Genomic DNA, 116,992 nt, shown 5'->3' with positions numbered 1-116,992 from the left:
TGCTGACAACACACATGTGAGCCCTCTCCTGGGCCAGGAAATCCTTCACCAAAGCAAGCACAGAGCAGAGCAGAACAGCTACTCTTGATGCTTCTTAGGAAAGAGAACAACCAAAGAGACTCTTAAAAACAGAGATGTATGTTGAGAAGAAGAGGTCAGCTCTTTTTAAAAGCCAGAAAAGCTGACAAATAGGTTAAAAACCTGATTTGGAAGTTTTTTTATGGGTTATATTTCAGTCCACCACAAAATAATGTAATAATGATAGTATCAAAGCTTTTGTTTCCTATGCAAAACAATTAAATGTTTACTACTCAGATTTCACTGCATAAACTCCTTTCAGTGCATGGCTGCTCATGAACATACAAAAATTCATTTGACTGGAAGATGTTTGGTTTGGAGCAAGAAGAACGTACGTTAATAAAGTGACATGTTGATAATGTGGCATGATAAAGTAAACATGTTTATAGTCCTCCTTCATATTCATGAGCAGTGGATGGATCTCTTCTCCCACAGAATAGGAAGGACAGTTCTGCTAATTCAACACAGATGCATAGTATTCTCTTGAAGAAAAAGCATTTGTTAATAGGATATCCAGTTTAAGTTTCACACAAACTAATCATCCCAACCATAATCAGCCTTTAAAAAAACATTCAACAAAGTACTCTCATGGTTTTGTCTCTTTTTTTCAAAATCATTAGTAGATTTTTTTTCCAGAGTTGAAGGAGTCACCAGATTCAGTTCATCATTTCTACAGTAGCCCTGGAAGTTAGAGCAAAATAAGCAGGGGGGGCAAACCTAAATGGAGGCAGAAAAACAGATACCTTTCACTTGCAGCAATGTTATTAATCCTTGCATTTTTCTGAATCAATTTCCTGTGACTGGAACATTAGGTTCCTGTTGCACAAAAAAATTTCTCCCATTTTTTCAGTCACACCCAGTTGGTATGATGGCCATAGCTAGTCCTTTCCAGGACTGTGGTCTTCACACATTGTACTGGTTGCAATACCCACCTCTTGTGAGATGTCTTCTTAGAAATGAAGTCTAAACATGTTACATGACTTACCTTGCCAGAAGATCAAACCATGGAAAAGTCACGTTATGTAGCCTGAGCTAATAAAACTACTCTGTGATTAGTATAGCCAGAGACAGGTAGATTTACACGAACTGCAGAGAGACCTCCTCTCAGCACAGACAGCTAGTAGAGTATAATTACAGTGTGTCCCAGACTATTCTGAAATCACAGATAACCATGAAATATCAGGCACATTTCCCTCAGATCACAACTTAACATACTCTAATTGTGTTAGTGAAAACTAGCAGTTTTCTCAGGATGACCAACCGTGCAGGTTCTCAAAGCATCTGGTGTGTGACTCCCCTCCATCATTTTTACCATGCTGCTCATTCACCATTTTCTGCAGAGGTAGATGCAAAGGCATGCGTTTGGTAACAGTGACAAAGAAACAGTGTTAGGACCTCTGGTCTAACTCTCAGCATACGGAGGCTTAGGAGAGTAAAAAAAATAAAATTCCTGTGTTTCTTCTGACAGATGCTTAAGACCCCAAGATAGCCAGAAAACATACCAAGTAAAGGCTCCATTAATCATTTCCAGTGCATTACACTTCATTAATTAAAGTTTTGCCCTGGACAAGCATTTAAGTGCCGCAAAAAAAGTCCACGTTCTGTAAGGCTTAACAGTATTTATTCTGAGCTTTGTGCGCAGAATAAAGTTAAAATAAGGCCTAACAGCTACTAAAGTAAGCCACATTCTGTGCTCTCAGCTAGACATTAAACAGGCAGCATTAGCTTGATCTTTAATCCTACGTTAATGAAATACTGAAAGGAAGGACAAGCCAACAGGGATTAAAATAACTACAAGTAAATATTTGGCAGACTTACAGAATACAATTAGGGATACGTGTATGTTAATATAGAACACATATGTGTGTAAACTGTTATTTATTAAAAGTAAGCCACAGGTAACGGACAAAGCTGCAACCTTAGAGTTGCCAGAAGGTGCTATTCAATAGGTACTGAATGCCAATACACATGTTCTTCACTACCTGTTGCAATCATATCGGTGCTTAGACACTCTCAGGAAGAGGATCCTTAGACTCCATCAGCCTACATGGATGATTGTGTCTCTTCTCAAACCTCTCTTGCATATGGTATATATACCTCTCTGGTACAATGGCTAGTGGGTTTTCTACTAAATCCACTGCTCTCACTTCTGAAACGTTAACATTTTTAGCATGCAGACATAAGGATTATTTTCTTAGTCTTAGGACTTTGCTCCCATGGATATACCAGAAGCTCCTGGCAGTGACAGGTCCAAGTCATGGAGTTTGGATCTGAGTCTGGGCTTGGAGAAATGCAAAGTTCCTGGGATGCTCCCCCCAGCAGTCTCTGACTTACAGGGCACATCTTCAGAAAGGCAGCAACACAGGGAATTAATTGCCTAGTCTTGTCTCCTTGGTAGCTTCATATCAATTCTAGGGGTGACAGTTGCTTTCCATGCCATTGGAGAAATCCATTCACATGGAAAGATTTGCACTTTACCTCCATGCATCACATTTTTAGCCCACTAAAGCTTTAAAGGGGGAGAAAAGAAATGCAACAGAAGCTTTTCAGTCATCACTGGGAAATGTATTGAAGAGACTTCAAAATTTTTAAAATCAGAGAATATCAATACCAGAGATGTGTTTTTAAGTACCTGATATGTTCCTGCCCTGAGGAGACTGCCATTCAGGAGCAAGCACAAAGGCCATGCTTTTCCATCAAAATCTGCTAAGCTATTTTGCTCATGTGGGGTCTCATTGTCCTTAGTGGGTCTCCTGCCCAAGGGTTTTATGTAGTACTACATATAGTCTTTGTCAAATGGTTAGAGAAAGTTTCTGCTTCTATAGAAATGCAATTTTTCTTGAAACAAAATAGGTGGGATGTTGTTAGAGAATTTTAGTAGTCCAGTTCATTCTGACCCAGAATTACCTTCTTCTAAAATGGACAATAACAAATACTATCCATTCTAACACTAAAATTCATCACCATTCAAAAAAAATTTGACACAGGCTTCCCATTAATAACAAAAAATCCTGAGTAAGCACCCTACTACATTCTATGGTAATGATTCTGAAGGTCATTAAATAAATCCTGTGAACTGATGCATTTCATTCCTCTTTTTGCCAAACTTAGACTAAAGCAAACATTAAGAACACCACAGAGCGAACTCAACCTACTAGTAGTAAACTGTCTTAAAGGGTTGTCTTTTCTTCCCTATTCAGATAAATCTATATATACATACTCGAGAGATTTCAAGCATGGACTGTGCAAGGGCATATCATGTTCACATCGCTGCCCACATCTTGTCTGGTGCAGTGGTAAAGCAATTTGTTCTGTGTCAGTAACAGCATTTATGGCATTGTGCTGATAAGGGGGCCTAGGATGTGATTTATTCCTAGAGCAGCTGAAGATGAAATTCCAGCTGTGTTACATTCTCTTCATTAAACAGCTGTAAGTTACAGCCAGATCCCTGCAAAAGGCAGGGAGATACTGAGAGGATGAAAAAGAAAAACATCTCCAGAGACATGGCACCTCACAGTCTCCAGGGCACTTGGCAGTCAGCTTGGCTTGGCTAATGGTCTTCTGTGTGACAAGGAACATATGGCTTTCACAGTTAAAAAAGTTCTCAAAAAAGCGTATCAGAGAAGAGAACATTAAACCTCAGGCAGCTTCATTCAGTGAAGGGCAAAGGAATGCAAAGGCAATATCTTACCTGGCAAGAGCTAAACCAACCCCAAAATTTCTTACTGGATCTGGAAACTGAAAATTACAGCTTATAGAAAAAAAAATGTTATTGCAGTGAGTCATACGCTCCCATCAGTGGAGAAATTGTTCCAGAGTCACCCAGCTGACAGAAAGAACCCACCTATGCACCCACCCCCAAATATGCTTTGGTGGGTTTCCACACCTCCCCAATCTGTTGTATCTGGGAAAAAAGGACTCCAGGGCATACAATGGTTGTTTAGAAGCAGTACATAGCTGCACTGTCTTTGGGAGCTGCTAGATGTTAGCCTCGAATTCGCAGTCATCAATTGTCCATGTACAACCTGTAAACAGACTCTGGTAGGAACCAGTCTCCACCTCCTATATCTGATGTTAAAGAGAGAAGCAGCATAGGCAATAAGAGAGTTTTAGTTTAAATCAACCCTAAGAAAACACACCACTGCAATATGACTCCATAACCAGCATTTGAGCATACTGACATTTGTCCTTTTTATTGTTTTTTCTCAAAGAAACAGATCAACCAGAGCTCCTCAAAGGAAGAAGCCTTGCTAAAACAACGCACTTGACCTAAACTCATAACAAGAAATGGCTAAGACACAGTGGGTGGAGCTCACCACCCTAACAAAACTTTAGTCCAACTTACGTAACATTTATCAAAATTTCAAACTCAGTGGCTAAAATCTTTCAAACTTTTCAGCAAAAGATAACAGGTCCTTTTTTAGGCTTTCCCTTCAGTAAATATTGCTAGCAGATATGTCTATCATATACATATACCCCTTCACAGAAACACAAATTTCAGTTTTATCAATAGTGTTTTACAAGGTGAAATAATGATTCACAAACCGATGCAGATCCTAATAAAACCAGTTAGTTCGAGATGTACATCTGAGAAGAAAGGTCAGTCCCTACCACCTTCAGAAAGAACCAGGAATCAGCAAGTAAAGCTGGCAGGGGGCGGGGGGTGGCAAACCCAGGTAGTTACCCTGCAGAACTCCTCGTGGCAGGGCAATATGGACTGTATCGTTTTACATGCATTGATGGGAAGTCCATGCAGATTAATGGAGAAGAAATCCACTGAGCTACAAAGTACACAGAAACCACTTCTGGCTCAGCAAGATGTGAACGGGAAAGACCAAAGGTTTGGACAGCACAGAGGGCAGGAAGGATAACAAAATGCTGAAATGTCATGTAGTCATCTCTCTGTTTCCACCCGCTTTCCTCAGCATCCACTTTCGGCACTGTGGGAGGCGGAGCCTGGGATGGAGACCCTGCACAGATTCAATGCAGATTCATTATATTTTTGCAGTCTTTTGAAAAATATGGTTTTAAGATGAAAATGAGAAGAAAAAGTAGCTCCCCATAAAGCCATTAATAACAAGGGTTTAGTTCCTTTTTTTATTAGTGCCAGTGTTTACTCTTTTGTAGAAAGAGCAGCTTTAGCCAGTGCCTTTTCTGAATAAATCTTTTCATTTTTATGTGGACATTTTACATCTGGAGATAGTAAAAAAAAAAAAAAAAAAAAAAGGCAAAGTCACATAAACATATCATTATCCAGTTGCAGTAAATTTCCATCACAGCACTTAGGAACCTTCTCTACACTCTGAAATTAAAACAACTCAAATAAATTGCAGCTGGATTACTTAAAACAGAAAATATAGCTGTTCTTGGCAGTGTTCATCTGATCACCCCTATTTTCAAGTTCCTTTTAGAAAGAAACAACAGTTTCTTCTCCATTTCTTGTTAATCTGCTTGCCTTCATTCTCCAGGTCCTGTTTAGTTTCAAAAGCTATCCATTAAAGGTAATCATAAGCAAAAACAGTTAGACAAAAATCACAGCTAAAAAATAACAGAAAATTACTCTTTTGCATACCAACCAGAGTACCAGGTCTTTTCTCCACCCATCACGTAACCTCTCTGAGGGTATGTACATCTGCCAGAGCCATGGACATTGGACCGATGCTTCTTTGAAACAAGAAGGATGCAGGAAGCAAGTGGAAGAGAAGATTCCTGGAATGTCAATGCCACCCCACTCTTGTTGAGGGTTTTGTGGGCAGGTCCAGACCTGGCTGTAAACAGAGCTCAGTACTAGTTATGGGTGATATTTTTCCTATAATAGATTCAACAAACCCCTATTTTTGTAATAAGTAGAAATGTTATTGCCTTAAATATTTCCGAACTTTTCCAGATGGGTATCACAGGCCAGGCTGTGAATAACAATTAGTGCAAAAATACCTCCAAAAGACCAATCTCAGCCTTGCTCAGAGACAATGAAGAAATTACCACTGGAAATCTTGTTGTTCTGAAAATTTCTGCATGAAAACTCCAGTTGTCACTTTATCTTCTTAAGTCATTAATGCACAGTGAAAGTATCTGCCATAAAAAGAGCACCCATTTGTGACAGACCTTGAAAATGATATGTTTTACTTGGGTTATAGATACTATGAATTTTGATAGGCCCAATAACAATTTCTGCAAAAGTATCTCCGTTGGAAGGCTAAACTGCACTATATAGCATGGACTTCATCAGCTCAGGAACAAATCCAAACAAGATTACAGTGCAATTGCAGCACTTGCTAGAGGCACGTAATGAACAAAGCTAGAACTCCCACAGAGAGGGCAGCAATTCCTGCCTAACACTGGAATTGGGAAAATGTGTGAAAGAATAACATCTACATGCTCTAATGAAAGAACAATACCAATGAGACTGCCTCCTCCACTCTGCAGAGTAAAAGGTATTTTACTAGCTAACCAGCAAGACCTCCAGATAGTGGGAGCTGAGGGAGTGAAAGCTGCAAGGTGATGTTGCCAGTCTTCCTGGATGACTGAGCTGTGCTTGCTTAACAGAAAATGCAATTCTGACAGGAAGAAACCAAAGACTGATGGGTGAACAGGACAAACCTTGGCTAAATACAGGGCTTGTAGGCTGTAAATTTTCTCTTTCATATCAGATCCCAGGAAGCATTAAGGCAACACAATGGCAGAAGGTCAGAAAACTATAAGCGGTCAAAGCTTACAAAGTTGTTATCCTGCATTTTAACTGTGGCAACCGGGTGCATGTTTTTTCTCCATGGCAAATTTAGAGTAAAATACACTGGCCAAAATCAGGAAGATGAATGTTATCGAAACATTTTATCTCACCAAGGTGTGCAGGTTAAAAGCTCCAAAAAAGACCTCATATATCAAGTGTTAATTTGTGAAACTGCAATTGTGAAGTTGTTCCCTGCAATAACTTATCAGAATTGAGTGAAGCAAGGTCAATCAAACGAATACCATAAGGCACCAACACAAGTTTTGTAGTTTCTCCCAGAAAAGGATCTGTACAAGTTTGCCTTTCCAGTAGTGACCCCTAATATACTTCTTATTATAAAAGTAACATTGACTCTGTTCCTTGGGTGTTTCCATGAATAACTATATATTTTGAAGAATTACTAATTATAAAATAATTATTTCAAATGGTCTAAATAATCCTAAGAAAGGACACAACAGCTGATGAAGAGAACTCCCACAAAGGTGAACACCAAAGAACGCCACCCAGCAGTGGAGAGCTGAGGTTTTTTTACAGAATTTGTGTTGAACAAAGCCATTCCAGAGAAATTAAAAACAGTTACTAGAACACCTCTTCCTGATGGAGAAATTACTAGCATTCATGGGAATATAAACCTATTCAGTGACATTCCTTCCAGACCTATATAGGATTCCTGATTCCTCTACAGATTTTCTGCAAAGCTTCTTTTTCTGGTCTTTGGAGGAGAGAATTCAATAATCAAATCCCTCAGGCAGCTAAAAATGTTGTTTGCTAGCCTTCCAGCTTATAAATGACTGGCCAGGTGCCTTGTGAATAGTTTCATTACCTGAAAGATGCATCTCTGTTACTAATGGATGAAGAGCAGCCAATTGAGCCATGAATAATAACTACAAAGCACAAGAGAAATTACAACCAGACTAGCAATAAGTTGCTCGCAATTGTGCTTTCGTTCTTTAAATTCCAACAACATAGCCAGATCAGATATCCAAGTGAGAGAGGGAACAGTATTGTGAAATCCCAGGAATGTCACAGCAAAGGACAGGAGGCATACTAAATTTTCACAAGGGAAATTGGCAATCAGTTGATTGCTACTCTGAATTTGCAGAGATTGCACAGCTAATAGATAAACTGAAGGATGAGCATTATCCACTAAAAAAAAAAAAAAATCACAACAAGCCAAACAAAACATATCAGAGCTTCTGAAAGACATCCAAAATAAGAATGTTACTTTGACATATATTCAAATCAAGAGCACAGCTGGTGAAAGGCACTCACAGGTCAAGGCTTATGAGAGTACTAACCTCAATTAATTCTCTCTGACAGTAACATATACTGTGGAAGAGGAGACTCAAATACCTGGGATATCACTAAGACACACATGAAAATACTCAGTATTTGCATCACAGTCAACATTCAGGTAACAGATGGGGCCACACCAGAGCAGGTCATTGCAAGTGGCCACTGTGCACCCCCTCCACGCTGACTGTGGGTTTCTAATCCTGCTGCTGCCCCAGGCTGTCCTCGATGCTGAGACACACTTGGAGCCACACTTGGGTTGCTGATGGAAAAAGATCACAGCACCGCAGCAAGATGATCTCACTTAGTTTCAAATTTTACATCTGCAAGCAGATGGGGAATTAGGCTGAAGCTGACATCTCTGCCAATTAAGGGCTATCAAGACCTTTTTCCAGCTAGCTTTCATTTCTGAGGCCTCACTGGCTTTTAGGGGGCCCTGATCGCTAAGGGCTTGCCCTTTAAATTGCATTGCTCAGCTCCCTGTGTGGTCTTCTGCTAGATGCTTGATTAAAAAAATATGGCCAGAATTAACTTTTAAAGAACATGCCTTTGTAAAGTGGTTTTGGTTCATGAAAGCTATGGAACGTATGGGGGAACTCACAGAATAAGACCTTGCAACTTTTTCAGTAAGATTTAAAGTGATAAAGGCCAGATTTTTTCATATTTTTTAATGAATTTGCACTTACATCATGCTGAAACAAAACAACTTGCAGGCAGTGGAGAAGCTTTGCTAAGGATTTTAGCCAAATATATAGGCTGACTCTCCAGTTTATGGTAGGTACTCCTTTCCTCTCACTACAGCTGTGAGAGATTACAGCAGTGGTTGAGCTCTGACTGAAGCTGGAAAGCTGTGCTTTTTCTTGGGCATGAATCCAAAAGGTTACAGAGCATGAAAATATGACATTGCATGAAGAAGCTAAAAACCCAAGAGCAGCCTAGCTTTGCTAAGCTGGCTTTGTTCAGTCTGGGCTCCTGAACCCTCTTTCTTTTCACTGTGACTGCCCTGTACTCTGCTGTGTGGTGCAGGCATGACTAGAAAGTAATCATGTCAGTCCTAACCAGCTCACCTCATTCCTTCTTATACCTCAGTTTCTCTACCTGTGAAATGAGAAGACTAGTATTTTTCACTGCAGTGCTTCACCACCTACAGAAGAAAGAGCAAGCTGTGAAAACTAGGACCCTGTATCAGCACAGGTTGTAAAGCTCAGTGGTTATCTTTGTCAATAGTTGTGTATTTTCATTCAAAACTAACCAGAAAATATTTATTGAAACTGAGGACGTGGGAGAAAAGACACCAGATGAGTCAGCAACTCGTTCTTACTTTGCAAGCAAGCATATTTGCTTACAACGCTAAAGCTGTTATTTGCCACATTTTCAGCTTACGCATGGTTGGCCAGGTGCCTTGCAAATAGTGTCTGCAATTTAGTGAGACACAGTAACTCTTAAGGAGGTCACTTTTTAGAAAACAAGATTGTAGCTCATTGCACATATCCTTTCATGTGGCACATTCCTGTCCTTATTGTCTTCCCTTTTAGCCTAAAATATTTATTGGGGAAATAAAAAGGAAAAGTTAGCCTCCTTGGACTTCCATGCCAGGCTTTGAACAGCTGTGTTATCACACCTCAGGACACCAAAGACAAAGTTTACAGGTTTTTAGCACTCAGGAGTGGCAGCAGAATCAGTCCTGTGAAAGGCAACCGAAATGTGTTTCAATACAGCAGCATTTGGTTTCACTTTTGCAGACCCTTACATATTTCCTTGAAAGGTTTGGAGACAAGAAGATGTTAGAGAGATTTCCTAGATGAAGGGGAAATATCCAGGTCTGAGAGTGGGTGGTGCACATCTAGGGTAACCATACAGAAGCAAATGTCAAAACCACAAGAATGTGAAACTGGGGGTTAAAAGCCCATGAAATGGTCACACTGACTGGGGCACCAACCTGAAAGCTGTTCCATGGCCATAACTATCCCTGAAGTGAGGATGAAATTAAAGGCTTTTTCAGGGTCAAGCCCTTAAACACACTCTGGCTACATTAGAGCATTTAGTCCACACGGTTAATTCCACTGAAAGACTCCAACAGTTTGATGCATGCAAGTACAGAAGTCTTTCTTCTATTGCACTAACATAAAGAATTTAAGACACACTAAAAGTCAGGAAAGAAGAGATTGCACATAAATTTACATATTACAAAAATAAAGGAACATAATCTGTTTTTCTTAATAAAAAGCCATTCATTTCACGTATGTGCCAAATGAGAAGGATTTAAAGAGGAATGTAGTGATGTAACTCATTAGTAGTGAAAAGAAAAAGCCATACTCAAGCAGCAAGAAAATATATTTTGAAGAGGAGTCAGAATAATCAGTACCTTGTGGGACTGAAGCCCAAGGAATTATACAAAGTTAAAATCACAGTGATGAACCAAAGAATACAGCAATAGATTTAAAAATGTCTGGAGCCAGGCACAGTTGTTCAGACATTCCAGACAAAATGCTCCACAAAAAGGCATCAGACAGTTTTTTATGAGCTCTGCAAAGAGGATATTTGAGCTTTTTTCTACTCCTGAGACTAGGATCCTCTTACAGAGCAGACACATCACTGCTGTTATCAGATATTTTAGCGTCCCCAAAAGCTGAAACAGAATGGTCAGGGGGAAAGGATTAGAAGAGAGCCAAGCAAAAGCTGAAAAAGCCCATAGCAATTCAGTAGTCAAAGCAGAGAAAGATAATCGGGGTTCCCTTAATGTTTTTTACCACATTTCAGTTTGTTAACTAAGGAAGGCAATGATTTGTGATAGTATTCATCAATGAGCTTTTGGAGAATGAAGGGATAATTAAAAATTAAAGTAGGAAGGTGTTCTGTGCATAAAATTGGCATTATTAAGCATGCAGACAAAATTGTGCAAAAAAACATATGAAAGAGGTACTCAGGCAAGCCTGTAGGCTCTGCTCAGGAGCTGATAGCATTGAAAGAAAGCTGATAGCACTGCTGGAGAGCCTTAAAATTGAGGGACATGGTTGAATTCAATGCAGTGAAGAGGAAAACTGGTGAAGACGAGGGATAAAAAGTACAGCAATGTAGTTAGGGTGAGAGGGGATAAGAAGGCAACATTTGCAGATGCCAGCATGGCCAAAGACAAAGCTAGAGTGATCATGATGGTGGTGAAGGAGTCATGAATTATGTTTGAGATCCAGTCAGTACTTTGAGATGCCTTGGAGCAAAAAAGAATGTAAAGGACAAAAGAGGATGAAGTCAGAAGCCCTCCCTAGTCTAGCAAGACAAAAGGTGGTAGATCTTGCATTTCTGGGAGCAAAACTGATCTGACGGAGCGAGTAGAGCCCACAATACAATGGCATATTTACAAGTCTCACTTCACTGACCAGCAAGCCACAGGCATGTTGAGGAGCATGGCACTGGAAAGGACAGAACTGGTGGCTGCTCTTCCTGCCTTTGAGCCACCAGCTCTTTTACATAGCTACCAGCTTCAGGGGGAGCAAGACAGAGCTATGATTTGTACATACTAGTTCAATTTTAGGGTCAGAAATAGACACCAGAAGATCAAACAGAGCAGACAATAGCTGCAAGGTAAGTTGTCAAAAGGAGCAATTAGATGGGAAGTGTGGGCGGTTTTTCAAAGTACAGTTCAGCAGTTTAGAGAGGAGTTTTCAGCAAAGCAGAGTGAGCATGTGCTTTCCGCCTCACCGATGCTGAGAGGCAGAGATGTGATCAGAAGGGGTAAAACACCCACTCGATACCACAAGGACGGAAGATTTATGTGGAGAAAAGACTGATACAATTAAGAATAATTTCAGGAACCTGAGGAGGCATCTGAGTACATAAACAATCCAGGTCATTTTCTACAGATTCCCTAGTTTTCTAGTGCACTGAAGTGAGAAAGAAATTATCAGAAAAAAAGATTGATTCTGGAGGTACAACAGAGGAAAAGGTGATGAGTTAAAGGGTGGGCACCCAAGTTCCTAGAGGTATCTTCTTAAGGCAATCAGGCAATCATTCTTATTATACTCTATTACCATAGAGCAAATTGGAATCTGGTCCATCCTAAGACAATTACTTCACAGCACAGGGTTTTTCTGCATTCTATTGGGCAACTTTAAATGAAGGATTTACACCATGAAAAGAAGGAGCAGGTTATGTTTCTTTGAAGGGAATCAGTGGCTTCAAATAATATAGTAGTTCACTCTGATTTTACTGATGAGATCTTGGGACGGGAGTAGATCTCTAGATGTCGGTGTGGTTGACCTCAACCAAGAAAATATCTCTTTAGTTTGTGTAAAATATTTCAACAAGTAACACCGCAGATGGATTACATAGCTCCCCATTTAGAGACACACGGGCATAGAAAGGTGAGCTCTGACTTGCCCAAGTTCAAACAGGGCATATAGAGAGGTGGAAGACTTCTGTCTCCAATTATCTGTTTTCGAATTTCCAGATTCTTTTTTATCTAGGGTTTTTATTCCAGTCCCTAGAATCTCTGCACTTTACTGAGTCTTAACCTTTGTTCCTGTAAAACAGCAAGATGGAAAAAATAGTAGGCAAGATCGATGGATTGGAGGGACAGTATCTAAAAACATCAGTGCACCACTTTTGATCCCTGGAAAAAGCTTCTGTGGCTCTTGCCAGAAGCTGCCTTTCATTGTAGAAATGAGACTGTATGTACCAGCATCCTCTGCCACACTTCCTGGGGACTGACATAAAAATACGCAGATTATCCAGGGAAAGAGCTAGCACAGCTGCTGTTCTACTGATGCACCAGAACAACCAAGGGAAATAGTTCAAAACAGTCATGACAGGCTGAATCCACTCAAGGTATAACTCCATGAGGGGCAGAGAAGGTGCAATTATGAAACCAGTCCTCATAAGAATGCCTTGGTGATGAAATAAGCCAAACTGGGCTGTATATCTTCTCATTTTAATCTTCTCTGCATTTCAGACAAATCAGAACAAAGCTCTTTTTCTGTCTTCTCACTTGTTTTCATGCAGGATTTGCTGGTCCTGCCATACCTGCATGTACTGACTGGTGCAAATAATGAGCAAAACATCGCAAGAAGTTATCGACAGTTTGCCTTCATCTCATAGATAGGCATTCACTAACAGTAAAATTCCCTGCATGACGTTGGGATTTCAGTCTTTCAGAACAAAACTTTATGCAACTTCCACTGCACTTTGCACAGCAGTGTGAGAGGTGCTTCCTCATGGACACTGCAAACTCAGAATTTGTCCAGTCTTCAAATGCATTTGTCGAATGCAGCTCCTGGAAACTTCATGATTCTGCACAGAGAAGTAACAAAATGTTTCAGCTTCAGCTAAGTTTCGGTCTCAGCTGTGCTGTGCAAAAGAACTGCAGGGACCTGATCCATCTGCCTAGCAGGGCAGGTTGCTATTGTGAAAAGAAGCTTTAGCAAGAGTGGCCTTAGCAAGCTGAGTTTTCTCCCTCATTTCTTTGTAAGACTGCAGGAGGAACTAATGTTTTGCCTTCTATTTTCATCTTTTCCATTTAATTCCCCTCATGCTGCACATCAGGAAGAAGGTGAGGGGATAGCTGGACTACTAGGCTATCAACTGGCTCCAAACCAATGCTTTCAAAAAGCCAACAATCAAGTTTCCCTGACAGACAACTAGAAATGTGAAATGCACTCTCCTTGGCTAAGCTACCTTCATTATTTCTGTTCCTAGCTTGACTCTGTTCTTACTTATTTTATCTCATTTGCTGGTGTTGTGACACCTTAATTGCTCAAAAATGACAGTTGGTATTAGACCCTAATGCTTGGTTTTTTTACATTGCCATGATTAACAATGAATAATCCTGGTATGATAACGGCTACATTTCCACCCACCAGCACTCAACTTCAACTCACAGGTAATGTCCCCCACAGCACAGCAACCACTATCGGCAGGCCATCCCGAGAAAAGGCAATAGCTGAAGGCAGGGGCTGGAGGCCAGGGAGAGTTCACACATACTATCAGGAGAGACTTCTGTCAATCTTGCTTAACTGTTGTATCCTGCAAAGATCCCAGTCAATAGGGAATTCATATGGCCATTCTGGCAGCAAAGTAGGGTCTTTTTGCAGAAGTTCTTTTAATTCACATAGATTGCTGATTCCCAGGAGGAACTGCAAATCCTAGACGTTTTTGAACAATTTGAAGCCAAAGTGACTGGATAAGTAAATAAAAAATTACAGAAAATGACATTTAAAAGAAAAGACAAAGTCTGTTTTCCTATTGCATCTGCTTAGGGTCCTTTTTCTTCTGCAAAGCTATACTGATAAAACAGTGTAGCAGATGCAAGCATGAGGCCAAGTGGCTAGTGAAATGAGGGAAGAATTATTACAGGTTTTACAAATGCTTTCCCTTTTTGTGCCAAAACATTAATTTGTAAACAATTTGAGTCTTCATAATTCCACTGAAAAGCACAGTCATTTCCTTTAACAGGTTTTGTTTCTAACATTTCTAAGCATACAGGCCAGAAAAGGTGGTCACAGTAGGACTGTAAAGAGTTACAGGTAATGAAAATCACAAATAGCAATTTGGTATGTAGCTTCAGGAAAGGCACAAAGCAGAGTGGTTTTTGCTGGACTTCATGTTTTCTGCACACAGGCTGAGCCACATGTGTCAAACACAACATGTACTTTTAACCTGACCACCTGTTCTGAAAAAATGTGTGTGCCAAAATCTAGAAAGATCACACAGCCTCAATGCGTATTAGAGTATTTTTCAGCTGTGTGTGACGTTACATACTGCAAACCACATGGCCACAAAAAGGCAGAGGAAGTCTCCACTGCACTGCTAGTTGCAATTTTTGTCTTCAGCCGCCGTGGAGCCCAGGCTAAGCTTTTCCTTTCTGCAGCAGGGAGCCCGTCAGATTGCACAGGACACGGGTAAACACACATCTGTTTCTCCCAGACTTTCTTGCATTTGGTAAACAAGCTGGTTTAGCTGGGGCAGGATGCAAAGGAAGGAGATCCTGACCTATGAGGGCAGTGTGGATTGCTTCAATTTGTTCCACCAACAGGCACAGACTGTGAAAGTGGAGGAACTGCACTATTGATGTTAGCTGTAAAAGTCAACTCAGAGCCTGTGCAACAGGGGATGGGAGGCCCAGCCGAGCCATCCCCTTGTGAAGTACTTGGTTGTCTTGGCCAGCAGAGCAGATCATGGTCTTTCTTCTTTTCCTTTTCATTGGTACCGTATATCCCTGAGGAATGTACCTCAGTGGGACTTTGCACTTTCCTTAAAAATTTGCCCATGTTGGGTTTTTTTAAACATTTCGTTGTGCAGTTAAAATGAAGCAGGGGGAAAAGTAATCCTTCTGCTCCTGAGATGTTTTTGACACCACATTGCCCCTTTAGGACTATTTAAAAGCCCTTTTTCTGCAGAGGCACTCATTAATCATCTACTTCTTAAAAGCACAGGGTATGTGTGCTGCTAGAGATCACAGGTGTCCAGGCTGTGTAACCATGCAAAGACATTTGAGCTGCACTGAGACCAGCCATTTGCCTGGTCTCGGGGTAGCAGGTGGAGAAAAATCCATCCTCTCTATAGCAAAGGCAAGCAGAAACTACAACACTTCTACAAAAATCATCTTCCAAGAGGATTTTTACTTCCTCTCCCCTTTTTTGGACTTCTGAGGTTTCTCCAGCAGCTTTAATGTGAGAGGAGGAGGCAGACCTAAACCCTTGCAGCCTGATGATACTCCCTTACGGCAGGGGATGAGGGACTCCAGCGCTGGTCCAGCCTGGGAGGGCTGACCCCCCCCGGCAGCTTCGGTGCTTCGCCGCTGCCGCCCACCGCCCAGCAATAACTACCTGCCCAGCCCGGGGCCGGCACAGGCGGGGATGGCGGCTACGCTGGGGTAGCCCTCTGTGCGGTAGCCGGTCAGCGTGGCCCTCGGCTCAGCCCTCTCAGGGGGACGCTGGGACAGGCCTCGGGTGGTGCCAGCAAGGAGCCGAGAGGGAAGGAAACCAAGCACTTTTGGTTGGACATAAATGGCCAGGCAAGTATATATCAGTTAAACCCTCAGGAAAGTATTTTGAGCTATGTTCAGTCTCTCTCCCTCCCACCGTCCCCACCATGCCCTTCCACCCTGTAAACCATACTCTATTTCCCAAGACACTCACTGCTTGGCTTCCCGAGGGACACGCTTCTCCTCAGCACGAGCTACACAATGGATGTGCCTCCTTACCGGCTTCTTTCCCTGCACTCAGCTCGGCACATGCACCTCAGTCTGCTTCCACCCTTCCCTGAATTTCATCCCCAATATTTCAGCAACTCTCTGGCTTTGATGTCCATTTTCCTCATGCCTTTAAGTATCTATCTGCTTCATTTTGCCTGACAACCTGACTGCACTAGCCAGGTCAGAGCAAGATGGCTACCCTTCTTCTTTCTTCTTCCACAGCTGGCTGCAAGGCATCACCCTGGAAGGACACAGTCTCCCTTCTGGCTTGTTGTCCCAGGTCCTTGCAGACGTGACAAACCATGATATGCAGGCACCATCTTTGCTCTCCACTTTTCCCCCAGCTGGTGAGCTATACAGTTCAAGCTTTTTCTTTCTTCCTATAAGGACAGTCAGAGGCAGACCTGGAGGACCACCACTTCAAAACCTTTCTCCATTGCTATGCTTTGAGCATCTCTTATTGATTAGGAGAGGCACATTTTCCTCCCAGTGCTACACCGGTCTTGTCTTCCTGCATACAGGAATGTTTTTCCTTACTGAAATGAGTCTGAGTCTCCCATTTTAGCCCAAATGGGGCTAAGAAAAAGATGACTGTGCCTACTCAGGAAGGCTACGAGCTCCTGCTGTTTTGCTTTGCTTTGTTAGGAGCCAGTTTTCCCCCAGGAAAGTTGTCTGCCACATCATAAACTGGGAGCATCGATGAAAAAATGAGGAGGTGGGTGCATGCAGAAAGCACATGGAAAAAAAGAGAGGGAAACAACAGGGCCAGAGTATGGAGAGGAAATCTCACCTTAAACCTTGGGGGATAACAAGATTAAGAGGAACACAAGTTCAGACAGACTCAACAGGATATATGGAGAACATGCAGGGCAAGAGCAGAGGGACAGCAGAAATGAGGAGATAGGAAACAGCGTATTGTACTGTGACACTTATCGCACCAGGTGGTTATGTTAATAGATTTACTGAGGATGCAGGTAGGAGGATGAAGAAATACAAGGGGAGGCAGGGGTTGCAAAGGAGAGTAAAGACTTGGCACAAGGATGAGGAGAGGATTAACAGAGTTCTTCCACAGAAAGCCATTATGCTTTCCTCAGTTTATATGAACCCCGCAGGATTGGGCCCTCCAGCTCAAAAAGCAGATGTCAGATCTTAAAACAATCCTTATTATTGTTTCAGGACCTCACAGTTGGCAGTGCAAATAAACAGAGGCACAGAGTAATGAAGTGGCCTGACCCTGGATGCACAGCTTGTCACCATGACCACTCAGAAGAGTGAATTCCAACTCAGACCACAGCACCTTACCAGTCCAACTGGTTTCAATCTTCCCCCCAACACACTTCTTTCTTGCTAATGAGCAAGCAATCTCTCCTTCACAGACACAGAAACATTCCCACAGAGGACTTAGTTGCTGTGGAATAGAGGGCCTTTGTTCTTTGTCTGAATTCAGTATCATTAAAAGTAAGCCTAACAGCTGCAACAACAGTTTCAACTGAACTGTCCTCCCAGCTACTGAAGTTGTCCAGTTCTTTTCAAATCTTATATTAAAATCTCTCTGTTGCTCCTTATATTTGTTTCTCCAGTTTTTTTCACTCTCTCTTCCTACTGTGAGAAACACTACAGAACAAGCACCTATACAAAATAATATGCAAATCAAGTGCATAATGTCTTATACTGTAAATGTGATAACAAATACTTCTAGAGACTCTGATAAGAGTCAGGCCAACCTGCCACAGCCCCTTATTCTTAATGCCCTTGTGCATCAGACATCCATTTTGTTTCCTTCCAAATGCCTCCTGAGACATCAGTTCCTCTGCAAAGCCCACTGATGCTTAGTAGAAATGCCACCGGGCCATGAGCGAAAAGAAAACATGCTGGGATCCAAAGGCAGATCCTGCTCTCTGTACCACTCAGCTACTTACTCTGTGTAACTACTTGAAATTACATTATACGGTTGCTGAAACACAGGAGTCATTTTAGTTATATGCTGAAGAGACCTCTTAAGTTTCTTGAAGGTCACCCTTGTTGCTATCGTATGAAGAATGCTAAGTGCTCGCCCTGCACTTAATAATGATACTAAACAAAAGGTAGCACCGGAGGATATTTATTATACAGAAATAAATGGCAGTGCTTTTTCTTATTTTAACTAATGATTGTTCTATGGTATCAACAAACCAGGCCTGTGTTTCATAGATGGAGTTGATGTGAGGTGTTTCTTTTTTAAATAGCAAAAAAGGGGCATTTTCTCTGTTGTTTACTCAACAATCTCAAAGAGCACTACACACAGAAAGTAAATATTCCATTGCAGCAACTATAGGCTTTTCACAGATCAGCCCAGAAAAGAAAATGATTGAATTAGGAGCAATAATGTCTCCTTTTTTGCAAGTGAAAGAAAGCAAATATTATTTGGATGAGGTCCAAGCAAAGCTTTCCCAGCACACTCTATTTTATTTGAGGTATAAAGGCCTGCAAAAAAAAATCCAGCCAGCTACAGCTTGTGAAGTTTGCCACCTACTGAGGAAAGCACAGCACAGCAAGGCCAGAAAAGGGAAGAAAGAAAAACGATTGTGCTGAAGCTGTTACAGGATGAAGCCGTATTCGCTATCGGAGACTATGGCCATAAAGGCTTCTGGAAACCTCTAGACAGCCAACAACGGATCGATTAAACAACAGAAATACTGGCCCTCCTCCTCCTTTATACACAAAGCCTTAGAGACAGTGTTTTATCCTGAATCAGTTCTAGATTTTGTCTTACAAACCTAGAAATGACTGAAAAAAAAGACTCCCAGCTTCTGCAGGGAACATATCCTTTCATAAAGATCCAAGGTGTTGAGATGTCCCAACTCAGAAACTGCTAGGTTATAAAAAGTCACACTGTAGCCATTTCTAAAACTATATTGGTCATTTTTATTCACCTCCAAGGCCTATAATAAGTACTATTAAAAAACTAAGACTCTGTCTTTACAACGGGAGACATATGAGAAATACTACCTGTTAAAATTTAGAAATATCTGTTACGGTTTAGAAAACACCTCTCAGTACGCTTTTATGTGAAACACATGACATTTACACAGCCTCAGAGCAAGGCATACAGTCATTACACAGGTCATGGAGACAACACTGAACATGAGAGGGTTGCCCTCATTTCAAATTCACATAGGTAAAATATGTATAAAACTGAAAACACTATTAAAACCTTTAACAGAGCCATGAATAATAAAAATAAATCAGAGTATAAAACCTTCAGACGACTTAGAGCCCAGCCTGGTGTTTCCTCGCATCTAGTCATCAGGGTATAAATAAAGCCTCATCAAAATAATACTCCCCTTCTGCAGATGAGATTGCTGCCTGCCACAGCAGAGAGCAACAGCTCCACCCCAGAGCTCATCTCCCTCTCTTCAGAGCAGAAATCATCAGCCCTGGCTGCTCCCAGGTGGGTTCCCATTTGAATTTGGAAAGCCTACAGACCATCAGAGCTACCACATCTTGCACCGAAAGCAATTGCACTACATCTGTAGCAGATGAGTACCTCTGCCCAAGTATACGGCAGTGACCCTGTGGCCATCTGAGGGGAGGGACGCTCAGGCTCCACAGTCAACTGTACTCCCTTACTGCAATAAACCTCTCTGTGTTAGTGCCTGCACTGCAACTACAGAGCAAGCACTAACGGGGGAGAAGAAGTGTTCTTCAAGCAGCCAGAAATCCATTGTTCTAAGGTTGACATTGTTATATGAAATCATGCCTAAGTGGAAATATTATTAATTTATTTTGAATAGATGTTTAAATAGCATATATACATATATGCATACGTATTTATACGTATGTATGTATCTGCATGAATGTATATATATATATACACCACAGCAACTGATACCATATAAATACATGTTAATAGAGATGTATATGAAACACATGTACAACAAAGATGCTGAACAATGACCCAAATTCTGCTAACTGGGTAGTGTCATTCAAAAACATCACCTCTGACAGAAGTGGTTCTGCAGTCTATCACCCACATAGATATATATGCCACTCACATGGATATATATGCATATATATTGCATCTTACACAGACATAAGATCAGGGTTTGACTGGCACAAGCTAAAAACCAGAAATACTTCTTGGCAATAAATCATGATTATTATTGCAAGGCACCGAGAATGGCATACACTACCCAAATTACTGCATGCACAGTATACTTTCAGCTTCACACAAAGGCATAATTCACTACACACTGAGCTGGTGTCCACTGCTGTGAACTGCCATGTCAGTGCTTTCAGAGCCCCACAGCAGCACTTATCAAGGCTGTGCAGAAGCTGTGGGGCCAGCAGTGCAAGGTGCCAGGCAGCTCCGACACACAAAGCAAGTGTGCTCCGCTTCCCAGAGCACCAGTGGAAAAGGGCAGTCACTGCTCTTCCAATGTATAGGTTGAGAGAGTGACTGCCTGAGTGAGTAGCTTCCTTTTTCAGGAGGTAAACTAAATGCCTTGCCGAGGTACTCCTGATCAATCAAACTGTAATGCTGCAGCAAAGCTGGTATACTCACTTTGTGCTGTGATTAAGAGAGCAGTGGATTCTAGCAAACTTGTCCCGAGAAAATCCTATAATGTTGGCCCCTAATCTAATAGCAATGACTTTTAAAATTATCGTAGTCAATGCAAGATAATGAAATAGATTTGTACACTCTGCATTTCTTTGGCCTTCTTCCTGGTGGGCTCAATTAAGTTAGGGGAAAACATTTTGTTTCTTGAGTGCATTAACAAATTTCATTTACAATCGGAAGTAATTTGTCTCAGAATGTCCCATAAAATCAGCTGCATACCCATCTGGTCATGGTGCTTTATTATCTAATATTTCTTGCAGGTCATCTTTATCTCTTCCACATCACATGGCTCTGTTAACTCTCTTGGCTCTCGTGCACAGCAGCAAGCACAGTAAGGCACTGGCAGTCAAGACATAGCCTCTCTGGGTTCTGCTATGCTCTCCTCCATGATGACAGCATGCAAAGCTATTTTCTCAGTAGCCCCAATTTTAAATTCCTTTCTCATTTTGAGCACATACCTGGAATCCCCCGGTAGGAAAATGACAGATTTTCAAAGTTTTGCAACACTTGCTTTCTCTCCTGTGGGTGGACTGGGATGTCAATGCATCAGGATCCTAAGCCCAGTCCCAGCATCTCACCCAGCCTCTACATGCCCACCTCAGTTCTGCTCCTGCTCTGCTCCAAAATGGGCACAGACCCCAAGCATGATTTGCGTTAGCTTCAAATAAGCAATGCACAAGACAGTCTGAGAAGTTTGAAAACAATCTCCATCTGTCTCAACCACCCCCTCTGATGTAATTTCAGGTATGTCGTTACCTTTCACACCCTAAATGTCTGAAGAAGTTTGTCCAGCCCTATATGGCAGCTCTGTGCTTTGGATGTGCCAGATGCCATGTCTACAGGGCTACAGACCTCCATGTCAAAGTGCTCTCTCAGCTGGTATTTTGGCTGTCGCCCCTGTCATGTCCTCGTGCATCTGAAGCCAACACAGCCAACAAGGCAATGACCAGTTTACAGCTGTGGAACCATGAACCCATGACATCAGTTTTTAAAGATGTTTTATCTTGGTGATACTGATAGGATTTTTATTATGCTTTTAGTCTCCAGATCTTGCTTTCTGCTTTTGGGACTGCTGTTTCCTCTGTGAATAGCATTTCCCTATAACCTGCAGCTGTCTGCATTCAGTCCTCCAACTGCTTCTCCAACAATCAGAACATTGTCCTCAATAACATTGCACACATTTGTCAACTTCTGCTAATCTTGTTAGGACTACAAGCATTTCTTTCATATCCAGAGAAATAACTCCCATAGCATCTTGTATTCCCAATTCCAATTAGCTTCTGTAAAGAGCAACCCCCTTTTTCTCTGCAGTTTCGGAGTCCTTCTTTGTTGTTTGTGTTGATCAGGGTGAGGATAGCTACTGGCAGCTGTCGCTCTCCCTGTGGAGCAGTCTTTCCCTTCTGGGAAGTGCTTACCTGGTTATTTAGGTTATTTTCGCGGAATGAGATAATGATAGTAGAGGGAATGAACTTAGAAGAGGGAAAGAAAAAGCAAATGTGAGAGGTTGCAATTCATGTGATTGGTGTTGTTTCAGGGTCACTACTCAGGAGCTGCTCCCCAACCACTGCAGTTTGGGGCAGCGCAATAAGGCTGCAGTTTCTGCTGTACTCATGTCAACCTTGCCTCTGCCAATGTCAGGGAGACTGGGGTGTTTTCCCTGGTATTGGTGAGGGAGCCCAGGCAGCACCCTCCCAGCCCCAGCAGGGGACCAGCTGGTGGGTACCATGTAGCACTGCCTCTCCCCCAGCATCCTGCAGCAGGAGCATCACTGGTGGCTCTTCCAGGAGCTCGTTCAGATTTTGTCTGACTGGTTGTAAAACTGTCCTAAAGCCCCTCTGGATCAAAATGCTTCCTTCCTTTTAGAAACATATTGTTCATGTGTTTTCTTCTCTCTGACCAATAATGATAGACCACTTTTATAAAGCTTAAAATAAATGCTTTAACTGGTTTTGAAGTTGACTTCCCATGCAAGGCCTAACCTTTGGTAAAGATGCAACCATCCACACCCCCATGGTAGGAGACAAATCAGCCTCCCTCACCTCTGATTTCTTTCTGGTGACCGATTGGAAGACAGAGCAGTTTCAAGACTAAGATCAAGCCTAATTACTAATGAGCCCAATTTCAACACTTGCATCTGTCACTGGAAAAGTGACACATCACCCACAAGCCCAGGAATACCCTCTCACGTATTAGAAATAGTACTTGCTGTGCAGGTTTTTTAAGTAGGAAAGTTTAAAGCTATAATTTCCTTTACATCATCTACCATGTTTAATTTCCCTGTTCAGTAAGTGTAGGCTGGCATCCATACCACCTGTATGAAGAATGCCTGCAGCATGTTGAGAGGTCTGGAAATTTATGGAAGAGAGTCAAGGCCCTGTTTTTACACACATGGTGGGTGTGCTTGTTAATTTCACATGAACAGCAGTAAACATCCTGATCACAACCAGCTCCACCTGCAAAGCTTGATCAGGGAACAGCGGGAAGGAGCATCGTGTCGTTGCTGGCCCTGGCCACTCTCTGGGACTGGGACAGCCCCAGGCTCTGCTGCTGGGTTTCCCTGGCCTGGACACAGAGGTGAGGGACTGTGACTAGGTTATTCTCACTGGTGGTGGCTTGCCCCACATTCAACAGAAAAGCTGGCTTTCTCTGCTGCCCCTGTGGCTGATTCTGGCCACCCTTTATCTCTTGCTCTGCAGCTGGGCAGGCTCACAATGTCATTTTTGCTACTGCTGTCTCAGCTCAAATGCTCTGAGTGCATGAGAGATGACTAACGTGATGCCTGCTGGCAGAACACCTCATGTCCAGCCAGGTGCCAACGCTGCATGCAGTTCAAGCCTGGAAATACTGGGGTGCTCTGCTTAGAGGAAAGCCTCAACAGGGAAACCCCTTGGGTAGTTCCTCCACTTCCCCAGTTCCCAGTGTGAGCTCCCCGGCCGGCAGATGTGATCGCGACTGGCCAGCTGTGAGAAGGCTCACTCCATACTACCTGTGTGCAGCAACCTACCTGACAGACTAAGTCCAAGGTCTCATGAGCCGGAGGTCTACTGCAAATGTGTTGCTGCTAAAAGCAGGTCTGGGATAGAGAACATAGGGTTCTTGAGTTTTTTTCTTTAACAGGAACATCTTGCAGTGTTTGGCATCTTCTTTGTTTTGTCACCTGTCCCTGCTCATGCTCACAATGTATCCCTGCGATTAACCAGGGCCACTTCAACACACAGCCGCCCTGGAGGGAATGTAAACCTACAGCAGGCAAAGCTGGGTGCCCAGGACATAGGCTGCTCCCCTTGCTGTACACAGTACCCCTGGTGCTTCTGTCTTCAACACAGAGTGCTCTTTCGCTGCATTGAGAGTTGCTGGACTGTAGGTACACCATCTGCTCCCTCCATTACACCTAGCAGAGGAGGAGGGCTGTGCAGAAACCGGCTGATTTAGGCTTGAGTCTTCATGGAGTTGGGAGAAAAGAGAAGCTACCTGGGTCTTGCTGAGGGTGGGCAAAGTATGTAGAGGAGGGGGGCAGGAAATTATCATTCAGCAAGACCACACCCCACCACCACTTCTCCCAGCTTCTTTCTTCCAGATATGAACTGCAGGATGGCCCAGAGCCACAGAAGGCATCAGTCCAAGAAGGAGGGTGAAGTCTGCTAGTGATGAAGGGCCTCTTGTCTGCTACAGAGGTTGGAGAAGGTGCCTACAGAATAAGACTGAGGAAACAAAACTTTGTTCTGTAACTATTATTTTACTGCCAGATACTTCTGTTCCCTGAGCTTTCTGCTTGGATTGAATTGCATAGCGCTGAAAGCCCTACCTCCAAGCCTCAAAAGAAGTGATTTCAAGTGGCACATGTTCAGGGTCAGCTGTCACTAAGGTATATTCACTTCGTAATTAAATAAGAAGCAGTGAACACTCTTCCCCACTGCTGGGTGTTTTATCCTACTTTGTTTAGAACTAAGCCCTTTCCTAAGTCTACGAGAGCCAATTTCACTGGTTTTGAAGGAACCAAAATGCATATATCTGAGACTGGAATTTGGCAACTAAAAGGCTCAGACACAGTATTGTGATTGTTAGCAAACAACTGCTTTCATAACTGCTCTTAAAAACATCATATGATGTAAAATAGAGAAAACAGAAATATTAAAGAGCAAAGGAGATATACGGAAAAAGCAAGAAAACGTTAAACACTCTGGAATCCTAGCCGACCAACAGGTGCAATCTTAAACGAAACAGAAATTAAACACAGGCTAATAGAGTTGGAAATCTTGGTTAAAAAACTAAAAGCCAAATCTGAGGTGACATGTAAGGCTGCACTGTAAGGCTCAATCAGTAGAAGATTGGACCAGTGAGATCATTAACAGGAAATGCTTTTTATAGCAATGCTAGGTATCATTACAGGCCTAAAATCATATGCGGAATGTCTTAGGTGCTTAAAGGACAAACACTTCCCTAAGCAAGTCTGTTATAGATTGAAGTTAAAGTCCACTAAAAAATGCATTTCAATAAATTTTCTTAAATCAAAATCTTATGAATATCCACAGGAACAGGAAGGAAGGAAGGAAGAAATGCATCAGGAGAAGGAGCAGGATTTTTTTTTTTTCCCAACTCAAAAAAAATTTATTAAAGCCGCATTTTGTGTTACATTTCTTTTAATTTTGCAGATTCACTAATATGCTGCTCATACTCCTAGCAGTTCTTCCAACTGTTTTGAACTGCTGTGATGAGACAAAGCAGCAAGCAGCCTCGTGTAAGACAAGCACATGTCAGCTTTTGTCATGGGAACAGGGCCCAGCCTGTTTGTTCTCAGGTGTCCAGCCTCTGGGTTTTGTAATCATGTTCTCCTCATCTAACACTCTCTAATGACACTGCAATTTAATAATATGTAGCTTGTGCAAGCTACTAACAACACAAACTGAAAGGAAGTAATATAGCTTAAAATGGCTGAATTTCCAGAACATCAGCAACAAAAAAATCTCATGCTGCAACAAACCAATCCATTTTCTTTCAAAAATAAGGAGTTCAATGCCCTTCCATCTGGCTTTCTTCAAAGCTTATCCTTTGACAAATCAGCTACTTAGTGAGTTAAGAGATTGAACAGACCTTTCAAAAAGCCTGAAGTACAAACAAACGGGCTCAGGTAATCAGTTTCTGTTTTATTGTCAGCTAGTTTTGTACCATAAAACATTTTCCTGATTATTCTCCAACACCCAGAAACTGGTATTCTGGGGTGACTGTGGCTTCATATTTGTTAACTGGAATTGTCCCACAAGGCCTCCTGAACTTCTGAGAAGACAGCTTCATCCAGGCTCTTTAACAGAAATGTTCACAGCCCCTTCATGGACACATTACATGAAGTGGAGACTTTGATGAGAAAATACTTGAAACCATTCAAAAATAATTCACAGTCTTGAACCACCACTAGCTTTTTATGTCTTAAAAATTTCAGCCTTTTCTGGGTGAAACTGCCTCTGTTGTCTCTGGTTGCCAGCTCCCCTGGAAGCCCAGGTCTCCAGAAAGACTTGAGAGATGTTGGGGTTTTTTTTGGTTTTGTTTTTAAAAACAATATTGTTTGAGCTGATCTAAACAAGGTTCTACTGATGGTGTATTGTTTTCTAGTGCCTCAGGTACATGGTAGTAGCCAACACCACGTCCCTCAAAAATGTCAGCATGGTGCTACTGGGGGTAAGAATAAACTATCCCAAGAAACCCTGCTAAATGGCACAGCAGCACGGTGTGAAACTCCAGATGGTGCTGCTGCAGCACTGGAAACTCCTGGTTTCTTCACAAGATGTTGCAAGACACTTCTAAAGGCTCTTCAGTAATGTAAACCACAGAAGTGTTTTACAGTGCTACAGTAGCAGCTGGCCATAGGGGACCAATTAGTACAATCAGATAGTCACATCACACCAAGCATGCTGGAATCTATATGGATGCGCTGGGTGGGTAATGGTGGATTATTTGGCATTTGAAGTAGGAGTTACAATGCAAAGTCTTTCTTGTGAGATCCAGCGGGGCTACTGCCCCAGTCTGCTGCTATGCAATTTGGGTGGCAGCTGCCATTATTTAGGCAGAACAGTTTAAATGTTACTTGAGTGTTCACCCAGAAATACCTGGGAGACCCAGCCTACAGCTACATTTATCTAAGCAACTTATTTTCTAAGAAACAATGTTTTTAACTGTAATAATTAACAACACATTGGATTCATGTCCAGGAAACTCCTGCATTTGCCTACTGTAAACTATCTAGACATACCAGCTGAGTCCTCCGCTTTTGCAGTCAGCCCGTTATAACTTTTACCTTGCCTAGCTGTATTGCAGCAGTAAACAGGATTAACAAAGGCTAGTACTAATCTCATTAACTTCTCATTCAAAAGTGTATTGGAACATCAACTGTTTTTTTCTTTTTTGTAGTTGTGAAAACTCATTGAACATACTGCTACATATAAACATAGAAAGATACGTTAATTGACCTGTCCGTAGCTAAAAAACTATTTGAGTACTCCATTCATCCAAGATGCCTTAACTGCACGTTTATGACAACCTTACGCCAGTATGCAAGTTATCAAATGCAAAATGTGCGTGTGCTGGGGGAACAATATGAGAGAATTAGGACGTTGGAAACATGCTTGGTTTATGGATGAACATACTTCATTTCAGGTGGTAGATCAGGTCTTCCGCCTGTCTCAGCATTGCTTCTGGTTCTGCAGATACACGGCAGACTCCCTGGCAGAAAGACTACTGGACTAGAAATAGCATAGTCCAACCCCACTCAGTCTTTTAACAGAAATCATCAGCTCCTTCAATGGTGTCACAGCAACACATGCCAGCTAAATATTTGCCCCCAAGCTGTTATTTCAGCGTTATAACGGCATGCTTTAAATTGGTCAAAACAATGTTTTTCTATTCCAAATGAAATCCAACTTTAGACTTAAGATTTTGCTCAAAGGTTCTACTGTCTCTCCCTGGAAATAATCCTCTGTTAATGTAATGTACTTATTCAGTTCTTGTGACTGAAAGTTGAGAAGTCTGAGAGTTAAAAACTGTGCATGTAAACAGACAGTTCATGAAAGTCTAATGGATTTAATCATTGCTAAAAATGTTCACCTATTGACAGAGCTGTCAGATCCATGCTACAAAAACAATCTTGTAATTTAAGAAGTTTCAGATGAAAGAGCTAGATTTCTTCTGAATATACCACAAGCTACAATTAAAGCTTAGAGCAGAATGAGATGAATTTGCATACAACATGTTTTTCATGAAAACCTTCAAACTCATGAGGCAGTATCTTACTGCAACACATCCAGATTTCCTCTTGCCAAGATTACTAGTCAATACTAAGGTTCTCTCCAGGGGTACCTCTTCAGGGATACTTTTGTACAAATGCATTGCATTTTAAAACACTTCTCAAGAGAGGGCAGGGATTAGGCTCCAAACAATTCAAAGAATTGCACAGAAAAAAATTTTAGTAACAATATAATTTTTCACATTGCCTCTCAAGTAGCAACTACTTCCACTAGCATTTCTCATTCTGCTCCTTATCAGTGTTCTCTTTATGGTTTTATTTGAAGAGATCTTGTAACATAAGACTCACATAGCCATTGCACTACTACATCTCATTTTTACAGTGACTGTTGTTACATAAATTGATCCATTGAATTGATCCAAGAGGGTCTCTTCCTTGAATGATGTGCTTTACTATGGAGCTAATTATTTACTGGATTGGAAAACATATTTCTGAAGTTGAAATCCAGTTAAATTATTCCATACCACAAATTGACTAAAGATACATGACCTTTCATTAAATGAATAGCAATGAAGAATGGGGCTTTCCCAGTTATTTCTGAAATTGCATAATATCCCTGCTCATTCTAGGGTCCCTGGTGCAAAGTTACCACTGTTTGTTTGGTTTGGGGCGTGGTGGTGGTTTTTTTAAATGTACACCTAGAATAGGTAACACAGATGATACCTTTCCATCTATCACAACTGTATTACCCCCCCACAAAGAACAAATTACTTAATGGAAAGGAAGACACCCAACTCCCCACTCTCCCAGCACACACATGCTGGTCAAACAGAGATTTATCAGGCAAAGTAGAAAGAAAAAATTGTGGTCTGCCTTCCTCTCCATCCCCTTATGCCCCATCTAGAGAAACTAAGCAGGTCCCCCCATGGACATACTCATCCCTGCCAGGTGCTGTCTTGGCACAGCAGCATAAGGTATGTGGGGAATTCGAATGCTGAAGAATTCAGTTAGCTTTATGGAGTAGTTGGACATGTAATGTAACCATTATGCTATTCATATTTGTATGATTTTGTCAGAAACGTTCAGAGATGTTGTTCCCACCCAATGTTTCACTGATGGTTTAAAATCAAAGAACCTAGTTTGGAAGTCATCCAGGTCACAGTAAGCATGTTAGCATAAGCAGCGCACATGAAGTCAACTGCTAAAATATAAACATCTTCATAAAGAGAGTTTGAGCTCTTTCTCAGTGGCTTATGGACAGCATCCTGGTCTCCCAAAATTTTGACTTCCTACCCAAGACAGGAAACAAGAGATTAAATCTCCTTCATAGCCTGTAAAACAGACAGTCTCTTTGGTTGGATTGTGTTGGTAAACTATCCCCCTCAAACTGCCAGACAATCACCTCCAAATAGATAGCACACCCTTTTGGATAGAAACAATTTATTATGTAGTGAAAAATACAATTGTTGTGGTTGTATTAGCTTCTGTGTCAAAAAAAACCCACAAGCCACAGAACTGCTTCAAAATTAAGTGTAAAGGTCCATAAACATTACCGATTTCACAGGAAATTCAACAAGAGCTTATAGGACCATTGACAACACATTAACTAAAACAGCTGTTCAAAAATTTGGAAAAGACTGTTTTATTAGCACTCTGAAGAAATCTGTACTCTAACATCAACTCATTTCAACTTTTTCTACTAGGATGATAGGCTCTATCCTCCACATTCTCTACTCAATTTGTTGCTGCTATTAGTTCACTAAGTGATTTCTTTCTTTTATCCCCTCAAAATAAGTGCGGGTATTAAACTGTGCTATAGTGGAGAACAGACAGTTGCTAAGAAGTCTATATAAACCCTGTTTTAAGAACAGTGCTCTTGGGAAGGCTGCTTATCCTAGGAAAACTTGTGTGCTGGCCCTGGCTACAGCTGGTGTCTATAACACAGCTAGACTAGGCTGAGGAGTGTTTCAGACTGTTAAGAACATCTGTAGCTGCCAGCAACTCACTGATACTAGGATCCTTACTACAGCTAATGTCAGTGAAGCTGAAGCACTTTAAAAGGGGTTGGACAGGTGCCCACCCCAACCTCTACTTTTACACTGAAGACAGCACAAGTAACGATTCAAGACCAACTATTTTCATATTAGTTGATTTAATCTAATTTAGCCTTTAAGTCTGATCAGTATGGATCCTCATTTGAGACGCCTGCCCTAAACTTTCCTCTCTGGAGGTCCTCTGAGGAAACCTACAATAGATGCCCAAAGTTCCGATGGATATATTAATCCCAGTTCACACCTGTGTGTGGACAACTGCCTAGTTCTAACCCAGAATGAACACAATTAATTTTAAATAAAGTCTTGCCAAGTCAGCAATTCATAAGGATAAAAGCAAACTTTCTCAATTTAACTGGGAAAAAAACCTAAACCAATTAAATGTTTACGATCTGGCATTGCAAAACTCCCGTGTTTTTTCCACAAATTAGTATGGTTTTTTTAGATATCTGTCATCCTCAGAAATGGCCATTAGTCATAGCTCTGCAAGGTTTTTACACAGGCACAGAATCCCGTTCAGGCTGTACTGATGACAGAGAGAAAGCCTTCATATGGCAACTTGAAACCCCCTTTCTCTGCAGTTGCCAACAGGGAACTCCAACCACACGGGAGCAGCAACCACCCAGATTTCAGGAGTTGGAAGGATTTAAGGACTTCAAAGTAACTACTTTGTGTCAACTTGGTTTGCAGTTTGTACCTTGTTTCTTTGAATATAGTCCCTGTAAGAGCAGAATTCACTCTCCACAGTCCCCTCAGGAGCATAGCTCCTTCTCCCAAATTTGGCCTGATGTGAGGTCTACCCTCATCAGCTCTTTTCTTAAGCAGAAAAAATGGGTTTGTTCTGCATTACCTCTGGATCATATGGCCTCCTTTTAGCCAGCAAGTGATTACTCTGCACTATAATTTTTCTTACTTGACAATTTTCCATCACAATCACATTGCTTTACCCATTCACGTAATTATTCTGTTTGGTCCCACAGTCTAATGTGACATCAATGGTTTGGGTGCTACGGAAATCCCTGGCCAATATAACCCTACTTCTACCCCACTCCTATCCTTCACACCCAAATTTCCTCTCCATTTTCTTCCTTGACCCTTTCCTAAGGGCTGTCCTCTTTCCCATCTGAATGGGGGCAACTGCTACGGCTAGCAAAGACAAGCAGGTATCTTGGTTCTGCACTATTCCAGGGAAGCAGAGAGCACAGGTACTAGTGACAGACAAAACATTTTTCTTTGAAGGCTCTGCTACCCATTTCAGACAGGCAGACAGGTAAGAATAGGATTCCAATGCAGCTGTCCTAGGCAAGTAATGAAAAATTCAAGGAAGAAAAATAAAAGCAAAGTGATGGCTCCATTTTTCCTTTTTAGCTTCAGAAGTGTCCAGAAGGAAAAGAGCTGCCAACAGACAAACTTCACTGTTCCAACAGGGTTTCACACACCAGAAACACTGGGCATACAACAGTACTCAAAGTCCACGTGGACAAAATTTCCAGATGACACAATAGAGGTCGTTCAGACTGGTAGACCTAATCTTATTTAGGTGCATAGGTGAGATTCCTGAAGTTAAAGAAACTTGCTTGTATCAGAAAGCATGAGTGAACTTTCCATTTTTGTCCTGCCAATGTCAGTCAGTAAAATTTAAATTCAGTTTTGCAGTGGACCCAAACCCAATTGTTATCTCTATTGCAACATACTATTTGAGGAGCATATAAAATAAAAACCACAGCAGTTTTAATTCAGTTAACTGAAAAAGATAGAAAATGGAACATTCATAATAAGGTCCACCAATTTAGCGACTGGCATTGCAGAATATCCACTGGAACTGTTTGGATGAGAAAAGATAGAATTTGATTTTAATTTGATAATTTGATTATCGATGCAGTGACTTTTCACTTACAACATGCAACCAGAAAGTGAAGCTAGCTTATTTGGCTCTTCTTCAGATTTCCTTAAAAGAGGGTGAATTGTTCAATAAGCAGAACAGTTACTACTGAACAGCATACAGTATTTCAATTGCAGATTCTAGTTTTGAGGCAAAGTTTATTTTCTTCTGCTTAAACTATTAAAATCTTAGTCTGAGGAAAAACAGCCACAGCATATTCTGTAAATTGTTTCATATTCACTAGATGCTAAAACATATGGATTGACATTGGCCTCCAGAGTATACTGCATTTTACATCGCATCCTATTTAACTGTTCATCTTCTAACTGTTAATCTTGAACTCCCCACAATGCATTCCACTCTCAGCCCTCTTCCTTTCCTTTAAGCTCACAAGAACCTGATTTAAAGCAGCCTCCACTTCAAAGATTCATTATGAAATAGACACAATGATTATCATATTATTTGTATTATTGACTGGAATAAATTAAATAAATTGCTTCCACAGAATATGGACAGTAGAGTAAAATTCATGTAAAATACAGGAGGAGCACTTCCCATTTGGGTTGTGAAAAGAAATCAATCTTGAACTTTATTTGTATTATACACAAAACAAGCATAAACTTTTCTTTCAATTCATCTTCTTTCCAAGTGTATAAAACAATGAATAGTAGGTGAAAAAACATCTAACATTTTCTCATTGTCATCAATGATGGGAAATTTTGAATGTTCCTATGTAAAAAATAATGCAAATTGATTTGAAGCAACTGTATTAATGTAACTGTAGAGTTTGTAAAGAGATTTAAGGCAAGCATCTTGTCAAAGTAAAGCTTAAGCATGCACATTCTAAACCACGTATAAAATTCTGAACTACAGCTGGATTCCTTTTTAGAATATTGTTTAAGTAGGTTCATCAACGCATGCAATACAGAACCTCTCTTAGAAGACAGAGAAATAATCTAATCAAGATGGGTTGGGTGTTTTGGATGGAAGCTTTATACCTATACCTCAGCATATTTAGATGTTGTGTTTTGCCTGGACATAAGCTCTATCCCCTTGAGTAAAACTGTATTAAAAATAAAACCATACTTAAATTCATACTGCCCTCTTTTCTACATCAAGTTTAATTCTGAAGATCTCCTAATGCTCTGAAACAAGTTAAGCCCAACATAAGCTATATAAGTAGCATTAACCTAATTTTACATATCCCTCCACCCTGATTTTAGATACTGAAATAAGAGCAGGTCATTTAAGCATCTCGAAAAAAGTTATCTTAATATAGTCTTACACCCATTTCATGGTAAGAAAATTAAGCTTTGAGATCCACCTTTACATGCTCAAATATATAAGGATTTAACCTCTCAAATGGGATTTCAGTAAAACCTTAACAGTTTTCCCACACAGCGGCATGTCATCAACACTGAGTATTCTTCATTCTATGGCTTCAGATAAGGTAGGTATTGAATCTGGCCCACTCAGCCTGGATGCTCTAACTACAGTTTTTATGGTACAAAAGCATGGCACAGACAACAGACAGCTCCTACTGGTAATGCCTTTGAAGAAGTTACCTCTTTAAATGAGTGACTACATCTAAGAAGGTATTCCTTGGTGCAATTACTAGCTGACATGTGCTTCCCCATAGACTGGAACTGCATGCTTATGTTTCTAGAAAAAGCAAAATATTTAATTTTGCATTCATTAAACATTGATTTGCTATGCTAACCACAGGCTCTGATTTTTTCCAGAGGCTACTCTTCTACAAACTGCAAAGTTCAGAGCCACAATACTTAAATTTCTTTATGAAGCCATCCTACAGAATTTATTCAAAAGTGAGTAAGTGACAAAATCAGATTTAAAAACAACAAAAACCCCCACAACCAACCAAACCGAGCTAAGGTCCCAGCACTGCTGATATCCTTCCCCTGACTCGAATACAGGAAGTCCAAGTGTTGAGCTGATGAGGTAACTATAGCTTAGCCTCAGAAATGTAACACAACTTCTGCCAAATGCTTGCAAGAATGCCGATGTAGTTCCTATTTTTGTGCCTGTACCTTTCTTCAGTGTGTCTTCCTTTTCCTTCTTCTATTCAATGTACTTCCTTTATTCAATGCTCTGCAAGCCCTCTAATCTAGATACAAAGGTTTTATTCTGGACTATGGTATGTCTAATGTTGTAATTAGTGTCTTACAGAGAGCAACAAGTATACAGAGGCATCTCCATTCTTTGGCCTTTCTGTGAGCTACGTTATCTACTGTCTGTTCTTATGATAACTATAACCATCATTCTTATCATTCAAACCATGGTAATTAAGTTGACCTATTTGCTGGGAAGCATCATGTAAAATTACATGCAGCTATGGAAACATTTAACCATGCCACATTAAAAAAATAACTTTTAGAAAAGTAGGTGTTCAATGTTACTAAAACCAAGCCCTGCACACATGTAAAGAAATAATTTTCTCCCCATTTTTAATGTTGGGATTTTAAAACAATCTTAGGAGTATATTATGTCTAGTTCTCACTGAATTCAGTGACATAACTGGTAACAGAATGAGTTAATTATTAATCACTCTGGTATTTTATACCATTTAAAGTTATTATTTGATCTCTGGTGAGAAATAAAGACTAAAGTAGTTTATTTTATATTTGCTCTCTACATTTCCAAAGACCTTTTATTCTCTCCTAGACCTTGACAGCTTTGTACAACCTCTCAGCCTAGATCGGTTGCATAGAAAGAGCTATATGCCCAAGTTACTGTGTTTAAACTTGAGATCAGACCTTTTTTTTTTTAAATATTGTTTTGATAAATCTCAGGTGAAGGTTCTTTATGCACAACTAGAATACAGTGCCAAATTCAGCACTCGGTAGCACAAGCATAAAGTATGATTTATTCCTCTGAAGTGAGAATCATTCCAATGCATCACAATGAACATTTCTACATGCTCTTAATATCAGAATGTACTTCATCATCCTTCAGTCTTCATTATTCTGACCTTGCTTTTACTCAAGTACCAGATATGAACATGTGCAAACCTCAATAGTTTAGAAGCAAATAATCCGTACCACCAAATGCAAATATAAACATTCTTTGTTGAACTATGCAGTGTAAGAATATACAGAAACAAAAGGACATTAAACATTAAGATTAGTAATAAAATAATTGCAAAGTATAAGTTGGATTTGTTACAAGAAATTCCTTCTTTTAAACATAAGTTGGCAAGGTGTTTTGGAAACGTAACAGGATCCGATTATTGTACATTTTTCTGGCCATAAGGTGCTAACTGCAGCTCCTACCCATGTATATTAGAACAGACATAAAACAAACTTTAATCAGCTTTCTTTTAACATGTATTTTCTTTCAATTTTTGCTAAAAAGTGGTGAGAGCTAGGACTTATAAATGACAACACAACGGTCTTTCACCAAAACACTAAACATCTGAATGATATGCACAGACAAGAAGCTTTTTGCAATATTTTCTAAGTAGACAATTCTTAATCAAAGAGAAGGTTTGTCTTATAACCAGGCTACTTTATTATTCCTCACCTTAAAAAAATATACATCTATTATCGGAAAGATCAGAATGACCTTTTGTCATAACATAACTCTAAGTTTAGCCTTGCTTACTTAAACTAAGGACTTAGCTTTGCTCTTATATATATTATAATTGCTACTATTATCAATGGAGGCTATAGCATCATAGGTAAATGCTCAGCTTTGCTCACAGTTTCAGCACATTATTCAAAACTCCCATGGGACATGAACAAGTGAGGTGAAGATTATAAACAGCAGTAAGACTAAACCAGAGTTGTATTTAAGGCCCAGTACAGCATACAGCAGGTTAAAAAAAAAAAAAAAAAAAAGCCATAGACTTTTCATGTGAACTCTTAGCCGCAAATCACTTAACTTAGACGTAATACTGCAGTACTAAATACTACTGCATCAATGACATAGTGTCAGGGAGACATGCGCTTCTTCTGCAGCATTGGGAAAACAGCATCTCTACAGCTCTACTGAGACCTACCTTAAGTGAAGGGCTACAAATCACTCTCACACATTTATATTTCGACCCTTAATAAGCTGGAAAAAAACCTCCAGAATAAAGCTAAGAAACTTGATCAATTGGGCATTCTGACAAACAAGTTTGGAACAGCAGCATAGAAAAGGAGACAAGCTGTAAACAGTACTTTACGCTGGGGACCTCAGGGCATGAAAACACTACAGAGGGTATTGCAAGTTTGTGTTGATATGCCTGTTCTCTGCATGAGTGCAAAAAGGCTGATCCCAAAAAGAGACAAAGTGTAACATACACAGGGTGTTAATATTGACTTTGGAAGGCTGAACTGAAGAAAACAAAGTTCTCTTTTACTCTCTCTGCAGTCAGTATCATTATCCATGAAAAAAGTACACTGCTACACGACACTTTGTACTAAACTTTCAAAAAATCAGCTTCTAAGGAAGCTCACTGTTTACTTTCTGTTAATTTTGATTTGTATCCCAAATCACCCATAAAATACTAACTGCAAAACACTCCCCACAGGAACAAGAGCTCAGAGACTACTTCATGCTCCATCCTGAGTCTGTAGTCCCAGTTCTAACTCTTCTGTAGAGTGAATTACTATTTGAAACACAATTTATAGAAGTTTTACTGGCAACTGTTTTCACAATCTTTCATGAGAAAATGAAATAGTCCCATTTAATAGCTACAATACAATAATCAGATTAAACCAAAATAATCCTAAACTGAACATGTAAATACCCAAAGAGGTATTGAAAGTATCGTCTGAAAATAAATGTACAGAATTTTATTTTTGCTGCCTACAGCTTATAATCAGATGTGTATAAACAGGCAAGTAATTAGAGAAGTCAGTTGGTGGCATATGCTAATCTCTGTTGACAAAGAGACAAATATCTTTTGTACTTTACAGGTACAGTCAACAGAATATATTTTAAAATAAGCATCTCGGGTATCTAAGCTTCAAACCTGTATGTGTATAATTTTACAGGATAATTTAGTTACGCATTTACAATAGGCACAAATGCAAACTGGTAAAGACAACAGACTTTGGATCAGGCTTCCACTTTGAAAGACCAGTTATGTTTATTTAGCTAATACTTTTAAACTCTTACTTCACCTGTAAGTATGCCACTGTATTACAGATTTATATGCAATTAAATGACTCATTTATAAAGTCATAGAAGAAAGCTGTACTCTCAGACACCTGAGAAGAGTAACTATAGCACTTACATCATATTGACTGTTTAATTAGAAACTTTCAGTAACTCATTTACTGAAGACACATTTTTCACCTATTTCTTCTGTTCTGTTTTTTTCTTGGATGGGAGTTAAAGGCAGAAAATCACATACAGGAGCATAGTTACTATGAATTTACTGTGCAGAAGTAAATATACTGGCATTAATAAAATATGGAAATGGGCAAGTTTTGCAGCAATTAGTGAAAGAACAGTAAATAAACAGTTTAAATAAAAATAAAGTATATTCTTATTTTTAAGAATAGACAGCTAGCAGAATCTGCATATCTAATGAATTGGGAAACTTAACTGGATACTGCTGCTCACATATTAACATGAAAAGAAAAATACATGCACTTATAAGTGTATCAATTTTACTGCACATTTTTGGTAGAAAGTTATAATTGGAATATGCACATTTTCTTAACTCGAAGTTTAAAAGTGGATTAATTTTTTAATGCACAATCAACTTGCATTAATGAGTTATTCCAATTATTAGGAAAATAAATAAATCCTGCAAATTTTTATTTACTTTGGTTGGAATCCAAGAACACAGAATACCAACAAGGGGGTTAGTCTTAAATATTAGAAGACTGCTTTGAAAAAGGAAAAGAACAATCCTTTCTCCAGATCCATGACAGCAAAGATGGGAAACAATCAGTTTCAGTTGTACCAAGAATTATTTGGAGTAGACATCAGGAAAAATTTCCCAGTCTTTTCCCACAGGGAAAGACATCCTGTGTAAGTTACAAAATTTCTCTCAGTGCAAACTTTTTTTAAAAAAACCCAACAGGTTAAACAAGTCTGTCAGGAACGATGTAAGACTGTTGATTCTGCTTTAGGACAAGAATACAGAATACATGACCTCTTCATGTCCCTAGTAGCCCTGCTTTTCTATGACTGAAAAATATCCCCTGTAACCACTTGGAGTGAAACAGACCTGCAAATACATTACACCTGTAGCCCTGCTTAACTTTATTTGACAGTGTAAAAATACTGTACTTCAGACAGGTTCATTTTATTCCCAAAATGAAATTACGTCTAAGATGATTAATTTTTTCCTCTGGAACACAAATTTCAGAATATGGTATGCCAAATGTGCGTAGGGTTATCTGCAGACATTGCATTTTTGTTCCAGAGGCAAAAAGGTCTCAAGTGTACTGCAGAAAATCAAACCTTCAAAAAAATGCAGGAATTATCACCAGTTCCACTGCATAACCAGCATCTGTTTTCATGTAAAAAAATAAAGTGTTTGCATTAAACTTTATTGCACCATCAACATTTTTTTAAAATATCCCCCATTCAAGTCAGATATTAAATTACTTTTATCAAACAAAATATAAGGTCTTCTTTAAAGTATCAAGTAGATATAGTATATGAGCTATACAGAAAAAGAACAGTCTAAAGGAACGACATACATCAAATCAGAGATGACAGAAAACAATCATTAGGTTGTTTTTTTTCCATGATTAAAAAAAGATTGCAAAAAGATTGTGTAGGCTATTGTATGCATGAAAAACATTCCTCCTCATTCACGGTGTTGAAGCAGGCGACACCTTCAAGCTGTCAAGTGCTGCATGAATTCTGAAGTGCAACCTGGACTCCATAGAGTAGTCTTTGTAGTTGTTTCTGCAAAAATAACTTTATTGTTAAGAAAAACATTTTTTGCCTGGATTGTTTCTACTTCATACATGCACGAAAGTACCAAATTTAACAGCCTTCGCTCCTTCAACAGGAAACAGAGGTTGATACACACATGAGTTATGAGACATTTAAAGCTACACCCATAAACTGAGCAGAGAGTTACACCAGTACTAACAACTGTCCTGATAAACTGAATCCATGTCTTAGCATCTCTTTCACTTATTTTGATCCTTTCAACAGCCCTCCCAATTACTGAAGTTTCCTGTGAAAAGACAAACTAGAAGACTACAGAAAAGAAAGGCTGTTAGCTAAAAGTATATGTTCAGCTTCAAACCACAACTCAGCCAGAGTAATAAAACACAGGGAAATCACATTATGTAATTAAAAAAAAAAAAAAAAGCCAAAAAACTACTGAGTTTCTAACAAAGGTGTTAGGAGGCTGTTTCTAACTCACATTTACACTACTGCATGATTGGTATACTTCTCTGTACACACAAGGAGCAAATTCTACCCCATACTACAATCTACAGATGAAGCGAACATGCTCCTTTACAGTAAATTTAGCTCTCTAATGCTCTTCTGTGACAGAATGTGAAAGGAAAAAGGGAGGTGGTCAGAAGCATACTGGCTTTTAACCTACTCCCACTAACACTTTACTCCCACTAACACTTTTACAGCAGCAGACATAAGCCCCCCACAGCTGCTCTGAGACAGAGGTGGTATAGATCCTTTCCCTCCATGCATGCAGTGGAGCCTCAGCATCTCTGAAGCCTAAATGAAAACAAGACACTTTCCCTTCATAGTATCTTGTTTGAAATTGTTGGCTCCAATATGTCTGAAGGACAGAGTTTCTTGAAACTGTAAAATTCAACTATATCAGACAACTTTTCCAAGCCAAGACCATAGATTTGTAATTACTCGTATTTTGCAAATGGGCTGGGAGGAAATAAAAACTCATAGAATCACAGAATGGTTTGGGTTGGAAGAGACCTTAAAGATCATCTCGTTCCAACCCCCCTGCCATGGGCAGGGACACCTTCCACTAGACCAGGTTGCTCAAAGCTCCATCCAGTCTGGCCTTGAACACTTCCAGGGATGGGGCATCCACAACCTCTTTGGGCAACCTGTTCCTGTGTCTCACCACCCTCACAGCGAAGAATTTTTTCTTCGCACCTAATCTAAATCTACCCTCTTTCAGTTTAAAACCATTACCCCTCATCCTATCACTACACTCCCTAACAAAGAGTCCCTCTCCCCACTCTTCCTGCATGCCTTCATTGCTAAAGTTACTCAGCTAATCTTAATCTACAGGCTGATACAAATAAAAAAAAAATCCACTTACTTTGCAGTTTCTATGTATCTTATTGCTTTTTCTCTTTCATCCTGTTGTTTGTATAGGAGGCCCAACTCATACAGGGTGAAGGGCACCAAATAACTATCATATTTTATTTGCTTCTCACTAGAAAACCAGAAAAATACAGAAATGGTTAATTACAACCTTTCCTCAAGTGACCAGTTAACTTTTCAATGCAATCACTGCATGTAAAAGCACATGGCCAGAGACAACACTCTGGAACCTTTTTTACTGGTTAATTCTGTGCACATTAATTACACCTGCAAAGAGTGGATGTAAAATACTGCCAATAGGACCTTCTAGGAACAAAATTTATTCTTTCCTACTTCCTATTGTACTGCGGTACATTGCCCAATCTACCAGGAACGCAATTCCAAGATTGGGATCCCATTTTGTGACTTAACAGTTCAAAAACACCCCAACCATCCAAAAAGATAACTTGAGATAAAAACGTTCATTGGATTAGGCAGTATAATACAAGTACTTCTTTCCACACACAGCACTGAGATCCCCTTACCCTAGCTTGCCTGAACAAATCAGCAGAGAAGTCAGAAAATTCAACTCTCCCTCAATACAAGAAATTCTCAGAATCACTGTGGCTGGAAGGCACCTCTGGAGATCACCGAGTCCAATCCCCTGCTCAAAGCAAGGTCAATGGCAGCAACCTGTCCAGGACTGTGTCCACCTAGGTTTCAAATATCTCCATGGATGGAGACTCCACAGTCTCTCTGGGCAACCTGTACCAGTGTTTGACCAACTTGGCAATAAAAACAGTACTCTGCTTATGTTTAAACAGTATATCCTGTATTTCAGTCTGTGCCCATTACCTCTCATTCTGTCACTGGGCACCATTGAGAAGAGTTTGTCCCTCTGTTTCTTTTTTTTTTTTTTTCCTTTTTTTTTTTTTTTTTTTTTAAAACATGCTCCCTTCAGGTAACCCTTTCAATGTCATCTCTTCTCCAGGCTGAACACTCCCCGCTCTCTCGGCTTCTTCTTGTATGACAGATGCTTCAATCCTTTAATCAGCTTTGTAGCCCTTTGTTAGACTTGTTCCAGTATGTCTCTCTTACACCAATGAGTCCAAGACTAGACACAGTACTCCAGATTTGGCCTCACCAGTGCTGAGATGGGAGGAAGGACCACCACCCTTGACTTGCTGATGACACTCTTCTGACTGCAACTCAGGACACTGTTGGCTGCCTTTGCTGCAAAGGCATATTGCTGGCTCACAGTCAGCTTGGGGTTGACTGTGATGCCCAGGATCCCAAGGGCGTTTTCTGACAAGCTGCTCTCCAGCCCCCAGCCTGTGCTGGTGCATGGGGTTATTCCTCCCCAGGGGTAGGGATTGGCACTTCCCTTTGTTGAACTTCATGAGGTTACTGTCAGCCCATTTCTCCAGCCTGTCCAGGTTGCTCTGAATGGCAGCACACCCATCTGGCTTACCAATCACTCCTCCCACTTTGTATCACCTGCACAGTTGCTGAGGTTGCATTCTGTCCCATCATCCAGGTCCTTAATGAAGATGTTAACTAGTGGCCCTAGCCTCGAACTCTGCATTATTCTACTGGTGACTGGCCTCCAGCTGACTTCACGCTGCTGATCACAGCCTTCTGAACCCAGCAGTTCAGCCAGTTTTCAATCCAGCTCACTACCCACTTATCTACTTGAGACCTCATCAGTTTGTCTGTGATGGTATTGCGGGAGATGGTGTCAAAAACCTTTCTAAACTCAAGACAATGAACATCCACTGCTGTACCCTCATCTACTGAGCCAGTTATCTCATTGTAGAAGATTATAAGGATGGTTAAGCATGATTTCCCCTTCATAAATCCGTGCTGACTACTCCTGATCACCCTCATGCTTTTGGAAATCGTTTCCAGAACTATTTACTCCACCTTCCCAGGGACTGATGAGAAGATGACTGGCCTGCAGTTTCCCAGATTCTCCTTCTTGCTCTTCTTGAAGACAGGGGTGAAATTTGCTTTCTTCTGGTCCTCAGGAACTTCCCATAAATGCCATGACCATTCAAAGCTAATGAAGTATCACAATGACATTGGCCAGCTCCCTCAGCACCCATGGATATATGCCAATGTCCTATGTACTTAGGTATATCCAGTTGCCATAGCCATATGTATGTCCAGTCTGTTCACGCTTTTCTCAACCTGACCCTCCTCCATCAAGGGTAATTCCTGCTTGTTCCAGACTTTCCCACAGGTTTCATGGCTCTGGAACTCCTGAAAGCTGATCTTGCCACTACAGAACAAGGTAAAGAAGGCATCGCATATCTTGGCCTTTCCTGTGTCTTTTACAATCAACTCTGGGATTCTTATCTGGATGGAATAACATCAACCAATATTGCAGAACGAAAAAGTTTGCAACAAGCACTGGAAAAGTTCTCAGTATTTTGAAAGCAACACTTCCAAAGAGGCACCATATCCACCAAGACGAGCCTTGATGCACAGAAAGTGTGTCTAAAGCAGGTAGACTGCTTATGTGATAAAGAGTCTTTATGTACTGTAGCAGCCCAAGAAATGTAGAGTATAAAGCTGACCAGAAGGTAGACATTTAGTTTACCAGACAACTTCTCCTCATGCAAAACACCCCCTCTATGAAGAAGTGTCTGAAGGTTTTTGTGATGCCTCAGCTCTAAAAAAGCCTCCACTGTATCAGCTACCTTTGGAACAGGACTTTCAGAAACAGCATTCCTTTAACTTGTAACCAATCAAAAACCACTGCCCTATCACTTGCGAAGTGCTCGACTAAACACACTTGGGATCTTAGAAATGGCAGAAGAAAGCAAGATGGCAAGAAAATGATAAATTATACATAAAAAATTCCCCTTAAGTATTAATTTTTCTAAGTTATTTATTAAAAAAATTGCATGCATGAAAACTGCTTTTTCAGCCTAATTACTCTAAAAATTCTAAAAAGTTTACAACTACAATCATTACATGACTCCAGGTTATATAAAGAAAAGTTATTGCAGTAGGTATGGATCTGGCACCTGAAGTATTTGAAAAATCCATAACACAGGAAACTTGAGTTTTCAACTGAAACAAGTAGCAACAACAACAACAATTTCTCAGCTACGTAGAGAAGCATTAACTACTGAGGTACTAAATTCTGAAAAAAGCAGGAAATCCACGTGAATTATCTTTACTTATATTCATAGTTCTGCAAATACAAAAATACTCATTCCAAATGTATTTAGATAAATGCATTACCCGTCAGTTTGATTTATTTGGTCTAAAATATCACATTTATATAAAGCTAATTAATGTTAAATTGCTATAGAAAAATACTAGCAAAGTTTTGTGGTTCTCCAACTACTTTCAGAGGTATTTTAATTCCAGCTCCTTAACAGGATGTTGAAGTTTAATTATTCAAAATTCTAACATGATGGCTTCTACAGGAGTATCAGAAATTTCACCCAAAGCTACAAAAAACAAAGGTTAAAAGTCTGTTTATGTTATTTTTACCTTTGAATTACTTTACTGAAACACAGTTCAGCTTGCATGAGTCTTCCCAAGTGTTTCAGGCAGAGGCCCTTCAGTAACTGCAACATGCACACATCATCCATATAATATTCACTGTGATCTAAAAGTAAAAGCAAGATACATCAAACAATTTGAACACATCATGAAAAGGAAAATTAGATTTCAGTAGGGAATATGTATTCAGACTCAGGACCTTGCTTCTCAGATTTTATACCTCAAAACATATATAACCTTCAGGCACAATTTTAAACACTGTCTAAGAAGATGCATGCATAAGATCTGTATCTTTCTCTTTAAAGATACAGGCTAAGGAGAAATAAGAAGAAATTGGAATATCCAGGTATTCCCTCATCTTCTGTATCTGGAAGTCAGTACAAAGCAGGCATAAACCAGCAACAGTTGAAGATTTCTAACACCTAATACAAGAAGCAAAACCCACAGTGAGACTGAAACCTCCTTCGCACTGTATTATCTTAATAGCTTCCCCTGTTGCAGAGCGCTGGCAGACCTCCAGTAGCACCAGTAACATGAAAAGCACAAGAGCACACTAGGACTCTGTTCTGCAGAACTTTTCGGAAGCATTATTTGGCACTACAAATTCCAGAAGGCTTGTTTATTAGTATTCCATCATCTTCAACGATTAAGAAGCTTCACTAATAGTGTATAACATTTGGAAAATTCAAGAAAGTTTTATGTTCAATATGACTGAAAATATCAGATTAAAGAGCTTTTGCAAAGTCATTCGGAAGTATAACCTTAGCAAGTATGGTCCTCTTTTGTTGCCTTGGTTTATAGCATTTGCTTGGTGCAGGGAAGGAAAAGAAAGAAAACACATATGGATAGACAGATGGCGGCATATATATTAACAATTCAGGAAGCAAAACACTCTCCCTTCAGATCACGTTGTTTACAACTAATTACCAGCTCCCTAAGGTCATGTTAATTTTTTTCTTAATAGTCTGCCAAAAAAAATCCTACGTAAACAGTTCTGAAACATGCAAGACTAAAGCATCTTAGGATTCAGTGAGGTGCTTTGCCACTACATTCAGGCTTATTGCTGTCTGTGTTTAAACCCAGGAAGTCTCTACAGATAATAACTGACAGACTGTGCTTTTAGTGACAGGTAGAAGCACAGTGGGTGAGTATTTTGCATTCTCTCTAGCCTGCTTTGCTAGGCTAAGTTATTGCATTCATGTGACTGTCTCCTAAAGGACTCATTCATTGAAATTACGGGGGACAAGCACTGATGTCAGTAAAAGCTTGCCAGTCTTTAACAACTTCAACTAGTATCTCCCTGGTATTTCCCACAGGAAGAAAAGCTATTATGCCAAAACACTGACAGTAAATGACAGCAAATGCACAGGCCAATTTAATATAGACAACCTTGCAATAAATGTGGGAGAACCATCTTCCTACAGTCCTCTATACCAGAGGGAATATTATTATCAGGATTATAAAACACAAAAAAAAAGATTTTTCTTTAAGTTACAAATTCCTTTTTGTGTCTTGGAGATGAGACAACTGTGGAAAAATAGGATTTCTGGGAAAAAAAAAAAATTCTAACGTCTTTCATCTGTTCCTTCTACCATCTCTATTTTCAGCTCTATACAATATAAAACCACTTTCAATCCTTGACAGATTCCTTGCTGTGCCTGTTCAGTTGAAGCAAATGAAGTATCAACAGCTCTCTCTAAGAAGTCTCAATCCCTGAATGACCTTTGTGTATAATTAACACACTTTTTTACAGCACCTTAGCAGTCCTTTAAAGTCCTTTGAGAGACAGCTGTCTCTTAAAATAATATTGTATCCTTGCCACACTGCGCTAATAGCCTTAATCACTTTCTTTGGGTCTCAATTCAGCAGCAATTTTGGTAATCAGAGTCTTTATCTTGTCTGAGTCCATATTTTTGAAAGCAAATCACGTTCACAGATGCAAAGTCCAGAATAAAACTACATTTGGCTGCAGTTATTACTGAAAAAGATACAGAAAGCATAAAACACAAATATGCTTCCAGATTATATTCTACTTGTAAACTGCATCTTTCCATAAGAAAAACATTCTGGTTTTACTTCTGTTCCTTTTATTTTGGCACCTTGTGCATCTCTGCTTAGGAATTTGACAGGAAATTTATTTCACTGTTACAACTGATCAGAACTTACAGTACAAGCCTCTGCATGATACAGCACTGGATTCCCAACAGCTTCTGCCAGAACCCTCCATGCAGAACTCATGGGAACATTACTTTATTTGCAGATGTCTTGCATATTGCTACATTTTGGTTTTAATATGACAACAAAAAAAGGAAAAAACACTTGAGATTGAAGAGCCACACTACTGATTCCACAGAAATCTGAAGAACAGCACAAAAAAAAATAAGGGACCCAATTCAGTCTTGGCCTTGCAAGTTGCTCTCATTTAGTTTATTATACTACCCAGATTTTACCACTATGCATTTCTCGTACGTCCTTGTATAACTTCTGATGCATAACCTCAGTTTATATGTGAATCATAATTAGATGTACTTTTACATTTCATACTTAATGTTTTAATCATGTGGCAAAACTAACTTTTGCTAAATTGTTGATAAGTATGAATAGAATCTGGGTTCAACAGAAATTATTTTTAGGGAATTACCATTTTAAAAAGTTTCATGTGTGAAAAGATAGTATTTATTCGTTCTAGACAACCCAAAAGAGAAGTCCACCGAGAAGTTCACATGACAGGTGACAGCACCTACCTGATAAAACCTGATAAAGCCAGTGCTTCTGCAGTAAACCTGTTGTAATCATGGAACTTAAGCTCCTTTAGAAATAAGTTACGGACTGATTCTCTAAACATTACCCTGAACATCTATGCTTCAATACCTCAAGATCTAAAACCATGGTCAAAGTTTATTTGTTAAAGATGTTTTATTTCACAACTAGCAAACATGTTTTATTTTGCCAGAAAGTAAAAAACCAGTCTCATGCATAGTACTTCACTCCTTCCTTTACACTTAGTCATATTCTGCTCAGTATATGTCCTCTGTAGTAACGTCAATGTGTGGTGTAAGTGGGTTTAGAAAAAATATTTTTCAGATATTTAAGAAATTAGCTGATTATGCTCCAAGAACATCCTCAGACACTGGAATGACTTAGTAAGAATCAGTTAAGTTCTGTAACTAATCACCTCACATACTTGAGTTTTCTATGTTCTTCTACAGCATCCATCAAGCCGGATAAAGAACATATTGAAGAACCACCATCAACTTTCATGCAACTCCAAAATTTCCATACTCAGATTTAATAGCACATCACCTGAGTCAACACTTATCTCACAGAACATTAGCAGACAGAAGTAAAGAAAAATGTCAGCACTTCTTATCAGCTTATTAATTCCATCCTAACTGATCACTTACTAGTTTCATTTTGTAATGCAGTTTCTTCTTTTTCAATTGTTACCAGTAAATTTTCAGTGAGGTCCGCTCTTCGGCCCACAATTGCAAAGCCATTCCAGACATACATCATTTCCTGACAAAAAAAAATAAACAAGACAAACTCATGAAATTGCATAAATATTTAACTAAAGAGTATCCCTTGGAAGGCTGTTACGGAACATTTTGAGTACATAAAAATACTGCCTACAAAAACTTATTTTAAACAATATGAAAGGTTCCAAAGCCAAAACACTCACTGTTGAGAAGCCCATGAATAAATGTATCTGTACGACTTCAAATAACCACCCACAACGAGTACAGGACATTGTCAGTTACATGCAAGTTTACAAAGACAATCACATTTGCCTCAATAATCACTTAAAGTCACATAAGGGTATCTATCTATGCATAGGAGAGGCAAAATGACATTGAATGTGTGTGGGTAAAGTTAACCTGGGTTTCTAAGTATTGAAAGTTTTGACACTTTTTACTGGGTTCTATCACATATTTTCATAGATCTTTAAAAACAAAACTGAAAAGAATTTATCACGCGATAGTTTACCATCACCCACGTAACACATGAGCAAAACTGGGTATTTTAGGTTCAATTGTGGACTCTGCCACATGAACTAAAGAAGCAGCTGAAAGTAGTTACTTTCTACAGGATTATAGATAAATTTGTGTATTTGTGGGTGTGTGCATGTACATACAGTATACATATATATGCATGCACCCAAACACCCACTTGTGCGTGTGTTTATATATAGATGCTATAATGTATAGGCTGTTACTTTTCATATGGAGCAACACTGGAAGCAGATAAAACTTTCTGGATAAAAATGTAGTCCCAATACACACATTCAACACACGCTTCCAATATAACTCCTATAAAATCTTATTTTAAAAAAACAAAACCAAGGGAAATCCTGGCAAAAACCTTCCCAGATGCTTTGGTACAATAGTAAGCAATATGCTTGTTTCAATGCATTAAATATTATCACATTGTAACACATAAAGAGAATGAGAGAATACACATACAGAGTTAATGCTAACCAATGTGAAACTTTGCCAAGATCTTTACTTACTTATTGCAAACACAAGAGTATCATTCATTCTACTCTATTTGAATTGTAATTACACCTCTGAAATATGAAGCCTGACATCATTCTGAAGCTGATACAATACACTGTTGAAATAATTCCGCTTATATTGTGCTGTGACTATGTAGGTTTTCAGAGGGAGAAAAAACTGGTTCTATCAAAGTCTGAAATAGTGTTATTGACACTACCAACTACATTATGCTAGATTCCTTTCAATTCTGTAGTCCTGTCTAATTTACACCTACTGCTGTAACACCATACACTATTTTTGCTTAACCCATGATGGAAAAATTCTTAAATTAAAAGAGACTGCATTTGACAGCAAGACCAAAGATATATACTAACAACTGAATAGCACTGTGCTGTACAAGCCCAAGACAACTTTATTACTGAGGTCTTTATACGTAACTGAGTATACGCTGTATTTTAAAACTGATGGATTAATTTTCTTTGGACCCCTCTTTCTATATCAATGAGCTTTAACATTACAAAATTCCTTCTCAAATTATGTTTTTATCTTCAGTTGTTGCTAAACTACCGATGTACAAGAATTTTAGCATACACATATGCAAAGTGTCAATGCTGTGTACACATAAACAGACCATGCACTACTAATGCCTCTGAAGTTAAAAGCATGGGAAATTAGACTAGCATTAGTAAAGTATCGTTAACTTCTGCACTTTTTACTCAGACTCGATGTAAGTGGAAAAGAAAAAAAAAAACAAACCAAAAAAACCCCAATCTTCATTTTCACCAGAAGAACAGAAAGTGCTGAAGTACTCCTTAACTTCCTAATGAATCTGGAGGACAAGGACTGAAATCCTGCCAAAATAAATAACAGTAACACATATGCTAGAAACCCATGCAGGTTTCTAGCTGAAAGGTGACTTTCAGCCTCATGTGACAACAGCAACCATTCTCTGTATGTTTGAACTTTCACATGAAAAATCTTGCTCTGGTTTTGGACTGCTAGCAATTGGTAGCATGATCCAGTCCCTAGTACATTTCACAAAAATCCCCATTGCATGAATGCAGTAATTCCTTAAAAAAATTTTTTTTAAAATGCAGACACATACTACCTGATATTATTCTTTCCCTGTATAAAGTATTATACTTATCTCTTTTCTATTTTAAAGGGATGAAAAGAAAGCAAGCATAAATACCAAGGCAGGTAATATCAGCTTCACTGGTTGAGAACTTGCATAGCGTCGTGCTTTCCTTACTGCAAACTTCTCGGTTGGGATAGATTTTCCTGCAATTCTCTGTTTTAGACCATCCACTTGTCTACCAGGAGGGAAAACAGAAGTTGTTTTATGTAATTTTTATTTAAACTTATTTCATTTAGTATGATTTGCTGTTCACCTCTGAAGTATAACTTCTTATATTGTTTCACACCACTTAGACCAGAGCCGTAGGACATATGTTTGCTGCTAAAAGCAGCATTTTAAATATTCCGATGCTAAAAGCAAAGAGAAAAACTGAAAAGTTGATGGTTATAAGTAGGAATTAAATAACACAAGACAAAGATACTCGAGTCACAAACTTTTATGTGGAGGAAAAAGACTGCACATGTAGTTGCTTTATAAATACTTACCTGAATAAAGATACAATGTCCTCACCAGTCCTTTTCAAATCATCCTCTGGAAGCATACATAGAATTGCTGCCTTCTGGAATACATATATTGCCTATTTCAAAAAGAAACAGCAACATATTACCACATCTAATTTGCTGGGTTGTCAATAACTAAGGACTCAAATCTCTCACCCCACTTGCTGCAGCGAAGTGTTTCCAGTAATGCTTAGGCAGGTGGATAGCAGTTTAGCATTTCCTTTGTCACATAATTTATGCTATAATTTTATTTTCAACATATTTATTAATATTCTGAATAAGTTAGAATGCTACAGGGGTCTCTTGCAAAGAACAGGACAATTTATTATGTAAATCACTGGTAAAGAGATAAGTTTAAATGACATAACTATTCTAAAGTCCATTACTGTTATTATATGATCTGTTATGTGTCAAGACATGCCTCAAAAAAAACAGAAGAAAATATCTGAGTACTGATTCAAGGAAAAGCTCAATAACAAGACTTTGCAGAGAAAAAAAGATAAACATCCGTAATTCTATTCTAGACATTTGCACTTCATGTTGAATATACTATTCTCTTCCTCTTTTGTTAAGAATTGGATATATCCCCTTTTCCACTAAGCATAATGAAACAGTAATCTAGAAAGCAACAGACAGAAATGCTGTATCAAAAATTATTTGCACGTTGTCCTTCATTCATACTTTGAGAAACATTTCTACAAGGAAAAGGTAGATACCCCAATTTTTCTCGTGAGACCCTGTTTCCAGCAGCCTTCTCATTTCGTGTCGCAAAGCATCTGCTGAGTAGGTGTGCTCTCATCTGTCTTTAATTAACTAACACAGTTTCTTCAGCCAAGTTTCATTAGTGAGTGTTAGAACTTGACTTGAGATGCAAGTACTAAGTTTTTCTCTCCCTCTTCTTCCTCACAACTCTGGTAAGTACCTCTGTTTTTCAAGGAGCTGAAGCATTGTTAGTTATGGCTCTGGTGCTTCAGAACATGAAACAAAAATTTCTCCTTAACCACCCAGTTAAACCTACCATTTTGGTGCCATTGTGCCTTTGCTTATGGGTTTCAAAAGAAAGCAAAAGTTACACTTATAGTGTGAAATTAAATGCAAATTTAACTGTGGAGAGGCTACTGGTCTATCATAACAATGTCCACCTGCCCATTTACCTTAGACCACCTGCTCTCTTTGCTGAGCAGGTCTGCATACCGATATGCTTGAAGCCAGTTCTGCTGGAAGGTGTAGCACCACATCAGTTCCCAGTAACAGAGATGATGAATCTGTTTCCACTCTTGCTGGGCTGCTATGCATTCTTGGAACCTCAACTCCGCCTATGATGTAGTTAAGTAAGAATGATGAAAATTTGCTCAATTGCAGCTCCACATGAGAGCCATGTCCAATTACAGAGCAAATTCTTTCCTAGCACCCAAGTGGAGAACACCTGACTAGTAAAATGAGATAAACTTCCCTTTCAGTCTCATTTACACAGAGAGAGCTGGAATCAATATTGACACTGAACGTGAACAGGGATGAGAGCATAATTATCAGTCCAACTAAAATAAGTTACTTAGATGAATTAGCTATTTTTTTCCTCAAGTTGAACACTGAACAAATAAAAACCTTAAACAGAAAAAATTAATTTACCTTTTCAAAATTTCCTTTCAGTATATCTATTCTGGCAGCATAAAATAGAATAATGGAACCCTTGAAAGGAGATGAAAAAAATACCCAGTTACTATTTTAAGCTTAGAGAACTACATTACTGTTATAAAATTTATTGAGAATACACACATTTGGAAATTTCTGGAGGTAGGGTTCAAGGAGACTGTCTGCTTCCTGAAGGTTGGCTTCTCCTGTACCTAGAAAACATAACAAACCAACCTCAATGTACTTAAAAAAATGAGTTTCATGGTTTCCAAATCATATTATGGCTTGAATAAAGGATAACGGCTTTTATGCAAAAGCAGAATTATTTAATCATATTGTGTTTCTATAAACATGAATTCTTGTCCTGAAGATACTAAGTGCTTTTAAGATAGTAAATGTCTGTAAGTAGAAACAGAATAGAATATATGAATACTCTTTAAACTGTTCCATCGTAGATCCTAGTTATATTTTGAAATCCCTTTAAGTGCTTTAGCAAGTTAGGAAAACATTCCTCAGCTGCCTCCTTTCCTAATTTTGAGCTCAGTGATGAAGTACAGGTGATACTGAAAGAAATGAAGTTCTCCTTAATTTCCTGATGAGCCTGAGGGACAAGGACTAAAATACTTCCAAACTAAAGAACATGAAAACATGTATCAAAGATGCACATAGAATTAATGGTGACTTTTAGCTGCATGTGGCAAAAGCAATTAATTCTCTACATGTTTGAACTCCCAAGTAAATTGTTTGGGAGTACAGACTTCTTTCTAGAGATAGTTTTCACGATATCTGACATTAATTTATGGATAAGGACTTCTCTGAACTTAAAAGTGTTTTGTGATATTTTGCTATTGCGTGTTGAGACAGCCCTGCAAATGGAACAAGATGTCGGTATAATGGTATCTACCCTCACTGTTTCTGCAGACATAGCTTTGTCAGAGATATAGTTTCAGATCATAATTAAGTATACAGCAATCTCCTGTTACAAAGCTAATTGGCCACAGTTTTGAAATTCAGTTAAAAAAAAAAATCACAGTATCTATCATAATGTGTAGCATGACTGAACAGCTACACAGTGGGTCTCACCAAGGATTAAGGAGACGTAAGTATGATAAACCAACAGGGTGAAAGTACACAGAATGGCCCTCAAACTGCTGCCAGATGCGCCTTCCCGTAGTTGACAGAGGCCCAACTCCTAAGAAACATCACAAACACATGCAAAATTAACTATCAGTATACAGAGTTACTATTAATAGTTGCTGGCTCCCCCAAATCCAGTTTTCCTTTCAGATTTAAGTATTTTGTAATTCAGCATTTTGTTATCTCAGATCCAACACAACCTTCTGCCAAAACAGTTCTGCCACAGCTGATAGCACTCAGGAAGGAGAAGATTAAGCTAACACTGAATAGAATTACCAATGCATTTCAGTGCTCTGGTGAAATGGGAACACCACACAGACCATGCAGACACAGGTCTACATCCCTTTCCCACTATTTTCTGACTATGAGCCTTTCAGAATAACATCTTTAAATCTATGTTCAGTGAAAACTTCTCTCAACTGTTCCAGTGCTACTTGTTGGCAAGAGTCTTCCTTCACAGGAATCCCTGGTTATCCTCAATTCCTTCCATCAAGTCAGCCCCTACTTTGAGGTTCTGATCAAAATACTAGCTCTGCTGACACACCAACTTCTAGATACTGTTTCCAGAAGCTACAATGGAATTTGTGTGCGCTGAGAGAAAGGAATCCAGATTCATGGAGACTTATCAGCTCTTAACACATGAAACTTCTTCCCACCCTTTCCAGCTTATGCCCATTACATGACAGCTTGACTGCTTGGGGGATTGTTGAGAATAGCTCAGAGCTTCCCTGCTCAACACATCAGATTTCAACAGTTTTGCCTCAAAACAAGTATTAACCTAACAGGAGTTTTATTGCATAGCAAATTGATGAGTTATAGGGGAATTCAAACATCATACAAAAAAATGTGGTGATACTCCAAAGTTGTCTGTTATTTTCCTTTCAGCTTTTATTGCCTTTTCAGTCAGGGCAAAAATGTGTATTACGGAAGAACTTCAGCATGAACCAGGTCTCTCACAGGAAGAAACAGAATGTATCAGTCTCTACTGAAGTCTAACTTTACATAAGCAGAACTGTATTTGTGGACAAGCTAACAGAAATAAGACCATATGGTGACTCTTTGTCTCATTAATAACTTGAAGTTATTCTCTGGGTTGCTTTGTTTGGGTTTTTTATTTCTTATGGGTGCAAAAAAGAGTTTTAAAGAGCTGTAAGATACTTAAAAAACAAGGCTAGGTTTACAAAAACAAGGCTATGATTACAAATACTTTCCTTATCCATGAAAAAAAGATGTACAGAGATTCCACAGTGAACACATGATACTCAAATTCCTTCTCCCAGAGAAATGGGCTGGGATTGTGGGTGGAAACATGTAGAACTGATTCCCCCTCAGTTACTGTTATGAGGAACATTAATTTCTGACTGTATAGGCTAGAAAAGAAAGCTGATATCCTCTCCTTAAGGATCAGCAAAAGGAAGGGAAATTGCAATTTCAAAACCTCTGAAGTAGACTGATCATTTCCCATAGCTGTTCAAAATCAGGATATGACCATGTGTGCTTTTATGCCTGCATCATCTAGCCCACTTCTCATCTTTTTAACACTACAATACTGATAAACAATATAGATCATTACACTGTTAGTATGAAATATATGACATTAAATCCATACAGTCTTTATCTGAGAAAAGACTAATTTGAAAAAACAAGTATCAGATCCAATACCCTATTGCCAGAAAATCCAATAAATTCTAAAAGTCGGAGGATCCTTCCTGGTAAAAGCGACAGCATCTGAAATATATTTCAAACAAAAACAAGGTAAATAAAAACCTATATACATTAAAAAAGTAAAACCACTATAAACTTGAGCCAAAAATGCCACCTACTATGTTAAATGCCAGTAGACATAAGTGAAAAGGAAAACACAAAATAACTCAAAAATAGATATGCATGATCAACAATATGCAATCAGTCTGCAGCTTCAGGGAAACTCAGATCATCCAGCATGGAAACAGCAAGACAGAGTCCAGCTGTGCTTCTTCAGATAATGACAGATATTTCTGTCTTCAGCTGATCAGAACTGTTTGAAAATTGTGGCTCATTTGGAATGAAAGTGTTATCCATTTCGGTGGTACTTACAATCTACAATTGCCATCTTCCTTTACCCCCAATCAAATGACACAATGGTATCACGAAAGTTCTACTTGTTCCTACTGTGGGAGCACTGAATTAGCAGACCAGCAAGCATACTTGTGTTAGAAATACTAGCTATTGTTATCATTCTTTAGCACTCTATTACATGCACTTTTTCTTCCCCTTGTAACTGCATTCTCCACATGCTACACAACAGAAAACTTACAAAGATCACCACCACCTTTTCAGCAAGCACTACAAAAAGGTCTATTCAAAGGTCAGTTTTTGAAAGCTCCATTCATCCTAACACACTCTGCCCAGCAGAGACTTTTTCTGTTAAGCTTCCTACTGAGGAGACTTCACGAAGAATAGGAAAGGTCAGAGCACTTATGAACACAGACATCTACCAGTTGCTTGGGTTTTAAAGACTGACAGGTGCATATAGACCTGAGGAGTTCTGACCATACTGAGAACTGGCCAGCTCCAGTCTGGAATGATACAGAAATTAACATACCAGCAGAAATCAACTCTCACCATTGCCACAACAGATGTGAAAAGGCAACTGTAGTAAATCGTAAAGAAAAATGCTAGTGGATGTGCCCGGTTTTCTTTTGCACAAACTCAGTAAACTACTGCTCATTATTCTGAATTTGTAATTACCTACGCCAATCTACAGTATGCCACTGAAGCAAAGCATGATATACATATGGGTGTTGGAATAAAAGCAGTCACTCCAGGTATCCTGTAATCAACAGCATCAGCATCTTAAAAATTCCTGGTACACACAGGTAGATGTAGCTGTTTTTCCTCTTAAGAAATACATAAATTAATTAGTCCAAGAGAATTAAACATAATTCAGAATAACTTAGTAAAAAGATCCTAGAAGGCATGCATGCAAAAAGCCACTGCTGTCTTCATATTTCATAAAACCTTCAAAACCTGTATCTCCATTTTACAAATGTGTATTTTTAAACAGGATTGCAGTACTGTATCTGCAAAGAAAGAATCCTAAAGAATTATCCCAATGGCCTTTCTGTAGTCTGAAAAAGTCATACCAAGTTGAACGCTCCAATTCCAAGATTTACTCCTCCTTCAAACTGGTAATAAGTTTCATTTTTGCTTTTGCTCCCCTGAGTCATCTGTAGCACCTGATGACATTCTCTTTTGATGCAGGAAAAAAAAGGAGAGAAGGAGAAGCACGACTTAGAAATCACATGAAGTATAATCATCATGACTGCTATAAAAATATTTCTTTTTATTTTGGAGGTATTAATGCAACTGCACCTGCTTATACCAACATTGAATCCAAGTGTTTTCTAATGGCTTACTTGTATATTTGGTAACTTGTCCTAATTTTGAGGCCACCTTTGATAAAGTTGATCATGTTTTCATCCTGGGGAAAAAAAAAAAGTTAATTGTACAGAAACGTGCATTCAGCTATATATATATAACACACACATAAAAATCTTCCAGCTACAGTTAAATTTATTTGTAACTTAACAGTTGTTGGAAATATTAAAAATGTGTTTCAGTTATTAGACTCATCTCTGAGACTGAAGTTAACACCCTCCGGTGTAACATTGCTCTGGTGCATATTACAAATTTTAAAAATTAAGAGGGTGGTGAAAAAAAAGTCAGTTACTTTTAACAGAATTTCCAATGCATATCAATGAAACAAAAAAGCTCTCCACCAGGTGGTGCTGTAGGAACTTTTAAGAAAGTTTTGAAATACCGATTCTGACACACGCAAGTGAGCCCGGAACCTGACAGATGACAAACCAAAGAATCCCCTGAACGGATGAATTCCCTTTGCTGATCAACAGTACCCACATGTACTACCCAACATGTGTGCTTACTAACCTCCAGAAAAAAGTCAAAGTAAAGCCGCAATGTACTTACTAGCCATCAAAAATAAATTCCTGAAAAGCAAGATGGTTAACACCTCAACAGGACAGAATTTTTTCTCTTAGAACTCACACAGAAGAGGAACATGTGCAGGCATTTCAGAAATGCACATTTAAATACTCAGGAACAGCATACATGATGTGGAAAGTGAAGCAGCACAAAAAAAGGCTCAGCATCATCAACCAAAGGAAATTCTGGCTTCTACAAAAGGGTCACCATTTCAAAAGACCTCAGTTGTTTTGTCTGCAAGACTGAACAACCAAATGCAAGTGTTTTAGTACAAGAACTCTTGCTACTTCTTTCTTGAATGGTTACATTTTCATTATCGTCATCATCCTCAGATGCTAAGGCACGCTCATTTTATAATCATTCATTACTATATTGGTCCTGACACCATGTCAAAAGTGCATGGAGAATGATACTGAATTGGGAGACAAGCACGCATCAGTTGAAGTTTTGTTAGTTGGGAAACATTCTATCCTTTTTGTGCAAAAAAAGACTTGCACTTTCAAACAAGACATTTCCTTATACTTGAACATCTTTTTAAACAAGTGCTGGACACTGTCAGATGTGAAGCAAGTCATTTAAACATACCATCCTCATAAGACTGCAATATACCTTAGGTTTTTGTTTCTTTGCTATCAATAACATCTTTGGTTATTCATATAAACAAAGAGAGGATTTTGCTGGGTAGCACAGTATCTACCCATACTTTCAAACACTGCCTTGAAATAACATTCACTCACTAGGAAAAAGTTCGCATTTTAAATACCATATCTATTGTGGGAACAATGTTTCACAACTACTAACATCTTTCCATTAAACATAGATACAAAATAAACAATTGACTTTACCTGTACGAAGGTGAGAGCTGCTTTCTGTAGTAAGCATTCAGCATAGCAGATTTCAGCATGCATTTCCTCTATATAAGAAAGAAAAGTTATTTAATGTCAGCAAAGTTAGTGTCAATATTATCTTCTTGGGGCATTGGAACAAATAAAATGCTGCCAAGAAAAGAAAAAAAAAGCAGAATTCTGCTGTTGCCGTTTTGATAACTGCTGAATAATAGCTGTAACACACAAATCCCAATAGAAGTCTTCTATTTTGCTTCTCCTGAGACAAAACCTTTGATCTTGCCAGAGCTGACTTCAGTCTAGGGCAAAAGCTACTTGTCATTCTGGTGGATGCTCTCCTGTACTTTCCATCGATCCTAAGTTTAAATATCACCCTACAGCAACTAGGTCTTCCAACCCTTCTTCTATGTCTTAGTAAAAACTTTTACAAATGAATGGTAACACTCACTGTGGCTCAGGCTTTTCCTAAGTCCAGTAAGACATTATGAACAGGTTTTCACTAAGTCATGCTCAACAAACCAAAAGCCCCGGGCAGACTTTCTGTCCTCATGCAGCACTAAAGTACATTTGACTTAGCACACAAGACGTGAGCAAGACATGAGCTACTCTGCACCCATGCTGCAAGACCAGCCACACGCACAAGGCTGCAGTATGTACAGTGCACATGTGGTGAGTTTGATGTGTCCAGTATTAAAGAGGATTCTTTTGTGTCAGGTTAGAAAAAAATGCATACTTGATTCTGCCCAAATCAGAAATAGGAGATCAACATTTTCAGAGCCATGAACAATGTACTGACACCATTTCCCAAAACACCTTAAGGCAAAACAGACAACCACAAAAATTAACATATTCAGATTCCAATGCGACTAATGACAAGGACATATTCCATAGCACCAATGATTCTTAAAGTTTTGGGAGCTGTCTTAAGTAAAAAAACAAACAAACAAAAAAACCAAAACGGAAATCTCTCTTCAGTCCTATAATGTATTGTGAAAGACATTCCCTTCTTAATTCATGCATGTTCAGAGCCAAAAAAAAAATTAGGTTGAACCCCCCATTTTGAGAAGCTTTGCATTCAAATTCAAAAAAACCCACCATATAGATGGTTGGTTTGGTTTTTACTGTAAGGCACTAGTCAAGTTACAGAGTTAAGCATATTCGTACGCATTGGTAGGGTGGTTTTGAGCTTTTTTCACTTTATTTTAATTGTATTATAAACCACTTACCTTCACTCAACTGATCCACTGACTGTTTAGATACTAGATTGGACAAGGATTCCACCACCGTGCTTCTTTTCCTGAATCTAAATCAGTTGTACGTGGAAGAAAAGAAACCCACACAGCTTGAGTGACATTTCAAAACAAACTTTAACTTAATTATTTGTAATTTTTAACCATTTCCAACCACAATTTATAGACATTCTTACTGAAGTGATGATTTGCCAATAGTTGCAATTCTTTGAGTAGTCTAATCATGGCCACTGGTATGCATCTAGACTCAGAAGCCTATCCAACCTTAACTGATGTTCCAAGCATGCATTTAATCTACTCTAAGTGTACAGTAACTTCCACCCCACTTCCACCCACCAGCTGCAGAGGTCTCTCTGATGCTGGGCAAGCCACTTGAACTGGACTTAAAAATTTTATTAATTACTTTTTTCCATTTCTTAAACTTGCACTCAGAATTAGAACGAAAAAATCAAAGGGAGCTCTGTTTTCAATACAAATGAAAACATAAATACTTCAGTAATTTATGGCACTTTTATGCCAGATATTATGTCAAAACAGTCACATATTTTACTTTCAACAGATCTCAACTGTCCATGTTATAAACTGCTAGTTTATTTTAGTATGGCATTCAAAAAATGAATTCGTTACTATTTACAAACAACTCTGCTTGATGAAGAAGCTAAAGAAACAATTCTGCATTCAGAAAAGGAATGTACTTTGTAAGCCAGGAAGTCATTAATTATAAACACTGAGCATTAGCTTATCATTTGTTTACACTATTCTGCACACTGAAAAGCACAGGATCCTAACAACAAAGATTATGACACTACAGGTTAACATAATGCATACAAAAAAATATGGTCAATTCAGGCACATGTAGTTCTGGCAATTCTTCACCTTGGACTGTTTCATTGCCTTTAACTTGCATTTTATGAGTTTTGTGACAGACTAGGCCAGAGCACTTAAGCATAAAAGTCCGTATCCTGAAGAGATGGAGGCACTCATTGAAACCATCTGAAGTACAAAGAGACACCTAATTTTCAGACATACTAAACAACATAGTTCAGATTAAACAGTGAATCCATAGCACACCTGAAAAAGAGGCAGAAACTGCTGACCCTTTATTTTCTTCAGCAGTATCTGATAATTTTGTCCTGTTTCCTTTTCTTTTGTTTGTCATTGCTAAGGAGGTGATGTTAAATGTCTAAACTAACAACATTTGGAGGTAATTTCTTTGGAGAACATTAATGATAAATTATGGCCTAACCAATATGATGAAGAACCAGTTCAGTAGAATAAAGCACTCATTTCTGGTTTTGTCAGAGGCTTGTTAAGCACTTTAGTTTTGACAACCCATTTTCTAAGGTTTTTTAATTAAAAAAATAAAAGGTCACTAATAACTTCTATTTTCTACTCTATTTCACTGTTGTTCCAACCAAGACAAGAAGCAAAAGGTACAGATCCTTTTCTTGATGGGAATAATAGCCCTTTAATTTTAAGGTAAGCTAAACACTTATATTTGGAACAATAATACAAAAATTGCTTTGGTTTTAGAAGAAGCCTCAGTAGAAGCTTAATCCTATTAGACTATCAGGTCCACCTTTGCAAACAACTTTTATAAAAAGAGTATTGTCATGATGAAAGGGAAAATTAAAAATATGGAGCTTTGAAATTGTTGATCCCCAGGGAAAACAAAAAGTCATAGGTTGAAATAGCTCAGGCAGTTCAATCATGTAGTGTCAGCTTACATGAAGGTATACATACCCAACCAAACATTTAACTAACTTTAGAGGCCACACATGCCCAGACCCAACAAATCTGTCATTTCCGCAATACTAGGAAACATATCCTTACCCATAATAATTGGATAGTGAGACTTACTCCACCTTTCCAAATTTAGATCAGTATCATACTGACAATAGCCTGCTTTGAAAGTGTACAGACAGCTGGGATATCTTACTAAGAACACTTAGTGGATTAAGTACCTCATAAATGTTCACTGCTTAAGCTTACCTTTGACAGGTTTGCAAAGCTTCCTTCATTGTAGAAATTCCCATTTGTATATCCTGCTGTTCAAAGGTCATAGCAGCTTGCATAACTAAAATAGTGCTGTACCCAAGGGCATGGTACATACTATCTTTAGACCTAGGGCAAACATATAAATCTTGTGCATTTAAGCAAAACTTTAAATTACAATACAAAATTAAATGCTGAGACATTTGCATTAATTTGTGAAAAGTCAGAAGAATAAAGTGGGAAAGTAATGGACATGAGAACACAACCTAGCAAGTGTCATCTTCCACTGGGCGCTACAGGTCTGCCTCCACAGGATACTGTCACAGCAAGTTCCAGAAAATATCCTAACTGGGTTACACAAACATTTGCACTTAATTACATCCCATTTATAGTCTGCTGGTATATCAATTTAATTTAGCTAATTAAGCCTTGACATAAATACTCGTCCGTGTGCTTTCACTTAGCATAAGAAGTAAGGACATCCTTCTACTTGATCCAAAGACACAAAAATCTGCATTTGCGTCATAAAAAAGTCAGTACACACACGCTCAGTCCTGCATAAATGGCTACACTGAATCAGCCTGGCTTCCACAACATAATTACACAATCAAAAAAAAAAAAAAAAAAAAAAAATTGTTGGAAAGTGGCTACGGGAGGTCATATACTAAAACCTAACAGTTGCAGCAGCACTATTGCCAACACTATGTCAGGTGAACTCAGGTTTTGCCTACCCAAGTTTCTAGTGGTTCAAGAAAATGAAGACTGCATAGCCCTCTGGAGGCCTCTCTGATACTGTACTATCCATGTATTTTTTCCTAATGTCCGGTTTGAACCTCCTAAGCCTCAACTTGGGGTGACTGCCTCTTGTCTTACCATCTGTCACTATGGAGAAAGATGTCTCTGTCTTTGCAGCTTCCCCTCAGTAGCTCCAGACTGCTGGTAGATTAATGCCCAAGTCTCCTTTTTCCCAAACCAAACCAAACCCAGCTCTCACGATCTTACTGAGTCATATGTTCTAGTCTTCTACCCATGCTGCTCGCTCTCTGTTGGATCCTCTCCAGTTTCCTCGAGTTTTTTTCTTCTCCATGGAGCCACCCACCAAATGTAATTCTGAAGACAGGAAACTTCAGCAGAGTCAAGGAAGATAGACCCTTGGGCTAAGTGTTTATTTCTTAAATATATCAACACTTTCCCTGAACTTTTTACATTATTTAAGGATTTAAGTTTAACTTTCTTTAAAAGTCTATTTTTCACTAAAGCAATTGGCTTTTTCATTTTTAAAGGTGGCTTTTTGTTTCCTTGCTAGGCTAGGTCCTCCTTTGCAGATTAGCTGAAAACGCCATAAATTAAGCTCAAAGTCTATTAGCTGTCAGGGATTCGAAGCATCAAAACCAAGGAATTTACAGTATTTTTTTTCTTCATAGAAAAAGTCAACTAAAAGAAATACTTTACTGTAAATAAAAACACTATTGTATGAAACAAGGTTTTTTTGTTTTATAATGCAAAATGAAATACGTATGTATGAAATTTACAAAAAACACTTGGGTAATTATGTGTGTGTGTATTTAGTAATACACACATGCACAATCCTTGCAGGTAGGATTTGGTATTTTGCATACTACCAAAAAATAATTTTAGCATACACAAGTGCAGGTGGGCCTTCTCAAAGCGTTGCTCTATCACAAATAACACTCCGCAATGCTCAGAGAAGTGAGCTTGGGTGTAAGTATAGCTCATCTGAAAAGGTGTTATTCCTGCCTACCTCCTCTACACTTGAGCTCTCCATACGACTACAAGCCAACACTTGATAGCTGTGTCACCCTCCCAAGGTTTCATTTAACCATGTTCTTCCACCTGTCCATACTGCTGACCTAACAACACCAATCTATCATTCTCAGTCTTACTATCACCAAACTGCAGAGCAATAACTTTATACCTTGCTCTACTACCTCTCACTGACACATCCCTCAACATCATACACATCTTTGAGACACAGACAGGAGAAGAACAGTGAACGGGATTCAGATCCCAGTCCTAAAGAACAGCCACCCAGATTGCCTCCCCAGGCAGTCACAGGTAAGCTAGGTTTATCCTGCGAACCTGTCGGTATTCTTTAGTTCCCTCCCTCTGCACTGCCATGCTTTTCTTCTCAGTGGAGAAAAGGCAACAGGGGAACTACAGGCAGAATTAGTCAGAAGATCAAAAGGTGGGCTTTAAGGGTAAACACTACTGTGACTCAAACATAATATAAAAAGCAACAAGAAGAGTATTCTGGAGTTTTGTTCCAGCTTTGTTGTCTTGTCAAAAGCAGTTCCACTGTACAAATTCTCTGATCAAAGATACATTGGATAAGGTCTTGCTCCCCTGCTTTTCCCCTCTGCACAAGGAAAGACAGCTTGAATGATAAACTCCAACAGAACAGTTCAGTGCTTCATTAACAGGTTTTGCGATGGTCTTAAGGAGAAACAAGTGCACTGCTAAAACCCAAAGATACTAAGAAATGCTTTTGGACAAAAGGGAATAAGTGAAAACTACTGTCTTCAGAGGCCTTAAATTAATCTTCAACTACCAGACAGCATACTTTACACTATCTGTTTACAGTAACTTCAGCAAATAACAGGATCTCACCATGGACGAAGTAGTTCCAGGGCTTCAGAGAACTTATTGTTCAGAAATAAGTTCAGTGCCATTGAACATTCTTCCAGAGCACACTTGAGATCCATCTTGGATGCCCTAAAAAAAGGCTCTTGGTTAGTCAAACTGTAAATATAAAAACAAAATGAAAAGATCTCTTTTTCCCCTAGATAACATAGAAGGTCTTTTATAGCAATTTTTTTACTCGTTTTTAAAATCTAGCTTTACAAAAACAAGTCACATGCATAACACTTTATCCATGCTACATGGGTGTGCCCTCTTTGCTCATTAAGTGATGTTTATAGCTTTGTCCTCCTTTTTTTACCAGTCAATATGCAATGGAGTCACTTTCACTGCTACGTATGTAACACAAATACTCTGAACTTATCACTGTGTCCAAGCTCTTAATTCTCCGTATCAGTACAAATGCAGTTTCAGACTCTGTATTCATATCTAAGTCGAGAGTGATGACAAAATAATATTTTCATCCAAGAAAGCAGTAAACAGACTCTCACTCTGTAAACAGCTATGCCAAAAATAGTCCTGTCAGAAGCCTGCAGCTGTGCCAAAAGCTTTTGTTGTTCCTAACTCACTGCAAGTTAAATCACTTGCACTTGCTTAAGAGGAAGCCATCTAACAAAACTGCTGTCTCAGCCAGTTTTGTCTGGAAGACTCGGGAGCACTCACGAACTGCTCCATGGGCGGAACTGGTGACCAACTGGACATTCACGGTTGTGACAAATAGATAGAAGCTACACAGCCTTCAGTGTACACAGCTGGATCTGGAAAAGACAATCTGTCCACAGCTTTAAAACAACAGGTTTAGGCCCTATAATGGGCTTTATCCAAGGAAGGTTAAGCAGTGGTAAGCAACAGATCGTGTCAATGAGATGAATATTTAAGTGCTGACCAAAGAGTAGAACCCTGAAGGAGGAATTTAAGAAGAGAAACAACAGAAGAGTGCAGCTGCTCTAAATCTGACAGTAACACACTCACACACAAAAAACAAACCAAGAAAAAGGGGGACATGGAAATATGACTAGACAGGTTTTTACACAGAATCATCAACTTGCCCTACCCTACTCCTCTCTCCATCACCTAAAAGCTTTGAGAACATTGGCTCTGGTTTTTGTATCCCTTCTGGGGCAGAAAATTGGGATAAGGCTAGATGACATCCCAAAACACTTTTTCAGCTTTATTTTCTGTCATTTTTCAGTGCCAGTACTTGAAAAATTCACCTTCTGTAGAAAACTAAAATCTCTAACACAGTTCTTGGCAACTGCTAGATATTTATTATTGAACATACCAAGCGGCAAATCCTGCCCTTCATAATGAAGCAGTGAATTGCCCAACAGTCGAAATCTGTCCGTTTTACCGTCAGATTGTTACCAACAAATTTAAATACAATTTAAATACATTTTCTCCCATACTGGGATTCAACTTGACTACTATTTATACAATTTTAAGATTTATGTAATTTAACCTACAGCCCTTAAAAGTGAAGTGTTTGCAGCTCCGCTTCAACTGTTACCACGAGCCACTGGCTAAGCTTTCGCATCCTCTGGCTGGGCAGGCTCTGCAGGAAAGGTCACGTTCTCGGTGCAACCAACCTACAGCCCCGACCTCCCGCTGTCCAACAAAAGCACCGCTGTCACACCAGCAGAGAGGGGACACTGTGGCGATCCAGTCAACTTTCTTTCCCCCAAGCCTTACCAGCAAAGCGGCCGCCTCTTTTCCCATGTGCCTAGGGCTCCTGCCAGCCCATCACCCCCCCAGGTTTCACCCCAACATCCAGTCCTAGGTGAGAGCCTGGGGAACGAGCACTGCAACGTTTGCCCTACTGTATAGGGTATAGGTACGGCTACAAAAGTCTTTATTAGCCTGTAATGATTCGTACTGCACAACTACTGGAGAGCAAACCTACTACATTTGTGCTCTCTTCATTGCTGGCCTATGTCACCAATGACATACTGTCCCATTGCCACTATCAGTTTATGTTCTCTCACTTAAATACCCTTAAGCTAGATAATCTGAGTTGCCTTCCAATATTCTTAAATGTATTTCATGGAAGTTATACTCTACAGCAAGTTTACTTAGGTCTATGTATAAATACATAAGCCCCAATAACAAGTAAAAATCCTTCAGACAAACAATAGCAGTATCTTTTTTAATGCTGCAGGGAGGCAAAAAAAAGGAGTCAGCATTTTGTTGTTGTTTATACACCACTTTTCATACCCTAGGCTGCACTGGAAAATATAGAACATAAAGGTACAATTTATAATTCAGACTACACTGGTTAATCTTAGTTAACCTGTTATCTAGACGTTCATTTTTTACAAGGCAGTTCCACTAATTATAAGAATATATTACGGTCTTTTATTTTTATTCAGAAAGCTTTACGTTGTATATTTAAATATAAATGCACTGGTTTTATTGTAAACTTTACCTTTGAGACTACTTTAACTGAAGTGTTAAAATTGAACTGTAAAAAAACCTGGGGTTTGGCTTGTTGGTTTTTTTCATTTTCAAAGTCCTAAACCTTTTGGTATATAAAAATGCGTGATTCATCTCTAAGATAGTTGATAATCAAGGCTACTCAATGACAGAAGTATATCTGAGTAAATCCATAGGTTTATTTTTCAAATTTCCCCCACTACACATACCACATCAAAAGTTTCTGAAACACACCTCTCAATGAAAAATTGAAAGAGCGAAAATGTTCAAGAGAAGGAAATGTTCCAAGATGGTTACAAAATAAGACAACATTTTCACTATGAATTCAACAGGATCATGCACAATTTTTGGTTTCCTCTTTTAACACAGTTTGCTTAATCTTTTTGATCTTTTACTTTCTCCTCTGCCTCAAACACCCCAATTAATTATTTCCCTTTGGCTCCTCTTTGATGAGAGGAAAAGGAAAGCGGTATATCAAGCATATGATTTTTCGTCAGAAAGCAGCAATTTGCTGTAGGTCACATAGGGTTAAGAACTTTCTTCTTCATGTTTCAGTGGACACAGCTTTTTATCTTTATGATGCTACTTGCACCGAAATCAACAGGGGACTTTGCACTTCTCAGATCTAACTTAAACAATCTTTGAAAAATTAGAACATCAGACATTAAATTGTAAATGCAAATCATCACTTCATGTTCACATCTTGCATGGATATACAGGCCAAAATAGCAAACTGCCTTACAGTTCTAACACAGAGACACCTTCTACCATTCCTTGACCAAGAAAGCCATGTAGGAGACACGCAGAATATCTATCTCCTCACATCCTGAATTCACACCTTCTGTGCTTCAGTTTAGGAAAAAACCCCTCAACCTATCAAGACCAACCACAAACTCATTTTGTATTTTACACATTCTAGCTTCTAAACCCAGAAAATAAAATTACCTGGCTGAGCATTTAGTTTGGATACCTGCCAAAGCCTCAGCCTGTAACACCTCTCCATACTCCCAAAGTAAGTTTTTTTTCCAGAGCCTGGATCAAGAGAACCACAGACTCTAGATTACAAAGCATCCCACCTATTTGGCAAAGGAATGGACTTAGCACACTAATCTGCTCAACTGGTTAAAGGTTTCCCATTAACAACAATCACTAGAACAAGTATGCTTAAGATCCTACACTTCCCACTAAGTAAAGCAGAATTAAAATGTTTACCAAAACAAATATGAAGAAAGCAATTGTATTTGGGTGCATTCAGACTCTGAATATGTAAACAAATCTGTCCAAATTAAAGTATTTATACAAGCAGTAGAGAAATGTACATATTTATGTCCTCTTCAAATGTCTTAAATAGTGTGCCCTCCAAAGAACAGTGTTAAGAAATAAAATAATAATAAAAAAACACTCATTTATAATGACTGGAAGTTTTGTAAAACACTATTTTATCAGCTAATTCCATCTGTTAACAAATCACTTCCAAAGAAATATTTTTTAGCTAGATTTAGAGGCTGGTTTTTTTTCTGGTACTTAAGCAAGGACCTGAGTTAGTCCTTCAGTAACATGTCATCACCACCACTGTGTGTTCCCATGCTTCTACATCCTCATTTCACGTTTGCTTTTTAGGAAACTTAAGTTTCACTTGGCCATGCCTGGTTAGATTACACATTCCATTTGCTCTGCCCTTCCCACTAGGAAAAATAGCTAGTTGCTTTCAAATAATTTCTCAAGAAGGGGAAAAAAAAGGGGGAGAGTTTCTTCTTTAAACACCAACTTTGCAGGAATTGTCTTAAAAGAAAAAAAATCCAGTAATCAAAGCTGAGATCTACCAGATGGCAACAATGAGTTTTTACTCTCTCATACTTGCACAGCACAACCATTTTGTGACCAGCACTGAAGCAGTGCCCTGTTCCAGGTGTCGTCCAATACAAATCCCAGTGGCCGTATTAAGGAGGGGGTTGTTCCAAATTGCAGAGGACAGATGGACCTTCTGGTCCCTTCCCCTCACAAAACGTTTGCTAACTTTAAGGTGGGCCAAGAACTGTGAGCTATTGGAATGGAACCACCCAACACGAGGTGATGACCTGCTACACCGAGTATGGAGGAACTATGAACAGTCACCTGAAGTAACAGAGGGAAGAGAACCGCAAGCGAGAGATGTATAATCACGTAGTTAGTAAAAGAATCCGAGGGAAGGTGGATCATTCATAACAGCAGGTAGTTTAACAACTGATCACAACTTTATTCACTTAGTTGTAAAATATCTGGGTTCAGCCTAGAAAGAGTAAGAAAGCTTCCTACCACTTCATGTGAAAAGTAAGCAAATAAATTGATTAAAGTGTTACAGTACCCCACTGCTGTACCACGTTTCTGAATGCAAGGATCAAGATGTAAGGGCAATGTCCTATTTCCACTGCTTCACTAGGCCTCATTTTAGTGAAAAGAAACACATTTTCTGTATCTGTAGGCTGTAAATCTGCACACTTCCTATCCTGCAGTCAGCAACTGCTGGAACTTCCTTTGGAAGGGAAACCTAATCTTTATTTTGTATAACATAGCCATGGACATGCTGGCTTTTTATTAGAGAGGACCATTAGCCATCAGGCTCCCAAACACCACCACACCACCAACTCTAGCATTACCAGGGCACATATCAGTATTTGTAAAATATTCCCTTAACAAGGTTCCTTAAAACAACACAGCCCTGGCATCCTGCCAAAACTATCCGCTCCTATTCAATGGGTAAGCAGCAGACTCTCTCCAGCACATTGCTGTCATGTTCTTCTCCTGTGTTACAGACTAGTTCCCATGCTGCTGGCTTTACGTGTGACCAAAACCTGCAGGCAATGCAAACAGGATTCCTTACACCAATTACATTTACTGTTCCTTACATCAAGCAAGCTTATGAAATTATTCTGCCACTTCAAATATAAAACTTGGGAAGCCAGTTTTCTCAGACCCTTATTTCTGGTAAGCGAATCATATCCTCTACCAATGAGTCTCACTCCTGTTTAATTACTCTTCACATATATTTTCTACTGTTTTCCTACATCCTGCAGCAGAGGAACATAACTAGAAGGAATCACTCCAATTCAGATTCATAACTTGATACCACAACAGTCAGAAGAAAGGAACATACTGACTCAGAAGCAACTTGGCTATCTTCGCTGGCAGATAAGGAATATTTCTATGCAGAGGCTCAGAAAAAGCACATTTTTTTCCTCTCCTCCCAAAACATTACAAACCAATTTCTACAGCAAGTTAGCAGACTGATGAACAGTTCAGTAAGCAATGCTGACTCACATTCTCTTTCTGACTCATGTTCTCCTTCTGACTCAGTCTTATTTTGGCAATCTCGTTTTTTCCCTACCTCCACATACAGCTTCCTAGAACTGACAGAAAATTAACACATTTTATCACCTTAGGTGAGCATGTGCTTTAATTTATCCTGGAGTAGACTAAATTAACACTACTTCAGTGAAATTACTATGGATTTTACACCCAGTGAATACAGTTCACTTCTAAATGAAAAAAGGAAAAGAAAAATGTGCTATATTGGGTGTTACACAAAGATAACAATGCCACCTTACAAGGAGAATAAAATAACACTGTGTTACTGTCTAGGTACTTTAAGGATACCTTTTCCCAACACGCAGCATTTTTTAAAGTTTTCTCACTACTATTTCAAACTTCTTTTATGAAAAAAGAATAAATGTTTTGAATTCCAGCAATAGCTTATGTATGTTGGGCTTGGTGCTGAGCTACTCACGAAACAGTTCTAATACAGTGGGGACATACTGCCCATAAGGAAGTTATTAGCAGCTTTAAGTAGGTTCTTCTAATCAACTACTTGGAGCTGCAATAGAAACAAAGAATAAGAATACTGATTCGAAAACCCTGAGATGTACTGGAATATTCACCATTGGGATGACAATCCTCAGGATGTACACAAAGCAAGAGCATTAGTCATTTAAAATGTCAAAACAGTTTACAGCTTATTAAGCCACTTTAATTTTTTTCCCTACAGATTAATTAAAAAGGGAGCATAACTACTAGCCTAAAACAAATCAAAAAAAGTTATTGCTCTAGTATTTAAAAGAAAGTTGTTTAAACACGTAATGAGTTAGACAATAACACCTATCTGTCCACACCAGGGCTCAGTGTAAGAGCATTCCTGAAAGGCAGTTATATATCTAAAGTTAAGTATTAACTTGGTACATGCTGCTGTCTTTGTATATACAGGACATTTACTCAGCTTTTAACACAATCAGCCCTGGTGCAATGACCTACCAACTCTTCTCTTGAAGGAGGATTCAGGAGCTAGAAATGGAATTGCAGAAAAGTTTACCTTTAATCTAACTGTATTTTCCACATTTTAAATCATATATTTAGGACCGAGTTCCACATCACTTTATTAATATTAGCTGGACTTAAATGTGTAAACAGTACTTTGCATGAATAGGGATTACAGAATTTAGGTTTTCAACTTCTAAAACTATTTGTTGGCTCTTTTACAACACAGCCAAAATAATCAGCCTCATCTGATAAACAACATTTAATTGCCACTGACTTGGTTTTGTATAGCTACTGCTCTCGCTAACAAAAGTCTCACTGGGCTACAGTTACCGAAAATATTTGATGTTATTAGTGGGAGCAAAGCAAAACTTTGAGGGGAAAAAAGCACAAAAATGTGAAACTAGTGATAACAATTTGGTTTCAAGATACCCACATTAAGATGCACATCTGATGCAAACAAAAGGAATGAAAATAAGATCTTCTAAAAATTGGGAGGCATACAGAGAGGATGCTATTTTGATAAGGATCACAAAACCAAGATGCATTACATCTAAGAGAACGCTCCCCCAGGAAACAAATACTTCAGCAAACAAGTGACCCTTAACACTTACGGAAGCTTCATGAGAAGAATCTTTCAGAAGGATTTGTTTGCTTAAACTCAAATGAAAACCATTTTGGATGTCAACCACAGTGTCAACAGGTAGGGCAGCAAAAACTATCTGTAGCACTCCTTCAGTAACATATATGCAGGCACCTGCTAGAGTATTTACTGCCAAGTTAATGATGACAAAACAGCATTAAAATGTATTATTCTCAGGCAGTTCTCATCCTCTGCAGGAAGATGGTAAGTCAAATCGTCCTAATAAACTGTCAAAATCTGATACTCACTGTCACTATTCAGAATGTTTCTATACTTTCTGAAGTAGATCCTTCCCTTTGTAGTCATGAATAGCTCAATTAGAAAACTCAGTATTTAACTGTTTATGTTCTACCATGTCAGAAAGACTAACTATCTTGTCATGCGTCTTAAATAGCCAGGATATGACTTCTTAACAGTAAATAGCAGCTGATCCTCACCGGAATCTACTCAATAGCTCCATTTTCTTGGCGAGAAGGCTTCAGGGTATTTTTGAATGCTGCTCTACTTCACATGTATTGATCCCTTGTAATGTGCAAGAACAGTGGTGATTCTGATGCTTTTTAGCTGATGGGTTCCCTCTTCCCCTCTCTCCCTTACTGACGGGACCACTGTGCAGGCACACTGTGCTTCTTCGACATATGCAGCACTGAGCTCTGTGCTGATGTGTACTGCCAGGCATAATTAGCACAAAATAAACTCAAGCCTTCAACAGAGTCCTGTGGGGGCTGGAACTCACTGTCTCCCTGGAAGACTTTCTCCCAGCCAAGATAAAAAGCCATACTCAAACAACAGTATCAAAGGTCACAGTTTACAGCTCACAGAGATATCATTAAATCATGACTTCATGTTCACGTCTTGCATAGCTTTACATGCCAAAATGTACTTGATGTCCTCTTAGCTGGTCTTACTATTTAGCAAAGATCCAAAACATTTAAAAACTGCCACCACCACAACACCGATCACTTGTTAAACTCAAATGACCCAGACACCTCATGTTACTGCAATACAAAGTCTTTCTGTCCCTGACATCCTTCTTTTTGCTGTGTTTTTAATTTTGAACTAAGCCTCAGACTAGCAGTGTCACTAGAACAAGGATACTTCCATTCTTAATTCTGCAATACTCAACAGTCATGCTTTAAGAATGAGGAAAGTGGTTATGAACTGGTTCTTAGCTCTTGATCCCTGCCAGTCATTTTCTATTCAAGCATAGGAAGTCCAGTACTAGTCTACTACCACTCCTCTCTCTCTTCAGTCTCAGTGAAGGGAAAACAGAGTCATCCTTTACTATGACAGAGACACTTTCCTTCTGCCCAGCCCTGTAAAATAACAATAAAACCCCCCCAGAATTCTTATTTTCTTCCATTATTCTATCCTTCACCAATGTATGCCAATTCCTCTTGTGATTTAACACCTTGCCTCTGTACACTGTCAGATTCTTCCGGTAAGCTTTAAGCAGAAAAAGCAAACTAGTGTCTCTGCCCATGGGTAACAAATAATAAACATCTCTACCTCATCTGTTTAAGGAAACATCACTGGGCTGTGATTCTTAGTACTTATTTAATGTTCCTCCAAATAGATGGTTGTCTCCTATCTCTGTGAAATGTTTGCAGGATTGCTCATCTCCTTATGAGTATTTTTGAATGTTTATGGCCTTGAAAAATCTATTACAGGACTGCATTTGGCCTTCTTTTTATATGCGCTGCTAGCAACTGCAAAGATTTGCAATTTCCAGTAGGAACTGCTTTAACATTAACAGTAACGTACATCCATGTGTATCCATTATATCTGAGCAAGCCTACAGAAAACTCAACTTTTAGTTCTGCTATCTGGAAATATATCTTCAAATAATTTTCTTCATATTTTGAAAGCATAGTACTCCTCACCATTAAATTAGTCATTTGAGAAGAAAAATCTTTTTCATCTTATCCCTCTCATCCATCACTCATATATGAGCCAACAGTAACACCTCACTCTTCTGCTTCGTGATGTGCCAAAATCTAGTTTGGATCATTTCCTAAGGGACAATGTTATTTGCTATCACTGCCATCAATCCTCTGCACAGGCACCAAGTGGCAACACAAGTATAAATCCTATCAGATAAACAGTGAGATGCTTTGTAGGAGTACTACCTATCTACCTACCAGAGAGCAGCAGGTGGCACCAACAGTCCTATGACACGAAACGAAAGCTAATATAAAATAAGCTTATTGCCAAATCCCACTGAGATACTCTGTTAGGCCTACATTTTATGCTCAGGATAGTTCAGTGAAGGGTGGCTGAAGACTTACATGGCTCTTCCTAGTACAATCCACAGACTTACGTACAGTGAACATTAGGAAATATTCATAAAAGCAAAGAGTAGCTTCCTAGTTATGTTGGGTTTTCTTCTTATTACAAGCGACTACTCTTTAAAACTCACAAATGTGGGACTTCTGTTTGCTTTGGTTTTGTTTTAAGATAAATACATGCAGAGATGTACCACTTTCAGGAACAATTTCAGCATCAAGTTTGAATCTAAGGAACCCTCGTGAGAGCAGAGCATGTGTTATTCTCTCTGAGGAGTACTGACCTGAGTAAGAAACTGCACGCACCCCTCACCCCCCCACTATGCTGGTGCTGGCACATGTCTTTCAGTATCTTGCTGACTAGGTAGAGGACTCAGGCTTTGAAAAAGCAAGGTGCATCAAGCAAGCCTCCATGAGGCTGGATTTTCTTCTTCTATCTGTATGCATGCTATGCATTCCTCCCATCTGGAGAACAATTCAGAAAGGTGGAATCAAATCGAGTAACCTTTATCACATTTAGATGTTTATGGCAGCTAACAAATTAAAGCACGTTAAATCCTTTACATTAAAGGGTTCACAGTATTTTTAAATTGCCAATCACTTCCAGTTTATGAATAAAAAGGATTCTTAACCTCATGTGTTAGTTTAAAAATACTCAGGGAAAGATATAAGACCATGTGATCAACAGTTTTTTCTATTATAAACAGAAAACTTTTTGCAAACTGTTTTACCATTTCATCTAAAACCCAGACTTTAACGCCACTTATAATCACACAACAGAAAAAACTGAAGCCATAAAGCTAGAAGCCTGAAATTATTTCCAACTTACATGTATCACTTCCTATCCTAGGCTATTATCATTAATATAGAAAGCTTCCAAACTACAGCTACCTGATCAGTATAGCAAATGCTAACTTTTTTTACCTATACAGTAAATCCACTAGTCATAGTTTATCTCCACAGCAACTTCTGCGTTCATTATGAACACATCCCTTTTCATGAGAAGCATGAATTTTAGGTAAATAAAATCATGTAGTTTACGTATTCAGTGGAAATGTTATCAGCTTATAGGAAAGCATTGAAAAAAATTTCATGCTGATGCAAGACAGACTTTATTCCTTTGAAGGCATAGTGTCTTCACTGTTTCAGAACTTCACCAACGCATGCTGTAGTCTGTGTGCTAAACATTCATTTAAGGAAACGCAACTGGCAGCAAAACTTTCCAATGCTGCACTAGCCAAATTTGCAAACAGGCAGAAATTACTCTAAAAGCTTACTATATTACGATCCACTCAACAACAGTCAGTTTTTTAAAAACAAACAAACAAAAAGAATCAAAAAAAAACCCACCAGAAAACACACAGCAGACACAGACCCAACAATGGTCATTTAGTTGAAATGATATTACTTTACACAGCCTGGTATTTCGGCAAAATTGTTAGGGTAACACACTTACTGTCACTTCTTCCTCCCTCAGGAGTTTCTTGCATGCTGTATTTAAAATCACACTCTACAGCAGACAGCGGCAAACAGTGTTGTTCTTACCCAAGCCCTTCCTGGGTACTAGCTTTCACCTGAATTTTGGAGACACCCATCCACCTACAGAACTGGTAACAGCAGAGGATGGAAACACCACGCTACAAGGCAATTCAGTTCAATGAGGTTCCACCTTCCTCCTCAACACTACCTGACTATGAGGAGTAGCATTTAGCCAGTTATTTGTAAACCCATCTAAGTGAATCCTGGACTGTTGTCACAATACCAAGGGATCTGCCTATGCTCTCCTTTGCATGACCAAGCAATCTCACCACTAAGCATTTTCCTTTTCTTTAATAGCATTTTCTGTTTGGTTGCTTTTTGGGGTTTTGTTTATTGTTGGGTTTGGCTGTGGTTTTTTTTAAATTAAATTCTTTCTTCTCCCTCATCTTACAGCTGTGGCAGAAATGCTGATGCAGAGCAAAAAGAAGAAAGAGTAGTTAGCTGATATTATAACCTTGTATACATAATAAAATAAAAAGAAAGCATCAAAAACTGTTTTTTTCAAAATGAACAGCTGTAGAAAAGGAGTTGGAGCTCTCAGAAAAACAGAGACAGTAGGAAGGGAAGAGGTAACTGAGGAAGAAAAAAAAAAAAGAGGCAGTTGCCCCTGTTGAAAATCAACAATTATTAAAATGATATGCATGAAAATGAGCTGAGAATGACTTCACAGTTTTTATCTCTACCTTAGCATTGTCAAAAGAAGTTCAAACTGACAGCTTTTCATAGACTACTGGAATTTCACTAAGATATCATTTTAATTGATCAATCATTATAGCTTACCAGGTATATATATGTCATCTAACCATGAGGCAGACAGAAGGCATATAAAAGCTCTGTTCCTCATCCTCACAGATCAGAAGCTGGGAGGGGGGGAGCTGCTAGCATGTTAGGAGGGGTGGTTGCCCTCTTACTTTCTAGAAAAGCAAGTTCTAATTTTAGCTTTTCTAAACTTCACAGATAAGTGTTTAGCTACAGGAGACAGTTTTATTTTAGGAATTATTGCTGCTCACAGCAGTAGAAATATTTGTAATACTGTCTTATGAATGAAATGCATTAAAAAGTCCTCAAACACACCAAAAACTTTATACATAAACAAAAATTCTTTCTTCTAAGTCTCATCTGACCTTAAACTTTAAGTGTTGGACCACTACCTGTCAAGAGACCGATAATGTTTCTTTGCTTTACATTCGGCATGTGAGTCTTATTTCTGATCTCCAACTCTGGGGGCACGCACAGGACTGTTTTTGTTCTAGTTAGAAAGCAGCCCAGTGCCTACAGTGCTGCTTCATGAGAATCTAGTAAAGGAATGCAAGAAACTGATCAAAAGGTTTTCCTTCCAAACATTTACTTTACGTCCATCACTAGAGGGGGCAGGGAGGGGTGAGGAGATGAAGGAACTTTCCTGATAGTCTGCCTTACTGAAAACATGGAATTTGCCTATCTATATATTTATTATCAATGCAGTATCTGAACACGACAAGAAAATACTGATTGCTGTATCCTCACACATTATTACTACCCTACAGATGCAACAAAGCAACTGAATAAGCACAAAGGAAACAAAACAAGGCAAAGTTGATCATTTGCTTGAGTCACAGGAAATGGTGTCAAGACTAAACTCATCATACTGGCTAACCAGCACCCACCATTGCCAACATCACAGTCCGCCCCTCTGGAAAACACAAAAAGATAGGCTACATTTCTAGCCACTTTTCTTAAAAACAAAAAACAAAACAAACCATGAGCATTCACAAATGTTTCAGTTTTGGACTAACCATTAATCAAGTTCACTAAGCCAATAATCAATTTATTGCAAGTCAGGTGGTTTTACAGCCGGAAGGGAAAAAGAAACATCAGCAGCTTTATCTGACACCAAGTTCTTTAAGTTCAGCTGAGAATTGCAGCTGAACATGTACATGCACGGTAAGCAAGACGCAAATCTTCCATAATGAATCGGCCATATTGTGGGAGCAAGACACATGACAACTACCTGGGTTACTATCTACCCACCTGAATATGCACACACAGATTATCTGATCACTAAAATGATTGTGAAATAATCCTATTCAAGCGTATCAAGCCACCCCAGCATGAATTTGACACAGCGTTGCAAAATATTTGTAATCCTAAAGACAGTCAGCAAAACAATCAGATCATGGGTATTTAGAAGCGACCACAGTTTGACAGAGGGGAAAGAAAAAACAAAGCAGTGTCAGTGTCGGTTTGCAGGTAGGAGAAAAAAAATCTACTTTACACTGTTCTGCTGGACACTAAGGGAAACGCACAGCACTATAAAAGGTTGTTATCAGATTTATTAATAGAAGTCAGTGGTTCAGCAGTATTTTTAGATGTATGTTTTAACATGAGATCTTTGCAAGTAAACTGAGAATCTACTATGTTTGGAGACCCCTTATCAGACTAATAGTTCATATCAAATAATCCAGCTGAGGTCAATACAGGCAATACTGTGTAGAAAAATAAGCACCCAAATATGCCAGAGAGCAATACTGTCAAAACTTAATATACAGTATGTAGATACAGATAAATAGAGGTTCACACAAAAAAAAAAAAAAAATCTGTTCATTTCCCTTAGAAAGTAGGTTTAAATAAGACATGCTGACAAGAAAATAGGTTGAAAAGGATCCTCCTGAAAGAGCTAGCATATATAAATAATAATGACAGGTTACTGACAGTTTTACACAAAACGAATAAAAATTCCGCTTATCTTGCTATGGAAGAAACAAGAAATAAATCATGCAGCAAGTATGACACCAGATCAGGCCAGATGTTTACGGGACTAACACTGCGTCACACAAATACTGGCTCAGATCCAAAGAGACAATTAGGACAGTGTGATCCTAGTAAGACACTCCTCCTAAACTTCAAACCAATTTACTGGAATTTATTACACAGTGAACTTATAGCTAATGCTGGAGACCTTAAATTACTAAAATCTCTAAAAGCACACTGTATTATACTTAACACTGAGTACTTAGAAAGCAGAACTGCATCCCATGAAATAAATTATTTAAGTCAAAAATTATATAACCTCAAATGGTTAAATCAGCACAGCTACCAACAGTAGAAGACATACTCTATAAATAGAGAAAATAGCTACAAGTCTGTTACTGTTCTTAAATCACCACATTTTAAAGAATGGCATCCCAAAATACACACCTTGCGGTGTTCTACAACCTACAGCATCTGAGCTGATTAAGCACTGACATCAGCAGAGAAGCTTCTGCTCTCTAAAAGCATTGTTCACCACTGCAAAGGGCAGAGGAAAAACAATTATTTCACAAACCCATTGCGAATGTATAATTTTTCTCTCCTCTTCAAGGAAATTAATCTAAAAAAAAAATTGTAGTTTAAGTGTCCAACATACCTGCCAAAGTAAATTTTCACAGATAAAACCCCATAAATCTGACTACCACATTCATGATTTCAGGTACTAGTAGGCAGAGATAATATACTTACAGGATTAATTCAGTTAACTTCAGGTATGTAAATATAGTCCTTATCCAAATGTAAGTGCTGCTTCTTTCACTCTGTTCTTTTTCCACCGTGCACACATACAAAAAAGAAAACCACAGAAGAAAAGCATAAAGAGAAAACTGATTCTGGTTTATTTCTCAATATCCATGAGGTTTCATTAATGAGTTATCAAGCAAAAAGAATAAAAGGATAAAAGTTCACAAGCCAGCAGCTGGCATCACAGGCACTCTCCATAGCAGAATTCAAAAGAAATGTCAGTTAGAGTGGCAGCAGCTACAGTCAATGCTGGAAGCTGATGCCTCTGCGGGAAGAGGATGCTGGGAGATTTTCCCAATCTGTGCTGCAGCCTAATTCTAATCCATCACTCCTAACTGCAAGGAGAAAATGGAGACACGAGGAACGCAAAGTGATTTATATTTAAAGACAAAAAGGGAGTTACTGCAGTATTTCCTGAATAAATAAAAAAAAAAATGCTACAATTAAAGTCAGACACAAAAGGAAAAGTATACAAATCCAACTGCAGTAAAAATAGATCAAACATGCAAGAGTTGGTAGCAAGCAGCACTGAAGAAAACTAACTAGCTCATCTTTGATTTTCATTATTTGACAGTACTCAATTTTTTTTATTAACTCTTTGACATTTTTTCCCCAGAAATCCAAATTTTTAGCTAGAGTCCCAGGACCAAAATAAATCAATAGCACAGTGAGGCAGCTAATAAACAGTTATCTTCATGAATACACACAGCAATAGGAAAAAGTAGGAGTCAGAAGCAAAAGAGCTGCAAAAGAGATAGTTTAATCCCCTTGTTCTAATCTGTCCAGATGAGACATGGGAAAGCTCAGCACATGGGAGCTAAGCAGCAGAAAATTAAACTATGTCCTCCATCATTACCTTCAAAAAGTATTCTTTAAAGCTGTACCACCTGAGCTAATGTTACCTATTTCTAGCTATGTTTACTGTCATGAACTGAGATTTACTCACAAAAATAGCTCAAAGAAAGCCTTTAAAACACAAAGCAGGAAACTATAGATTTACTTTAGTCATTACAGATGGGCACTAAGTAATAAAGGCAGTAATACTTCAGACCAATCTATTTAAAAAATTTACTTTTGAAAATGCAAGTAAGAATGCAATATACCAGGAAAGAGTTGCGTAGTATTTCCTACAACACCTGAGGAAACCAAGGGCTATGATCAGGTAATACAGGCTTTGCAGGACAGAGATGAGATAGACAGTTGTAACTTACAGACAACAGCACCTTTAAAATCAGTATGTTTCTACCTTTTCCCTGAAATTGTGCCTGACAGTGTTAAAAGACCAAGGAGTTCAGAGATATCCGAGTTCTCCACCATGTGACTTGGAAGCAATGCTTATGTGTCTTGTCACTTACTATATTAACATTATTTGGGGCAGGGAGAGTCAAAGTGCCAGGATTTCTCTCATCTTGATTGCATGTGAAAGGTAAACCAGTTTTGAATCAAGGTTAAGCAGTCACATAAAGATTGACTCGGTTCACACACAAAACATACAACATTGTCTTTAAATCAGTGCAAGCTGCAGACAGTCCACACTTGAGGGTTGAGAAAGTATTTCCCAGTAAAAGCTGAGAAAGAGACAGGAGCCCATTTCCACAAAACTGACAAAAGCAAGCTTTCTGTCTGCAAATACCAACACACCTTCAAAAGACTTTCCCTGTACTGTCTTAAAGAAAAACACACTAATACACAGTCAAGACACCTTCTACTCAGATTGTTTCCCAAAATGCTCTGAGACAGTTTTCAATCATCTGGCAGGGGCGGGGGGGGGGGGAACCCCCAATAAACAACCAAAACACGACATCATTAAAGACCAGAGAGGTTTTTGTTTGTTCGATAGTTTAAAATAAAGAATGTGGCAAATCTGGTTTTCAAACATTTTTCCCTAACAACAATCCTCCTTCTCAATATCTGAGCAAGTGATAGCATACAAGTTTTTTTTTTTTTCATCTGTGAGTTAGAGCTCATCTTTTCATTGTCTTATCTAAAGCACTAATAACTTAAAGATTGTACCACCAATCCAAAACTTTAAGAGTCTACATCACTTTCAAAGCATCCGAAGTTATTCAGAAGGCAATTCTTGAGTTGCATGACTGCAAATAGCATTATGCAGTCTTTATTAAAGCACAGGGTAAGCATTAACTGCCTGAAAGAAATTTAAAAAGACAGAGAACACAGACATGATCAGTAAATCATGCATTCCAGCACAACACCGAGATTTCAACATGATCATTAACAGACTCCAGAAGTCTCCAGGAACCCCCACCCCCAAAATGTTATGTGAGTTTACTGCCATGGTGTTAATTTATTTCTCACAGAAGAGCAAGCCACAAGCAGCAACCCAAATATTTAGGCTCAATTCAGACAAACTTCTTTTGGCGAACACTGGATCACAGAAAAACAGGCTCTTGGTATCCTGTGCGGCAGTTCTTCACACAAGAGAGTAGCATGGTGTGGAAATGATGCAGAGTTTCAAGCAGTTCTCTGTAGAATGTCCCTGAGATGTTCTGTCTGGTTTCCCAGCCCCACTCCTGTTTTTTCCCCCTCCTTGCTTTCTAAAAAGCTATGGACACAGCTGAAATTATATATTTCAAAGTCAACAGGAGATACCAATATAAAAATTTGCACAGTGTGCAAGACTTCTACTCAAATACAAACACACAGAGAAATCTTACACCAAAGCCAAGAGGTGTAGTTGCAATAAATGTGGAAGAGTTAGGAATGATATAATTATTGCCCACTCAAAACCCCTCAAACTTAAACAATTTATAATCCAAGAACAGTTTCGGGTAGAGAAGGATTAGTGAGATTAGGCTGGTGTCTCACTACTGTTGTTCCAAATCTTGAGACTGACAATATAAAGTAGCTACTGTGTCATTTATGTAGCTATGAAAATATTATTTACTGGATACTAAAACCACCTTTACTGGACTTTTTATTTTCCCTTGACCTTAAGGACAAAACATAAGAAAATAAAACTTCAATCATTTAAATTGTCACAGCTGTTTCTCATCATCTTAAAACAATGTCAGAATTTGTTCAAATTTATGGAGACAAGCACTGTTGTTAAAGGTTTTTGGCTCCCTGAGTTCAAATTTTAATTTAGGGCCATTTCCTCAGCTGTTCAATTTCATTCACTGACAAAACACACACATGTGCAGGTATAACTGAAATCTTAACTACACTTCTGAGATTACAAGGATAACCTGCTCTAACTTCCTTAAACACTTCTGGCCCTTAATCTATCACCCCTGTAATACCATACAGAGCTGCTTTGGTAGGATCAAGGATTAACAGTATCCAGCTTTGGGGAGGAAAAGGAAATGCAAAAGAGGAATGATAATACAGCAATGAAATATGCCTCTTTCTGCTGAAATTGATAAAGACAGAAAATCCTAAGAATTCCATTATTCATCAAAAATAATCTGCCTGCTTTTCTACAGAATTCTAGCTTCCACCTTTTCATTATTTTGTTTTTTAAATGTGTTTAAATGAGATCTCACTATCTTTCCACTGATGCCATAACTCAGGGTCTGGTGTCAGAAATTTCTATACAAATAGCTCAACATGAATACTTCCTCTGTGTATGAACTGTTTGCAGCAGTCAGGCAGACTACTACATTTTTGGGAAGAAACAACTACAAAGCATCTTCTATAAAACACACCCAAGCAGCTACCATGATACAGTTACTCTAAATGTTGTTATTCATTTGCATAAGCCTCTGATAATGGGGTGGTAACTGAAAACACCATCTTGCCTTTACCTCAAAGAAAAAGACTGCATGCTGACCAGTAACATGGAAAAGCATAATAACTTGATGGTAACTTATTCCCGTCACATACAGACAACATTTTAAGGAAAAGTAAAATGAGATGGGAAGAAATCCAAATACAATTAAAATTTCATACAAGTTCCTAACAAGAACTTCAGAGGATAAAATACATACAGAAATCAAAACAGCAGTGACAAGGTCAGTACATGTTAGGCTTATGGTGATGGTTAAAAATTGTTGAGAACTCAAACCTCTTTTAATCTTCTTGTAAAACCAAAGAAGAGATGATTTACAAAGTTATACTCTGGCAACAGAAAACATGGATCTCTACATTCCATGAAAAGAATTTCCAGATAATCTGGGGAAAAATTAAGGTGGCAGAAATACATAGGAAAAAAAAGTCACAGAAGTTGAGAATTATCTTGTTCAGTAAGACTGAAATTAAAGTTCACAGTTTTTCCACAGTAAGATTCAGGTACTGATGAAGCATTTTTAGCAAGAATTAAATAAAAGAACAAAACACACATAAATCTGTTCCATCCATGTATGTTTTTGAACCTGTAGATGCTTGGCAGGTAACAGCATTAAGTTAGCTTGCGAAACAGATTTGCCCAAAACTTAAAGTAAGCAGACATTCCAATGGAAACATGGGGAAATATTTGGTTAAGTAGCAGCTTACCACCACAAAACTTTTCGGCAGAGGCTTGAATGAATTTCCAAAACAGAAAGAACCGTTTGTCTCTAATTACTCAGTCCCTTTTACAACAGAATATGCCAATCTGAAACCAGTTCTGAGTTAACGCAACCATGTAATGGCAAATTTACTTTCACATATATCCCACATATCTTCTTTTTAAGGTTGAAGATGCTATATCTAAAGTTATCACCAAGCCAGCACTTTGAAAACTTGGCAACTCTTTTTGGCAGAGAAGATACTAGGTAAAATGCTAATGCTTGCTTTAACCAAAATGGCAGACTAACCTACTGCAATAGCCTTTCTTGGGCTTTAGCACCAATGAGTAAAGAACTGCATTTACAGGTACAACACCATTTAATGGTCCCTCCACACTTCTACAGAACAAGTATTTGGGCCTCATTACAAAAACTGTTTTGGAGTTGCTGTGTATACCTACAGTAGCCACCATGAGCAGAAGATCACAAAAGAGTCTAGATAAAGAATTTAATCCATTTAGACAATCAGAGCAAAGACTGATTTCCTCCTGGACCTGTCCTCAGATACGACAGCCAGCACTAGAGATTTAGGGAAGGTTTTTACCCTATTAAGATAACTCATTGCCCTTTTAACATCTAACCTGGACAACCTGGTATCTACAGTTAAGCAATAATATTTAGGGAATAAAGCCAGTTAAAGCCAAGTTATATTAGCAAAACCATTTGCTAGCATTTACTGGAGCAAAATACAGAGAGAGCAATATTACTCAATAGGTATTTTACATGAAGAATTACAAAGTGGTGTATGAAATACTATGAAAACATAGTTCGTACACATTCTTTTCAAATTCTCGAAACTAAGAAGTTGATCTGACAGAATTTGAACCTCTGATCCCGTAAGTAAACATCCACAGTCCTTGTGGACACAACTCTCTGTGAAAAAAGGTCTATTTTAGTTAAATTCAGTTGGGTATAACCAAACTGCAATAAGCCACTCAAACCAATGTCAGGCATATAATCACAGAGCTGTAACAATGCCACTTTCTTACCCAAAATAAAAGAGATTGAAACATTAACAGATAGGAAAATTTTAAGACGAACATTATCAACAGCAGAATCAACAAAATAGATATAGCTTCTCAAAAGGCTGAACCTCTGGTAATTCATTGTTTCAGTGTAGTAATGCTTCCAAATTTCTACTACTGTATTATTAATAGAAAAAGCTACTATTAATTCTAGACAGGGAAAGGTCAAGTATAACTGGTGTGGCATTAGACTTCAGAAAGGCTTCCCCTCAGGCAAACTACCAGCCTCATTGGTAAACTACAACCAAAGAGTTTCAGGGAAGGTAAGATTGAAGACTTCCACAAAAAGTCCTAAGGTTTTTTTTCAGTTCCTTAGGCACTTTTTAAAAATAGCTATACCTTCTAAAGAATTTGAGAGAGAGGGTAATCAAGTGAAGAATCCTGCCCAGATACAAAACAATACACACATTTCTGTCTAATTTCTGTAACTGCAGAGTAGCTAATTGTCTAAACACAGAGCAAGTCAGCAGCAGCAAGTATTCCTGCTGAGATTATCCTACTCTTATAGCTCAAACATTCACTAACTGAACTGCCTCTCTATGAACCTAATTTTCAAAGGAAACAACATACACAATTATGCTGACTGTCCACTCATGTGTCCCCACGCTCTTAGTATTTTAACCTATTTGCCACTTTCAATCAGCCAAATTTGTCAGAGAAGCAGTGGACTGAAGAGATAATTAAGATAATTTAGATAGTGCAGAAATACCTGAAGGCTACCGTGTAATACACAATTTTCTGTTTTGTTAACCTGCTAGAAAATCAAGCTACCTGTTGACCATCCAGGAATAAGGACACAGGTGCAGGTGGGTGAAAGGAGAGGTAAGTAGGTGATGCAGACATGTACAGGGATGAGTAAGAGCTCAGGGAATGCAGTTGCTCACACTGTGCTTTCTCCTAGGCTTGTGCAGGACCACCTGAACAAGAACTGTGGGTGGTCCCACACTACTGAAACAGGCTGAGCTAAAGGCTGTGAAACCCGAACAAATGGAAAGTTAATTTTAGAATACACATATACCAGAATCAGTCAACAATATAACAGCACAGCTGTGGTATTTTTGGCCAGTGGACGATGACAGCAACCACAGTGACAACTGTTCAACTAGAGACATTAAGTCACAACATGATTTCTGCCCCACTAATATTCTCTCCATCATCCCACATTTACTCTTCTACATAATGGTTACTACAGACAGAAGCAATACCAGCCAGAATAAACTAAAATAAGTCTAACTTCTACACCGTTATAAAAAGTCTCTCTGTTTGACAGCTATGGGCACAGAAGAAAGACTCAGGAAGAACAAATCAAAGCTCTGCATGTCAATAATAAACATCTGTGCCAAGCTCGGATATCAATAAAAGAAAAAAACAACCTTCTCATAGAAGGAATGAGTGTTGGATAAATGTTCTCATAAAGTAAATATTACAGAGTCACCTTCTTCCCTCTCCTGAGGGAAGCAAGGGCCAGAGAAAGAAGTTATCTGATCATACAGCAACTGCTAGGGAGTCAAAGGAAGAAAAAGTAATCATTAACATGAGAAGTTCTCAACACGAATATATCAGATTCTTATTCCCTCCTTCTGAGTCTCAGGAAGTGATACATTTAATTTTTCAACTACAGTTTTACATAGAGAGCAGACCTTCCTACCCTAGGTAAGATACAAATAGTGGGTCTGGCAAATCTCTAAGGTATAATTTGCCAAGGCCATGGAAATTTTGGCAGTTAAATTCAGTCCAAAGCTACTGCTCCTGGGTCTAGAAGTGTTTTAGCAACCTGAGGATACCATGAGAATTCTCCTTCTCATGTGCTTCATGGCACAAAAATGCAGTAAGATCCTACAGAAAAACTGAAACCACTTATTAATAGCATTATCTGTTTGCATCACAGTTTAAGTAAGGTGTTGCTTCAGCATGAAATCTAATGCCAGAGAAGTGACTGTATCTCACTTCATTAGGGAAAAACATCTGTGCAGCAGTACATTATGAGGTATAGCAATTTCCATTTGAAAATCTTGCTTAGATGGTATTGCATAATGTGAGATCCAAAGTTTTTCCACTAATGCTGAGCTATCATTTTTTCACCATGCAGAAATGTCTAAAGCCATCAGTATGTAGCTAAAAGTTACTAAAATTTGCTATTTTTAATTCTTTACAACTTTCACATTTGTTGACAAATACATCATCACATATATCAACCTAATTACACTTCCATTTCCCAACTTTTGGGGACCTTAACTGTTCTAGATAATGTGCATGTAGTCAGTGCATATAAAATTATGCTTCCTTGGAATGGTGAGCATGCAGTATTTCATTGCTGTATAAATAGTTTTAATAAAAATATACAAATTTTAAAAAAATTCTACTTACACTGGGATGTTTTCAAAGGCATCTTCGAAATTTTCCTGCAAAAGAAAAAGAACTGTTTCAATCAAATGTGCATGTGTTTTGGAACTCTTTCTGTAACATAGCAAAGTTACCATTACCAGACAGCACTTAATTCTGCAACATACAGTAATAATCAGAATATTCAGAGTCTACTGGATTTTTGTTACGCTTTCAGTGCAAACCACTAGTCTAACAGATACATTTCCTATGGGCCTACTGCATCAGACTACAGTCAAGTTAAACCAAAGACCTCTTCCTTTTCAGACTCCCAAACTTCCACCATGTAAGTCACAGAAGGCAACACAGACTTATGCCTCAGGAGTTTGTGCAGCACATCTGATGTATCCAGGATGCACTAGCTGACCAGTATATCTACAGATTAAAGAAAAAAAAAAATTTAAGTGTTCTAAGCATATAGCTGATATGCAAGTTGGCCAGAGTATATATACTAGATCCGGGATGCATTATAGATAGTGTGCATATACAGCCAGCTCATGCATTAGTAGCAGTTATGTCAACAGCTTGGTCCAGACATCTGGAGGATGTCTCTTTCCATCTAGATACAAACCTCTTTCCACCTAGGTTCAAATTCCAAAGTAAAACAAAGGAAGAGATGTACAAACGTAAAAACAGTCAGAACAGTTCAGCTCAAGGATCATCTGTTTCTACATCCCATTTCCAAAACTGGTCTGTGGAAGTGTGTAGCAGAAACAGGGCAAACAGCCCTCCCTCCTACATCATTCTCTTCATCCCACACTTTCCAGCCTTCGGCAACTCAGGGAATTCCAGGCCTTGATGTGGTTTGTCCATCTGGTGATTTCCAGTAGATCTCTGTTCCAAGTAACAGACCAGTCTCCCCTTGATCCCATGTAGACTTCTTTTTATTCATGAGGTCATAACCTTCGTAAGGAATTTCGCAAGTCTGCCACCCATTTTGTGCAAAATAATCATGCCTACTTGAATCTGGCTTGTACTACCTTTAACAGTCCCTAGCTATTGAATTGAAAAACAGTGAAGAATCAATTCCTACTTGCTCTTTCCTTGACACAATTTTGAAAACCTTTGTTGTATCATCCAAATCATCTCTTTTCCAAGCCAAAGACTTCTACCTCACTCAGTCATGCCTTGAACAAAAACTATTTCCTACTTACAACTGTCCTTTCTGCTCTTTCCATCAGAAAAAACTGGAAGCAGGATGGGACAGATTGTTCCAGTTTTTAACATATCCCAGGAATAACACTGACTTGGTGTGCAAAGGAGTAAGATAATACAAATCTCACACAACATTCTCAGGGTATGTAACCACCAATGACACAAGCACTACAGTGCTTGCATGAAACCTGCCAAAAAAAGTTTTCAAACCAAAACCAACACTAATGAAAGAAACAACTTAAGTGCCTTGCTAAAACACCAACTGCAGCTTATTTCAAGGCTGGCCACTCAATTAAGACAATGGACATACTTGGAATATTGTTAGACTCACTGGCAGTGAGGTAGAGGATTAGCGTTTCAGTGGTATTTACCTTAAGCATAACATGAGATTGAAGCTAACATTCAGTAATAGTTCAGAAGACAGACCTACACTTCATGAATTTTGCATTTCTCAGCAAACTCACCAGAAAACACAGCTGATAAATAATCAAACATTGTAATGACTCATTAAATACTGTTTCTCTGCCACAGGACAAAAGCAGCAATACACTATGTGACTGTGATCCACGCTCCAGAAAAATGTTACTTTACTTGTATTTTTAACTGAGGAAAAATTTCCATTCAGAAGAAAAAACAAACTGTTGCAAAAGGGCAGGACTTTTATCATCCTTCACAGATAGAATATACTACTACATCAGTTTTGAACTACTACAATTCCATGTTCTTTATTGCCTGCAGCTGCCACTGCCCAAGAGTAACAGGCATGTATTTAAAGAAGTGTTAACAGACTGCCCAAATACTCTCTTTCAAGCTAAATTTACCAGCTGACAATACTATAGTAGGCAGAGCAAGCCTTACTGTGAAGAATACAGTAATCAACTTAGCCAATAAATTGAAGCCTGATCTGAGGAGAGCTGAACAGAGTTTTGAAAAGCTGAACAGAAACCAACACGAACAAACACCCTGCAGAGAAACCCTGTTACCCCTGTCTCACCCTCGACACTAACAGAATTCGGTAGTCTTCTAATAAAGTGCTTCTCTGAAGACTGTTTGCCTCCTTGAGCCACTTCTAGAGACAAGAGGGGAAATTCAGCAAAATAAATAAACAAAACACAGAGTTTTCTGAGCACACCTCTGTTTTTCCTAAGAGAACAAACCTGACAAGCAAAAGTCAAGGTACTTTTAAATGTCAGGTACTTATAAAGAACAGCAGCAATCAGAAGTTTACACCACAATGCAAAAACATCTGTGACATGAACCTCTTGCCTGCTCTTTCAAACCTGAGAGCAGCAGCTATGTATAAGAAGAACTCTGTCTAGAGAAGGGCCTCCTCCGCCTGGCTCCTCCTGAATTTTCTTCTCTGCCATTCACACTGGTCAAATACATGTCAAAACATTTAGAAGATGAAGTACAACCTTGGTATTTTTTCCCTGCATACCAAAGCACAGGGAATAATCACGGCCTCTCAAAGAGATTCCTTCAGGGAGCTAGAAACAACAAGCATAGTTTTTGTGAAGTTCCTGGTGCCTTCCCATTCCCACTGCATGCAAACCCCTTAACTGTCTCACACAAGTTTGTAGCTGGCTCTACGGACTCCCACAGTTTCCCTCTACACAGAAGACAGTTGAAGGCACTGAAAGAGAAGCATAGCCATTTTCTACTGCACTCCATGCCTACTACAACAAAAAAAGTTTTATCAACCTAAAGCGTACGGGAAAAAGACTGCAGCTGAAGTACCCAGAACAGCTCCTCTCAGATGGAGTTCTGGGATTCATCATGTTCCTGCCAAGATATACAAGGTTTCAGAAGTACTCAGAACATATTTACTTTTTTCCAAGTAGTCTGTTAAAACTTACTTGTAAATTAAGCCTGTTCAAGAGGAGAAAACAATTAAGAGTGAAGTGTTACATAAAATACAGAGCATCTTGAAGACTTCAAGCTGTATATAATATACACACATGTATAGGTATGCATATAATATATATTATGTCAATTAAAAAAGAAGAAAAAAAAAATCAAACAATTGATAAAGTTTATCTATTCCTTATAGTACAGAAGCAGCCCGAAAACATGGACACATTCTTGCACATTTGGTTAAAGCCTAGTAAAGTTCGCATCTTTGACTGCTCGTCCCAACGCTGCAACTTCCAGCTGATACAGCTGAAATGCCAAAACCAATTTCCAGATGTGCTTGTTCATTTCAGTCTACAGCAAAGCAGATTACTTAATTCAAGCTAAATAGTTTTACTTAGCACCAATGACAGGCTGCATACAAGTTTGTTCAAGCCTCAAGTCGTGTGCAACTAAATCAGCCATACTTGTGACCTCCACACTTAGCAGCATGAGCATAGGAATACAATTTCCGTTATGTCCATGGCCGGAGAGACTTGACAGAGACTGAGGTTAACCCAGTCCTTCATTCGTTTCCTTCACCTGACCCACGTTCATCCCACAGCAAGTCCCAAAGGTCCTGCTCCGGTATGTGCTTGTTATAAAAGCCACACACATTCAGCTGAAGCCTTCAGGAAACAGAAACTGCAGTTAAAGCCACAAAAAGGGCAACACGGCTTTTTTTCAGATATTCTACTCAGAAAAAGAAATATATTAACAAACGTTTTAGTTGGTGCCAAGAGAAACAGTTTACCAACCACGTCTCTCAGTACATAATACTGGCTAATGCTGCAATCCACAGATTTTCAATGCACATTTTCCAGAAAACACGTCAATCCAAGAATTTAAAACACATGAACATAAGTAAAACTGCCACTAGATGGCATGACAAAAACTGATTCACTTCTCCACAAAGCTGGGAAAAAAAACTGGCACAAGATTTGACAAAATAAAGCCATCTCAAATGATTTTCCTTGAATTACATAATCTTCATTTTTTTCTGGTTGATTATTGTACTATTTCACATTTTTGATGCATCATTTTCAAGATATGAGCAAGTTTGAAAAGAATTAAGTTTACACAACTTGAGATACTCATGTTTTGCAAATCCAAGAAAGTCAGTCAGACAGACATAAATGAACACAGTGTATTAATGCAAAAAAACTGACCAGTGTTGCTGAACTCTTTAGCCATGAGAGCAGAAACCATTTGCAGCAGACCACAATTCACCTATAAAGCCTCATGAAAAACAACATGCAAGCAAGACCCTTAAACTACTACAGGACGTTTATCAGTGACCATACTTTTGTTCTAATATACTGGTAGAAAATGGAAACAACTGCTTGCCTTGATTATTACAGAAATCCTAGCATCAAAAGCGAACTCTCCTTTCATCCACATTCACTGTCAGTCATTTAACTTCAACCAACTTTTAGACTATATCCTGTGACTCGTAAATTATTGTCTTAAGTTTGCTAATTGTTTTGTCAATCTAAACTATTCCTTTAAAATCCAAATTTATGGCAAGATATGTTTACCAAGTAAGGTATTAACCATCTAGATTCTCCCCACTGATAACAACATAACTTCAGAGAACTAAGTCCAATAGTATCTAGGATCACAAGCCGTGATTTGGAGTCCGTACTAGATTGGGCAAGGGGAAAGAAAGCCTTATCTCAAAAATATCAACAGAACATGAATAAGGCTGCACATTGATTCAGGAAACAAATGAGACCACATAAAATAATGGTGAAATTATACTAGCCAGATTTAAATACTGTTGCTATACCACATTTACCTGCCTAGTCACAGTTTTATTTTGTAGGTACTAAATAGAGCACAGTTTTAAGGAAAGATTTGAAAAACCATAAACTTAGCAGTAACTCCCCTCCCTGGAATGCCCACATACTAAGATATTGCAAAGCATGGGAATCTACAAAGACAGTAATATATTTAGCAAGCACATACACTTTGAGATGCTTTTAGTCCTGATGCTTTTGCCCAAATTTCTATTCAAGTATGGGTACATCTAATTATTTTTGCCCACTTTTGTCTTCTGTAATTCAGCCCCATACCACTCTTCCCCCCACCCCACCCCCCAAAAAAAATAATCAGTGCTAGGTGAAAAAAATGCACACCAAACCCAGCCTCTGTCAACAGCCATGCTGCCCTGCACTCTTTGTGCCTGCATCTGCCTGTGGGAAGCACAGCCACCGGTTTGGAAGTCAGTGGCTGGATTCTACATAGAAAGAGGCTTCACTGAGAGGTCTAAAATTTCTCAGCCCAACAGGAAGGATAACACACCTTGCACTGCATTCACATTAAAATTATCGTTCTGTATAAGGATTCATCCAACACGACTTCAGGGAGTTTAAACAAAACTTACTTAACAAGCTCAGAAGCTGCCTTCTAAAATCAGGGGACATACACCCTGTTCCCTCTGGCTAAAACTGTCCAGACCCAGCCGAAAGGGCAACAGCATATCCATTGCATGTGGGGGTATGGACTAAGATCTCTTTTTCCCTGTAAACACAGGTTACAGCAAAAAAGTGTGACTATGGGGAGAGAATGGGTGAGGTATAAGAAACTGATCTACAACACTCATACTACGGGCTGAGACCATGGAAGAGAGGCTTTCCATAGGATCTTCATTTCTACAACAAAACCAGTTTCCAGACAGTTTTGTAAGTCAGCACTCACCACACAGTTTTACCAAATGTGTCAGAATATATTAAAAAAAAAAAATTTTTTTGAACAAAATCTAAGTACCTAGACTTTTTTTTTTCCCTTTTCTATTATGCAAATTTGTAAACATTCATTTATCCTTAGCCTCAGCCAGGACTACATTTAGAATGATTCAAAGAAACTGGTGGCTAAAAATTTTGAATTCCAGGCCTACAGGAGTGACAACTTAAAATCGCCAAGCATTTAAAACTTACCAGACATTACTGCAACATGCAAGCTCCTAAGAATATTACTCAAGGATATGAAAGGACAACATACCATCTCTCCCCTTAGCTGACTTGACTGAACTGAGTACTGCTAACAGAGGCTGGAAAATCTCCTGAGTGAACAGAAACAAGATTAGCAAAACTCCCAGATGTGCAGCTACATGTGAGCATGGCTGACTCCAAGTCCACTGTCAGTTCTCTACTCAAGCATTTCGCACTTGCATTATAAAAATATTGAGATTTTCTTAGTCGTTCAAGACGACTCTGAAACTTTAGCTGAAGAATTGCTAGAATAGCCCAGACTTACTAGTACAGCAAGCATCAAGTAACTGGAATACCTCGGTTACTGTGAACTGGTTAACATGACACCAATCTCACGAAAAACAAAACAAAACAAACAAATAAAACCCAAAAAACACCACCCAAAAAAAAACCCTACCACGCAAAAATTGTATTTAATTAATAAAGAATTAGAGCAGAGTTGACACGGTTTGAAAAGAAAAGGTGATCTGAGTATTAAAAAATCTTTTTTTGGTTGAAGAAATTGTAAAGACAAACGCTTCAGACTTGACAAGCCCTTTTTTTTACATGCTACACTTATCTAGTTTTTAAGAGGTATCTGATAAAACATACATTATGTAAAGAATTAGCTGAGTAAACAAGAGGAAAAGCAGTTGTCAGTGGAAGATGGCAATGAAATTGTTTCTAACGGACTTTCTCCAAGGCTTCTTTCTGTTCAACAAAATTTTTAATCAATACTCTCGAAACGAACGTAATGCTAATGAAATGTTCAGCCATAAAGAATTAGCAGAAAGCAAGTCAGAATAACAAAAAGTACACTCGCATTAAGTGACTGGGATCATTGAGTAAGTCACTCTCAAATGAGAAGATGCACAAGTAAAAATCAAAGAGATCATACACACAAGTTGAGGTTGTACTATGGAAAGCAACAGTCCTAAGAAAGACTGTAAGGTTATTTTCACAAGAAATTAAATATGAATTCCTGTTGTTAATGTTATCCTTAGATTAAGCTGCAAACAGTAGAAAACAACATTTTAGTGTCCCACACCGAGAGGATGAAAACTGTAAAATTTTGTACTTTCCTAGAGTTCAGCCTTCTTGAATGTTGATAAATATGTAAGATAACAGAAAACATCCCATGAAAATAGTTCAAGAGGGAGAACACGACTTAGTGTATGAGCTACTTAAGCATTCAAGCTTTTTGATTCACCAAATGCAGGACAGCAAAAGTACTTACTATCTCTGGCTTATGTAAAGAAACTCACAGAAACAAAATCAGTACCAGGCAAAACCTCTTCGGTTTCTTGTAAACATTAGTTTTCAGCATGCCTTTTTTCTGCTGTGTCAAATTCACATTTTTCAGGCAGAGTGCTAACTACTGGAGCACACCAGTGAGAATAACCACAGACACTGTCTTTCACATCTCCAAAATAAGGGTCTGAAAAGCACACAACGTTACAGTTCAGCTAAGAACAAATTACTAGGTTTGACACCAGCCAAGTTTCATGAAACTGACAGCTTTTGTTACACAAGGAGCAATTATCTGTAGTTCTCACATTACTTTATGGAGAATTTGTTCAAATCAACTCATGGGCTATTACTTGAGCAAAAGATGCTTTTACACTATCAAATTTACTGTCAGAATCCCTTTCATAGCATCAAAACAATAATGCACGTATAGATTCCTTTCCAAGTAGCTTCTGAATACCACTCTTTCCCAGAAAATGTATGCTCATTCTACCCATAACATATCTTTTTCACAGATTACAGAGATTTGATCTTGTTGCTTTAACCAACACCTACTCCCTTCCCCCCAAACCATTCCACTGAAGCATCAAATATCAGAAATGACCACTTCACAAAAAAGAATGATAAACAACAGTGCAAGCTCACTGGTCTAAAGTTGTAAAAGTTCATCTTGTAATAGTGGTCAGTTAAAAATAAATACATTCAGCTATGGAAATTGTTTTTATTTGATTCATCTGCAGTAAAAAAGTAGGGTAACACAAACTTCAGAAAGACCCTGCACAAACTGCAAAAAGAAAAGTAATTCTGGGAACTTGACCTATGAAACATAATCTGTTATGGACACCTTTCCTGCACACTAACAATCAAATGATTGTGTCACATAAGGACAGAATTCAACTGTTGCTTAAATGGGCAGTGGCATAAGAAAACGTTACCTAGGACTGCATATTTTTCCAGATGTTAAGAGAGAAAGTAATTCCCAGCATTACAGCATGACCCAGAAGCTAATGTGTCAGTTGTCCTGAGCTAATTCACAAAGTATTGATGTAAAGAATTAGTATTTTGATGAGCCAAATAACATTCAGATTTCTTTTCATTTCAAAAATACAGATGCTTTTCAATTCCTAATACTTACTCAGAACTGAGAGTAATTTGCACTACGAAGAGTTTAAAAATTGCAACCTTTTAGCTAGCACGTCATTAGACTTGACACAGTCATTTCTTATAGAAAAGAGCAGTCCACTTTACAAACTAGCAGAAAAGAAAAATAACCTGGGAATTAAACTACATATTAATGCTTATTGTCAAAAAACCCCAAACATATGAGAGAAAAGGCATTTCAATACTGTCTTGGGAGAGAAACAACTTGGGGAAGTAGAGGGAGAAAACATCCCCAACCCTTCTTCTCTGTCACCTACACACGCTTTATTTGCCACTGTGACTCCAGATCCTGGTATTAACGATTCGTAGCCTAGAAACAGGAACACATGAAAAACACTCGGTTCAAAGGGGAAGGAGATGATGTAGCCGTTACAAAAGAGGAAAACGACTTCCCCTTCTCAGAGACAGAAATAGCCTTGAGGCAGCAAGGATTGAATTGAAATGCTGAAGTTCTGTTCTACTCAGTACAACCAATTTTTACATGAAAAGTAAAAATCTAATTCGTTTCTCTCAAGGAAAAAAAAAGCAAATTTTTTGTGCTTACGTATTACTTCAAACTTACTGGTTTGAACTATAAATACAACCCATCTGCTTTTTAAAAATTGTTCTCAAGAATATTTGCATAAAATATCAGTGTTTTTCCAGAGAGCTGAGTGGACTGATTGGTGGCTGTTTTGGAGGAGCTGTGTTTTGCTAGATGTTTTCCACTGCAGATGAAGAACCTCAGCTGTCAGAAGCCAAACATCAACCTCAGTAGTTCGGACTTACTTAGGCAATCTCATCCACATAGAACAGTATGCCACATTCAAGATGTTTACTAATGTGGGTGACTTGGTCAGGGGTCATGCTTTAATGAAATAAAAACCCCAAGCCCCAAAAAGAAAACAGGAGTTGTTAAGGTAGACCCCAGCTTTACTAGAAATTTGATTAACTAAAGAGTTGCTGAACAGTTAGCAATCCAAACAAACTTCAGTGTCATTTAGCTCAAAAATTAGATGTCAGTACCCACAAGAACAAAGGTTTCTCCATTAGTCTAGAAAGCAGTGGCCCTTCGACACAGCTGGTCACCCCAAAACTATGAGAAGTATGAAAATGGAATTGTGAGAAATTCACCCTCCATTTTCTGCGGAGGACAGGTGTTTGTCATGGAAGTGCCTACCATAATTAAGTGCAACTAATCAACATGTTTTAAAAAGTGGACAACTCCTACTTTGCCTTCAGGTGCATGCAGGCCAGACAGTCGTTAAACAGCATACCAGCCACGCTGTGTAAACCAAAGCAGGACTGAGACTGAACATCTACTGAAGGAATTGCACTCAGCGACTGTGGGTCAGACCGGTCATGCCAGAGGGAGCAACAAAATGAAGGCTTTTCTGAACCTGCTCCTAAAGACAGGGCACAAGGCAGTCACACTTCGGTAAACTGCTACCCGTCTCGCTTGTTGTGAACACAACTGGCTGAGCTTGTGCTGTTTTAAACGACGTGACTGAAAAGTGGAAATAAGCAGATTCAGTTACACACTCAGCAAGTAAAGGATCACTTCACTTTAATTGACATGCAAATGGCTGCTGTCAACAGTTATTCATGTTCAGATTCATATCCAACATTTTGCACATAAAAGCAAGAGTACGGTTTCAGTTAAAGTTGGCTGAATACCAAGCTGGCTTCCCTTACTGTTTACACTGGCACCTTCCTGCTATTTGACCTGCAGTTGTTTTTGCACAAAGAGCACTCCTGAGAGGCAGAGAAATAGGGTAGCAGCATAGAACTTCATTGCTGCAATAAAGTTTTTTTTCTCCCATTTTTAAATTAGTTGCCATCTTTCCTGTCCATCCCTCACACACACCCTTGGACACCCCCGAGTCCACAGGGCTGTCACGTAGTTTGTATTTGTTTGTGAGTAGCACCAGAAGAAAACAAACAAAAAACAAACAAAACAAAGAAAAAAAAAAATCACACAACAAAACAAATAAACCACACACTCAGTCGGGAGTTCAAAGTCCCATACAAATGCACCGAAGTATGCTCATTGAAGACCTCTGCAAAGATTGTGTATGTCACTATTCTTGACCAGTTTCATTGGAAACACTGATTGCCAAGCAAAACTGAAAAGCAAATACAAACAGATTCACCTTGGCTGGATACATCTTCCTTTTCATACCATAGGAAGAGTGATTTAAGAAGAATGTGAAGGCAACTAAGGGGACTGAGAAGGTAGAGACAATACACAACCATTCTTCTCAAAACAGACGCTACCCAAGGGAAGACACTGTAAGCTTCCGCTCTCTAGCCATAAGAAAGATTATTCAATCAAATTAATTCTTCTTGCCGCAGACACACCTCTGAGTCTTGCAAGAGCTCTGTGTCAAGGTCATTAAAGTTTTCACAAAAACTTCAGTGTCATCATTCAATCGTTTCACAGAAACTAGATAAAACCCCATTAAAATCTAAAAGGAACTTTATTATGCTATTTATTATGTCTATAAAGTTGGTAAGACTTTTGTTACATCTTTCTAGACATAATTCTTCTGACACATAACCATAACCACTAAGTACTAGGTACATCTGTACCTTCCAGGACACTGAACAGCATGGATGAGATACCACTGTTGAAAGACAAAGCTGGTAAAGACTTTCCTACTTCCACTCATCTGGATCAGCAATAAACATTTACAAACTTCTATCAGCTTCCAAATAGACTATTCAGTTAATTTTTTTTCATTCAGTAGAAGAGGTAAAGACACAGTGAGAGGTTTCAGGGACACAAGCAGAGGATACTTTCAGACACTAACTAAAAGTAAGGCATTAGGTAGAGCATCAGAAACAGAACTTGTGTTTACTCTCAACTTGCCCGCACGCAGCCAAGGCATAAGCAACTTTAAAGTCACTAGCCTCCCTGCAACTCAAATCAAAAAGCTTGGTCTTACTAATTCTGGCAAAGTTAATATTTCACAATGAGTGACATTTCACCCATTCTAGTTCAGAACTAGCCATCTCTCATCAAGTTTAACTTTCCGTGAGTGGCTAACCTTCACAGAAACTTCAGCTCAGTCTACTAGACAGTTTGCTGCTAATAAAATGGTGTCACTTCAAGAGACATGATCCTAGTGCATAAGGAGCTAAGATGCCGGCTTGCACTCATTTGACTAAACACAACCTACCAAATAAGTTACCATGAAGAGAAAAGAAAAACACCATTGGAAGATCCATTTGACAAAAAACAGACAAGACACCTGTGCTCTTTTTGGAGCTGAAGAATCCCAATCCATCCCCTCTCACAAGGGTAGATCTATTCAGCAGTCTCACCTAACCTTCCCACCTACACTCCCATGTTTCAGCATTCCCAGTGCAGATGATGAGGCAAAACCTGACAGTTTTCATCTAGGCTGCTTTATGCATTATGTTACAGTGGGACACTCAAAATGAAAAAGTTTAAAAAAACCCCACAAATACAGTAGAATCAGAAGTGACAACAGCCAATGTAGCAAGGTCTCTAATCCACTACTGAAAGATTTTCAGTTTGTCCTGGTTTCAGCTGGGATTGAGTTAATTTTCTTTCTAGTAGCTGGTATAGTGTTATGGTTTGGATGTAATATGAGAATAACATTGATAAAAAGCTAACATTTTTAGTTGTTGCTGAGTAGTGTTCATACTAAGTCAAGGATTTTTCAGCTTCTGATGCCCAGCCAGCGAGAAAGCTGGAGGGGCACAAGAAGTTGGGAGGGGACACAGCCAGGGCAGCTGACCCAAACTGGCCAACAGGGTATTCCATACCATGTGACATCATGCCCAGTATATAAACTGGGGGGAGTGGGGGTGGGCGATAGCGGCTCGGGGACTAACTGGGTGTCGATCAGCAGGTGGTGAGCAATTGCACTGTGCATCATTTGTATATTCCAATCCTTTTATTATTACTGTTGTCATTTTATTAGTGTTATTGTTATCATTATTAGTTTCTTCTTTTCTGTTCTATTAAACTATTCTTATTTCAAGCCGCGAGTTTTACTTCTTTTCCCGATTTTCTCTCGCATCCCACTGGGCGGGGGGGGAAGTGAGCGAGTGTCTGCGTGGTGCTTAGTCGCTGGCTGGGGTTAAACCACAACACTGACTGAAAATGATTCTCCATCAGCTGGAAAAGCAGTGAGAAGTGAATGAGAAAGGAAACAAGTTCCTCAAATCACTTGTTTAACTTTACCCGCTTCCTGCTTCCAGATTAGGTATGCTGCCACCATGACCACTGATTGAACCATCTGGCAAAAGTATGGCAAGAGAAAATATTTTCCACTGCTGTTTCTTTCATTCTTTGAATGCTACAACTTCTATTTTTGCCCTGCTAAACTTCTTCATTAGTAAGTATAAGTATTTGCTACTAAACCAACTTTTCAAAACTCTGAAATCCTTAGATGTCAAGAACAGGTTTATTCAGAACCAAAGACAAAGAAATTACCCCTCCCCCAAATACATGCTTTTTAGTGGGAGTGCTGTTAGCTGCAACTGAACTGAGCTGTTGACCCAGCTGATCAACATTAGAGACAGCAAAAAACTACAACCAACCAGTACTCAAGAACAAGGGGGTAAAGAACTGGGAAGTAAAACAAAAAGCATTGAGAAGGTAGTAAACACAAATATCTAATGCTGTAATGTATTATAAATCAAGACCATTTCACAGGTTTTAAACCACCAGCCAAAACGTGTGGTAGGAGAGAGAAGAATAGCACTACCCTTCAAACAATGTGGAAACGTGCGTATTTCTTGACAGGCAAGACTTAATCCCATAACAAACAAGTGTGGGAAATCAAAAAGACTCTACAAACTGCATCCAAAAAAAAAAAAAAAAAAAAAAAAAAATCTTTTCTCTGGTTTTGTAAAAGCCATGAATCAACTTCAGTTATGCTGCACTGAACACCATCCTTCCAAAATACCTGGCTATCATAACAAAGAATCAGTCACTGGTTTTTTTTTCCCAATTCCAGTGCTCAAAAGAGAAACAAATGCCATCACTTCCACTAGATGAAAGGGTATCAACTATACTTCGATGGCATAATGCTTGATGCCATGGCCATAGACTTTGGAACTCTTCTAGGATAAGTTTTTTCAGGACAACTGGTGTCTTATCTACCATGTAGAATTTCATAACTTATACAAGGAGGCTTTCTAAAGACCTCATTTAAATGCAACTTCACTTGTCATACTTCCACATACTTCCTCATCTCATTCACACAACAATGTGCTTTATTGGTTTAAAAAAAAAAAAAAAAAAAAGAAGGAAAAAAGCACACACAGGTTAGTCCAACCAGGAAAATAAGAACTGCTCAAGTCACAGCTATACTGCAACCCACTGTAAAAAAGGTCTGCGTGATCAGCTGAAGGGAGTGCTTTTGCATTCACGTACTTCAGAGACAGGTTCTATTACTGTTGCTTGGTACTTGGTACAACTGGAAGCAGTTTAAAGAACAGGACTCAAATAATTTCTTTTTAAATAATAATTATAAACTTGCAGTTATCTTAGTGTTGTGACACACCAACAGCACATCTGAACAGAATATGAGGTCTCTGAAGTATAACATGAACTGTGCTTATACCATGAAGATAAAGTCACCTACAAAAGTACAAGCAAGAGGAGTATCAATATCCATGCTTTCCATCAGTTCGTCAGTATATAAAATTTTAAAAGTGCATCAGAATTACTAATAATACATTCTCATCATTACAAGAGTTAGCATCCAGTTCTGTCAGTCCTGGGCATAAGAGGTTTGTCACTGTTTGGTGGTGGTTTTTTTAGAAAAAAACTATGCTAAAAAAAAGTATTTGTGGTTGAAATTTAAACGCATTTGCTGAATCTCCAAGCCCTTCTCCAGCAAATATCTCTTGTTAGCATACAACAGTTTCCAAACTTTGATGAGGTCTCTAATTCCACAATCAAGTTAATGTTAAGCATGGGTAGCTTTCAGCAGGAAGCAGCAAAACTTCAGTTTCAGTCTCTGTCCTCACCCCACAACATACCCAACTTTTTGTCATGCAATGTACCATGCTGAAGACAAAAAAACCCAAACAAATTCACATAATTCTGTCATTTTTTAAAAAAGAAGAATCTCACACATATCAGGATGGATCAAACAGAAAGCCATAGTGTAAGTCAAGCTGCAATTACAAGTTGAGAGCCAGTCTTGACCCAGCATAGGAAAGAAGTAGACACAGTGGAGACCACTTCCCAGTAAAAGAAAAAAAGGTAAAATATAAATAACTAAGAGGAAGAACACATTGTGTTGTCCTGAACTTTAATACGCAATTTCAAATAAAAATGGTCACTGTTTCCATAGATTTCTAAAGCTACCAAGGACAATCCTAATTATGTAACAGGTTCACCATGCACTTACTACAGACTTATCCAGACAAAAGCATCACCTCTTACAAATTACAGTTCCCCTAGAGAGATATTTTGACAGCATTCCAGAATGCTTACCAATTACAATGTAATCAACAATCCTAAATAAGTCTCATGACAGAGGCACCACCTTGGAACTGCTGATATTAATACTTTTCAGAGATGACCCCAAGCTGGGGAACAAAACATGTTTACCTCATAGTAAAGATGATTCAATGCCAGCTTTGCCTATAACTAATCAAAAAAAGAAGAATATGAAAGGGACATTAATAAGATCATCTTGGGTATTAACCCCCCCTGTCTCCCTCAGGTTAAATATCCTCTTGACTACACCACTGGTTACTCATTTGTTCAGAATGCAACAGTAGCTACATATTTAGCACCACAAAGTTGTATTTTATAGTGAAAAGCGATTTAAGTGATTTTTCTTAACTGGTTCATTTCCTTTAAAAGAAGGTCTTGCTGCAATAACAGTAATTCCAGCAACCTTATTTACGATAATGTTGTTCTCATTACGGAACTTGAAAGTCTCTGTGGATCTCCTCATCCACCAGCAGTACTAGCTGCAATGACAAAACAGCAGAGCTTTAGAGGCCAAAGTTATCTACAGTTGGAAGTGTCTGCAATACAGGATTAAAGCAATGACTTTTGTCCAGAGCACAGCTTGTTCCCCAGCGCAAGACAGACACAGGCCACCTTCCATCTCTCCTGGAAACAATCAGATGTTTTTCATTAATAGAAAAGCATCCTCTTAAGGACACAGCAACTTAACTTCATTACTAGCATAAAATTAACTAATTATTAGCTGATTTATACATGTGTTCTAGAGAGTTTGTTGTCTTTCCACCAGAAAGAAAGCAAGACAGACAAACACCTAACACAGAAATATAGTGTCACATTCAGACCAAGTGTCACATTAAATTACACTAAGCAGAATCAGATCTTGACTTAACGAGGGAGTAAGCTAACGTGTTAGTTCTTCCTAGGCTACTTACAGGCAAACACAAACAGAACACATTCTCATCTGAAGTTATAAGGGTAATCCTTACCAAAAAAAAAAATTAAAAAGTCGCAAGTAGCACGCACCTTCAATTTTCATTAACATGAAGTAAGAGTTAACCTATTAATGTCCCCCTTAAGCTTCATTAATGTGTCAAGTGTCTATGGCTTTCCTTCTTCAGCCAAGACTCTCCCTGCTTTAGTATTTTGTCCAGTCTATCCCCACGCAGAGTGTGCTATTTCCTCAGGCATTGCAGGACAGCTGCAGGACCCAGAAGGGAGACACCGAACAGACTACAGAGGTGGACTAAAAGCAGCACGCGCTTCCCCATATAGAAGCTGTAACACTTACTTACGCGTTGAAGCTTGTCAGAAAGGTGCGGCTCACACACACACACAGAGGCACAGTCCCCGTACAGCTTACTGATATTATGAGGAATTTATAGCCGTTGGAGGTTCTAGCTGGAGCGTAGTAACACAGACAGAGTAAATACACAGTTGTTACCAGATTCGTCACTGCTTCTGCCCAAAGGGTCACTTTACCACCAATGTAAGGTTACAGCATGTCAGTGCCTCTAGGCAACTGCTCATGCACACACACGCTCCCTCCTCCTCCTGAGAGGGTCACAGCCCTCTTCTGGTGCTTCGCCTTGCATACTCACGGGCAATCAGGGCACCGACTCCTTTCCACCAAGCCCACGCTGCAGCAAGTGTCCGCCCGGTGCACGGCCGCCCGTCGTGACTCACGCTGTGCAGAAGGAAATCCCACATGACCGCACGGTCCAATCCAAAGCACTAAACCTCTGCACACCACTTCCTTCCGTCAGCACCCAGGGACGCAAAACCAGACAAGCCGAACTCATTACGCAAGGCGTAGGGTACTTCTTTTAACTACGAAAGGAGAGGTATCAGCCAGAAAATTATTCCAGGCTGCCAGGGAACTATTTATGTCACAACTGATCTCTGCCCGTTGCTGGTATCCGTATCCATTTTCACTACAGCCCACGGTCATTATATACTAGAAAGTTTTTATTAATTTGTGGAGGCTGTTGCAAAATTTTTTTGAAATCTCACTTGTGACTTTTTAATCTCCTCTTCAGACCATGCAAAAAAACACTTACCAAGGGGCACGATTTCAAAGTAAGAAAGATACAATTTAGGCCGATTTCCGCAACTATTAAAACTCAAGTTCACTAGTTTCCAGAACTCACCCACGTAATCTAAAGGGACCAACTGCTACTGTAAGGTATGATCTACACAGATACAAAACTCGTAAGAAGCTTACCTTCCCAGCATAAAACTGCATGCTCTATTGCCCCTACAGCACAGACCAAAGCTAAAGCAAACACGGAAGACCAAACACAAAGCTTTGTGTTTGACTTCAGTCAAGGACAAGAGGAGCGCACTTCAAAGACAACTTGAGAAGGCAAGCCCTGTATCCTGGGTTGCCATCAAAAGACAGAACCTCAGCCTCCCCTTCTTGCACTCCACCTGTCCTTGTAACAGCAGAGGACTTCCACAAACACAAAGCAACTCACACCAGGAAAGTCACGTGGGTTTAAAAAAAAAAAAAAAAAAAAAAAAAAACACAAAACAAAACTAACCCAAAACATTAACAAAGCTGGAAAAGTCAGCTCTTTCAGGGGTGTCAGGTGAGTTCCCTTCTGTGCTCCACCAAAGGGACATGCACGCACAAACACTGACTGGAATTCAAGGCAACTGCACAAATCCCATTGGCCAAGGGGGGCTGCTTTTTGTAGAGAAACTAGCTAAAATGGACCGTAAACTACATCCCATGGTTACAACTCTTAAACCATTCAGAGAAAGCACACAAGTCCCTTCCTACTACCCAATCTCTAGTCCTTGTCCCAGTGCTCTGTTCTCACTCCTCCTTCAGTTGTGCCAGTGCCGTTACCTTTGATGACACACGTGTAAGCTGAACAACTTAGTTGATTCAGCATGAAACCCCAAAACCAAGGCACCACAGACACAGAGCTGTACGGTCCCTCCAGTAACTACTTGCCTACTTTCCCTCAGAGACGCAAACATCCTCCTCCTCACTCAGGCACATCGCTACTTAAAGTTACAAGCTCACTTTTTGACTACTCCAATGTACAAACTCATGACAAGCGCTTATTCAGAAAGCAGTTAGAAGTCGTCCTCCACAGGGGAACTCTGAACTGTGGAAGAGGAGAATAAACAGAGTATGACTTGCAGGAAGATCCTCCTCCCTGGGATCTGATTTGTGACATTGGCATGACTCTATGCTTGTTTCCAGTTCACAAAAAAGTACAAAGTTGGGACAACTTGCACTTACATCACACCTCCACTCCAAACATATCACTTAATCAACTCACACGGAAGATAAAAATTCCACCATTCAAATAAGCAAAATGGACTTCCAAACAGCTCACCATAATTTTTTTTTTTTTTTACTTGGACCTTAACACTCATTTGGTGTTCACTTACTGAGAAATATATTCGCTCTGAAACTTAACTACACAACTTTTCCCATCCCTTCTACTCAGCATGACTTGAATTTACATAGTTCACATTTAGCAGAAGTCACCACACTTTGGCAAAGTGTCCATCTTCTGGAAATGACTGGCCATGAGCTACCCCGTATTTTCCACTGAGAGAGGGAGCTATAGCCATATATAGCTCTTTAATCCAAATTACATTAAAAGACACAGACACTGAGCTGCTGCTGAATCTCTCTTTCCCAAGGTTTTAAAGAGACTTTGCTTAAGCTCAGTAGAACGCAGCTTAACAGAGCCAGTTACTTCAGTAGTGTCAAGCAGCAGTACACAGGCAGGTATGTTTAACTGGATTTTCCAGAGTTGCACATGTTCTTCATGCTAAGATTCTCCATCTGGACAAGGCACAGATTTAGATATTCTTTAGTACTACATTTAAGCCACTGAATCTTACCTTAAAGTTCTTCCTCTGGTCCAAGTCACACACTTAAATTCAGCTAAACTGCTTTGTCTCCAAAGTTCAGTTCCTACGCTTTTTACACTTCCCTTGACAAAGAATGGAATAATTAACGTGATTAACATATGATGAAGATGTAAGGACAGAATAATTAGATAAAAATGGCATGCCCCCAACCCTCGCTCACCCCCAATGCAGTAAATAGAATTACTTTTCAAAATATTTTTCTTGCTGGGAAGGCCCTAACGAACTGTACTTCATAAAGTATTCAGTTATGCTACAGTTTATTAAAAAAGAAGTCAAGAGGCACTTAAGCTTCACATCACGTACTATGACTCTCTTTAAAGTCATTATTTATAACTGTTTTCATGACAAATTATTGTCTCCCCAAATGAAAGTGGGAAAGTTTTGCAGAGAATGTGGAATACTTCTCGTTTTTATGTGTTTCTTCAGCACCTTCTAGCCAGGTGAGCTACAAGAATCCTAAAGATCTGCATAAGCTTGCCTCATCTAAAAAGCCTCTTTACCAAAGCCACAACTAGTAATTCTACAGCTCCGCCGTATTTTCAGCACCAAGTTCAGTTTTTGCCACAGGACCTCAGAGTAACCATTTAACAGTGAATTACTATTCATATTTCTTTTAAAAAAATGAAAATATTAAATGAAAAAACTAGTTTCCTCCAGCCCTGGAAGCTTCCTAAGTTTGCAGAAAAGAAAAACAGAAAGTGACAGAGAGACCAAGTTCAGCTAGCTGCCCCACTGGACTGGGTATCAACAGTCCTAAGGGAAAGAACCCAGATAAAACATCTTCTTCCTAGTCCATTATTTCTTGGTGAAAATAAAAGCCAGTGTGACATATTGAACCTTTATAATCATACATCCCTCAACTAAAGCTAATAGGAATACTTCTTCTTTCTTTTGGCCACCTAATACTAGTTACAGCCAAGTATTACTACTCACCTGCTAAACACTACACTGCTTAGAACAACCAGTACTGCCAATAGGTGCCAGACACAGAAATTACTGTCTTCAGAAACAGATTTCCTTCAAACCTCCTCTCTGTTTTGATGACAGACTGTCCGGGCACATCCTGCAATAAGAGGATTTCTGGAGAACAAGACTGTGCGTGATGCTCACTCCTGCCTGGGGACAAGAAGAAATCAAGGCAGTGCTGCACACCCAACCACTGGCTTGTGAAGCTCATTTACTACTCTGTTGCACAGTGAATGCATAAGAGAAGTGGAATAAAAACATGATCCACTCACCACATCATAACAAAAAATATCACTGCTAGTAAGGTCTGAGGTATTAGATTAGCCTTACTATGTGGTAACAGCATTGCTTCCTTATTCCAGAGTAAGACGACAGGCAAGTCTTCACTTGCTTGATAAGAAAATCTTGCTTTTAGCACCTGGTGTTTGGGCATCAGTCCACAGGTCTGTGATACGTACTTACCACTGACTTAACTGAAATGTTTTTTTGAACCTGAGAGGGCTTAGAATAAAAGAAGAAATTTTTAGCACTCACACACAAATTCTCACAGTTCTGACCACCCAAGCAGACACTTGACCACCTATGGCACAAAGGTCTTGGACATGTCCAGAATCTAACCGGAACACACACCAACAGCAGCACAGATCCACCTCTGAAAGCTGATTCTCCCTCAATTCTTCAATTACACGATTTTGCTCTCTTTTCAACGTGAGAGCAGTGATCCACCATTTCTGCTCCCTCAAGTATAATTGTTTCTATTAATCCAGAAGAAACAGCATGTGTGAAAATCACTGCTCACCAGATCGATGTGGTCCGTCAGGCTGTATTCCTGCCACCCTGTCACCAGCAGCTATAATCTCACCTCCACCTTCTGTGCTGGTGCCACACAGAAGGAGAAAGCCCTATTGCTTATCTGAAACTTTCGTTGCTATTCCAAGTCCTTTTGGTTAGGTAAACTATAGGAGACTTACTTAACAAGACAGGAGCCATAAGCTCATAAATGCTTATCACCCACTCATATGTTGGGTCACCCTGGCCCATGCTGCTATGTAACACGTGGTCTGCCAAGAAATTAAGTTCCTCTTCTCTTTCAACGTGCAACCTCTTTGCCAAGACAGGGGCCCAACAAGAACCTCTGTCCAAGCCAAGTCATTGACCTCTAGCAGTTCCAACAAGACCATCAGGTCTAGAGGTTTCTCCAAGCATATTGGCACCAAAATGTCAACAAAGGAAAAAACATACATTTGCAGAACCAAAGTCGTAATTCTCACACAGATTTACTGGAACTACAAGAAACAATCTATCCCGCTTTAAGTTTACATATGAAGTAGAACTGTCTTTCCATATAGTGGATGGCAAGCTTTTAGCTACAATTACCAAGACAGCTGTACCCGTAGGGACAGTAACTTCCACTGCTCAAAGTAAAGGCTTCAATAAAAGCTATTAGATGCTGCTTTCCACAACAGAATAGAAAGAAAAACCAAAGCCTTAAGAAAAAAGCTGATTCTTTCTTTTTGTTCTACTTTTCCATCTACATACAAAATAAATATCACCACCACACCCCTCGCACAAAAAAAAAAAAAAAAAAAAAAAAAAAACACCAAACTACAGAAAAGGGAAGTAAAGGCAAATTGTAACAGACAAAAAAATTCACTGCACAGGTACTTAGCTCTCCCAGAAGTTTGTGTCAGCTCTGCCTCCCTAAGAGGCATCTGGTGCTTTCCACACTAACCCCACCTTTTCCCCTACCCCCTCTATCTTTTATCCCTCACTCTGGGGAGGAATGGCACACTAATTAACCAAAGTGAACATTAAATTAAAAAGTTTAATTGGAACACATTGCATACACTTCCTTCTCCCCTCCAGGAAACAAATAAAGACTTAAGCCACACTTTTTTTTTATCTACCTGGCTTTCAAATTCAGTCACAGTCAATCAAGGGGCTCAAACAGATGAATGAAGCAAGCTCTAGGGAGCCAAACAAGAAATGGAAAAACATGAACAATAAAAATTAGCCATCTCAGAACAATATAGGTAATATAAAATTGGAGTACACATCCCTACATTGAATAGGTGGTCACAAGGAAAAATAATACCTCTCAACAGGTACACCCACAGGTAAAACAAAGTTTTATTTGAAATAAGGAACCTCAGAACGTTGGAAGCAGTGACAGCAACCTAATTTTATTTAATAAAGAAGAAATTACTACTCATGCTTAGTTTTCCCGTGGTCCTATTCTCACCCGTGCTACTGGAATAGCTTGCCCCTCATCTTAGATGTAGATGTGCTCTGACAGTAGGAGAGGCCAAAACAGGAACAGGAAAAAACAGATGAGCTACTTGTTAAAGCACAAGCCTTTGGAATAAGCTGACAGAAGGAGTTCAATTCTTATGTTCTTTGGCTGAGCAAGATCTACTTCTCAAAGACACAAAACCATACAAATCAAGTTAGAATGTTTTAAATACAATCATCCTTCATGAGAGGAAGTGCCCTCACTACGCCTTCCCAACTCCATATTCCCAACATACTCTTCACTTCTTAAGGTCAAAAAGACACCATTGTGGCTTGTTTCCAGCTTCTCAAAGTCTCTGGGGGAGTGCAGCTACCACTGTTTCTCACCACTGAGACTCTTCTTCCAGGCTGCAATTAACCAAACAAAACTGGTGGAGAGTCCTCAGTGTAAACATGAGAGAGAGAACAGCCAGCGCTGCACAGTTCTGTAATTTATTCTAAAGTACATTATTGTATTAAGCTACTGGTGGAAAGAAGCACATCACTAGCAAGTTCTCTGATCATAAGTGCAGAAGCTGCTGCAGCAGTGGATGAAAAGCTTGAGTACTTAAAGAACTAACCAGTACTACACACCTTTGGAGTTAAAGACGATGCTGGTTTCATTTTGAAATTAGCTCTGAAGATAAACCGTCCAGCCTGATAAAGCCAGCCTATACAGTGTTTGTCCCTGCTTGGGTAGTTCAAGAGAGTACAGCATGCATTATCAGACCTTCATTACCTAAATTTTCCTTAATAGTTTAGTTTAGAGCTGAGGCACAGATTAACTGAATTGGCCAAGCTGTCCTTAATACAAGCCTTAGATTTAACCGCAGCAAGGGCACCAAATCACTTTCAGATCTTTGCATAATCCTTAGTCTGGCTGACTGAGGCTGAACAAGGCATTTTTTTAGCATCTAGATACTTCTTGATCATGATCCTTTCTGTCTGGCTATAACTCTCATATGCACAAAGGCCAAGGTTCAGTTTGGTTTTTTTTTTAATGGATAGGGAATCCCCAAGTAACCAATTAAGCTGGCTTTAAGACTTTGAAAAACCAGGGCAGCACAGAGTGAACTTAATGGGAAGCAGATCTGGCCCACTATTTTAAGTAATCTTTAGACAGTGGAGGGGGGGGGAAGAAGGCTTAAAGTTTTGCTTGAAGACTCTGCAGTGGCTGGGAGTGCTGTTTTGCCCTTAAAGTTAAGCATATCTGTCCTAGATTTCCAACCTGGTCCAAAAGAAAACTAGTGTGAGTACTTTTAGTAGATGAATTCCATGTCATACAGTTGTTCAAGTGCCGATGGTATATTACATTCTGAGTTCACAACTGGGCACACCACAGGTGGGCAGTTTCACTCGCGTAGCGTCCAGGACACTGCTTCTTAGTAGAGGACGACCGCACGCATTCTAACACCCAGGAGGCAACACTGCACAGGAAAATCCTGAGTTTAATAACCATTTGTTTTCCCAGATGAGCATACCCATAACACTATCTCATTAATACAGCCTCTTAGGCTTAGGCCTCCAGTTCCTGTTGGTGGGGTTTTTTTAGAAGAAACAAAACACTGGACTACTACACTTACATTAGCGGGGGGGTGGGGGGCGGGCAGACTTATTTACACTTCATAGCAATTCCTCACCATGCCCACTGGAAAGCCACAGCTGCACGACAGTGAGGCATAAATTGGCAAAAAAATTAAATATAGATAAACATGGTATCTGCTACTTCCTTGAGCTGCAAGAAGCATAAGGAAAACCACAGACTTCATTAATCAGGGACTACAGCAGGGGGCAGCTACCTGGTACCTTAAGTTTGGACTTTAGAAGCAGGGATCTTGCTGGTCAATGTCCTGTTAAGTAGGAAATAACTTCAAGGTTTAGTTTAACATATCTTTCTTCAAAGCTTCAGGGATGAAGAAGTATTCACAAGTCCCTGCAAAGCAAAATTACATGCTAAAAGCTATGTTTATATAGTACTAAGCATGTATGTTTAAATCAGGAAGCAGAGTTCCCATCTGCCACGTTCCATGTAAACAACCTTATTTAGATGCATCCAGGTCTTAAGAACAAAGCTAACAGGGTAACGTTCCCCAACTTCTGTTTCCCAACATCTTAACTGTTGCAATCACTTTAAAAAAAAGCCAAAGACACTTAAAAACACACTATCTTGTGATTTCAGCACTTCATGCACATGTAGCTTATTAGTAAAGAGATTGTGGTGAACCTGTAGGCAAAGGCAGCCTACAGCTATCTAGACAACTTCTGTTACAGAAGCAGCAACTTTCCCCAAGACCAAGCCACCGTCTGCCCTCTCTTCCTGAGCTCTGGCATCTCACCAGGAAAAATCCAAGCACTTGCTCCATTACCAATTCTGGTGCGTTTCAGACTGCAGAGAATCAAGAGCAAGTCTCTGCAAAGAGTGCGAGGTCCTTCCAGCTCCTCTGGAGAAAACTTGGCACTTTTTGCAGGCTATTGCTCAAACACAGCCTCTTCCAGGTGCTTTTATGCCCACCTTTCAATTGTTTGCATGGCAGCTTCTTTTCCTCTAACAAAGCATGGACACTTAACAGCAATCTCGGTGAAGAACATTCTTGCCTAGTGTTCAGGAAGGTCAGCTGGGCTACAACTAAGTTGCTAAAAACCTGCTTCAACAATTAGGAATTCCAACTACTTGCTTACTGAGAGCAGCAAGAGTTTGTAATGACTTGTTCTCACTGGTACTACTCCTTCTATCAGAAACAAAACTCAGCTCCGCAGAGAGCACTCTATGATTTTTCAGTGATTCACTCCAGCATACAATGAGATTTAAGCATTTCACATCCTCTTCACATTATGCCTCCACGCTATAACCTTAGGAAGTAGCAACTTTTATAGCATGCGCTGAAATACAGACTAGTATATATCCCCACCTTCCAACCGAGAAAAAGAACAAGCGAGTTTTTATCACCTCCTCCAAGAACAGCTTCTGCAACTGCCAAATACAAAACACAAGGATTCAACCGAACTACACAGAGCAGACCAAGTCCTACGTACACATTTGTCAGTCGCCCTGCTGTATGAAACACTGCCTCACCTCAGAAACAGGGCACTGGTCACATGCCTGGTTTCAAAATTCACCCTAGCAAGGTTTTATAACAAAACAAAACAAAACAAAAAAGCTATTATGTAATCATATGATTCATAAGTTTTCTTCGGCAAAGTTTGGCCAGAGGCACGCCTTACAAATCTTTTTGAAGAAGCTGCTGAATGTACACAACGCTGAAATAGTTCATTTTCGACTGCACAGTCAGAAATCAAGTCAATATCCCCACACCTGCATGCCAGGACTGCAACCGAGCATGTTTAAAAGCACCCTCCAGTTAAAACCGCCTCAGTTCTGCAGTACCCTTCTCAAAAAGCTCGCCGAGGAGATCCCTTACTATCACCAGCTTCCCGAGAGGTGCTGCCAACGAAGTCCGCTACTGTGTTTTTCTGGACCGAGGGGACACAACGCACGTCTGAAAGTTGAGGTGATCGTTTTAAGGGACTTGCCTTTGGGCCGCTTAACGGACCTTCCGCAAAACAACAGGCGAACTATAGACTCCAGTCCACAAGGCATCTTCCTTACATCAACTACAGCTCTGCCCGACACAAAAGCTGCCCAGCCCGCCCGTGGCAGACCCCACGAAAGAGGAACCGCGCCCTCCCAGACCACCCGGGCGGTGACGCTTGCCGGGCCACCCGTCCCCGCAGCCCCGACTTCCAGGGGCGCGGCGGGGAGCGGCGCTGCCCGCCCGGCGCCCGCCGGAGACGCGCGGCAGATGCGCGGCGGTCGCACCTGCCGCCCGCCGCCGGGAGGAAGGCGCACCGGAGAGGCGGCGCGGCAAACTCGCACGGAGCAGCGCGGCGCTGGCGAGACGCTGGGGTTACGGGGAGGGGGGGGGGAGGAAGAGATTGAGAGAGGAGAAAAAAACAAAACAAAAAAAAGAACAGAACAATAAAAACAAAGGCGGAAGGGGCTACCCGCGACCCCGCCGCCGGGACAACTTTCCCCAAGTCCCAGCGGCTCCTCGCCCCGCCGGCGGCCGGGCCTGCCCCGGGAGGAGGCGGCTGCCCGGCTGGCCGCCCGCCCGGCCCCAGCGCGACGGCAGGCGGCGGCGCGGGGCAGGTGGGCGACCGGGATGCCGGCGGAGCGGAGCTCCCGCCGCCGCGCCGGCAGGGGACGACCGACTGCCGCCCGCACGCCCGGAGCCCTCCCGCCGCCTCCCGCCGGTTACCTCCTCGCCGCCGCCGCTCTCCTCCGTGCCGTTTCCTACGCTCGCCATGTTCCCGCTCCGCTGCCCGCCGCGCCGGGATGACTGCTGCTGCTGCTGCGGCTGCCGCGCCGCGCCCCGTCCCGCTCCGCACCGCCCGGCGGCGGTCCCCGCCTCCCGCACTTCCCGGCCGCCCCCGCTCGGCCCCCGGCCCCGCCGCCACCTCCCGCCTCGTCCCCGCGGGGCCGCGCTCGCCACCTCCTCCCCGCCCCGGCCGCCCCACAACTCCGGTGGCCGCGCCCCCTCATTTGCATGGCAGGCCCGGCTCCGCCCCGCCGGCCGCGCCCCGTCGCTGGCGCGGCGCCCCGGCCGCCCCTCGGCGCTCAGCGCCCGGCCACCAGAGCTGCCTCACGGCCGGGGCGGCGGAGAGGTGCCCCTGACACCGTCCCGGCCCCTCGCATCGGTCATCGGGGGACGCGGGTGGCCGGCTCGGCCTTCGGGGCAAGCGGAGCGTCGTCGCCGACGCGTGCCGAGGCCTCCGTCCTCCGCGAGGCCGCCCTCCCTCCCGCCGCCCCAGGCCCTGGCGCCCCGCGACTTGCGGCCCCCGCCGCCGCCCCCGGCGACACCGGGCGAAGTGCGGTGAAGGTCCCTGCAGTCGTTCCTGCGGTCCCCTGGGTTGCCTGAACGGTGCCCGGCGCACCTGAACCGGTACCGCCGGGCTGGTGTTTCTGCGCCCTGTACCACCGGCCGCCTCGGCGGCTGCTGCTGCTGCGGAGGAGGAGGAGGAGGGAGAGGGTGGGCTGTGCGGCTGTGTTTGCCCTGGAGTTTGCCCAGTGGCACGCCTTACCTCGGACGGCCCTGCGTGCAAGCGGACACCCGCCGTGAGTCCGTCGTCGTCGGTCTGCTCCAGGTGTTCACTACCCGGAGTCCAGGAGAAACTTGCACCTACAGTCCCTCAGCACCCTGTGGAAGAGCTGCTTCATCGCCGTGCTGACCGCCCCCTGAGAAGAAAGTTTGCAAAGCAGCCAGCTCTCCGAGGGGGACTGTTAGATTCCCCCACCCTGCCTTATCTGGTTGTTAGTTCGCAGTACCATAATGCTCTTCGCTAAAAATATACCCATTGCCACTTCTCCCTATTCTGCCAGCTGAGGTCAAGTTCTACTAAAAAGTAGGTAGCGTGATGCCTGTCTCCCCTTCCTACAGGTTACTTCTCTCTCACAGCCCGTGTTAAAAAATACACCTAGTTTTGATACACTGGCTTTGATTAGAACCAGAGACAGATGAAGAGAGAAAGAGAACTGTGAACAGTTTCAGCTAACCAGGAGGTAGATAACAGTCTAAGAGCTTTTTGGAAGATTGGGGGTTCCAGTCTAGAGGTAAGTAAGGTCCTTCAGTCTAAGGAGAGGCGGAAGTACAGGCTTTCAGTGTAGGCTAGCAACTTAAATGTCCCCATTAGTCTTTCACAGACGGTACTGCTGCATCCGCTCTGCTATTTTTACCCAGCCAAGCTGGGTAAAAAAGGGGGGAGGGGAACCTAACTTGTGTATGTTCATCTGTCCTGCAAGATTCCACTCTTCTCAGTTGAGGTGTCACAGACGTGCCGTTCTGCCACACTCCAGTCCCACTTGAGTACGTTTCTTCACTGGCAACTCGTTGGAAGATACTCCGGTGATACTAATATACTTCTCCAGGACTGATCTGAAGCACATAGAACACACCAGCAGTGCCAATGCAGTAGACAGGCCCATACAGGCTTTGTATTTGACTCAGCACAATCATGTCTGCCCACACAGCTCCACCTGAAACTTATGTTACCATTACATCAGAATTTTACACTGTTCACAAGAATTATACAAGTTATCATCCTCATGAAGACATGACTCCCTATTTTTCAGCTCCACGGGCAATCCTTTTGAGATGTCTTTTTGCTTGGAGCAGCAGACTACGCCCATTTCAAAAACAGTTTCTAACCAGTATTATTCTCCAACAGAATGCTATGGGGTACCTAGTATATGTGTAGGATAGCTAACACGTAAGGTCTCCAACTTCTAGAAACGTGGTCCTTAAAGATGAGAACCAGTTACACCATTCTGTAGCAGCCACAAACCTCAGCAGTTACGCACTGCCAGTTCTAGCTACAGAGAATAAAAACAGCCTGATCCCTTATGTTATTGTAGAAACTGTTAATGGACTATAGCACCAGCGCTTTTAGAGTTAGGTTGGGGAACTCACACCAATGTGCAGAGTTTGTAGTCACAAGTAGTTAAGTTACTCTATGCGTAGGAGGCATAACTGCATGAGTCAGATGTTCAGTTAAATACACTCAGCAAGTTCAAGACCAAGGTCTAGTTCAACACCACTTTGTCATTATTAGCTCTTGATAGGTTTCATTTATATTGTTGTACTCTTTCCTCCCCACCAAGTCCTTGAGCCCCTTTATACTTTCTTGGGCAGATCTAGGGCTGTATCTATCTGTGACCTTCCTCTGGTCAGAACAAAGATGCATGCTAAAATAATCATGGTAGAGAAAAAAATGATACATCATATCATTCCTGACCTTGGTGGCTAAGACATGAAAAATGCTACTGAAGTCTGAGTACAAGCCCTGTGAATGGCAGAGCCATTACTGAGTTTTGCTTGGTCTTTGACACGCTGCCACAGGGCATGCTCCCTTTTAAGTCATTGTAATGATAGTCAAAAGGGCATCTCAAAGCCACTCTCTCACCCCCCCCCCCATTGGCTTTAATCAGTTTAATCATTCTTCCCCTTCTCCCTTGAAATTTAAGCATTAAAGAAAAGCCTTGCAAATTCCTCTTCCTCTTACAGTTTTCCATTTGTAAAAATCTAAACAAAACAAAACCCACAACTTCTGAAGGAATACGGACAAGAATTAATAGGTCTTAATCCTCTGAGAAGAGAAGCCTGCTGCTGTTCCCAGCCAGCTCTACTTTCTATCCATTTGAATGTAGGTATCTTTGCAGCAAGAATTAGGAAGATTATGAGCCGATTACTAATCTTTCAGAGAGCATTCAGAGAGCATTTCAGTGGAGGGGTTGAAAGGATTTTGCTGTGATCTGACAGAGGAGGCAAGACCTTGAGAGTTTGTTCCCTTCTGGCTGGCATAGCTATATAGAATTCCCACGCAGGAAAAGCCTGCCTACATTTTCCCCCACCTTCAAAGCCATCACCTGCATGCTGCTGTGTTAACACTACCTGGATATTTGATAGCTCTGCTAGTGTTTCATTCTGCCGTATAGCTATTCACTGGGAATTTCCCTCATTATAAGAATTCAGGGGATGATGAGGAAAAAGAAATCTTTTTTTGAGCTTCTGTAATCACATACAGATCTGACAAGGATGAGAAGTCCTGTTCTGCCCTTCATGATCTGATAATATTGAAGAATAAAATCAACTTCAGCATAAACACTTGGTATTGCTCTAGTTTTCTTGAGGAGTAGAAAACAGTCCTTAAGAATAGGCCCGCTGTAAAAGCAGCCTAGGAATTTGCCTTAGCACTCCCCTAGCTATTTTCCAGTAGTGTTACACTGTCTCAGACTCACCCAAACAGAAGAACTGTAGGTAACAATCATTAAACAATTAGCAGATTCCCTGATGAAGGTAGGGCAAGTGAGCAAGACAGAAACCAAGTCCCACCTAGTTCCAGAAGTACTGTTTCATAAACTACCTATTAGAACAATGAGTACTATTAGAACAATGAGCAGTACAAACTGCATGTGAATCTACCCACATAAATACGCTGTGAAAGATTTGCTGAGAGAGTAAGAGTCACCACGTTTGAGGAATACCTTTCAAGATCAAGACTGAAATTTCTTACTGCTGCACTGAGTTAGAAGCCAGCTAAGCAAAAAAAAAAAAAAAAAAAAAATTTGCAGTAACTTAGCAGAGATACTAATTAACAAAAAACCTATAATGAAAGCAAGATGCAACAGCCAAGAGAGAAAAATAGATGAGGGTGTATTTCCTTATGGATTTTAACAGCCATGCCGGAACCTCTAGGCAATTAATTTTTTTTAGCCAGCACTAATTTTGCCAATTAAGATGAAGTCACGCCTCTTCTTGACAGGGACCAGTATCAAAATATTGTTTCTTCGCACAAGCTCAGCTAGTCTGTGGTTCACAAACAGTATTTCAGAGATTACTATAGCAACAGCAATAACCCCTTTAGACTTAAAACACATGGGAGTGCATTGATCCATACATGTAGTTATAGGAGAAGGCTAAGATTGGTTATAAGATTATTTTCTTGTCAACTGCCCCCTTCCTGCACACACACATGGTCCTTTGCCATTATCCAGCCCTGCAACAAGTTTCAGGTTTTACCTTAGTCTCTAGAAAGAATATTAACTTGGTCCCAGCACCTGTTTTCCCACACCGAGCTGTAAGGAGAGCTTAGCAAGCCACAGAGCAGCCCACCTAGTCAAGTAAATGCAACAGCTAAAGTCACTAAAAAAAGGAAAGTCAGTGTCCTCAAAATACATTCTCTGGCCTCAGGCCCCAACAAAAGGGCATAAGGAACTGAACCAAGCACAACAACATACACTTTTTATGAAAGACATAGAAGAAAGCAGCCTTTCCAAGACACCTCTTGGCATGCATGGAGGCAGTACTATGGTATAGAGTATTCGGGTACTGCAGAGACTACAGATACAGACGTCAAACAAAGCTTAAAGTACTGGGCTG

At 39.7% G+C, this 116,992-nt stretch overlaps 1 protein-coding gene across 5 annotated transcripts; it reads right to left on the bottom strand.

Annotated features, from left to right (window-relative positions):
• Positions 1-34,920: 34,920 nt before the first annotated feature.
• Positions 34,921-112,459, bottom strand: TTC39B (tetratricopeptide repeat domain 39B). 5 transcript variants are annotated; one of them, XM_030004249.2, is made up of 19 exons: positions 112,316-112,459; positions 86,037-86,071; positions 63,395-63,499; positions 60,764-60,895; positions 58,748-58,824; positions 57,522-57,589; positions 56,091-56,155; positions 55,818-55,923; positions 54,355-54,420; positions 52,639-52,747; positions 51,700-51,767; positions 51,553-51,612; positions 51,078-51,239; positions 49,909-50,000; positions 49,478-49,598; positions 47,197-47,308; positions 43,781-43,898; positions 40,290-40,406; positions 34,921-38,932 (listed from the first exon to the last, which is right to left on the bottom strand). In XM_030004249.2, the coding sequence occupies exons 1-19, from the start codon at positions 112,361-112,363 to the stop codon at positions 38,836-38,838; spliced, it is 1,758 nt and encodes a 585-aa protein (XP_029860109.1). In that variant the 5' UTR covers positions 112,364-112,459; the 3' UTR covers positions 34,921-38,835. The 5 variants fall into 5 exon arrangements, with proteins under 5 accessions (XP_029860109.1, XP_040976753.1, XP_040976754.1 ...); XM_041120819.1 differs by lacking the exon at positions 112,316-112,459 and adding an exon at positions 107,696-107,714; XM_041120820.1 differs by lacking the exon at positions 112,316-112,459 and adding an exon at positions 102,218-102,237.
• Between the last annotated feature and the right edge of the window lie 4,533 nt (positions 112,460-116,992).

The sequence above is a fragment of the Aquila chrysaetos genome, chromosome Z, assembly GCF_900496995.4.
Source record: "Aquila chrysaetos chrysaetos chromosome Z, bAquChr1.4, whole genome shotgun sequence".
NCBI classification, from domain to species: Eukaryota; Metazoa; Chordata; class Aves; order Accipitriformes; family Accipitridae; genus Aquila; species Aquila chrysaetos.
Note: the sequence above shows the minus strand (reverse complement) of the source record. Positions and strands in the feature narration are given on the sequence as shown.

What these genes read in the sequence shown, in the direction of transcription:
- TTC39B (XM_030004249.2), bottom strand. Translation starts at nt 112,363, where the DNA reads ATGGCGAGCGTAGGAAACGGCACGGAGGAGAGCGGCGGCGGCGAGGAG. An exon ending in ACAAGTTACCAAATATACAA is followed by an intron (nt 55,924 to 56,090) that starts GTAAGCCATTAG and finishes CTGCATCAAAAG; the next exon opens with AGAATGTCATCAGGTGCTAC. An exon ending in TTACGTCTCCTTAATCCTTG is followed by an intron (nt 51,768 to 52,638) that starts GTGAGACCCACT and finishes TATGTTTTCTAG; the next exon opens with GTACAGGAGAAGCCAACCTT.